This window comes from Phyllobates terribilis, unplaced genomic scaffold (assembly GCF_046119375.1).
Source record: "Phyllobates terribilis strain yellow unplaced genomic scaffold, ASM4611937v1 Scaffold_5__5_contigs__length_657084704, whole genome shotgun sequence".
NCBI classification, from domain to species: Eukaryota; Metazoa; Chordata; class Amphibia; order Anura; family Dendrobatidae; genus Phyllobates; species Phyllobates terribilis.
Window position 1 is genome coordinate 49,811,252 of NW_027362765.1, and position 142,323 is coordinate 49,953,574.

At 47.2% G+C, this 142,323-nt stretch overlaps 1 protein-coding gene across 1 annotated transcript; it reads left to right on the forward strand.

Annotated features, from left to right (window-relative positions):
* The first annotated feature begins 347 nt into the window (after window positions 1–347).
* Window positions 348–115,283, forward strand: LOC141271903 (uncharacterized). Its single transcript, XM_073682125.1, has 11 exons — window positions 348–416; window positions 84,876–85,027; window positions 85,157–85,333; window positions 85,416–85,539; window positions 87,624–87,748; window positions 89,128–89,262; window positions 89,392–89,568; window positions 89,652–89,775; window positions 89,859–89,956; window positions 90,136–90,226; window positions 113,078–115,283. Exons 2-11 carry the CDS (start codon window positions 84,950–84,952, stop codon window positions 115,219–115,221), a joined length of 3,273 nt encoding a protein of 1,090 aa, XP_073538226.1. The 5' UTR covers window positions 348–416; window positions 84,876–84,949; the 3' UTR covers window positions 115,222–115,283.
* Window positions 115,284–142,323: the final 27,040 nt, after the last annotated feature.

Below are 142,323 nucleotides of genomic sequence, written 5' to 3' on the forward strand. Positions count from 1 at the left end.
TACCTGACAGGAGCCCATAGATTCCCCTGCCTCCAATAATATATACCTGACAGGAGCCCATACATTCTGCTGCCTCCAATAATATATACCTGACAGGAGCCCATACATTCTGCTGCCTCAAATAATATATACCGGTCAGGAGCCCATACATTCTGCTGCCTCCAATAATATATACCTGACAGGAGCCCATACATTCTGCTGCCTACAATAATATATACCTGACAGGAGCCCATACATTCTCCTGCCTCCAATAATTATATACCTGACAGGAGCCCATACATTCTGCTGCCTACAATAATATATACCTGACAGGAGCCAATACATTCTAGGCTCAACCCTGGTGCTAAACTAGTACACACCCCCGGAAATGACGTCACACCTGGAAGGAGCCCATGCATTCTAGCGTTTACGTTGAGGTATGTGGAGATTCCCCATTACTGGCGTCAGGGGACATTAACCCCTCCATTCCCGGAGATAGTGCCCCCTTCCCCCAGTTCTGCCATGTGTATATGTACAGTAATATAACTCTGGATGTGCTCATGTATACAGGGGGCATTAACCCCTCCATTCCCGGAGATAGTGCCCCCTTCCCCCAGTTCTGCCATGTGTATATGTACAGTAATATAACGCTGGATGTGCTCATGTATACAGGGGACATTAACCCCTCCATTCCCTGAGATAGTGCCCCCTTTCCCCAGTTCTGCCATGTGTATATGTACAGTAATATAACGCTGGATGTGCTCATGTATACAGGGGGCATTAACCCCTCCATTCCCGGAGATAGCTCCCCACTCCCCCCAGTTCTGCCATGTGTATATGTACAGTAATATAACGCTGGATGTGCTAATGTATACAGGGGGCATTAACCCCTCCATTCCCGGAGATAGTGCCCCCTTCCCCCAGTTCTGCCATGTGTATATGTACAGTAATATAACGCTGGATGTGCTCATGTATACAGGGGGCATTAACCCCTCCATTCCCGGAGATAGTGCCCCCTTCCCCCAGTTCTGCCATGTGTATATGTACAGTAATATAACGCTGGATGTGCTCATGTATACAGGGGACATTAACCCCTCCATTCCCGGAGATAGTGCCCCCTTCCCCCAGTTCTGCCATGTGTATATGTACAGTAATATAACTCTGGATGTGCTCATGTATACAGGGGACATTAACCCCTCCATTCCCTGAGATAGTGCCCCCTTTCCCCAGTTCTGCCATGTGTATATGTACAGTAATATAACGCTGGATGTGCTCATGTATACAGGGGGCATTAACCCCTCCATTCCCGGAGATAGTGCCCCCTTCCCCCAGTTCTGCCATGTGTATATGTACAGTAATATAACGCTGGATGTGCTCATGTATACAGGGGACATTAACCCCTCCATTCCCTGAGATAGTGCCCCCTTTCCCCAGTTCTGCCATGTGTATATGTACAGTAATATAACGCTGGATGTGCTCATGTATACAGGGGGCATTAACCCCTCCATTCCCGGAGATAGCTCCCCACTCCCCCCAGTTCTGCCATGTGTATATGTACAGTAATATAACGCTGGATGTGCTAATGTATACAGGGGGCATTAACCCCTCCATTCCCGGAGATAGTGCCCCCTTCCCCCAGTTCTGCCATGTGTATATGTACAGTAATATAACGCTGGATGTGCTCATGTATACAGGGGGCATTAACCCCTCCATTCCCGGAGATAGTGCCCCCTTCCCCCAGTTCTGCCATGTGTATATGTACAGTAATATAACGCTGGATGTGCTCATGTATACAGGGGACATTAACCCCTCCATTCCCGGAGATAGTGCCCCCTTCCCCCAGTTCTGCCATGTGTATATGTACAGTAATATGACGCTGGATGTGCTCATGTATACAGGGGGCATTAACCCCTCCATTCCTGGAGATAGTGCCCCCTTCCCCCAGTTCTGCCACGTGTATATGTACAGTAATATAACGCTGGATGTGCTCATGTATAAAGGGGACATTAACCCCTCCATTCCTGGAGATAGTGACCCCCTTCCCCCAGTTCTGCCATGTGTATATGTAGAGTAATATAACGCTGGGTGTGCTCATGTATACAGGGGACATAAAACCCTCCATTCCCGGAGATAGTGCCCCCTCCCCCCAGTTCTGCCATGTGTATATGTACAGTAATATATCGCTGGATGTGCTCATGTATACAGGGGGCATTAAGCCCTCCATTCCTGGAGATAGTGCCCCCTTGCCCCAGTTCTGCCATGTGTATATGTACAGTAATATAACGCTGGATGTGCTCATGTATACAGGGGGCATTAACTCCTCCATTCCCGGAGATAGTGCCCCCTTCCCCCAGTTCTGCCATGTGTATATGTACAGTAATATAACGCTGGATGTGCTCATGTATACAGGGGACATTAACCCCTCCATTCCCTGAGATAGTGCCCCCTTTCCCCAGTTCTGCCATGTGTATATGTACAGTAATATAACGCTGGATGTGCTCATGTATACAGGGGGCATTAACCCCTCCATTCCCGGAGATAGCTCCCCACTCCCCCCAGTTCTGCCATGTGTATATGTACAGTAATATAACGCTGGATGTGCTCATATATACAGGGGGCATTAACCCCTCCATTCCCGGAGATAGTGCCCCCTCCCCCCAGTTCTGCCATGTGTATATGTACAGTAATATAACGCTGGATGTGCTCATGTATACAGGGAACATTAACCCCTCCATTCCCGGAGATAGTGCCCCCTCCCCCCAGTTCTGCCATGTGTATATGTACAGTAATATAACGCTGGATGTGCTCATGTATACAGGGGGCATTAACCCCTCCATTCCCGGAGATAGTGCCCCCTCCCCCCAGTTCTGCCATGTGTATATGTACAGTAATATAACGCTGGATGTGCTCATGTATACAGGGGGCATTAACCCCTCCATTCCAGGAGATAGTGCCCCCTTCCCCCAGTTCTGCCATGTGTATATGTACAGTAATATAACGCTGGATGTGCTCATGTATACAGGGGGCATTAACCCCTCCATTCCCGGAGATAGTGCCCCCTTCCCCCAGTTCTGCCATGTGTATATGTACAGTAATATAACGCTGGATGTGCTCATGTATACAGGGGACATTAACCCCTCCATTCCCGGAGATAGTGCCCCCTTTCCCCAGTTCTGCCATGTGTATATGTACAGTAATATAACTCTGGATGTGCTCATGTATACACGGGGCATTAACCCCTCCATTCCAGGAGATAGTGCCCCCTTCCCCCAGTTCTGCCATGTGTATATGTACAGTAATATAACGCTGGATGTGCTCATGTATACAGGGGGCATTAACCCCTCCATTCCCAGAGATAGTGCCCCCTTCCCCCAGTTCTGCCATGTGTATATGTACAGTAATATAACGCTGGATGTGCTCATGTATACAGGGGACATTAACCCCTCTATTCCTTGAGATAGTGCCCCCTTTCCCCAGTTCTGCCATGTGTATATGTACAGTAATATAACGCTGGATGTGCTCATGTATACAGGGGGCATTAACCCCTCCATTCCCGGAGATAGCTCCCCACTCCCCCCAGTTCTGCCATGTGTATATGTACAGTAATATAACGCTGGATGTGCTCATGTATACAGGGGGCATTAACCCCTCCATTCCCGGAGATAGTGCCCCCTCCCCCCAGTTCTGCCATGTGTATATGTACAGTAATATAACGCTGGATGTGCTCATGTATACAGGGGGAATTAACCCCTCCATTCCCGGAGATAGTGCTCCCTTCCCCCAGTTCTGCCATGTGTATATGTACAGTAATATAACGCTGGATGTGCTCATGTATACAGGGGGCATTAACCCCTCCATTCCCGGAGATAGTGCCCCCTTCCCCCAGTTCTGCCATGTGTATATGTACAGTAATATAACGCTGGATGTGCTCATGTATACAGGGGACATTAACCCCTCCATTCCCGGAGATAGTGCCCCCCTTCCCCCAGTTCTGCCATGTGTATATGTACAGTAATATAACGCTGGATGTGCTCATGTATACAGGGGGCATTAACCCCTCCATTCCCGGAGATAGTGCCCCCTTCCCCCAGTTCTGCCATGTGTATATGTACAGTAATATAACGCTGGATGTGCTCATGTATACAGGGGACATTAACCCCTCCATTCCCGGAGATAGTGCCCCCTTCCCCCAGTTCTGCCATGTGTATATGTACAGTAATATGACGCTGGATGTGCTCATGTATACAGGGGGCATTAACCCCTCCATTCCTGGAGATAGTGCCCCCTTCCCCCAGTTCTGCCACGTGTATATGTACAGTAATATAACGCTGGATGTGCTCATGTATACAGGGGACATTAACCCCTCCATTCCTGGAGATAGTGACCCCCTTCCCCCAGTTCTGCCATGTGTATATGTAGAGTAATATAACGCTGGGTGTGCTCATGTATACAGGGGACATAAAACCCTCCATTCCCGGAGATAGTGCCCCCTCCCCCTAGTTCTGCCATGTGTATATGTACAGTAATATATCGCTGGATGTGCTCATGTATACAGGGGGCATTAACCCCTCCATTCCCGGAGATAGTGCCCCCTCCCCCCAGTTCTGCCATGTGTATATGTACAGTAATATAACGCTGGATGTGCTCATGTATACAGGGAACATTAACCCCTCCATTCCTGGAGATAGTGCCCCCTTCCCCCAGTTCTGCCATGTGTATATGTACAGTAATATAACGCTGGATGTTCTCATGTATACAGGGGGCATTAACCCCTCCATTCCCGGAGATAGTGCCCCCTCCCCTATTTCTGCCATGTGTATATGTACAGTAATATAACGCTGGATGTGATCATATATACCGGGGACATTAACCCCTCCATTCCCGGAGATAGTGCCCCTTCCCCCAGTTCTGCCATGTGTATATGTATAACGCTGGATGTGCTCATGTATACAGGGGGCATTAACCCCTCCATTCCCGGAGATAGTGCCCCCTCCCCCAGTTCTGCCATGTGTATATGTACAGTAATATAACGCTGGATGTGCTCATGTATACAGGGGACATTAACCCCTCCATTCCCGGAGATAGTGCCCCCTTCCCCCAGTTCTGTCATGTGTATATGTACAGTAATATAACGCTGGATGTGCTCATGTATACAGGGGACATTAACCCCTCCATTCCCGGAGATAGTGCCCCCTCCCCCAGTTCTGCCATGTGTATATGTACAGTAATATAACGATGGATGTGCTCATGTATACAGGGGGCATTAACCCCTCCATTCCCGGAGATAGTGCCCCCTTCCCCCAGTTCTGCCATGTGTATATGTACAGTAATATAACGCTGGATGTACTCATGTATACAGGGGACATTAACCCCTCCATTCCCGGAGATAGTGCCCCCTTATCCCAGTTCTGCCATGTGTATATATACAGTAATATAACGCTGGATGTTCTCATGTATACAGGGGGCATTAACCCCTCCATTCCCGGAGATAGTGCCCCCTTACCCCAGTTCTGTCATGTGTATATGTACAGTAATATAACGCTGGATGTGCTCATGTATACAAGGGACATTAACCCCTCCATTCCTGGAGATAGTGCCCCCTTCCCCCACTTCTGCCATGTGTATATGTACAGTAATATAACGCTGGATGTGCTCATGTATACAGGGGACATTAACCCCTCCATTCCCGGAGATAGTGCCCCCTTCCCCCAGTTCTGCCATGTGTATATGTACAGTATTATAACGCTGGATGTTCTCATGTATATAGGGGGTATTAACCCCTCCATTCCCGGAGATAGTGCCCCTCTTCCCCCAGTTCTGCCATGTGTATATGTACAGTAATATAACGCTGGATGTGCTAATGTATACAGGGGATATTAACCCCTCCATTCCCGGAGATAGTGCCCCCTCCCCCAGTTCTGCCATGTCTATATGTACAGTAATATAACGCTGGATGTGCTCATGTATACAGGGGGGCATAACCCCTCCATTCCTGGAGATAGTGCCCCCTTCCCCCAGTTCTGCCATGTCTATATGTACAGTAATATAACGCTGGATGTGCTCATGTATACAGGGGACATTAACCCCTCCATTCCCGGAGATAGTGCCCCCTTCCCCCAGTTCTGCCATGTGTATATGTACAGTAATATAACTCTGGATGTGCTCATGTATACAGGGGACATTAACCCCTCCATTCCCTGAGATAGTGCCCCCTTTCCCCAGTTCTGCCATGTGTATATGTACAGTAATATAACGCTGGATGTGCTCATGTATACAGGGGGCATTAACCCCTCCATTCCCGGAGATAGCTCCCCACTCCCCCCAGTTCTGCCATGTGTATATGTACAGTAATATAACGCTGGATGTGCTAATGTATACAGGGGGCATTAACCCCTCCATTCCCGGAGATAGTGCCCCCTTCCCCCAGTTCTGCCATGTGTATATGTACAGTAATATAACGCTGGATGTGCTCATGTATACAGGGGGCATTAACCCCTCCATTCCCGGAGATAGTGCCCCCTTCCCCCAGTTCTGCCATGTGTATATGTACAGTAATATAACGCTGGATGTGCTCATGTATACAGGGGACATTAACCCCTCCATTCCCGGAGATAGTGCCCCCTTCCCCCAGTTCTGCCATGTGTATATGTACAGTAATATGACGCTGGATGTGCTCATGTATACAGGGGGCATTAACCCCTCCATTCCTGGAGATAGTGCCCCCTTCCCCCAGTTCTGCCACGTGTATATGTACAGTAATATAACGCTGGATGTGCTCATGTATACAGGGGACATTAACCCCTCCATTCCTGGAGATAGTGACCCCCTTCCCCCAGTTCTGCCATGTGTATATGTAGAGTAATATAACGCTGGGTGTGCTCATGTATACAGGGGACATAAAACCCTCCATTCCCGGAGATAGTGCCCCCTCCCCCCAGTTCTGCCATGTGTATATGTACAGTAATATATCGCTGGATGTGCTCATGTATACAGGGGGCATTAACCCCTCCATTCCCGGAGATAGTGCCCCCTCCCCCCAGTTCTGCCATGTATATATGTACAGTAATATAACTCTGGATGTGCTCATGTATACAGGGGACATTAACCCCTCCATTGCCTGAGATAGTGGCCCCCTTTCCCCAGTTCTGCCATCTGTATATGTACAGTAATATAATGCTGGATGTGCTCATGTATACAGAGGACATTAACCCCTCCATTCCTGGAGATAGTGCCCCCTTGCCCCAGTTCTGCCATGTGTATATGTACAGTAATATAACGCTGGATGTGCTCATGTATACAGGGGGCATTAACTCCTCCATTCCCGGAGATAGTGCCCCCTTCCCCCAGTTCTGCCATGTGTATATATACAGTAATATAACGCTGGATGTGCTCATGTATACAGGGGACATTAACCCCTCCATTCCCTGAGATAGTGCCCCCTTTCCCCAGTTCTGCCATGTGTATATGTACAGTAATATAACGCTGGATGTGCTCATGTATACAGGGGGCATTAACCCCTCCATTCCCGGAGATAGCTCCCCACTCCCCCCAGTTCTGCCATGTGTATATGTACAGTAATATAACGCTGGATGTGCTCATATATACAGGGGGCATTAACCCCTCCATTCCCGGAGATAGTGCCCCCTCCCCCCAGTTCTGCCATGTGTATATGTACAGTAATATAACGCTGGATGTGCTCATGTATACAGGGAACATTAACCCCTCCATTCCCGGAGATAGTGCCCCCTCCCCCCAGTTCTGCCATGTGTATATGTACAGTAATATAACGCTGGATGTGCTCATGTATACAGGGGGCATTAACCCCTCCATTCCCGGAGATAGTGCCCCCTCCCCCCAGTTCTGCCATGTGTATATGTACAGTAATATAACGCTGGATGTGCTCATGTATACAGGGGGCATTAACCCCTCCATTCCAGGAGATAGTGCCCCCTTCCCCCAGTTCTGCCATGTGTATATGTACAGTAATATAACGCTGGATGTGCTCATGTATACAGGGAACATTAACCCCTCCATTCCCGGAGATAGTGCCCCCTCCCCCCAGTTCTGCCATGTGTATATGTACAGTAATATAACGCTGGATGTGCTCATGTATACAGGGGGCATTAACCCCTCCATTCCCGGAGATAGTGCCCTCTCCCCCCAGTTCTGCCATGTGTATATGTACAGTAATATAACGCTGGATGTGCTCATGTATACAGGGGGCATTAACCCCTCCATTCCAGGAGATAGTGCCCCCTTCCCCCAGTTCTGCCATGTGTATATGTACAGTAATATAACGCTGGATGTGCTCATGTATACAGGGGGCATTAACCCCTCCATTCCCGGAGATAGTGCCCCCTTCCCCCAGTTCTGCCATGTGTATATGTACAGTAATATAACGCTGGATGTGCTCATGTATACAGGGGACATTAAACCCTCCATTCCCGGAGATAGTGCCCCCTTTCCCCAGTTCTGCCATGTGTATATGTACAGTAATATAACTCTGGATGTGCTCATGTATACACGGGGCATTAACCCCTCCATTCCAGGAGATAGTGCCCCCTTCCCCCAGTTCTGCCATGTGTATATGTACAGTAATATAACGCTGGATGTGCTCATGTATACAGGGGGCATTAACCCCTCCATTCCCAGAGATAGTGCCCCCTTCCCCCAGTTCTGCCATGTGTATATGTACAGTAATATAACGCTGGATGTGCTCATGTATACAGGGGACATTAACCCCTCTATTCCTTGAGATAGTGCCCCCTTTCCCCAGTTCTGCCATGTGTATATGTACAGTAATATAACGCTGGATGTGCTCATGTATACAGGGGGCATTAACCCCTCCATTCCCGGAGATAGCTCCCCACTCCCCCCAGTTCTGCCATGTGTATATGTACAGTAATATAACGCTGGATGTGCTCATGTATACAGGGGGCATTAACCCCTCCATTCCCGGAGATAGTGCCCCCTCCCCCCAGTTCTGCCATGTGTATATGTACAGTAATATAACGCTGGATGTGCTCATGTATACAGGGGGCATTAACCCCTCCATTCCCGGAGATAGTGCTCCCTTCCCCCAGTTCTGCCATGTGTATATGTACAGTAATATAACGCTGGATGTGCTCATGTATACAGGGGGCATTAACCCCTCCATTCCCGGAGATAGTGCCCCCTTCCCCCAGTTCTGCCATGTGTATATGTACAGTAATATAACGCTGGATGTGCTCATGTATACAGGGGACATTAACCCCTCCATTCCCGGAGATAGTGCCCCCCTTCCCCCAGTTCTGCCATGTGTATATGTACAGTAATATAACGCTGGATGTGCTCATGTATACAGGGGGCATTAACCCCTCCATTCCCGGAGATAGTGCCCCCTTCCCCCAGTTCTGCCATGTGTATATGTACAGTAATATAACGCTGGATGTGCTCATGTATACAGGGGACATTAACCCCTCCATTCCCGGAGATAGTGCCCCCTTCCCCCAGTTCTGCCATGTGTATATGTACAGTAATATGACGCTGGATGTGCTCATGTATACAGGGGGCATTAACCCCTCCATTCCTGGAGATAGTGCCCCCTTCCCCCAGTTCTGCCACGTGTATATGTACAGTAATATAACGCTGGATGTGCTCATGTATACAGGGGACATTAACCCCTCCATTCCTGGAGATAGTGACCCCCTTCCCCCAGTTCTGCCATGTGTATATGTAGAGTAATATAACGCTGGGTGTGCTCATGTATACAGGGGACATAAAACCCTCCATTCCCGGAGATAGTGCCCCCTCCCCCCAGTTCTGCCATGTGTATATGTACAGTAATATATCGCTGGATGTGCTCATGTATACAGGGGGCATTAACCCCTCCATTCCCGGAGATAGTGCCCCCTCCCCCCAGTTCTGCCATGTGTATATGTACAGTAATATAACGCTGGATGTGCTCATGTATACAGGGAACATTAACCCCTCCATTCCTGGAGATAGTGCCCCCTTCCCCCAGTTCTGCCATGTGTATATGTACAGTAATATAACGCTGGATGTTCTCATGTATACAGGGGGCATTAACCCCTCCATTCCCGGAGATAGTGCCCCCTCCCCTATTTCTGCCATGTGTATATGTACAGTAATATAACGCTGGATGTGATCATATATACCGGGGACATTAACCCCTCCATTCCCGGAGATAGTGCCCCTTCCCCCAGTTCTGCCATGTGTATATGTATAACGCTGGATGTGCTCATGTATACAGGGGGCATTAACCCCTCCATTCCCGGAGATAGTGCCCCCTCCCCCAGTTCTGCCATGTGTATATGTACAGTAATATAACGCTGGATGTGCTCATGTATACAGGGGACATTAACCCCTCCATTCCCGGAGATAGTGCCCCCTTCCCCCAGTTCTGTCATGTGTATATGTACAGTAATATAACGCTGGATGTGCTCATGTATACAGGGGACATTAACCCCTCCATTCCCGGAGATAGTGCCCCCTCCCCCAGTTCTGCCATGTGTATATGTACAGTAATATAACGATGGATGTGCTCATGTATACAGGGGGCATTAACCCCTCCATTCCCGGAGATAGTGCCCCCTTCCCCCAGTTCTGCCATGTGTATATGTACAGTAATATAACGCTGGATGTACTCATGTATACAGGGGACATTAACCCCTCCATTCCCGGAGATAGTGCCCCCTTATCCCAGTTCTGCCATGTGTATATATACAGTAATATAACGCTGGATGTTCTCATGTATACAGGGGGCATTAACCCCTCCATTCCCGGAGATAGTGCCCCCTTACCCCAGTTCTGTCATGTGTATATGTACAGTAATATAACGCTGGATGTGCTCATGTATACAAGGGACATTAACCCCTCCATTCCTGGAGATAGTGCCCCCTTCCCCCACTTCTGCCATGTGTATATGTACAGTAATATAACGCTGGATGTGCTCATGTATACAGGGGACATTAACCCCTCCATTCCCGGAGATAGTGCCCCCTTCCCCCAGTTCTGCCATGTGTATATGTACAGTATTATAACGCTGGATGTTCTCATGTATATAGGGGGTATTAACCCCTCCATTCCCGGAGATAGTGCCCCTCTTCCCCCAGTTCTGCCATGTGTATATGTACAGTAATATAACGCTGGATGTGCTAATGTATACAGGGGATATTAACCCCTCCATTCCCGGAGATAGTGCCCCCTCCCCCAGTTCTGCCATGTCTATATGTACAGTAATATAACGCTGGATGTGCTCATGTATACAGGGGGGCATAACCCCTCCATTCCTGGAGATAGTGCCCCCTTCCCCCAGTTCTGCCATGTCTATATGTACAGTAATATAACGCTGGATGTGCTCATGTATACAGGGGACATTAACCCCTCCATTCCCGGAGATAGTGCCCCCTTCCCCCAGTTCTGCCATGTGTATATGTACAGTAATATAACTCTGGATGTGCTCATGTATACAGGGGACATTAACCCCTCCATTCCCTGAGATAGTGCCCCCTTTCCCCAGTTCTGCCATGTGTATATGTACAGTAATATAACGCTGGATGTGCTCATGTATACAGGGGGCATTAACCCCTCCATTCCCGGAGATAGCTCCCCACTCCCCCCAGTTCTGCCATGTGTATATGTACAGTAATATAACGCTGGATGTGCTAATGTATACAGGGGGCATTAACCCCTCCATTCCCGGAGATAGTGCCCCCTTCCCCCAGTTCTGCCATGTGTATATGTACAGTAATATAACGCTGGATGTGCTCATGTATACAGGGGGCATTAACCCCTCCATTCCCGGAGATAGTGCCCCCTTCCCCCAGTTCTGCCATGTGTATATGTACAGTAATATAACGCTGGATGTGCTCATGTATACAGGGGACATTAACCCCTCCATTCCCGGAGATAGTGCCCCCTTCCCCCAGTTCTGCCATGTGTATATGTACAGTAATATGACGCTGGATGTGCTCATGTATACAGGGGGCATTAACCCCTCCATTCCTGGAGATAGTGCCCCCTTCCCCCAGTTCTGCCACGTGTATATGTACAGTAATATAACGCTGGATGTGCTCATGTATACAGGGGACATTAACCCCTCCATTCCTGGAGATAGTGACCCCCTTCCCCCAGTTCTGCCATGTGTATATGTAGAGTAATATAACGCTGGGTGTGCTCATGTATACAGGGGACATAAAACCCTCCATTCCCGGAGATAGTGCCCCCTCCCCCCAGTTCTGCCATGTGTATATGTACAGTAATATATCGCTGGATGTGCTCATGTATACAGGGGGCATTAACCCCTCCATTCCCGGAGATAGTGCCCCCTCCCCCCAGTTCTGCCATGTGTATATGTACAGTAATATAACTCTGGATGTGCTCATGTATACAGGGGACATTAACCCCTCCATTCCCTGAGATAGTGGCCCCCTTTCCCCAGTTCTGCCATCTGTATATGTACAGTAATATAATGCTGGATGTGCTCATGTATACAGAGGACATTAACCCCTCCATTCCTGGAGATAGTGCCCCCTTGCCCCAGTTCTGCCATGTGTATATGTACAGTAATATAACGCTGGATGTGCTCATGTATACAGGGGGCATTAACTCCTCCATTCCCGGAGATAGTGCCCCCTTCCCCCAGTTCTGCCATGTGTATATGTACAGTAATATAACGCTGGATGTGCTCATGTATACAGGGGACATTAACCCCTCCATTCCCTGAGATAGTGCCCCCTTTCCCCAGTTCTGCCATGTGTATATGTACAGTAATATAACGCTGGATGTGCTCATGTATACAGGGGGCATTAACCCCTCCATTCCCGGAGATAGCTCCCCACTCCCCCCAGTTCTGCCATGTGTATATGTACAGTAATATAACGCTGGATGTGCTCATATATACAGGGGGCATTAACCCCTCCATTCCCGGAGATAGTGCCCCCTCCCCCCAGTTCTGCCATGTGTATATGTACAGTAATATAACGCTGGATGTGCTCATGTATACAGGGAACATTAACCCCTCCATTCCCGGAGATAGTGCCCCCTCCCCCCAGTTCTGCCATGTGTATATGTACAGTAATATAACGCTGGATGTGCTCATGTATACAGGGGGCATTAACCCCTCCATTCCCGGAGATAGTGCCCCCTCCCCCCAGTTCTGCCATGTGTATATGTACAGTAATATAACGCTGGATGTGCTCATGTATACAGGGGGCATTAACCCCTCCATTCCAGGAGATAGTGCCCCCTTCCCCCAGTTCTGCCATGTGTATATGTACAGTAATATAACGCTGGATGTGCTCATGTATACAGGGGGCATTAACCCCTCCATTCCCGGAGATAGTGCCCCCTTCCCCCAGTTCTGCCATGTGTATATGTACAGTAATATAACGCTGGATGTGCTCATGTATACAGGGGACATTAACCCCTCCATTCCCGGAGATAGTGCCCCCTTTCCCCAGTTCTGCCATGTGTATATGTACAGTAATATAACTCTGGATGTGCTCATGTATACACGGGGCATTAACCCCTCCATTCCAGGAGATAGTGCCCCCTTCCCCCAGTTCTGCCATGTGTATATGTACAGTAATATAACGCTGGATGTGCTCATTTATACAGGGGGCATTAACCCCTCCATTCCCAGAGATAGTGCCCCCTTCCCCCAGTTCTGCCATGTGTATATGTACAGTAATATAACGCTGGATGTGCTCATGTATACAGGGGACATTAACCCCTCTATTCCTTGAGATAGTGCCCCCTTTCCCCAGTTCTGCCATGTGTATATGTACAGTAATATAACGCTGGATGTGCTCATGTATACAGGGGGCATTAACCCCTCCATTCCCGGAGATAGCTCCCCACTCCCCCCAGTTCTGCCATGTGTATATGTACAGTAATATAACGCTGGATGTGCTCATGTATACAGGGGGCATTAACCCCTCCATTCCCGGAGATAGTGCCCCCTCCCCCCAGTTCTGCCATGTGTATATGTACAGTAATATAACGCTGGATGTGCTCATGTATACAGGGGGCATTAACCCCTCCATTCCCGGAGATAGTGCTCCCTTCCCCCAGTTCTGCCATGTGTATATGTACAGTAATATAACGCTGGATGTGCTCATGTATACAGGGGGCATTAACCCCTCCATTCCCGGAGATAGTGCCCCCTTCCCCCAGTTCTGCCATGTGTATATGTACAGTAATATAACGCTGGATGTGCTCATGTATACAGGGGACATTAACCCCTCCATTCCCGGAGATAGTGCCCCCCTTCCCCCAGTTCTGCCATGTGTATATGTACAGTAATATAACTCTGGATGTGCTCATGTATACAGGGGGCATTAACCCCTCCATTCCCGGAGATAGTGCCCCCTTCCCCCAGTTCTGCCATGTGTATATGTACAGTAATATAACGCTGGATGTGCTCATGTATACAGGGGACATTAACCCCTCCATTCCCGGAGATAGTGCCCCCTTCCCCCAGTTCTGCCATGTGTATATGTACAGTAATATGACGCTGGATGTGCTCATGTATACAGGGGGCATTAACCCCTCCATTCCTGGAGATAGTGCCCCCTTCCCCCAGTTCTGCCACGTGTATATGTACAGTAATATAACGCTGGATGTGCTCATGTATACAGGGGACATTAACCCCTCCATTCCTGGAGATAGTGACCCCCTTCCCCCAGTTCTGCCATGTGTATATGTAGAGTAATATAACGCTGGGTGTGCTCATGTATACAGGGGACATAAAACCCTCCATTCCCGGAGATAGTGCCCCCTCCCCCCAGTTCTGCCATGTGTATATGTACAGTAATATATCGCTGGATGTGCTCATGTATACAGGGGGCATTAACCCCTCCATTCCCGGAGATAGTGCCCCCTCCCCCCAGTTCTGCCATGTGTATATGTACAGTAATATAACGCTGGATGTGCTCATGTATACAGGGAACATTAACCCCTCCATTCCTGGAGATAGTGCCCCCTTCCCCCAGTTCTGCCATGTGTATATGTACAGTAATATAACGCTGGATGTTCTCATGTATACAGGGGGCATTAACCCCTCCATTCCCGGAGATAGTGCCCCCTCCCCTATTTCTGCCATGTGTATATGTACAGTAATATAACGCTGGATGTGATCATATATACCGGGGACATTAACCCCTCCATTCCCGGAGATAGTGCCCCTTCCCCCAGTTCTGCCATGTGTATATGTATAACGCTGGATGTGCTCATGTATACAGGGGGCATTAACCCCTCCATTCCCGGAGATAGTGCCCCCTCCCCCAGTTCTGCCATGTGTATATGTACAGTAATATAACGCTGGATGTGCTCATGTATACAGGGGACATTAACCCCTCCATTCCCGGAGATAGTGCCCCCTTCCCCCAGTTCTGTCATGTGTATATGTACAGTAATATAACGCTGGATGTGCTCATGTATACAGGGGACATTAACCCCTCCATTCCCGGAGATAGTGCCCCCTCCCCCAGTTCTGCCATGTGTATATGTACAGTAATATAACGATGGATGTGCTCATGTATACAGGGGGCATTAACCCCTCCATTCCCGGAGATAGTGCCCCCTTCCCCCAGTTCTGCCATGTGTATATGTACAGTAATATAACGCTGGATGTGCTCATGTATACAGGGGACATTAACCCCTCCATTCCCGGAGATAGTGCCCCCTTATCCCAGTTCTGCCATGTGTATATATACAGTAATATAACGCTGGATGTTCTCATGTATACAGGGGGCATTAACCCCTCCATTCCCGGAGATAGTGCCCCCTTACCCCAGTTCTGTCATGTGTATATGTACAGTAATATAACGCTGGATGTGCTCATGTATACAAGGGACATTAACCCCTCCATTCCTGGAGATAGTGCCCCCTTCCCCCACTTCTGCCATGTGTATATGTACAGTAATATAACGCTGGATGTGCTCATGTATACAGGGGACATTAACCCCTCCATTCCCGGAGATAGTGCCCCCTTCCCCCAGTTCTGCCATGTGTATATGTACAGTATTATAACGCTGGATGTTCTCATGTATATAGGGGGTATTAACCCCTCCATTCCCGGAGATAGTGCCCCTCTTCCCCCAGTTCTGCCATGTGTATATGTACAGTAATATAACGCTGGATGTGCTAATGTATACAGGGGATATTAACCCCTCCATTCCCGGAGATAGTGCCCCCTCCCCCAGTTCTGCCATGTCTATATGTACAGTAATATAACGCTGGATGTGCTCATGTATACAGGGGGGCATAACCCCTCCATTCCTGGAGATAGTGCCCCCTTCCCCCAGTTCTGCCATGTCTATATGTACAGTAATATAACGCTGGATGTGCTCATGTATACAGGGGACATTAACCCCTCCATTCCCGGAGATAGTGCCCCCTTCCCCCAGTTCTGCCATGTGTATATGTACAGTAATATAACTCTGGATGTGCTCTTGTATACAGGGGACATTAACCCCTCCATTCCCTGAGATAGTGCCCCCTTCCCCCAGTTCTGCCATGTGTATATGTACAGTAATATAATGCTGGATGTGCTCATGTATACAGAGGACATTAACCCCTCCATTCCTGGAGATAGTGCCCCCTTTCCCCAGTTCTGCCATCTGTATATGTACAGTAATATAATGCTGGATGTGCTCATGTATACAGAGGACATTAACCCCTCCATTCCTGGAGATAGTGCCCCCTTGCCCCAGTTCTGCCATGTGTATATGTACAGTAATATAACGCTGGATGTGCTCATGTATACAGGGGGCATTAACCCCTCCATTCCCGGAGATAGTGCCCCCTTCCCCCAGTTCTGCCATGTGTATATGTACAGTAATATAACGCTGGATGTGCTCATGTATACAGGGGACATTAACCCCTCCATTCCCTGAGATAGTGCCCCCTTTCCCCAGTTCTGCCATGTGTATATGTACAGTAATATAACGCTGGATGTGCTCATGTATACAGGGGGCATTAACCCCTCCATTCCCGGAGATAGCTCCCCACTCCCCCCAGTTCTGCCATGTGTATATGTACAGTAATATAACGCTGGATGTGCTCATGTATACAGGGGGCATTAACCCCTCCATTCCCGGAGATAGTGCCCCCTCCCCCCAGTTCTGCCATGTGTATATGTACAGTAATATAACGCTGGATGTGCTCATGTATACAGGGAACATTAACCCCTCCATTCCCGGAGATAGTGCCCCCTCCCCCCAGTTCTGCCATGTGTATATGTACAGTAATATAACGCTGGATGTGCTCATGTATACAGGGGGCATTAACCCCTCCATTCCCGGAGATAGTGCCCCCTCCCCCCAGTTCTGCCATGTGTATATGTACAGTAATATAACGCTGGATGTGCTCATGTATACAGGGGGCATTAACCCCTCCATTCCAGGAGATAGTGCCCCCTTCCCCCAGTTCTGCCATGTGTATATGTACAGTAATATAACGCTGGATGTGCTCATGTATACAGGGGGCATTAACCCCTCCATTCCCGGAGATAGTGCCCCCTTCCCCCAGTTCTGCCATGTGTATATGTACAGTAATATAACGCTGGATGTGCTCATGTATACAGGGGACATTAACCCCTCCATTCCCGGAGATAGTGCCCCCTTTCCCCAGTTCTGACATGTGTATATGTACAGTAATATAACTCTGGATGTGCTCATGTATACAGGGGGCATTAACCCCTCCATTCCAGGAGATAGTGCCCCCTTCCCCCAGTTCTGCCATGTGTATATGTACAGTAATATAACGCTGGATGTGCTCATGTATACAGGGGGCATTAACCCCTCCATTCCCAGAGATAGTGCCCCCTTCCCCCAGTTCTGCCATGTGTATATGTACAGTAATATAACGCTGGATGTGCTCATGTATACAGGGGACATTAACCCCTCTATTCCTTGAGATAGTGCCCCCTTTCCCCAGTTCTGCCATGTGTATATGTACAGTAATATAACGCTGGATGTGCTCATGTATACAGGGGGCATTAACCCCTCCATTCCCGGAGATAGCTCCCCACTCCCCCCAGTTCTGCCATGTGTATATGTACAGTAATATAACGCTGGATGTGCTCATGTATACAGGGGGCATTAACCCCTCCATTCCCGGAGATAGTGCCCCCTCCCCCCAGTTCTGCCATGTGTATATGTACAGTAATATAACGCTGGATGTGTTCATGTATACAGGGGGCATTAACCCCTCCATTCCCGGAGATAGTGCTCCCTTCCCCCAGTTCTGCAATATGTATATGTACAGTAATATAACGCTGGATGTGCTCATGTATACAGGGGGCATTAACCCCTCCATTCCCGGAGATAGTGCCCCCTTCCCCCAGTTCTGCCATGTGTATATGTACAGTAATATAACGCTGGATGTGCTCATGTATACAGGGGACATTAACCCCTCCATTCCCGGAGATAGTGCCCCCTTCCCCCAGTTCTGCCATGTGTATATGTACAGTAATATGACGCTGGATGTGCTCATGTATACAGGGGGCATTAACCCCTCCATTCCTGGAGATAGTGCCCCCTTCCCCCAGTTCTGCCACGTGTATATGTACAGTAATATAACGCTGGATGTGCTCATGTATACAGGGGACATTAACCCCTCCATTCCTGGAGATAGTGACCCCCTTCCCCCAGTTCTGCCATGTGTATATGTAGAGTAATATAACGCTGGGTGTGCTCATGTATACAGGGGACATAAAACCCTCCATTCCCGGAGATAGTGCCCCCTCCCCCCAGTTCTGCCATGTGTATATGTACAGTAATATATCGCTGGATGTGCTCATGTATACAGGGGGCATTAACCCCTCCATTCCCGGAGATAGTGCCCCCTTCCCCCAGTTCTGCCATGTGTATATGTACAGTAATATAACGCTGGATGTTCTCATGTATACAGGGGGCATTAACCCCTCCATTCCCGGAGATAGTGCCCCCTCCCCTATTTCTGCCATGTGTATATGTACAGTAATATAACGCTGGATGTGATCATATATACCGGGGACATTAACCCCTCCATTCCCGGAGATAGTGCCCCTTCCCCCAGTTCTGCCATGTGTATATGTATAACGCTGGATGTGCTCATGTATACAGGGGGCATTAACCCCTCCATTCCCGGAGATAGTGCCCCCTCCCCCAGTTCTGCCATGTGTATATGTACAGTAATATAACGCTGGATGTGCTCATGTATACAGGGGACATTAACCCCTCCATTCCCGGAGATAGTGCCCCCTTCCCCCAGTTCTGTCATGTGTATATGTACAGTAATATAACGCTGGATGTGCTCATGTATACAGGGGACATTAACCCCTCCATTCCCGGAGATAGTGCCCCCTCCCCCAGTTCTGCCATGTGTATATGTACAGTAATATAACGCTGGATGTGCTCATGTATACAGGGGACATTAACCCCTCCATTCCCGGAGATAGTGCCCCCTTCCCCCAGTTCTGCCATGTGTATATGTACAGTAATATAACGCTGGATGTGCTCATGTATACAGGGGACATTAACCCCTCCATTCCCGGAGATAGTGCCCCCTTATCCCAGTTCTGCCATGTGTATATATACAGTAATATAACGCTGGATGTTCTCATATATACAGGGGGCATTAACCCCTCCATTCCCGGAGATAGTGCCCCCTTACCCCAGTTCTGTCATGTGTATATGTACAGTAATATAACGCTGGATGTGCTCATGTATACAGGGCACATTAACCCCTCCATTCCTGGAGATAGTGCCCCCTTCCCCCAGTTCTGCCATGTGTATATGTACAGTAATATAACGCTGGATGTGCTCATGTATACAGGGGACATTAACCCCTCCATTCCCGGAGATAGTGCCCCCTTCCCCCAGTTCTGCCATGTGTATATGTACAGTATTATAACGCTGGATGTTCTCATGTATATAGGGGGTATTAACCCCTCCATTCCCGGAGATAGTGCCCCTCTTCCCCCAGTTCTGCCATGTGTATATGTACAGTAATATAACGCTGGATGTGCTAATGTATACAGGGGATATTAACCCCTCCATTCCCGGAGATAGTGCCCCCTCCCCCAGTTCTGCCATGTGTATATGTACAGTAATATAACGCTGGATGTGCTCATGTATACAGGGGGGCATAACCCCTCCATTCCCGGAGATAGTGCCCCCTTCCCCCAGTTCTGCCATGTGTATATGTACAGTAATATAACGCTGGATGTGCTCATGTATTCAGGGGGCATTAACTCCTCCATTCCCGGAGATAGGGCCCCCCTCCCCCAGTTCTGCCATGTGTATATGTACAGTAATATAACACTGGGTGTGCTCATGTATGCAGGGGACATTAACCTCTCCATTCCCGGAGATAGTGCCCCCTTCCCCCAGTTCTGCCATGTGTATATGTTCAGTAATATAACGCTGGATGTGCTCATGTATACAGGGGACATTAACCCCTCCATTCCCGGAGATAGTGCCCCCCTCCCCCAGTTCTGCCATGTGTATATGTACAGTATTATAACGCTGGATGTGCTCATGTATGCAGGGGACATTAACCTCTCCATTCCCGGAGATAGTGCCCCCTTCCCCCAGTTCTGCCATGTGTATATGTTCAGTAATATAACGCTGGATGTGCTCATGTATACAGGGGACATTAACCCCTCCATTCCCGGAGATAGTGCCCCCTCCCCCAGTTCTGCCATGTGTATATGTACAGTAATATAACGATGGATGTGCTCATGTATACAGGGGGCATTAACCCCTCCATTCCCGGAGATAGTGCCCCCTTCCCCCAGTTCTGCCATGTGTATATGTACAGTAATATAACGCTGGATGTGCTCATGTATACAGGGGACATTAACCCCTCCAGTCCCGGAGATAGTGCCCCCTTATCCCAGTTCTGCCATGTGTATTTATACAGTAATATAACGCTGGATGTTCTCATGTATACAGGGGGCATTAACCCCTCCATTCCCGGAGATAGTGCCCCCTTACCCCAGCTCTGTCATGTGTATATGTAAAGTAATATAACGCTGGATGTGCTCATGTATACAGGGGACATTAACCCCTCCATTCCCGGAGATAGTGCCCCCTTCCCCCGGTTCTGCCATGTGTATATGTACAGTATTATAACGCTGGATGTTCTCATGTATATAGGGGGTATTAACCCCTCCATTCCTGGAGATAGTGCCCCCTTCCCCAAGGTTCTGCCATGTGTATATGTACAGTAATATAACGCTGGATGTGCTCATGTATACAGGGGACATTAACCCCTCCATTCCCAGAGATAGTGCCCGCCTCCCCCAGTTCTGCCATGTGTATATGTACAGTAATATAACGCTGGATGTGCTCATGTATACAGGGGACATTAACCCCTCCATTCCCGGAGATAGTGCCCCAGTTCTGCCATGTGTATATGTACAGTAATATAACGCTGGATGTGCTCAGGTATACAGGGGACATTAACCCCTCCATTCCCGGAGATATTGCCCCCTTCCCCCAGTTCTGCCATGTGTATATGTACAGTAATATAATGCTGGATGTACTCATGTATACAGGGGGCATTAACCCCTCCATTCCCGGAGATAGTGACCCCTTCCCCCAGTTCTGCCATGTGTATATGTACAGTAATATAACGCTGGATGTGCTCATGTATACAGGGGACATTAACCCCTCCATTCCCGGAGATAGCGCCCCACTCCCCCAGTTCTGCCATGTGTATATGTACAGTAATATAACGCTGGATGTGCTCATGTATACAGGGGACATTAACCCCTCCATTCCCGGAGATTGTGCCCCCCTCCCCCAGTTCTGCCATGTGTATATGTACAGTAATATAACGCTGGATGTTCTCATGTATACAGGGGACATTAACCCCTCCATTCCCGGAGATAGTGCCCCCTTATCCCAGCTCTGTCATGTGTATATGTACAGTAATATAACGCTGGATGTGCTCATGTATACAGGGGACATTAACCCCTCCATTCCTGGAGATAGTGCCCCCTTCCCCCAGTTCTGCCATGTGTATATGTACAGTAATATAACGCTGGATGTGCTCATGTATACAGGGGACATTAACACCCTCCATTCCCGGAGATAGTGCCCCCCTCCCCCAGTTCTGCCATGTGTATATGTACAGTAATATAACGCTGGATGTGCTCATGTATACAGGGGACATTAACCCCTCCATTCCCGGAGAAAGTGCCCCCTTCCCCCAGTTCTGCCATGTGTATATGTACAGTATTATAACGCTGGATGTTCTCATGTATATAGGGGGTATTAACCCCTCCATTCCTGGAGATAGTGCCCCCTTCCCCCAGTTCTGCCATGTGTATATGTACAGTAATATAACGCTGGATGTGCTCATGTATACAGGGGACATTAACCCCTCCATTCCCGGAGATAGTGCCCCCCTTCCCCCAGTTCTGCCATGTGTATATGTACAGTAATATAACGCTGGATGTGCTCAGGTATACAGGGGACATTAACCCCTCCATTCCCGGAGATAGTGCCCCCTTCCCCCAGTTCTGCCATGTGTATATGTACAGTAATATAACGCTGGATGTACTCATGTATACAGGGGGCATTAACCCCTCCATTCCCGGAGATAGTGCCCCCTTCCCCCAGTTCTGCCATGTGTATATGTACAGTAATATAACGCTGGATGTGCTCATGTATACAGGGGACATTAACCCCTCCATTCCCGGAGATAGTGCCCCCCTTCCCCCAGTTCTGCCATGTGTATATGTACAGTAATATAACGCTGGATGTGCTCATGTATACAGGGGACATTAACCCCTCCATTCCTGGAGATAGTGCCCCCCTCCCCCAGTTCTGCCATGTGTATATGTACAGTAATATAACGCTGGATGTGCTCATGTATACAGGGGACATTAACCCCTTCATTCCCGGAGATAGTGCCCCTTCCCCCAGTTCTGCCATGTGTATATGTATAACGCTGGATGTGCTCATGTATACAGGGGGCATTAACCCCTCCATTCCCGGAGATAGTGCCCCCTCCCCCAGTTCTGCCATGTGTATATGTACAGTAATATAACGCTGGATGTGCTCATGTATACAGGGGACATTAACCCCCCCATTCCTGGAGATAGTGCCCCTTTCCCCAGTTCTGCCATGTGTATATGTACAGTAATATAACGCTGGATGTGCTCATGTATACAGGGGACATTAACCCCTTTATTTCTGGAGATAGTGCCCCCTTCCCCCAGTTCTGCCATGTGTATATGTACAGTAATATAACGCTGGATGTGCTCATGTATACAGGGGACATTAACCGCTCCATTCCCGGAGATCGTGCCCCCTCCCCCAGTTCTACCATGTGTATATGTACAGTAATATAAAGCTGGATGTGCTCATGTATACAGGGGGCATTAACCCCTCTTTTCCCGGAGATAGTGCCCCCTTCCCCCTGTTCTGCCATGTATATATGTACAGTAATATAACGCTGGATGTGCTCATGTATACAGGGGGCATTAACCCCTCCATTCCCAGAGATAGTGCCCCTTCCCCTAGTTCTGCCATGTGTATATGTTCAGTAATATAACGCTGGATGTGCTCATGTATACAGGGGACATTAACCCCTCCATTCCCGGAGATAGTGCCCCCCTCCCCCAGTTCTGCCATGTGTATATGTACAGTATTATAACGCTGGATGTGCTCATGTATGCAGGGGACATTAACCTCTCCATTCCCGGAGATAGTGCCCCCTTCCCCCAGTTCTGCCATGTGTATATGTTCAGTAATATAACGCTGGATGTGCTCATGTATACAGGGGACATTAACCCCTCCATTCCCGGAGATAGTGCCCCCCTCCCCCAGTTCTGCCATGTGTATATGTACAGTAATATAACGCTGGATGTGCTAATGTATACAGGGGATATTAACCCCTCCATTCCTGGAGATAGTGCCCCTCTTCCCCCAGTTCTGCCATGTGTATATGTACAGTAATATAACGCTGGATGTGCTAATGTATACAGGGGATATTAACCCCTCCATTCCCGGAGATAGTGCCCCCTCCCCCAGTTCTGCCATGTGTATATGTACAGTAATATAACGCTGGATGTGCTCATTTATACAGGGGGGCATAACCCCTCCATTCCCGGAGATAGTGCCCCCTTCCCCCAGTTCTGCCATGTGTATATGTACAGTAATATAACGCTGGATGTGCTCATGTATACAGGGGGCATTAACTCCTCCATTCCCGGAGATAGTGCCCCCCTCCCCCAGTTCTGCCATGTGTATATGTACAGTAATATAACACTGGGTGTGCTCATGTACACAGGGGGCATTAACCCCTCCATTCCCGGAGACAGTGCCCTCTCCCGCCAGTTCTACCATGTGTATATGTACAGTAATATAACGCTGGATGTGCTCATGTATACAGGGGACATTAACCCCTCCATTCCCGGAGATAGTGCCCCCTCCCCCAGTTCTGCCATGTGTATATGTACAGTAATATAACGATGGATGTGCTCATGTATACAGGGGGCATTAACCCCTCCATTCCCGGAGATAGTGCCCCCTTCCCCCAGTTCTGCCATGTGTATATGTACAGTAATATAACGCTGGATGTGCTCATGTATACAGGGGACATTAACCCCTCCATTCCCGGAGATAGTGCCCCCCTCCCCCAGTTCTGCCATGTGTATATGTACAGTAATATAATGCTGGATGTGCTCATGTATACAGGGGACATTAACCCCTCCATTCCCGGAGATAGTGCCCCCTTATCCCAGTTCTGCCATATGTATATATACAGTAATATAACGCTGGATGTTCTCATGTATACAGGGGGCATTAACCCCTCCATTCCCGGAGATAGTGCCCCCTTACCCCAGCTCTGTCATGTGTATATGTACAGTAATATAACGCTGGATGTGCTCATGTATACAGGGGACATTAACCCCTCCATTCCCGGAGATAGTGCCCGCCTCCCCCAGTTCTGCCATGTGTATATGTACAGTAATATAACACTGGGTGTGCTCATGTACACAGGGGGCATTAACCCCTCCATTCCCGGAGACAGTGCCCTCTCCCGCCAGTTCTACCATGTGTATATGTACAGTAATATAACGCTGGATGTGCTCATGTATACAGGGGACATTAACCCCTCCATTCCCGGAGATAGTGCCCCCTCCCCCAGTTCTGCCATGTGTATATGTACAGTAATATAACGATGGATGTGCTCATGTATACAGGGGGCATTAACCCCTCCATTCCCGGAGATAGTGCCCCCTTCCCCCAGTTCTGCCATGTGTATATGTACAGTAATATAACGCTGGATGTGCTCATGTATACAGGGGACATTAACCCCTCCATTCCCGGAGATAGTGCCCCCCTCCCCCAGTTCTGCCATGTGTATATGTACAGTAATATAATGCTGGATGTGCTCATGTATACAGGGGACATTAACCCCTCCATTCCCGGAGATAGTGCCCCCTTATCCCAGTTCTGCCATATGTATATATACAGTAATATAACGCTGGATGTTCTCATGTATACAGGGGGCATTAACCCCTCCATTCCCGGAGATAGTGCCCCCTTACCCCAGCTCTGTCATGTGTATATGTACAGTAATATAACGCTGGATGTGCTCATGTATACAGGGGACATTAACCCCTCCATTCCCGGAGATAGTGCCCGCCTCCCCCAGTTCTGCCATGTGTATATGTACAGTAATATAGCGCTGGATGTGCTCATGTATACAGGGGACATTAACCCCTCCATTCCCGGAGATAGTGCCCCCCTTCCCCCAGTTCTGCCATGTGTATATGTACAGTAATATAACGCTGGATGTGCTCAGGTATACAGGGGACATTAACCCCTCCATTCCCGGAGATAGTGCCCCCTTCCCCCAGTTCTGCCATGTGTATATGTACAGTAATATAATGCTGGATGTACTCATGTATACAGGGGGCATTAACCCCTCCATTCCCGGAGATAGTGCCCCCTTCCCCCAGTTCTGCCATGTGTATATGTACAGTAATATAACGCTGGATGTGCTCATGTATACAGGGGACATTAACCCCTCCATTCCCGGAGATAGCGCCCCACTCCCCCCAGTTCTGCCATGTGTATATGTACAGTAATATAACGCTGGATGTGCTCATGTATACAGGGGACATTAACCCCTCCATTCCTGGAGATAGTGCCCCCCTCCCCCAGTTCTGCCATGTGTATATGTACAGTAATATAACGCTGGATGTGCTCATGTATACAGGGGACATTAACCCCTCCATTCCCGGAGATAGTGCCCCTTCCCCCAGTTCTGCCATGTGTATATGTATAACGCTGGATGTGCTCATGTATACAGGGGGCATTAACCCCTCCATTCCCGGAGATAGTGCCCCCTCCCCCAGTTCTGCCATGTGTATATGTACAGTAATATAACGCTGGATGTGCTCATGTATACAGGGGACATTAACCCCCCCATTCCTGGAGATAGTGCCCCTTTCCCCAGTTCTGCCATGTGTATATGTACAGTAATATAACGCTGGATGTGCTCATGTATACAGGGGACATTAACCCCTCTATTTCTGGAGATAGTGCCCCCTTCCCCCAGTTCTGCCATGTGTATATGTACAGTAATATAACGCTGGATGTGCTCATGTATACAGGGGACATTAACCGCTCCATTCCCGGAGATAGTGCCCCCTCCCCCAGTTCTGCCATGTGTATATGTACAGTAATATAACGCTGGATGTGCTCATGTATACAGGGGGCATTAACCCCTCTTTTCCCGGAGATAGTGCCCCCTTCCCCCTGTTCTGCCATGTATATATGTACAGTATTATAACGCTGGATGTGCTCATGTATGCAGGGGACATTAACCTCTCCATTCCCGGAGATAGTGCCCCCTTCCCCCAGTTCTGCCATGTGTATATGTTCAGTAATATAACGCTGGATGTGCTCATGTATACAGGGGACATTAACCCCTCCATTCCCGGAGATAGTGCCCCCCTCCCCCAGTTCTGCCATGTGTATATGTACAGTAATATAACGCTGGATGTGCTAATGTATACAGGGGATATTAACCCCTCCATTCCCGGAGATAGTGCCCCTCTTCCCCCAGTTCTGCCATGTGTATATGTACAGTAATATAACGCTGGATGTGCTAATGTATACAGGGGATATTAACCCCTCCATTCCCGGAGATAGTGCCCCCTCCCCCAGTTCTGCCATGTGTATATGTACAGTAATATAACGCTGGATTTGCTCATGTATTCAGGGGGCATTAACTCCTCCATTCCCGGAGATAGTGCCCCCCTCCCCCAGTTCTGCCATGTGTATATGTACAGTAATATAACACTGGGTGTGCTCATGTACACAGGGGGCATTAACCCCTCCATTCCCGGAGACAGTGCCCCCTCCCGCCAGTTCTGCTATGTGTATATGTACAGTAATATAACGCTGGATGTGCTCATGTATACAGGGGACATTAACCCCTCCATTCCCGGAGATAGTGCCCCCTCCCCCAGTTCTGCCATGTGTATATGTACAGTAATATAACATTGGGTGTGCTCATGTACACAGGGGGCATTAACCCCTCCATTCCCGGAGACAGTGCCCCCTCCCGCCAGTTCTGCTATGTGTATATGTACAGTAATATAACGCTGGATGTGCTCATGTATACAGGGGACATTAACCCCTCCATTCCCGGAGATAGTGCCCCCCTCCCCCCAGTTCTGCCATGTGTATATGTACAGTAATATAACGATGGATGTGCTCATGTATACAGGGGGCATTAACCCCTCCATTCCCGGAGATAGTGCCCCCTTCCCCCAGTTCTGCCATGTGTATATGTACAGTAATATAACGCTGGATGTGCTCATGTATACAGGGGACATTAACCCCTCCATTCCCGGAGATAGTGCCCCCCTCCCCCAGTTCTGCCATGTGTATATGTACAGTAATATTACGCTGGATGTGCTCATGTATACAGGGGACATTAACCCCTCCATTCCCGGAGATAGTGCCCCCTTATCCCAGTTCTGCCATGTGTATATATACAGTAATATAACGCTGGATGTTCTCATGTATACAGGGGGCATTAACCCCTCCATTCCCGGAGATAGTGCCCCCTTACCCCAGCTCTGTCATGTGTATATGTACAGTAATATAACGCTGGATGTGCTCATGTATACAGGGGACATTAACCCCTTCATTCCTGGAGATAGTGCCCCCTTCCCCCAGTTCTGCCATGTGTATATGTACAGTAATATAACGCTGGATGTGCTCATGTATACAGGGGACATTAACCCCTCCATTCCCGGAGATAGTGCCCCCTTCCCCCGGTTCTGCCATGTGTATATGTACAGTATTATAACGCTGGATGTTCTCATGTATATAGGGGGTATTAACCCCTCCATTCCTGGAGATAGTGCCCCCTTCCCCAAGGTTCTGCCATGTGTATATGTACAGTAATATAACGCTGGATGTGCTCATGTATACAGGGGACATTAACCTCTCCATTCCCGGAGATAGTGCCCCCTCCCCCAGTTCTGCCATGTGTATATGTACAGTAATATAACGATGGATGTGCTCATGTATAACAGGGGGCATTAACCCCTCCATTCCCAGAGATAGGGCCCCCTTCCCCCAGTTCTGCCATGTGTATATGTACAGTAATATAATGCTGGATGTGCTCATGTATACAGGGGCATTAACCCCTCCATTCCTGGAGATAGTGCCCCCTTCCCCCAGTTCTGCCATGTGTATATGTACAGTAATATAACGCTGGATATGCTCATGTATACAGGGGGCATTAACCCCTCTATTCCTGGAGATAGTGCCCCCTTCCCCCAGTTCTGCCATGTGTATATGTACAGTAATATAACGCTGGATGAGCTCATGTATACAGGGGACATTAACCCCTCCATTCCCGGAGATAGTGCCCCCTTCCCCCAGTTCTGCCATGTGTTTATGTACAGTAATATAACGCTGGATGTGCTCATGTATACAGGGGACATTAACCCCTCCATTCCCGGAGATAGTGCCCCCTTCCCCCATTTCTGCCATGTATATATGTACAGTAATATAACGCTGGATGTGCTAATGTATACAGGGGGCATTAATCCCTCCATTCCCGGAGATAGTGCCCCCCTCCCCCAGTTCTGCCATGTGTATATGTACAGTAATATAACGCTGGATGTGCTCATGTATACAGGTGGCATTAACCCCTCTATTCCCGGAGATAGTGCCCCCTTCCCCCAGTTCTGCCATGTGTATATGTACAGTAATATAACGCTGGATGTGCTCATGTATACAGGGGGCATTAACCCCTCCATTCCCGGAGATAGTGCCCCCCTTCCCCCAGTTCTGCCATGTGTATATGTACAGTAATATAATGCTGGATGTGCTCATGTATACAGGGGGCATTAACCCCTCTATTCCCGGAGATAGTGCCCCCTTCCCCCAGTTCTGCCATGTGTATATGTACAGTAATATAACGCTGGATGTGCTCATGTATACAGGGGACATTAACCCCTCCATTCCTGGAGATAGTGCCCCCTCCCGCCAGTTCTGCCATGTGTATATGTACAGTAATATAACGCTGAATGTGCTCATGTATACAGGGGGCATTAACCCCTCTATTCCTGGAGATAGTGCCACCTTCCCCCAGTTCTGCCATGTGTATATGTACAGTAATATAACGCTGGATGTGCTCATGTATACAGGGGGCATTAACCCCTCCTTTCCTGGAGATAGAGTCCCCTTCCCCCAGTTCTGCCATATGTATATGTACAGTAATATAATGCTGGATGTGCTCATGTATACAGGGGGCATTAACCCCTCCATTCCCAGAGATAGTGCCCCCTTCCCCCAGTTCTGCCATGTGAATATGTACAGTAATATAACGCTGGATGTGCTCATGTATACAGGGGACATTAACCCCTCCATTCCCAGAGATAGTGCCCCCTTCCCCCAGTTCTGCTATGTGTATATGTACAGTAATATAACGCTGGATGTGCTCATGTATACAGGGGACATTAACCCCTCCATTCCCGGAGATAGTGCCCCCCTCCCCCCATTTCTGCCATGTGTATATGTACAGTAATATAACGCTGGATGTGCTCATGTATACAGGGGACATTAACCCCTCCATTCCCGGAGATAGTGCCCCCTTCCCCCAGTTCTGCCATGTGTATATGTACAGTAATATAACGCTGGATGTTCTCATGTATACAGGGGATCATTAACCCCTCCATTCCCGGAGATATTGTCCCCTTCCCCCAGTTCTGCCATGTGTATATGTACAGTAATATAACGCTGGATGTGCTCATGTATAGAGGGGGCATTAACCTCTCCATTCCCGGAGATAGTGCCCCCTTCCCCCAGTTCTGCCATGTGTATATGTACAGTAATATAATGCTGTATGTGCTCATGTATACAGGGGACATTAACCCCTCCATTCCCGGAGATAGTGCCCCCCTTCCCCCAGTTCTGCCATGTGTATATGTACAGTAATATAATGCTGGATGTGCTCATGTATACAGGGGGCATTAACCCCTCTATTCCCGGAGATAGTGCCCCCTTCCCCCAGTTCTGCCATGTGTATATGTACAGTAATATAACGCTGGATGTGCTCATGTATACAGGGGACATTAACCCCTCCATTCCTGGAGATAGTGCCCCCTCCCGCCAGTTCTGCCATGTGTATATGTACAGTAATATAACGCTGAATGTGCTCATGTATACAGGGGGCATTAACCCCTCTATTCCTGGAGATAGTGCCACCTTCCCCCAGTTCTGCCATGTGTATATGTACAGTAATATAACGCTGGATGTGCTCATGTATACAGGGGGCATTAACCCCTCCTTTCCTGGAGCTAGAGTCCCCTTCCCCCAGTTCTGCCATATGTATATGTACAGTTATATAATGCTGGATGTGCTCATGTATACAGGGGGCATTAACCCCTCCATTCCCAGAGATAGTGCCCCCTTCCCCCAGTTCTGCCATGTGAATATGTACAGTAATATAACGCTGGATGTGCTCATGTATACAGGGGACATTAACCCCTCAATTCCCAGAGATAGTGCCCCCTTCCCCCAGTTCTGCTATGTGTATATGTACAGTAATATAACGCTGGATGTGCTCATGTATACAGGGGACATTAACCCCTCCATTCCCGGAGATAGTGCCCCCCTCCCCCCATTTCTGCCATGTGTATATGTACAGTAATATAACGCTGGATGTGCTCATGTATACAGGGGACATTAACCCCTCCATTCCCGGAGATAGTGCCCCCTTCCCCCAGTTCTGCCATGTGTATATGTACAGTAATATAACGCTGGATGTTCTCATGTATACAGGGGATCATTAACCCCTCCATTCCCGGAGATATTGTCCCCTTCCCCCAGTTCTGCCATGTGTATATGTACAGTAATATAACGCTGGATGTGCTCATGTATAGAGGGGGCATTAACCTCTCCATTCCCGGAGATAGTGCCCCCTTCCCCCAGTTCTGCCATGTGTATATGTACAGTAATATAATGCTGTATGTGCTCATGTATACAGGGGACATTAACCCCTCCATTCCCGGAGATAGTGCCCCCCTCCCCCCATTTCTGCCATGTGTATATGTACAGTACTATAACGCTGGATGTGCTCATGTATACAGGGGACATTAACCCCTCCATTCCCGGAGATAGTGCCCCCTTCCCCCAGTTCTGCCATGTGTATATGTACAGTAATATAACGCTGGATGTTCTCATGTATACAGGGGATCATTAACCCCTCCATTCCCGGAGATATTGTCCCCTTCCCCCAGTTCTGCCATGTGTATATGTACAGTAATATAACGCTGGATGTGCTCATGTATAGAGGGGGCATTAACCTCTCCATTCCCGGAGATAGTGCCCCCTTCCCCCAGTTCTGCCATGTGTATATGTACAGTAATATAACGCTGGATGTGCTCATGTATACAGGGGGTATTAACCCCTCCATTCCCGGAGATAGTGCCCCCTCCCCCAGTTCTGCCATGTGTATATGTACAGTAATATAACGCTGGATGTGCTCATGTATACTGGGGGTATTAACCCCTCCATTCCCGGAGATAGTGCCCCCTCCCCCAGTTCTGCCATGTGTATATGTACAGTAATATAACACTGGATGTGCTCATGTATACAGGGGAATTAACCCCTCCATTCCTGGAGATAGTGCCCCCTTCCCCCAGTTCTGCCATGTGTATATGTACAGTAATATAATGCTGGATGTGGTCATGTATACAGGGGACATTAACCCCTCCATTCCCGGAGATAGTGCCCCCTCACCCCAGTTCTGCCATGTGTATATGTACAGTAATATAACGCTGGATGTGCTCATGTATACAGGGGATATTAACCCCTCCATTCCCGGAGATAGTGCCCCCTTACCCCAGTTCTGCCATGTGTACATGTACAGTAATATAACGCTGGATGTGCTCATATATACAGGGGACATTAACCCCTCCATTCCCGGAGATAGTGCCCCCTTCCCCCAGTTCTGTCATGTGTATATGTACAGTAATATAACGCTGGATGTGCTCATATATACAGGGGACATTAACCCCTCCATTCCCGGAGATAGTGCCCCCTCACCCCAGTTCTGCCATGTGTATATGTACAGTAATATAACGCCTGATGTGCTCATGTATACAGGGGACATTAACCCCTCCATTCCCGGAGATAGTGCCCCCTTCCCCCAGTTCTGCCATGTGTATATGTACAGTAATATAACGCTGGATGTTCTCATGTATACAGGGGGCATTAACCCCTCCATTCCTAGAGATAGTGCCCCCTTCCCCCAGTTCTGCTATGTGTATATGTACAGTAATATAACGCTGGATGTGCTCTTGTATACAGGGGACATTAACCCCTCCATTCCTGGAGATAGTGCCCCCTTCCCCCAGTTCTGCCATGTGTATATGTACAGTAATATAACGCTGGATGTGCTCATGTATACTGGGGACATTAACCCCTCTATTCCCGGAAATTGTGCCCCCCTTCCCCCAGTTCTGTCATGTGTTTATGTACAGTAATATAACACTGGATGTACTCATGTATACTGGGGGTATTAACCCCTCCATTCCCGGAGATAGTGCCCCCTCCCCCAGTTCTGCCATGTGTATATGTACAGTAATATAACACTGGATGTGCTCATGTATACAGGGGAATTAACCCCTCCATTCCTGGAGATAGTGCCCCCTTCCCCCAGTTCTGCCATGTGAATATGTACAGTAATATAACGCTGGATGTGCTCATGTATACAGGGGACATTAACCCCTCCATTCCCAGAGATAGTGCCCCCTTCCCCCAGTTCTGCTATGTGTATATGTACAGTAATATAACGCTGGATGTGCTCATGTATACAGGGGACATTAACCCCTCCATTCCCGGAGATAGTGCCCCCCTCCCCCCATTTCTGCCATGTGTATATGTACAGTAATATAACGCTGGATGTGCTCATGTATACAGGGGACATTAACCCCTCCATTCCCGGAGATAGTGCCCCCTTCCCCCAGTTCTGCCATGTGTATATGTACAGTAATATAACGCTGGATGTTCTCATGTATACAGGGGATCATTAACCCCTCCATTCCCGGAGATATTGTCCCCTTCCCCCAGTTCTGCCATGTGTATATGTACAGTAATATAACGCTGGATGTGCTCATGTATAGAGGGGGCATTAACCTCTCCATTCCCGGAGATAGTGCCCCCTTCCCCCAGTTCTGCCATGTGTATATGTACAGTAATATAATGCTGTATGTGCTCATGTATACAGGGGACATTAACCCCTCCATTCCCGGAGATAGTGCCCCCCTTCCCCCAGTTCTGCCATGTGTATATAAACAGTAATATAATGCTGGATGTGCTCATGTATACAGGGGGCATTAACCCCTCTATTCCCGGAGATAGTGCCCCCTTCCCCCAGTTCTGCCATGTGTATATGTACAGTAATATAACGCTGGATGTGCTCATGTATACAGGGGACATTAACCCCTCCATTCCTGGAGATAGTGCCCCCTCCCGCCAGTTCTGCCATGTGTATATGTACAGTAATATAACGCTGAATGTGCTCATGTATACAGGGGGCATTAACCCCTCTATTCCTGGAGATAGTGCCACCTTCCCCCAGTTCTGCCATGTGTATATGTACAGTAATATAACGCTGGATGTGCTCATGTATACAGGGGGCATTAACCCCTCCTTTCCTGGAGCTAGAGTCCCCTTCCCCCAGTTCTGCCATATGTATATGTACAGTAATATAATGCTGGATGTGCTCATGTATACAGGGGGCATTAACCCCTCCATTCCCAGAGATAGTGCCCCCTTCCCCCAGTTCTGCCATGTGAATATGTACAGTAATATAACGCTGGATGTGCTCATGTATACAGGGGACATTAACCCCTCAATTCCCAGAGATAGTGCCCCCTTCCCCCAGTTCTGCTATGTGTATATGTACAGTAATATAACGCTGGATGTGCTCATGTATACAGGGGACATTAACCCCTCCATTCCCGGAGATAGTGCCCCCCTCCCCCCATTTCTGCCATGTGTATATGTACAGTAATATAACGCTGGATGTGCTCATGTATACAGGGGACATTAACCCCTCCATTCCCGGAGATAGTGCCCCCTTCCCCCAGTTCTGCCATGTGTATATGTACAGTAATATAACGCTGGATGTTCTCATGTATACAGGGGATCATTAACCCCTCCATTCCCGGAGATATTGTCCCCTTCCCCCAGTTCTGCCATGTGTATATGTACAGTAATATAACGCTGGATGTGCTCATGTATAGAGGGGGCATTAACCTCTCCATTCCCGGAGATAGTGCCCCCTTCCCCCAGTTCTGCCATGTGTATATGTACAGTAATATAATGCTGTATGTGCTCATGTATACAGGGGACATTAACCCCTCCATTCCCGGAGATAGTGCCCCCCTCCCCCCATTTCTGCCATGTGTATATGTACAGTACTATAACGCTGGATGTGCTCATGTATACAGGGGACATTAACCCCTCCATTCCCGGAGATAGTGCCCCCTTCCCCCAGTTCTGCCATGTGTATATGTACAGTAATATAACGCTGGATGTTCTCATGTATACAGGGGATCATTAACCCCTCCATTCCCGGAGATATTGTCCCCTTCCCCCAGTTCTGCCATGTGTATATGTACAGTAATATAACGCTGGATGTGCTCATGTATAGAGGGGGCATTAACCTCTCCATTCCCGGAGATAGTGCCCCCTTCCCCCAGTTCTGCCATGTGTATATGTACAGTAATATAACGCTGGATGTGCTCATGTATACAGGGGGTATTAACCCCTCCATTCCCGGAGATAGTGCCCCCTCCCCCAGTTCTGCCATGTGTATATGTACAGTAATATAACGCTGGATGTGCTCATGTATACTGGGGGTATTAACCCCTCCATTCCCGGAGATAGTGCCCCCTCCCCCAGTTCTGCCATGTGTATATGTACAGTAATATAACACTGGATGTGCTCATGTATACAGGGGAATTAACCCCTCCATTCCTGGAGATAGTGCCCCCTTCCCCCAGTTCTGCCATGTGTATATGTACAGTAATATAATGCTGGATGTGGTCATGTATACAGGGGACATTAACCCCTCCATTCCCGGAGATAGTGCCCCCTCACCCCAGTTCTGCCATGTGTATATGTACAGTAATATAACGCTGGATGTGCTCATGTATACAGGGGATATTAACCCCTCCATTCCCGGAGATAGTGCCCCCTTACCCCAGTTCTGCCATGTGTACATGTACAGTAATATAACGCTGGATGTGCTCATATATACAGGGGACATTAACCCCTCCATTCCCGGAGATAGTGCCCCCTTCCCCCAGTTCTGTCATGTGTATATGTACAGTAATATAACGCTGGATGTGCTCATATATACAGGGGACATTAACCCCTCCATTCCCGGAGATAGTGCCCCCTCACCCCAGTTCTGCCATGTGTATATGTACAGTAATATAACGCCTGATGTGCTCATGTATACAGGGGACATTAACCCCTCCATTCCCGGAGATAGTGCCCCCTTCCCCCAGTTCTGCCATGTGTATATGTACAGTAATATAACGCTGGATGTTCTCATGTATACAGGGGGCATTAACCCCTCCATTCCTAGAGATAGTGCCCCCTTCCCCCAGTTCTGCTATGTGTATATGTACAGTAATATAACGCTGGATGTGCTCTTGTATACAGGGGACATTAACCCCTCCATTCCTGGAGATAGTGCCCCCTTCTCCCAGTTCTGCCATGTGTATATGTACAGTAATATAACGCTGGATGTGCTCATGTATACTGGGGACATTAACCCCTCTATTCCCGGAAATTGTGCCCCCCTTCCCCCAGTTCTGTCATGTGTTTATGTACAGTAATATAACACTGGATGTACTCATGTATACAGGGGACATTAACCCCTCCATTCCCGGAGATAGTGCCCCCCTCCCCCCAGTTCTGTCATGTGTTTATGTACAGTAATATAACACTGGATGTACTCTTGTATACAGGGGACATTAACCCCTCCATTCCCGGAGATAGTGCCCCCTTCCCCCAGTTCTGCCATGAGTATATGTACAGTAATATAACGCTGTATGTGCTCTTGTATACAGGGGACATTAACCCCTCCATTCCCGGAGATAGTGCCCCCTTCCCCCAGTTCTGCCATGTGTATATGTACAGTAATATAACACTGGATGTACTCTTGTATACAGGGGACATTAATCCCTCCATTCCTTTAGATAGTGCCCCCCTCCCCCCAGTTCTGCCATCTGTATATGTACAGTAATATAACGCTGTATGTGCTCTTGTATACAGGGGACATTAACCCCTCCATTCCCGGAGATAGTGTCCCCTTCCCCCAGTTCTGCCATGTGTATATGTACAGTAATATAACGCTGGATGTGCTCATGTATACAGGGGACATTAACCCCCCCTTCCCCCGGTTCTGCCATGTGTATATGTACAGAAATATAACGCTGGATTTGCTCATGTATACAGGGGGCATTAACCCCTCCATTCCCGGAGATAGTGCCCTCCTCCCCCCAGTTCTGCCATGTGTATATGTACAGTAATATAACGCTGGATGTGCTCATGTGTACAGGGGACATTAACCCCTCCATTCCCGGAGATAGTGCCCCCTTCCCCCAGTTCTGCCTGGTGTATATGTACAGTAATATAACGCTGGATGTGCTCATGTATACAGGGGACATTAACCCCCCTTCCCCCAGTTCTGCCAGGTGTATATGTACAGTAATATAACGCTGGATGTGCTCATGTATACAGGGAACATTAACCCCTCCTTTCCTGGAGATAGTGCCCCCTCCCCCCAGTTCTGCCATGTGTATATGTACAGTAATATAACGCTGGATGTGCTCATGTATATAGGAGACATTAACCCCTCCATTCCCGGAGATAGTGCCCCCTCCCCCCAGTTCTGACATGTGTATATGTACAGTAATATAGCGCTGGATGTGCTCATGTATACAGGGGGCATTAACCCCTCCATTCCCGGAGATAGTGCCCCTTCCCCCAGTTCTCCCATGTGTATATGTACAGTAATATAAAGCTGGATGTGCTCATGTATACAGGGGACATAACCCCTCCATTCCTGGAGATAGTGCCCCCCTTCCCCCAGTTCTGCGAGCTATATATGTACAGTAATATAACGCTGGATGTGCTCATGTATACAGGGGACATTAACCCCTCCATTCCTGGAGATAGTGCCCCCCTTCCCCCAGTTCTGTCAGGTGGATATGTACAGTAATATATCGCTAGATGTACTTATGTATACAGGGGACATTAACCCCTCCATTCTCGGAGATAGTGCCCCCCTCCCCCCAGTTCTGTCATGTGTTTATGTACAGTAATATAACACTTTATGTACTCTTGTATACAGGGGACATTAATCCGTCCATTCCTGGAGATAGTGCCCCCCTCCCCCCAGTTCTGCCATGTGTATATGTACAGTAATATAACGCTGTATGTGCTCTTGTATACAGGGGACATTAACCCTTCCATTCCCGGAGATAGTGCCCCCTCCCCCAGTTCTGTCATGTGTATATGTACAGTAATATAACACTGGATGTACTCTTGTATACAGGGGACATTAATCCCTCCATTCCTTTAGATAGTGCCCCCCTCCCCCCAGTTCTGCCATCTGTATATGTACAGTAATATAACGCTGTATGTGCTCTTGTATACAGGGGACATTAACCCCTCCATTCCCGCAGATAGTGCCCCCTTCCCCCAGTTCTGTCATGTGTATATGTACAGTAATATAACACTGGATGTACTCTTGTATACAGGGGACATTAATCCCTCCATTCCTTTAGATAGTGCCCCCCTCCCCCCCAGTTCTGCCATCTGTATATGTACAGTAATATAACGCTGTATGTGCTCTTGAATACAGGGGACATTAACCCCTCCATTCCTGGAGATAGTGCCCCCTTCCCCCAGTTCTGCTATGTGTATATGTACAGTAATATAACGCTGGATGTGCTCACGAATACAGGGGACATTAACCCCTCCATTCCTGGAGATAGTGCCCCCTTCCCCCAGTTCTGCTATGTGTATATGTACAGTAATATAACGCTGGATGTGCTCACGAATACAGGGGACATTAACCCCTCCATTCCTGGAGATAGTGCCCCCCCTCCGCCCAGTTCTGCCATGTGTATATGTACAGTAATATAACGCTGGATGTGCTGTTGTATACAGAGGACATTAATCCCTCCATTCCCGGAGATAGTTCCCCCTCCCCCAGTTCTGCTATGTGTATATGTACAGTAATATAACGCTGGATGTGCTCATGTTTACAAAGGACATTAACCCCTCCATTCCCGGAGATAGTGTCCCCTTCCCCCAGTTCTGCCATGTGTATATGTACAGTAATATAACGCTGGATGTGCTCATGTATACTGGGGACATTAACCCCTCTATTCCCGGAGATAGTGCCCCCCTTCCTCCAGTTCTGCCATGTGTATATGTACAGTAATATAACGCTGGATATGCTCATGTATACAGGGGATATTAACCCCTCTATTCCCGGAGATAGTGTCCCCTTCCCCCTATTCTGCCATGTGTATATGTACAGTAATATAATGCTGGATGTGCTCATGTATACTGGGGACATTAACCCCTCTATTCACGGAAATAGTGCCCCCCTTCCCCCAGTTCTGCCATGTGTATATGTACAGTAATATAATGCTGGATGTGCTCATGTATACTGGGGACATTAACTCCTTCATTCCCGGAGATAGTGCCCCCTTCCCCCAGTTCTGCCATGTGTATATGTACAGTAATATAATGCTCGATATGCTCATGTATACAGGGGACATTAACCCCTCTATTCCCGGAGATAGTGTCCCCTTCCCCCAGTTCTGCCATGTGTATATGTACAGTAATATATCACTGGATGTGCTCATGTATACAGGGGACATTAGCCCCTCCATTCCCGGAGATAGTGTCCCCTTCCCCCAGTTCTGCCATGTGTATATGTACAGTAATATAACGCTGGATGTGCTCATGTATACAGGGGGCATTAACCCCTCCATTCCCGGAGATAGTGCCCCTTCCCCCAGTTCTGCCATGTGTATATGTACAGTAATATAACGCTGGATGTGCTCATGTATACAGGGGACATTAACCCCTCCATTCCCGGAGATAGTGCCCCCTTCCCCCAGGTCTGCCATGTGTATATGTACAGTAATATAAAGCTGGATGTGCTCATGTATACAGGGGGCATTAACCCCTCCTTTCCCGGAGATAGTGCCCCCTTCCCCCAGTTCTGCCATGTGTATATGTACAGTAATATAACGCTGGATGTACTCATGTAGACAGTGGACATTAACCCCTCCATTCCCGGAGATATTGCCCCGCTCCCCCAGTTCTGCCTGGTGTGTATATACAGTAATATAACGCTGGATGTGCTCATGTATATAGGGGGCATTAACCCCTCCATTCCCGGAGATAGTGCCCCTTTCCCCCAGTTCTCCCATGTGTATATGTACAGTAATATAAAAGCTGGATGTGCTCATATATACAGGGGACATTAACCCGTACATTCCTGGAGATAGTGCCCCCCTTCCCCCAGTTCTGCCAGGTGTATATGTACAGTAATATATCGCTGGATGTACTCATGTATACAGGGGACATTAACCCCTCCATTCCCGGAGATAGTGCCCCCCTCCCCCCAGTTCTGTCATGTGTTTATGTACAGTAATATAACACTGGATGTACTCATGTATACAGGGGACATTAACCCCTCCATTCCCGGAGATAGTGCCCCCCTCCCCCCAGTTCTGTCATGTGTTTATGTACAGTAATATAACACTGGATGTACCCTTGTATACAGGGGACATTAATCCCTCCATTCCTTTAGATAGTGCCCCCCTCCCCCCAGTTCTGCCATCTGTATATGTACAGTAATATAACGCTGTATGTGCTCTTGTATACAGGGGACATTAACCCCTCCATTCCTGGAGATAGTGCCCCCTTCCCCCAGTTCTGCTATGTGTATATGTACAGTAATATAACGCTGGATGTGCTCATGTTTACAAAGGACATTAACCCCTCCATTCCCGGAGATAGTGTCCCCTTCCCCCAGTTCTGCCATGTGTATATCTACAGTAATATAATGCTGGATGTGCTCATGTATACTGGGGACATTAACCCCTCTATTCCCGGAAATAGTGCCCCCCTTCCCCCAGTTCTGCCATGTGTATATGTACAGTAATATAATGCTGGATGTGCTCATGTATACTGGGGACATTAACCCCTTCATTCCCGGAGATAGTGCCCCCCTTCCTCCAGTTCTGCCATGTGTATATGTACAGTAATATAACGCTGGATATGCTCATGTATGCAGGGGATATTAACCCCTCTATTCCCGGAGATAGTGCCCCCTTCCCCCAGTTCTGCCATGTGTATATGTACAGTAATATAACGCTGGATGTGCTCATGTATACAGGGGACATTAACCCCTCCATTCCCGGAGATAGTGCCCCCCTTCCCCCAGTTCTGCCATGTGTATATGTACAGTAATATAACGCTGGATGTGCTCATGTATGCAGGGGACATTAACCCCTCCATTCCCGGAGATAGTGCCCCCCCCCCAGTTCTGCCATGTGTATATGTACAGTAATATAATGCTGGATGTGCTCATGTATACTGGGGACATTAACCCCTCTATTCCCGGAAATAGTGCCCCCCTTCCCCCAGTTCTGCCATGTGTATATGTACAGTAATATAACACTGGATGTGCTCATGTATACAGGGGGCATTAACCCCTCCATTCCCGGAGATAGTGCCCCCTCCCCCAGTTTTGCTATGTGTATATGTACAGTAATATAGCACTGGATGTGCTCATGTATACAGGGGACATTAACCCCTCCATTCCCGGAGATAGTGCCCCCCTTCCCCCAGTTCTGCCATGTGTATATGTACAGTAATATAATGCTGGATGTGCTCATGTATACAGGGGACATTAACCCCTCCATTCCCGGAGATAGTGCCCCCTTCCCCCAGTTCTGCCATGTGTATATGTACAGTAATATAATGCTCGATATGCTCATGTATACAGGGGACATTAACCCCTCTATTCCCGGAGATAGTGTCCCCTTCCCCCAGTTCTGCCATTTGTATATGTACAGTAATATAATATTGGATGTGCTCATGTATACTGGGGACATTAACCCCTCCATTCCCGGAGATAGTGTCCCCTTCCCCCAGTTCTGCCATGTGTATATGTACAGTAATATAACGCTGGATGTGCTCATGTATACAGGGGACATTAACCCCTCCATTCCCGGAGATAGTGCCCCCCTTCCCCCAGTTCTGTCATGTGTATATGTACAGTAATATAACGCTGGATGTGCTCATGTATACAGGGGACATTAACCCCTCCATTCCCGGAGATAGTGCCCCCTTCCCCCAGTTCTGTCATGTGTATATGTACAGTAATATAACGCTGGATGTGCTCATGTATACAGGGGACATTAACCCCTCCATTCCCGGAGATAGTGCCCCCTTCCCCCAGTTCTGTCATGTGTATATGTACAGTAATATAACGCTGGATGTGCTCATGTATTCAGGGGACATTAACCCCTCCATTCCCGGAGATAGTGCCCCCTCCCCCAGTTCTGCCATGTGTATATGTACAGTAATATAACGCTGGATGTGCTCATGTATACAGGGGACATTAATCCCTCCATTCCCAGAGATAGTGCCCCCTCCCCCAGTTCTGTCATGTGTATATGTACAGTAATATAACGCTGGATGTGCTCATGTATACAGGGGACATTAACCCCTCCATTCCCGGAGATAGTGTCCCCCCTTCCCCCAGTTCTGCCATGTGTATATGTACAGTAATATAACACTGGATGTACTCATGTATACAGGGGGCATTAACCCCTCATTCCCGGAGATAGTGCCCCCTTCCCCCAGTTCTGCCATGTGTATATGTACAGCAATATAACGCTGGATGTGCTCATGTATACAGGGGACATTAACCTCTCCATTCCCGGAGATAGTGCCCCTTCTCCCAGTTCTACCATGTGTATATGTACTGTAATATAACGCTGGATGTGCTCATGTATACAGGAGATATTAGCCCCTCCATTTTCGGAGATAGTGGCCCCCTTTTGTCAGTACTCGCAGTTTTTTTGCCATGTGTATATAGTTCCCCCAAGTCCTTGCTTCTATAGCTTCAGTATAAGGCTGTTATGTGGTACAGTATCAAATGCCTTTGCAAAGTCCAGATAAATCACATCCGCTGCATTACAAACATCCAGATTTGCACTTTCCTCCTCATAGAACCCCAACTTGTTGGTTAGACACAACCTATTTTTCATGAATCTGTGCTAATTATCATTTATTATTTTATTCTCTGTGATATAACTCTGCTCCCTGACCTGTAGATCTGAAATTGTATCTGGTCTATTTGACAGGGCCAGATCCAGCAGATTATCTTCTCTGGTTCACTCCTTAGTAGGTAAAAAATTCAGAAGTGGTGCATGTGTTTCTATTACACTTTTCCTCTGAATGTTCCACTTCTGGTTTTGACTTACAAATCCTGAGGTAAAAACTCACCAAATACTCAACGTGTGCATGTGGCCTTACTGTTTTCAAATGCAGAAAAGACCTTTCAGCTTTTAGCTCAACCACATGATTCTATGTCCAATTGAATGTCTGAATAGTTAAAATCCCCCATAATAAGAACACTATTATTTTCTGCCTTTTCCATCTGTTGCAGCATTTCATCCTCTACCAGTTCAGCTATATTAGGAGGCTTGTAGCAAACTCCACTTAGCAGCTTTCCATTATAGCCATCCCCATGTACATTTACCTACACTGACTCTACATTGTCGCAGCTCCCCCCACTGTCGTCATTGAGCAGGTCTTAAGTTGGATTTAATGAAAATACACACCCTCCACCTTTTTTTTCTCTTTCCTGTATTTTCTAAATGTAGTGAAACCCTCTACGTTTGTCACCCAGTCTTGGCTTTCATCCAGCCAGGTTTTTTTTTTTGTTAGGAAGTTATAATGGTTAAAAGTTGACCAGCGATTTCTCATTTTTCCAACAAAATGTATATGACAGAAAATACCCAAAAGTGACACCATTCTAAAACCTGCACCCCTCAAGGTGCTCAAAACCACATTCAAGAAGTTTAACCCTTCAGATGCTTCACAGGAACTGAAGCAATGTGGAAGGGAAAAATTAATATTTAACTTTTTTTCACTAAAATTTTAGACCCACTTTATTTATTTTCATAAGGGTAACAGGAAAAAATAGACCTGTAAATTTGTAGTGCAATTTATCCTGAATGTGCTGATACCCCATATATGGGGGAAAACCACTGTTTGGGCGCACGGCAGGGCTCAGAAGTGAAGGAGCGCCATTTGACTTTTTGGATGCAAACTTTGCTGGAATAATTAGTGGACGCCATGTCGCATTTGGAGAGCTCCTGATGTGCCTAAGCAGTGGAAACCCCCCCCCACAAGTAACCCCATTTTGAAAACTAGACTCCCCCAAGGAATTTATCTAGATGTGTGGTGAGCACCTTGAATCCCCAGGTGCTTCACAGAAAATTATATCGTTTAGGTGCAAAAATAAAAAAAAATCGAATTTTTCCACAAAAATGTTATTTTAGCCCCATTTTTTTCATTTTCACAAGGGTAACAGGATAAAATGGACCTCAAAATCTGTTGTGCAATTTCTCCTGAGTACGCTGATACCCCATATGTGGAGGAAAACCACTGTTTGGGTATGACGGTTTTTAATGCAGACTTTAATGGAATGGTCTGCGGGTGTCATGTTGCGTTTAGAGAACCCCTAACGTACCTAAACTGTGGAAATGCCCCACAAGTGACCCCATTTTGGAACTGATCTACTGTTTCCTGGTATGTGAATTTCATAATATAGTGGCATACATAAGTTGTTTAGTGTTCATCAAGTTGGCATACGTGAATTGTGTAACTCAGAAATTAATTTAGTAGCCCATGGATGTGTAGTACTGTCTGAAGCATTCTTTTATACTCATACCAGGTTTGTCGGGGCAGGTGTCCCATTGCTAAGTGGTGTCCTTGCGTATCCCTCTCCTGTAACACACTCGGCACCTCTTTTGAGAACTTAATTTTTTGTGGTTTGAAGGACCTGTTGGGAAATGTTGGCCTGGTACGATATTAGCACCTTCAGTTCCGGAAGTACTGGGGCCCGCTCCTTCCTGATATCCAAAGATTGGGGCGATCACAACTTCCTGGAACTGAAGATATGACATACTGGTCTGGTCTGTACATCCTGATAGCACAAAAGCATTGTGCTTTGCCATCTGTATGATGTGCACGGCCAGCTTCTTGTACCACACCTTGGCCTTTCTCGTGGCACTTTTTGGCTGGGGTGTTTGATTAGAGAGCTCAACTCCGTCCATGTTTTTGTTGTACCCCAGTATATCGTCTAGTTTGGTGACCTGTGTAAAGGTACCTCATACAGTGCTGGGGGTGCTGCCATTTCCATGTATGGTGGTCAAGAAAAGGACATCCCTCTTGTCCTTGTACTTGACCACCAGCATGTTGTCGGTACATCGGACTCTGCTCTCACCATTTCTGAGCAGCTGCCCAATTAGCGTCTTAAGGAGGCTTCTCTGATTTTTGCTGACAGCACCACAGACTGCAGTAGCTTGCTCAGAGAGTGACTTGAAGAGTGGGATGCTGGTATAAAAGTTGTCTACGTAGAGGTGATAACCTTGATCCAGCAGTGGGTGCACCAAATCCCACACAATTTTCACTCCCAGGATAGGGGGAATTCATGGGGTTCAATGCCGAAGTCCTTCCCTTCATAAACCCTAAACTTGTGCGTTTACCCTGAGGTACTCTCACATCATTTTTACAGCTTTATTCCATACCTGGCCCTCTTGCTGGGCAGGTACTGTCAGAATTTGAGCCTCCCGTTGAAATGGATTAGGGACTCATGCACGCAGATGTCTCTTTGGGGCACATACACCTCAGCAAACTTATTGCTGAAGTGCTCAATGACCGGCTGAACTTTGAATAGACGGTCAAAGTTGGGGTCATCTTGGGGTAGACACCGTGCATTATCATTATAATGCAAACATTTTTGGATGGTCTCAAAACGTTTATGGGTCATGGCCATTCGGAACACTGTAGTGTTGTATAAAACATCAGCACTTCAATATTGCCGAAGTTCTGGCTTCTTCAGTATCCCCATTTGAAGGACCAGGACCCAAAACGTCATCCGTTCTACTGCGTCTACAGGAGACCAGTTAGAAAATGATGAAGAGCAGTTTTGTGCCAAAAATGGGTTTACAGATTTGTTTGGGCCACCATGAGATTTACAAGATCTACAGAGAAAAAGTCCATTTCTGTGAGGCCAGTGGTGTCAAATTGGATTCCTGATTGCGCCACAAAATCAGGAATCAGTGGCTCATAATCTTCGGTTGGTGAGGTCCATACGGGTTCAATAACAGTGGGTGCTGGTTCAATTTCTGTGTGGCATCTGGGTGGCAGTTCAGCATCACTTGATGAAGAGAAGGAGGAAAATAAATGAAGGTGGGATTATCTCCCTCACTATGAGTGCCTCCTCCTCTGAATATGATGATTTGGACGAGCGGGACACTTTTTTTTACGTATGTGGTGTTTGTGTGAGCACCAAGTTTTATTCAGGTGTGTGTGTGTATGTATGACTGAATGATGTAAACTTTTTTTTTATTCGGTCACGCATAACAGCACCACGAGAGAGGGAATCCGCCCACCAAGGACAGGAAACCTCAGTTTGATTTCCTGTCCTTGATGAGGGAACCTGTCAGGCTTACCTGGAAAGAAGAAGACCTTCCTGTCCCAGCCCCGACCGGTCGGTTCAGGCAGGGATGCATTCTCTGCATCGGCATGAGCGGGACTCCTGGAAGTGCCACAGTGTTCTAAAGGGGTCTGCTCCGTGAGCGGTGGTGAAGATGAGCCGGCCTCCCCTGCCTGGGGATGGACCACTCATGCATGGCTCAGATGGCTTGGAACTCCTGCATTCCGCAACTCTCCGTTATGGCAGCGGTGTAGACCGCGTACTGAGGAGGTCTTTTACAGAATACAGCGGACAGAGGATACTAGACTCAATTTGTTGGGGTAACACCTTTTTACTAAGAACTGGAACTGGGTTGGCCCGGCAATGCAAGAAAGTAACAGCAGTAAACCTCACACACATCTAGCTCAAGGCAGCTAGAACCCTTGCGCTACACAACCGGCAGGGCCATGATGTACGAACAACAGAACTATAATTTGCCTACTCAATGGTTCCACCTAATGCACAGATGGGTGCACAAGATGGCTCGTACAGTGGTGAAGCGCAACAGTTAACAAACTTAACAAATCTCTATGGTTACAATCCTGTTATTCTAACTATACACAATCTCCCTACAGGGGGGAGTCTATAACAAAGGTTCGCCCAAAACCTGCCCACAACCAATGTCTTTGAGAACTAGTGTTTGGCACCAAACAAACCCTGCTATTTGCATGTACCAACAGGATTCTGTGGTGATACCTGAGCTCAGATCTTACCGGCCAGTAACTGTTCTCCGAAGAAGCTGGAGTCTGAGGAGAGAGTCCTGAACTAGTCTCAGGAGTGCGGTTTTCAGTCTGTAAGGCCAGCAGAGGGTCCTCCACGTCACTCAGATGCACTGGGGAGGAATCCACCTCTGTATCCAACAACAGTTGTCCCTTCAAGGTAGCTCCTTCTCTCTGCCCAGAGCCACAGGCAAAGCTCCTCCTTCAGGCAAAGTTCTAATAGACTCTCTGCATGCTGCACACACCAGCTCTTAGGATACAGCTCCACCATGTCTCTCCTCTCTCCACTCCTGCTTCTTTTTTTGCTTAATCACACCAACAAGTTCACCAAAGAGTTCCTTTCTTTTAGAGGCAACAGCGGCCTCTGGTGGCCAGAGGCTGGTAAAGCAGCAATGTCCACACAACTCCCTCTCACAGCTGGAAGTGGGGTTGCGCCGACGGGTGACGCGGCAGTGATATGTTCGCAATGGACAGTGGCCGCGTGACATGGTGGGCGGCCCGCATACTCGCCCGCGGGAACGAAAGTTTCCAGCCGTATGCACGCCGGAGGGGGCGTGTTCGTCCAGGGGAGAGTTTTGCGCCACTGCTGGGGTGCTTCCCATCTCTTCACGATTCCATGATGAGCCATTCTGAGCAGCATTTGCCACAGCAGGAGCAGCAGCAACAAGATCAGCTGCTGCCTGGGGAGCCCCAGGAAGAAGTGGTCCAGCACTGCTCTCGTTCTAATCGAGGGAGCAGCCGTTCCACAGGGAGGTATGAATCTACGAGGTCCAGCCAGAAAGATTCAAGTAGGAGGAAGATTTCTGCAGTCACGAGAGTAAACCCTCCGGCTGAGAAAGATCCTTCAGCAAACCACGGTACCGTATGTTTGAGCAAAGGGTAAGTGATCTTCGTGAAAGTTCACTTGGTGGTTGTCCCTTCTCCTTGTTAAATTTTCAGGCGAAGAAGTGTGGTACTAAATCCGAGCACAAGAAGTGTGCCCTATGTAAAATCCCCTTGCCAGACTCTTGCCTTAAAAAAACGGTCATGTATTGATAAAACTGTGGTTAAAGAGACCCCCCATTTCTCCTCAGGATTAAGATCCTTGATTAAGGAAGAGATAGTCAGGGCCCTCTCCAAAAAAACAGCAAGGCAGGGTAGGGATCCTTCTCCGGTGTCTGAAGATTCCTCAGTTCCTATTGACTCTGAAAATTCGGATGATTCTTCCATCTCCGCATCTTCTTCTGATAGTGACTCAGGCCGTCACTGCTTTCCCCTAAACAAAGTTGACGCACTAGTTAAAGCTGTCCATACCACAATGGTTATCGTGGACTCTATGGCAGAGAAATCTGTTGAAGATAGGATGCTTGGGGGGCTAGACCAGAACAAAAAGTGTTTTCCCCTAAATAGTAAAATCCAAGGGTTAATCCAAAGAGAGTGGAAGAAGCCAGAAAGAAAAGGCTCTCTTCCACCTTCATTCAAGAGGAAGTATCCCTTTTGAGGAAGCATCATGTTCCTCTTGGTCCAAAGCCCCTAAACTAGATGTGGCCATAACCTAAGCCTCCAAGAAATCCTCTCTACCCTTCAACGACATGGGAGCGTTGAAGGATCCGCTTGACAGAAGAGCAGATGCCTTTCTAAAAAGCACATGGGAGACTGCGGCGGGGGCCTTAAAGCTGGCAGTCGCAGCTTCCTGCACTTCCAGGACTTTAATGATCTGGTTGGATCAGTTAGAGTCACACTTAAAGGAGGGAGTAGCAAGGAGTCAAATCTTGTCCTCAGTACCCCTTGTTCAAGGTGCTACAGCCTTTCTTGTTGATGCCTCAGCGGACTCGGTAAGGCTGGCAGCAAGATCAGCTGCTCTCCAAAATGCTGCACGTCGAGCCTTGTGGTTAAAGTGTTGGCCAGGGGACATTCAGGCCAGGTCCAGGTTGTGTTCCATCGCTTGTGAGGTAGAATATCTGTTCGGTCCCATGATGGACGAGATACTTGAGAAGGCAGGAGTTTCTAAAAAAGGATTTCCATTAGTACCCATGCCCAGGGCCGCCACCAGGAATTTCAGGGCCCCATACTGGCAAAATTTTTGGCCCCCTTGAGGCTCCATCCAGGCTCCACCTTCATCCCTCGAACCTTCCACAGTCCCACCACCCACTCTTGGAAAAACTCCACTTCTGCACCATGTCCTCACCAATCACACATTAACAGTTCCCCGTGAACACCAGATCACATACATAGCCATCAGCTTTTGTTTTGCCCAAAAGATTTTTAAAGCCGCCACCACCACGATAAGGTAAGCTCTTCTGGCCGGATCCTACTCTGCTCTAACCTATTAAACATTTCTTAAAATATCCAATACTCTTTTTAGGTATATTTTTATTTATTTTTCTCTAAGGAAATGTGTCATGTACATTTTTTAAAATGACCAATAATATCAAATACAAGGATCAAATACCACCACACCATGACCGGACCACATATTACTACCACAGTGACCGAATAATAACACATACAAGGTACAAAAAACACCACACCATGACCAGAGCACATTTTACCACCACATAGTGATCGAATAATACCACATACAAGGGACAAAAAACGCCACATCATGACCAGACCACATATTACCAACACATATAGACCGAATACTACAACACTGATCATTAATAAAAAAAAAAAAAAACACAATACTAATATTACCATAAGTGCCATTATACATGGGAGCTCTGTACATAGTATACAGTGTATAATGTAAGTGTACAGGTAATACAGTGATCACCACAGGAACTCTGTATATAGTGTCAGTATACAGGTAATACAGTGATCACCAGTTATATTATATACAGGCGCTCTGTATATAGTGTACAGGTAACACAGTGACATTATACACAGGAGCTCTGTACATAGTATATAGTGTCAGTGTACAGATAACACACTGACTCACCGGTGACGTCTCTAGGTGAAGTCCTTCATCTTCGCTTTTCTACTTCTTCCAGCCAGGACTCATCTCTGCATAACATAACACAGTTATCTAGAGCACATTCCCCAACTTTTATATTACACAGCTGAATACTGATGTACACCTACCATTAATATACTGTTAGTTATTATGCAACCCACCATTCCAAATATAAATTGTAATCCACCACTATGCCTCCACTAACTGTAAATAGCCACTTCCCCACCTAATAAATATATAAATTTATTAGAACCTGTACTCTTTCCCCCAATTTATTACCAGTCACACTCCTGCATCCTCAACGCCCCCTACTCTGTGCCTCCTGCTCCCCCGATTCATTATATTTACATGCCCCCTCTGCCCCAATTCATTGTCATACCCATGCTCTCCCCACACCCACCCTCTGTTCATCATCATTTACTCCCCCCACTCCCAATTCATCATGAGCACTCCCCGCCCACCAATTCACCATTTGCTCTTCCCAACCTCTACTCCCAATTCTCCACATGCTCTCCCCACCCTCTAAATCCCAGTTCTCCACGTGCTCTTCCCACCCTCCACTCCAAATTCCCCATGCGTTCTTCCCACCCTCCACTCCAAATTCCCCATGCGTTCTTCCCACCCTCCACTCCCAATTCCCCAATGCGCTCTTCCCACTCTCCACTCCCAGTTCCCCAATGCGCTCTTCCCACCCTCCATTCCAATTCCCCATGTGCTCTTCCCACCCTCCATGTGCTCATCCCTAAGAAATTTAATTAATTCTATTTAAAAAAATATAGTTGTTATACTTGCCTCTCATACGATCCCTGCAGCTGTGCTGGTGCGGCTCTTGCTCTCTGCAGGCGCTTATGCGATGAGACATCGCCTACGTGCCTTTACCAGCACATCACAGGGGAGGAGGGACCCCCTTGGAGCTGCTGCACAGCCATTCAGTGTTAAAGGCTGTGAGTGCTCCTAGGGTCCCTGCGTCAGGAGAGGTACGCCTCTGGGTTCTCCTGACTTCTGTCAGGTAACGGCGTGTATGTGCTGTCACATGACCAGAAGTCAGGAGAAGTTGTAGGGAGCTGCGTGGCTGCACAGCTCCAGTAAGGCACTTAGCACCGAGGTGTGCGGCGCCGAAGGCGGCACTCCGGCGATCGGCACTTTGCTACAGCATGGGGGCCCCATGAGCAGAAGCACAAGAGGGGGGCCCCCGACTGGGCCCGGCCCCCCCTCTGTACTACTTGCTCACGGGGCCCCATAAAGCAGTAAATGCAGTAATGCCCTGATGGCAGCCCTGCCCATGCCTAGCTACAAACGGTCTTTTCGAAAAAATAAGTTTATCTGCAGGAGGCTAGCGAAGGACCAGGACAAATATGAGGAGCGCAAACCAAGAGGACTGCTATTTGGGTCCTCCTCCCAGGGAGCCAGAAAGTCAGTGCAATGACGTTTAGCCCAGGTGGGGGGGGAGACTTTCCTCCTTTTTCCCAGCTTGGGAGAGCATCACTGCGAGCGGATGGATCCTCGGTCTCGTGAAGTCGGGACTGAAGTTGGAATTTTCTTCCCTACCCCGGGGTAGATTTGATTACCCGCGCTCGCCCCTCTCCAGAGCAGCAGCTATGCCTCCAGCTGGAGGTTCATGACTAGTGTTGAGCCACCCCCGTAGTGTTCGAGTTCGGTTCGGTTCGTCGAACACCCGTGTGTTCGCCGAACTGTTCGTCGAACTGTTCGTCGAACACCTTCGAACACCGTTAAAACCAATGGCAGGCAAACAAAAACACATAGAAACACATAGAAAACACCTTCAAAGGTGTCCAAAAGCTGACAAACTGCTCAGAAGACACAACTAACACATGGAAAAGTGACAAGTACATATAGTCATGCGAAAAGAAAAGAGGTGGAGGAGTAAAAGGAGGGGGAGACACAGATATAGGCATGTCATGCCCTTCTAAAATCCAAAAAGTGAGAAGCCGAGACGGCCAGTCCGCTCCTGCCCGTGCCACCTTCGTGTCGCCGGGTTTGTGCCAGAGCCGCGGTGAACCCTGACGGCCAGCCCCCCTCTCCCAATACTGGTGCCTGTCCGCTGGTGGGTCGAGAGAGCCCCCCTGTGGTGGAGGCAGCTCTAAGCTTTTTAATTTAAATTGTCCCTCTAATTTAAATGAATACACTTTAAATCCATTTACAAGGATCTATTGGAGGGCAAGTCTCATGCCAGCAGCCGCGTAATTCCAGCTCCAGTAGCGTCCACTAAAGCTGCTGCAGTTAAAAAGCTTTTATAAGGATCGAGCTCGGCTGTCCACCGCAAGGCATCCTAGTGCCAGTCCCAGCCCCTATGCCTTGGGGTGCCTCCTGATGCTCTTCACTAAGTATCCCGTGGTCCCGAAGCATTTCCTTTGAAAAAATTAAGTGTCCAAACTACAGGTGGTGTAGCTTGCTTAACAGCCGGGATAATCCGCTGACTAGCAGACACTGCTACTAGGCACAAAGTATTTCCTGGGCTAGATGCAGTTAAAAATTTGTAAGTAGATACTCTCGTTGGATGCTGAGAAAGCATTCCATAGAGTCTCCTGGCACGCCATATATGATTCTCTTAAAAAGCTTGGGGTAGGGGTCTAGGGGACCCTTTTATAGCCAAAATCACGGCCCTGTATCACAATACGTCACCTAGGCTGAAGATAAGTGGAACTGTAGCACCGAGGGCTCGGTTGCTACAGACGTATTGCACCTCACCCAGAGGTGTGATATCTCACTCTCAGATAAGGATGGAGTGTGGATCAGGACCCGACACCTGCATGCATTACACCACATTGCCGTGGGGCAGGGCGACCAATATGCCCCTGAGATGGGCACGACAGTCCCTGTCCCTGGCTGGAGTGGGGGGAGGGAACACTGAGGAAGGGGAACCCTGCAGTGCAGGAGCAGGGAGGAAGCAGTTGATGGGTGCATTGAGAAGGGAGTATAAAAGGTGGGCACCATCTTAGTTCAGTGCAGAGAAGTCTGAGCAGAAGTGGCAGGGAGCAGGGGCTCTGCATGAGCTCTGCTCCGGAGGCGGGCCTAGTAACAGAGGCCCAGGCCTGCAAGAGGGAGAAGGAAGGAAGAGGAGCGGAGAAGGCTCCAGGAACGAGGAATGAAGGGATCCCAGGGGTGCGGACGGGCGAGTCGCCACCGCACGCCCGAATCCACCTGCGTGGAGGGGTCAGGCCAAAGGGGGAGACCGGTCCCCGAACTAGTGGAGGCAGGAAACGACCCTCAGCTAGAAACCGGAGGCTCTGACATTTTATGTGGCGCAGCCCCTTGCTCCACCCGCTAGGAAGGCACCACATAGGGTCAGGGAAACTGGCGCCAAGTTTACCAAGAGGAGGCCCGAGGCAGCCGGACAGAAGTGTTGGTAAGAAAGGCCAGACAAAGGACACACAAAGGGGGTCCTGTGAAGCGCTCCAAAGTTATCTGGGAGTTGTCTGAGCCCCTCACCTGGTGAGCACAGTACGACGTGGGCAGCCGTTACCTGCAGACGTGGTCTGGATAATAAGAACTGTGAGTAAAGGCCCTGAACTGCATCACTGACTCCGTGTCGTTACTGCTGCTGCCCTGCACCATCACCCCCATCCTCCGCATACACTGCCCTGAGGCTATACTCCTCCCGTGGGGAGTTATGCTACGCTCTGCTGCACCCACAACACCAGCCTTAGCGGTCTTCCCTGTAGCGGCGGTTCACTCTGACCGCAATCCACGGGTGGCGTAGTCAGACATTTAAACATCAAAACCACATAAATAGTTCCGCCACTGGTTTGACCGCCCTGAGCCACGGAACCGGATCGCCGCCACGAAGACTACAACCACCAGCATCCACCAAAAAGGGTCCGGCTCCGGGTGTCCCAAGGCCCAGGGGGTGCGTCAGAACATTTTCATCACCTTTCACAATCACCAATGGGACAAGGCAGGGATGTCCTCTGTCCCCTCTCTTATACATCCTAGTGACGGAGCACCTGCTCTCATCAATTCGCCATAACCCCAATATTAGGTGGATTGAGGTGGGAGGCACCGAGTACAAGTGCTCTCTATTTGCTGATGATGTCCTAGTATATATCACTCAATCACATATATCCATCCCTGCTGTTATGGCTGAAATAGATCACTTTGTTACATGGTAAAATTTTAAAATCAATGCAGCGAAGTCTGAGGCCCTCGATGTCTCCCTCCCTAAATCCATATAGGATTCCATCCAGTCCAACTTTCCCTTTGCCTGGCCCTCACAGGGTATCAAATACTTAGGAATTCCTATTCATAGAGACCTCTCCCATCTATGTTATCTTAATTTTGGGCCCTTTATTGAACAATTCCATACAGACCACGGTTGGCAAGTTAGAACTGTAAGATTCACTACGTGAACCACTGGTGTTTTGTGGAAAAGCACATGTACACCGCGTTCCAAATTATTATGCAAAAAGTGTTTAGGAGTGATAAGGGAAGAATTTGTTTGTTTGTCAGTTAAACTCATTGATGGTGATGTGTGTCAGGGCTCTTTATATCACTGTAAGCAATTGCAGACACCTGTGCTAATTAGTTTGGCAGGTGTGTCCAATGAAAGGCAAGACTACTTAAGAAGGCTCTCTCACATTATTAAGCAGCCTACATTTTCTGCCAAAATGGGAAAGAAAAAGGATGTGTCGGCTGCTGAGAAGCAACAAATTGTGGAGTGTTTAGGTCAAGGCATGACTACAATCAACATTGTGCGATGATCAGGATGAAGTGTCTTGGCAATCAAGAAGTATGTAGCTGATTCACAGTACACACGTGTGCGTGCTGATAAGGGCAAATTGAGGACTCTTTCCTACAGGCAATTACGTCAGGTTGAAACAGCAGCGGCAAAAAAGCCTTGTCATAGCAGCAGACAAGTTTTTGAAGCTGCTTGTGCCTCCAACGTCCCCCGAACAACAAGATGCAGGGTCCTTCAGAGGTTTGCAGCTGTGCATATGCCATCCTGTCGACCTCCTCTATCCACTTCACACAAGCAGAAACGGCTCCAGTGGGCCAAACATTACATGAAGACTGATTTCAAAACTGTTTTGTTCACGGATGAGTGCCGTGCAGCGCTCGATGGTCCAGATGAATGGAGTGGAGGATGGCTGGTTGATGGACACCCCACGCAAACACGGCTACAGCGCCAACAAGGAGGAGGTGGAGTAATGTTTTGGGCTGGAATCATGGGGAGAGAGATTGTCGGCCCCTTTAGGATCCCTGAAGGCGCTAAAGATGAACTCCATAATGTATGTGGATTTTCTCAAACAGCACTTCCTGCCATGGTTCAAGAAGAAGAACCGTGTATTTCACAGCAAGATCATTTTTCTGCATGATAATGCACCATCTCATGCTGCACATAAAACATCTGCATCTCTGGCTGATATGGGCATAAAAGGGGACAAACTTATGGTGTGACCCCCATGCTCCCCTGACCTCTACCCCATTCAGAACCTTTGGAGCATCATTAAAAGGAGTGTCTATGATGGCGGGAGGCAGTTCACATCTAAGCAACAGCTCTGGGAGGGTATTCTGTCCTCATGCAAAACAATTGAAGCAGAAACCATCCAAAACCTGACAAATTCAATGGATGAGAGAGTTCAGAAGCTCCTTTCGAACAAGGGGTCCTATGTGAAAATGTAACATCACCTAGAATAAAGTTTTGAGTTGAAAACTGTTTGATTTCAGTTTCTAACAACCTGCTAATGCTTATAATTTCAAAAATGACCATTTTTTTGGTCTTTATTAAAATGAAAAGGTTGATCGAAAAGTTTGGGGGATCTAAGAGTGTGGCAACCCAGTAGTCATGATTACTTCGAATTCTGACAATATGAGGGTCATGCTGCAGGTAGTGCAGCAAGAAGGCACTTATGTGTCTTGCGCATCTCGGAGCCCCAAAATTATTTTCCGGGCTAGATGCAGCTAAAAATTATTTTTAATTTTAAATCTGGTGAAGCTTATTATAGATGGCCTAATAGGATCAGTGCTGCACACTGCTACAAAGCCCAAATTATTTTCCAGTCAAGATACAGATAAACATGATTAGTAATTTGAAAGCTTAAAACGGTTGGTAGGGTGATTTTAACCAATCATCAAGCTTTTACTCTCCCCAGGATGACACAGGGGTAGAAAAGTCGTTTCGGATCCATGATTTGTTCATCTTTATGAACGTGAGTCTGTCTACATTATCAGTGGAGAGCCGCGTGCGCTTATCTGTCAGCACACCACCAGCAGCGCTGAACACACGTTCAGACAGAACGCTGGCTGCGGGGCATGACAAGATCTCCAAGGCGTAAGTGGCTAGCTCCGGCCATTTATCCAGATTGGAAGCCCAAAAAGAGCAAGGGTCCAGTGACCCAGTCGTGGCTTCAATGTTTACTTGGAGATACTCCTGTACCATCGTCTCTAGGCGTTGACTATGTGTCAGACTTCTTGTCTCCTGTGGCCTTGCAAAGGATGGGCTAAAAAAGTGGTGAAATGATTCCGCAAAATTGATGTTACCAGCAGATACTGTGTTTCTGTTACGGTTTGAGTGCTGAACACTTGACGGTCCCACGGTTGGCAAGTTGGAACTGTGAGATTCACTACGTGCACCACTGGTATTTTGTGGAAAAGCACATGTAAGATTCTGCAACAGTCTCTGCTGATACTCCTGCATGCGTGCATCCCTTTCTATGGCAGGAATAATTTCTGCAAATTTACTTTTGTACCGGGGATCTAACAGTGTGGCAACCCAGTAGTCAGGATTATTTCTAATTCTCACAATTCGAGGGTCATGTTGCAGGTAGTGCAGCAAGAAGGCACTCATGTGTGTTGCGCATCCAGGAGCACCAAGTCCCTGTTGTGTTGGTGGCGAGGTAGCAATCATGCTTCCTTCCTCTGTCCTCTCCCCCCAACCTCGCACAACAGAAATGTGATCAAGGTCTCCCTCATCTGATGAGTCTTCCATCAGTTCGTCCTCCACTTCTTCCTGGGCTCCTGCACCTTCCTCACTAGTTTGGCTGCTACCATGCGCCCTGGTAAAATCATCTCCCCCACCCTCACATGCCTGCCGCCTTGGTGCTGCCGACCGTCTGGACCTTGCAGATGTTAGCCCTTCCGCATACAACTCCTCCTCCTCTACTTCCTCCACCTCCTCTTGTGCCACCACCTGACTCCGAATTCTGTTTAACATGTGCTCCAGCATGTAAATCACCGGAATAGTCATGCTGATAATGGCATCGTCAGCACTAAACATCTTCGTCGCCATTTCAAAACTGTGCAGAAGGGTGCATAGGTCCCTGATCTGAGACCACTCCTCCAGCGTGATTTGCCCCACCTCTGAATCTCGTTGGCCCAGGCTATACGTCAGAACGTATTGCACCAGGGCTTGTCGGTGCTGCCACAGTCGCTGCAACATGTGCAGAGTTGAATTCCACCGGGTAGGCACATCGCATTTTAGCCGGTGAAGTGGCAGGCCCAACGACTTCTGTAGAGATGTAAGTCGCTGAGCTGCGGGATGCGAACAGCGGAAGTGAGCACACAGCGACCGTGCCCTCTGCAGAAGGCTATCTAGTCTGGGATAGTGGGCTAAAAATTGCTGGACAACCAGGTTCAACACGTGAGCCATACAAGGCACGTGTGTGACATTGCCCCGGCGAAGGGCCGCACCCAGGTTTGCAGCATTGTCGCACACGGCCTTCCCTGGTTTCAGGTCCAGTGGAGACAACCATTCATGAAATTGGTTCTCCAGAGCTGACCACAACTCCTCAGCTGTGTGACTCACATTTCCCAGACATTTCAATGTAAAAACCGCCTGATGACGTTGAGCCCTACTGCCAGCATAGTAAGGAGGTGTGCAGGATCCCTTCTGCGCAGTTAGAAAGCTTGTGGCATGACCAGACAGGCTTTGGGTGCAGGTGGAAGACCGAGAGGAGGTTGAGGAGGCAGAAGCAGTGGAGGAAAAATGACATAAAGAGGATTGACGCACAACTCGTGGGGACGGCAAGACTTGGACAGCAGCCCCTTGTCCTGCTGTCACCATAGTTACCCAGTGCCCAGTCAGCGACATGTAACGCCCCTGTCCATGCCTACTCGTCCAAGTGTCTGTGGTGAAATGCACCCTGTCACACACAGAGTTTCTCAAAGAAGCGGTGATGTTGTGTGCGACATGCTGGTGGAGCGCAGGCACACCTTTCTTTGAGAAGTAGTGCCGACTGGGCATCTGGTACTGGGGCACTGCGACGGACATAAGGTCTCGAAAATCCTCTGTGTCCACCAGGCGGAAAGGCAGCATTTCTGTAGCCAAGAGCTTGCAGATGGTGAAATTCAACCTCTTAGCTTTCTCATGGCTAGGAGGAAATGGTCTTTTACTTGTCCACATCTGAGGGACCGAGGGCTGGCTATTGTGCTTAGACGGGGTTGATAAGGGTGTCCCCGGCAAACTGCCGGTCTGTGAGGAAGATGCAGGCGGACATGTTAGGTTGCCTTGATCCAAAGGTGGTGCTATCGATGTCGGACAGCGCTCAAGACCAGCTGGTGTTACCACCTCCAAAGAAAATGATGACCTGCCAATCACGCTGGCTGTTGCGGGTAAAGAGGTGGCAGGTCTGCGCCCCAAAACAGGTGTGACTGCTGTCCCCCCAGTCACAGAGGATGAAGAGGCCGCGGATGCACAAGATATGGCAGACGGTGGTTGGCCCGGCCGGCTAGACCGCATTGTAGCACACTGAGCTTCCCACTGCAACTTATGCTTCATGTCCATGTGCCGGTTCATGCATGAAGTACTCAAACTATGTATTTTTTGGCCTCTACTTAGCTTTTGCTGACAAATGTTACAGATAACACGAGTTGGGTCATCTTTATCGATCTGAAAAAATGCCCAGGCTATGCAAGGCTTAGCACCCATGCGACCTGAAGAGCCACCACGACTTGTGGTGAGAGGCAGAGTTGTGTTTGAGGATGCAGTTGTTGACGTGCTTCCAGTACTACGTCTCTGTCCAGGAAGGCGCAACCTGACCTCGTCGTCACTAGCATCTTCCTCCACCTCCTCTGCTGACCTCATCTCTTGGCTGACTGTGGGTTGACAGTAAGTGGGATCTCCGACCTCATCATCATCACCCTGTGCGTTATCACACCCGTCGTCCTCAGAGCCAACCTGTTCCTGCCCTGACAAAAAACTAAAGTTGTCGCTGCAATCAGGTATTTGAGTCTTATCATCGTCTTCCTCATTGTCTCCACCAACAGGAGTTACAGTTTGGGAATGAGGGTCTACATTATGGTCAGAACCTTCTGCGTCTGGTCCTGGATCCGACTCATAAAGATTCTGGGCATCAGTGCAGATCATTTCCTCGTCTGGATTCACAGAAGCACTGGAGTCGACCTCTGATTCCCAGGCTATAGTATGAGTAAACAGCTCTGCAGACTCAACCATCTGTTCTACCTCATACTCAGACGGGCAGCTGGAGATTTGGGAGCTGTGAGGAAGCAAGTGCGATTTGGGTGACACCTTTGAGGACTGGAGTATTTGTGATGTTGAAGTTGATGTGGAGGAGAGCCCACTTAAAGGAGCACTTGATATCCGTTGAAGCACCTGCTGTTTTTGTGCCTCATCTCGAATTTGTAGCGATTGGCGTGGCCGTAAGAAAGGGATCTTATCACATTGTCCGCTAAAAGAAGTAGACATTTTAGTTTGGCTGGAAGATGGTCTTTCTTCTGCACCTACCCAACGGACACAACCTTTTTTCCCCTTCCCAACACGCCTATTCCCCTTTCCACCAGCAGCAGGCCTTTTTCCACTCATTTTGGTGGTTAACTAATTCACAACTCTGGAGTTGTTTGCACAAAAAAACAATGGATGGTAACCGAGCAGAGCTGAGTGGCCAAACTGTGGTATTAGGCCAAAACTATTGGCTGGGTTAGATGCAGAAAAAAATTATTTTTAATTTGCAACCTGATGGAGGTCAGTATAGATGGACTAATAGACCAAGTCCCACACACCGCTAGAAGCCCAAATATTTTTTCAGAGCTAGATGCAGAAATTTTTTTTATTCAATTTGCAACCTGATGGAGGTCAGTATAGATGGACTAATAGACCAAGTCCCACACACTGCTAGAAGCCCAAATATTTTTTCAGAGCTAGATGCAGAAAAAAATTATTTTTAATTTGCAACCTGATGGAGGTCAGTATAGATGGACTAATAGAACAAGTCCCACACGCTGCTAGAAGCCCAAATATTTTTTCAGAGATAAATGAAGAAAAAAATTATTTTTAATTTGCAACCTGATGGAGGTCAGTATAGATGGACTAATAGACCAAGTCCCACACACTGCTAGAAGCCCAAATATTTTTTCAGAGCTAGATGCAGAAAAAAATTATTTTTAATTTGCAACCTGATGGAGGTCAGTATAGATGGACTAATAGAACAAGTCCCACACGCTGCTAGAAGCCCAAATATTTTTTCAGAGATAAATGAAGAAAAAAATTATTTTTAATTTGCAACCTGATGGAGGTCAGTATAGATGGACTAATAGACCAAGTCCCACACACTGCTAGAAGCCCAAATATTTTTTCAGAGCTAGATGCAGAAAAAAATTATTTTTAATTTGCAACCTGATGGAGGTCAGTATAGATGGACTAATAGACCAAGTCCCACACACCGCTAGAAGCCCAAATATTTTTTCAGAGCTAGATGCAGAAATTTTTTTTATTCAATTTGCAACCTGATGGAGGTCAGTATAGATGGACTAATAGACCAAGTCCCACACACTGCTAGAAGCCCAAATATTTTTTCAGAGCTAGATGCAGAAAAAAAATATTTTTAATTTGCAACCTGATGGAGGTCAGTATAGATGGACTAATAGAACAAGTCCCACACGCTGCTAGAAGCCCAAATATTTTTTCAGAGATAAATGAAGAAAAAAATTATTTTTAATTTGCAACCTGATGGAGGTCAGTATAGATGGACTAATAGACCAAGTCCCACACACTGCTAGAAGCCCAAATATTTTTTCAGAGCTAGATGCAGAAAAAAATTATTTTTAATTTGCAACCTGATGGAGGTCAGTATAGATGGACTAATAGAACAAGTCCCACACGCTGCTAGAAGCCCAAATATTTTTTCAGAGATAAATGAAGAAAAAAATTATTTTTAATTTGCAACCTGATGGAGGTCAGTATAGATGGACTAATAGACCAAGTCCCACACACTGCTAGAAGCCCAAATATTTTTTCAGAGCTAGATGCAGAAAAAAATTATTTTTAATTTGCAACCTGATGGAGGTCAGTATAGATGGACTAATAGACCAAGTCCCACACACCGCTAGAAGCCCAAATATTTTTTCAGAGCTAGATGCAGAAAAAAATTATATTCAATTTGCAACCTGCTGGAGGTCAGTATAGAAGGACTAATAGAACAAGTCCCACACACTGCTAGAAGCCCAAATATTTTTTCAGAGCTAAATGAAGAAAAAAATTATTTTTAATTTGCAACCTGATGGAGGTCAGTATAGATGGACTAATAGACCAAGTCCCACACACTGCTAGAAGCCCAAATATTTTTTCAGAGCTAGATGCAGAAAAAAATTATATTCAGTTTGCAACCTGATGGAGGTCAGTATAGATGGACTAATAGAATGATGCTATGCCCAAAAGATTTTACTTCACTAGGTGCAGTAAAAAAATTGGTATTCTATACACAGGTTGTATATCTTGCAACACAGATAGGCTACTCCACTGACTAACACACTCTGCAATAGGCCAAAAAGGATTAGCTTTGCTAGATTCAGCCAAATGCTGTGAAAAAAACTTGCACAGCACTGGCACAGACCTGCCTGGCAAAAACTGATAGGAACTGATGTAACCTAGTCCTGAAAAGGACTCCAATTACAATTAGTCTTTACTCCCACAATCTATCTATTTAAGAGCACAGACCTGCCTGATAAAAGTCGTAGGAAATGCTGTAACCTAGTCCTTAAAAGGACTGCAATCACAACTATTCCCTACTCCCAAGCTATCTGTATATTTGTGCGAAAATTGGCTTGAAATTAACAAGGTATAGCGCACACAGCAACAGCGGTGCCGTCTAACACGCAGCTGCAGCAGTGAGAAAATGGTGGCGACGGGGAAAATGGCTTGGTCTTATAGGGCAAGGACATGTGACATACACTGCCAATGACACATGCCCTTGCTTGTGTGAAAAAAAGCACTTCGCTCCGTGTGTGCGCTGCTGATAGGCTGACAGATTGCACCTCCCCACTGCAAATGCGGGAAAGAGAAAAAAAAATGGAGATCTTCATTGTTCCTGCAGAGATCCATCCCCTGCCCCTCCCCCCGCCCCGCTGTACACTCAAACTGCGTATTAACATTAATTTTCATCATTACTGAGAAAAAATCCAGTTATGATTTTGGTGCACGAACAGTTATCGAACATAACCTCGAACAGCCGAATTTTTCTCAAATTGTTCGTGTTCGCCGATCGGCTCGAACACCGCCCAAAACAGCTCGAATTTGAGATTGGCGAACAGTTCGAGTAGAACAACGCTCATCTCTATTCATGACTTAATGGCAAAGTCAGTCCTGGTGGAGGTTCCAAAAACAGAATGAGGTCAGGGGTTTTACTCCCCCCTCTTCCTGGTGTCCAAGCCAGATGGCTCCTTCAGGACAATAGTCAATCTGAAGTTCTTAAATAAATACCTAAAAGTGGATACTTTTAAAATGGAATCATTAAAAACGGCAATAAAGTTTCTCTTTTCTGGTTGTTATATGGCGGTCTTAGATCATAAAGATGTGTACTATCATGTGCCCATTTATGTGGATTACCAAAAATACTTAATGCTGTGTGCCCACGATGCGTTTTTTAAGCGCTTCCGCAGCGGCAGAAACGCTTAAAAACGCATGGTAGAAGGCCTGCCATGTCCCCCAATGATAATCCGCATGTGCTGTGCACATGCTGCGGAAATTTCCGCTGCGGATTATCATTGCGGGAAAAAAATGCAGCACTACCAATTACTTTGCGGAAGTACTGCGTTTTCGCCGCCATTGACTTGCATTAGAACACGCCAATTCTGCAAGACTGCATCTGTACTTGCGTAATTGGCGCGTTCTAATGTGTGGATGATACCCAGGTGTGGAGGGGAGGAGATTCTCATCCACACCCAGGTACCATTAAAAGAGCTGTAAAAAAAGAATAAAATAAAAAATAAATATATATTTACCTTCTGGCGGCCCGCGCTGCGCTCCTCCTTGCTTCCCGGCACTTTGCGATGGAATGAAGGACCTGCGCTGACGTCAGAGTCATGTGATGGGTCACGCGACACTGACGTCGGCAGGTCCTTCACTCTACCGCTGCCGGCAGCCGGGACTGAGCGAAGTAAGCCAGCGCGGGCCATCGGAGGGTAAGTATATATTTATTTTTTTATTTTTTGACATTCTCTCGGTCACACTATATAAATCCATGTTGTTTGCCTGGATTTATATAGTGTGACCAAGTTGTCAAGCACTTTCCAAGTGATGCTAAAATCTAAAATCGTTTGGAAAGCGCTTGTCAACCCGCATGCGGAAATGCAAGTGAAGAATGCTTCACTTCCGTATGTCCCTGTCAGGAAAACGCATGTACAATTCGCATGCGTTTTTTTCAGCCAGGGAGATTCAGAAACGCTCAGGAAAAAATCCTGAGCATTTCTGCATCGTGGGCACATAGCCTAAGGGTAGCAGTGAATATGGGGGTTTTCATTAAACATTTCCAGTACACATCCCTCCCCTTCGGGCTAGCCACAGCACCCAGGGTTTTCACTAAAGTAGTGGCCGAGGCTATGGCTCATGTTAGAGAAAAGGACATTCTCATCATCCCCTATCTGGATTACTTCCTTGTAGTAGGGAATTCCTTCCATGATTGTGAGCATCACTTGAAAGAAGTGATGTCTACCTTACAAAGCTTGGGTTGGTTGTTAAATTTACAGAAGTCTAAGCTAGTTCCTTCAAAGATCCAGCAATTCCTGGGAGTCATGTTAGATTCAGAAAAGCAGGAATCTTTCCTACCTGCCCAAGCACGGTGGCTCAGTGGTTAGCACTGCAGCCTTGCTGCACTGGGGTCCTGGGTTCAAATCCCACCAACGACAACATCTGCAAGGAGTTTGTATGTTCTCCCCGTGTTTGCGTGGGTTTCCCTCGGGTTCTCCGGTTTCCTCCCACACTCCAAAGACAAACTGATGGGGAATGTAGATTGTGAGCCCCAATGGGGACAGTGCCCATAATGTCTGTAAAGCGCTGTGGAATTAATGGTGCTATATAAGTGAGTAAAATGAATGAATGAATGAATGAAGACAATTCAACATCAAGTAAAGAGAGCCATTGATGTCCCCTCTATGTCACTTAGAAGTGCCATGTCCCTGTTGGGTACCTTGACATCCTGTTTTCCCGCAGTACTATGGGCTCAATTCCACTCTAGAGCATTACAGTGAGATGTGTTATATAATTAGTCATTTCTAGGGGGCCAGCTGGATAGTAAACTAATGTTATCCCCCCCGCTCGATCGAGTTCCTGGGGTGGTGGCTAGATGACAAAAACCTGTCCAGGGGGATCCCTGGGGGGTGAGCCCTTCCTGAGTGTTGGCTACTGATGCAAGTCCATCAGGTTGGGGAGCGCACTTAGGAGAAGAACTAGTCCAGGAGGTTTGGTCAGAAGAAGAAAAAAATTTCTCCTCTAATACCAAATTATTGGCGATTGATAAAGCAACAAACAAATTCCTTGTATCCCTGCAGGGCCAGAAATTTCAGGGTGTTCTCGGACAACCATGTAGCCGTGGCTTATATAATCCACCAAGGGGGTACACTATCAAAATCCTTAATGAAAGTGGCAGACAAGCTGTTGCAAAAGGCAGAAAAGCATCTACTCTCCCTTACTGCCTGTGATGAACCTGTAGCCGCCATCTTGGTAATGATAAATCATATCCAGGGATGGCCACACTTCAGCAGCCCCCACCCTTGGGACCTTCTGTTAAAACGTCAACTAGATAGTTTCCCCCCATCCAGGCTCCTGTAAGATAAGAAGCCTACTTAACACTTGAATGCTAGGAGCTTCAAAGACTTCGAGAGGAAACACAGCCAGCAGGGGGGGGTGCTTCGTCCATCTGTACCTGACCATTTGTCCCATAGGACTAGTTTCTTTGTCTGTCACAAGCATGGAGGCATAAGATATAGAAACATGAAAAGTACACGCATGTTGCATGGGATGGGCCAATAAAAAAATATCACGGCGTCCCGGAGCCATTGCGCACACAAGCCTCCGCGGTAGACGTTTGTACGTGCTCTGGAAGCCAAGATATAGCGCGGAGCCATTCCTGAGGACCGTATGGTATCATAATTGATATCAAAAGGTCGGTTACGGCGGCCCGAATCCATGGGAACCCCTGGGGGTATCATGAGACCATCCCAGAAGAAGTTATTGGGTTCCATAGAATTTGGGCTTCTGATCGAAGTTAGACCTGAGGGTGGAGACTGAGCCAGCTGACCTCACCAGCAGTGGGCGGGACAGGGCAGGTAAGATAGCAGGACAGACAAGAGACAAGTCAGTCTTGACCCAAGAGTGGGGTGCTGAACATCTGAGCACCAGCTGAGGCCACCAAGGGGAGGAGCAGTTTGACCATGCGGTGGTAGGCCTCAGCCTGTAACAAAGAACCGTGCCTGCGACCGCAGAATCCTCTCCCTGCGTCACAAGAAAATCAAGAAACCGGTAACTGATATGCTGTGGTGATTCTGTGTGTTGTATTCCATTGTTGTATAGTTTAGCCTGACCTTATACCTGTGTATATTTAGTTGTATATCGTGTATCTAGTGTATTATTATAATCAATTACCTCAAGTAATTGTGGGCCTGCCTTTTATTCTGCATAACGAACGCACGTCCGTGTGAGCTCGGCTCAAGCCAAAAACGCTACCCAGGGTTGGTTCCTGACCCGATATAGGCCCATTCACGGACTGGGCGTATATCTAAAATAGGGACTGGTGGCAGCATACCAACTGGGGATTGGGGAAGGCTGGTAGTGACGGTCGGAGGTTCAGATATATATATTCCTGGCGCGGCCAAGGAAGATATATATACCGCCCTCACTACAGAGGGCCCCGATACCCAGTAGGTTACAGGACAGTCTCCCTGGCGACCGCTTATCCTAGGTGCAGTTCCTTGACTGACCTGAGGCTAAGAGGGCGCTAGCGAGTTGTGCTGTGTAGTGACGTTACGGTTTAGTGACGTTGAAGGGATAACACACTACCGTGTTCCCTGCGCTGGTTGCAGCTTCCTGGCACTACTTTCTCTAGGTGCAGTACCTTGACTGACCTGAGAGGTAAGGGGGCGCCAGAGAGCTGCACCCACCGGCCGGCTTTCATCACATTGGTGGCAGAGCGGTGGGATTGCAGAATAATAGTGTTGTGGGACCCCTACTCCCAGGCACTAAAGACTGCCAGTGGTAACTTCCACTGCTGGAGTCTTAAGGTCAGCCCAACGTTAGACGGTCAGGCTAAAAGTATAACAAGGTGTGTGCAAACTCAGGGTTGCAGCGGTGTCGGTTACCAAGATGGCAGACGGCACCAGGAGCAAGACCCTGCAAGAGGCTAATGCTACGGTCCGTGTGGCAGGAGGGGAGGACATTGTTACTCATGGCGAGGAGGAGTCCAGCCCGGGCACCTCAGGGAGCCAGTCCCCAGTATACGGTCCCGCAGTGGGCTGCCCACCACCTACCCAGCCCAGCCTGTCCAGATCACAAGCCCTTTTACAAGCGGCTATGGCAAGTCTCCAGTCTCATGGCGATGCCGTCTACAAAACCCTCCTGGCAGCATCAGAGAAGGCAGCGGAGGAGGAGCGTGCAGAGCGGGCTGCGGAGCGGGCTGCGGAGCGGGCTGCGGAGCGTGAAGCTGCAGAGCGCCGGGAGGCTGCGGAGCGTGCAGAGCGAGCTGCGGAGCGCCAGCACCAACTGGACCTGGCCCAGCGGGGGCTTCCGCTAGAGCAACCAACCCATCAGGAGACCAAGTCGTCCAAAGTCCGAGCTGAGGACTTCCCTCTACTGGAGAAGGATGGGGACCTGGACTCCTTTCTGGTGGCATTTGAACGGACCTGTCTTCAGCACCATCTGGCCCGGGATCAGTGGGCCAGATACCTGACCCCCCGTTTGAGGGGTAAGTCCCTGGATGCCTTGGGGGACTTACCTGCCGGGGAGGTACAGAACTACGACTGCATCAAGCGGGCCCTGATCCGGCAGTACAACCTCACTCCCGAGTCGTACCGCCAGAAGTTCCGGAGCCTGCTGCGTGGCCCCAAGGACACCTGGACCGATCATATGCGGGCGCTGTTGAGAGCCGCAGAGCACTGGACCTCGGGTCTAGCGCTTACTACCCGCCAGGAGGTCCAGGAACTGTTCGTCACGGAGCAGTTCTTGTGGAACTGCCCAGAGGACCTCCGACAGTTCCTCCGTGACCGAAAACCAACAGGGGCTTCTGCTACAGCCGCCCTGGCAGACGAGTATGCCAATAACAGGGCGCCTGAGCTGAAGAAGTCTGCCAGCAGCACCTGGAGAGGGGGTAAGCCCAGTCATGCCCCTGTTTCCCCGGCCCCTAGAACACAAGGGGTGTATCCCCCTGTTGCCCTCTCCAGGCAAGGACCAGACGTAAGACGTTGTCATCTATGCAACAAACCAGGACACTTTAGGGCTGAGTGTCCCCAGCGCCAAAAGACCCCATCCCAGTCCCAGAGAGCGCCCAATGTTTTGTGTGTGGGAGGGGGTGGTGGTAGGTCCCTGGACAACATCCAACCCGTCACCATAGGCCGTTCTGCGGTCATGGGACTGCGGGACACGGGCGCTGAACGAACACTGGTACGGCCTGAGGTGGTGTCCCCCCAGGACTTGGTACCAGGAAAGACTCTTTCCGTCTCCGGGGTTGGAGGCGTGGAGCCGGCACTTCCCGTTGCCATGGTGTATTTGGACTGGGGTGCCGGAAGGGGGATGCGGGAGGTGGGAGTAACGCCAAATATTCCCGCAAATGTTTTATTAGGGACCGACTTGGGGCGTCTAGTATCGCAGTATGTACCCTCTGAACCCCCAAGTTCGGCCCCCCAAGAGTGTATTGATTTGTCTGCTGCTAATGCCAACCATGTTGTATGTAGTGTGCGTCCTGCTGAGGAGGAGGGAGTGAAACCTGAGGGTAACACCTGCACAGACACAACACAAACAGGGTTAGTGAAAGCAGGTGGGGAGTGTGGGGATGCCCGCAGAGGTGCTCAGCCGGCGTGCCGTGACCTCTTGTCCTCCGGTGAGGGAGGGGGCGGGCAGGATTCTGTAGAGGGAAGCTCAGGGATGGAGAGGGGGGCAGCTACCGGCAGTGTAGGGCTCCCAGGGGTATCCAGGCTGCTGAGTATAGGCCCACTGCAGGGGGAGGAACAGGCCATGGGAGGTGGGGGTGTCCCAAGAGAGGAGCCGCCAGGTAAGACCCCAGGGCAGGAGTTCCCCACATCCGAGATGTCCAAAGGCCTAGGAAGCCTGCCTGATCGGGCGGCTTGGTCAGAAACAGAGGGGAAGCAGGCACTACCCACGGTCACAGCGGTCATAGCCGCTGTCACCAGGAGTGGGAGCGCCGGAGCCCAAGGAGCCTTGCAGAGGTCCGACGGCTTCCCCACTTCTGACCAAGTGTCTGCCGGGTCAGACAGCGGCCAGGTGACATGCCCGGAGGGGCTGACAGAGGATGTGGCAGTTTCGTCGATTCTGGCCACATCAAGTCAGGAATTTCAGGCTGCGTTGGAAGCAGACGACAGCCTGAAAGCTCTCAAGGAACAGGCGGCACAGCCTCCCATGGAGTCAGACTGCGAGCGTGTGGTCTGGGACCAGGGACGGCTGTACCGGGTAACGGTCCAGCAGGGTTCACCGGAGGCGTGGCCCAGGGACCGACAGTTAGTGGTACCCTATCCGTTCAGGGCGGAATTGTTGCGGATCGCACACGAGATTCCGATGGCCGGACACCTAGGGATCGCTAAAACCAAGGCCAGGATAGCTCAGCATTTCTACTGGCCTGGGATGGGAGCCGCGGTGGGTGCCTACTGCCGTTCGTGTGACACCTGTCAGAGGGTGGGGAAGGCGGGGCCGCGCCCCAAAGCCCCACTGGTAACTCTGCCAATCATCGAAGAGCCTTTCTCGAGGGTCGCTGTGGATCTTATTGGACCTCTGTCCACTCCCAGCCACTCCGGGAAATGCTTCATACTCACGGTAGTGGACTATGCCACCCGGTACCCGGAAGCGGTAGCTTTGTCGTCCATTCGGGCCGACAAGGTGGCTACCGCCTTACTGGAGATCTTCTCCAGAGTGGGTTTCCCCCAAGAAATGCTCACCGACCGAGGGACCCAGTTCATGTCGCGGCTGATGGAGTCCCTCTGTAAGCAAATGCAGGTGCAACATCTGGTGGCCAGCCCGTATCACCCACAGACTAATGGCCTGTGTGAGCGGTTCAATGGCACCTTAAAGCAGATGCTTAAGATGTTGGTCGACTCCCACGGGAGAGACTGGGAGCGTTACCTCCCACACCTCCTATTTGCTTACCGGGAGGTTCCGCAGGCCTCAACGGGGTTCTCCCCCTTTGAGCTCCTGTACGGGCGACGGGTACGGGGCCCCCTGGCTCTGGTGAAGGAAGCATGGGAAGGGGATTTGGCCACCCCCGAGGTGTCGGTCATCGAGTATGTCGTGCGCCACCGGGACAGGATGATGGCCTTGGCAAAGCTGGTGCAGGACAATATGGCCCAGGCCCAGGCCGACCAGAAGCGGTGGTACGACCAGAATGCTTGTGAGAGGACCTACCAGGTGGGTCAAAAGGTGTGGGTACTGGTCCCCGTACCACAGAACAAGCTTCAGGCAGCCTGGGAAGGTCCCTACTTCGTGCACCAGAAACTCAATGCCGTCACCTATCTGGTCACCCTGGATCACGCCCGTGGAAGGAGGAAGGCCTTCCACGTGAACATGATGAAGGCTCATCATGAGCGGGAAGCGACTGCCCACCCAGTGTGCAACCTTCCCGAGGAAGGAGAGGTAGAAACCCTCCTGGATCTGCTCACCCAAGCCAAGGCGGGTGGGTCCATCGAGGATGTGGGGGTTGGCCACCAGCTCACGGAGGACCAACGGTCCCAGCTGGGGACCACCCTGCACCCCTTCCGGGGGCTGTTCAGCAGCCTGCCCGGAGGGACTGAGATGGCTGTCCACGACGTGGACACTGGCGATCACCCGCCGATCCGGCGTTCAGCATATCGGGTCTCTTTCGAGGTGCAGGGAAACATGCGCCAAGAGATAGACGAGATGCTGAAGCTGGGGGTGATCCAGGCATCCAGCAGCGCGTGGGCCTCGCCTGTAGTCCTCGTACCAAAGAAGGACCGAACTACACGGTTCTGCGTGGACTACCGGGGGCTCAACGCTGTAACGGCCACCGATGCGTTCCCCATACCACGCATCGATGACCTGCTCGATCGGATGGCCGGGGCTAAGTACCTGACCATCATGGATCTGAGCCGGGGGTACTGGCAGATTCCTCTGACCCCCGCGGCAAGGGAACGCTCTGCCTTTATCACCCCTTTTGGACTGTACGAGTCCACAGTGATGCCATTCGGCATGAAGAATGCCCCTGCCACTTTTCAGCGGATGGTCAATACGCTGCTTGAGGGACTTGAAGGGTACGCGGCTGCGTACTTGGACGATATTGCAGTCTTCAGTCCCACTTGGGAGGATCACCTAGAGCACCTGCGGCAGGTGCTCGGTCGGATCCACCGGGCAGGCTTGACCATCAAGCCGGAAAAGTGCCAGCTGGGCATGAGTGAGGTCCTCTACCTGGGTCACCGGGTAGGCGGGGGGGTTCTGAAGCCAGAACCGGGGAAAGTGGATGCCATCGCATCCTGGCCCACTCCTAGGACCAAAAAGCAGGTGATGTCCTTCTTGGGGACCGCCGGGTACTATAGGAGGTTCGTCCCACACTATAGCACCCTGGCCAAGCCCCTGACGGACCTCACCAAGAAGAAGCTGCCCGTCGCAGTCGACTGGACAGTCGCCTGCGAGACAGCTTTCGGGGCACTCAAGGCCGCCCTAAGTAGCTCCCCTGTACTGCAAGCTGCCGACTTCGACCGGCCGTTTGTGGTACAGACCGACGCCAGTGACTTTGGCCTCGGTGCTGTGCTAAGTCAGGTCAACACGACAGGCCAGGAACATCCTGTCTTGTACCTGAGCAGGAAGCTACTGCCCCGGGAGGTGGCTTACTCCACGGTGGAAAAAGAATGCCTGGCAATTGTATGGGCCCTGCAGCGTCTGCAGCCCTACTTGTACGGGAGCCATTTCACCGTGGAGACGGACCACAACCCCCTCAGCTGGTTACACACGGTCTCTGGGTCGAATGGCAGGTTGCTACGCTGGAGCCTCGCTCTCCAGCAGTACCACTTCTCCATTCGCCACAGAAGAGGCCGTGACCACGGTAACGCTGACGGGTTATCCCGGCAAGGGGAGGGTGCAGAAGGACGCACGGGGGAACACAGGAATGTGCTACCCCCTCGCGCCCTCGTATAGGGGGAGGTGTGATGAACCTGTAGCCGCCATCTTGGTAATGATAAATCATATCCAGGGATGGCCACACTTCAGCAGCCCCCACCCTTGGGACCTTCTGTTAAAACGTCAACTAGATAGTTTCCCCCCATCCAGGCTCCTGTAAGATAAGAAGCCTACTTAACACTTGAATGCTAGGAGCTTCAAAGACTTCGAGAGGAAACACAGCCAGCAGGGGGGGGTGCTTCGTCCATCTGTACCTGACCATTTGTCCCATAGGACTAGTTTCTTTGTCTGTCACAAGCATGGAGGCATAAGATATAGAAACATGAAAAGTACACGCATGTTGCATGGGATGGGCCAATAAAAAAATATCACGGCGTCCCGGAGCCATTGCGCACACAAGCCTCCGCGGTAGACGTTTGTACGTGCTCTGGAAGCCAAGATATAGCGCGGAGCCATTCCTGAGGACCGTATGGTATCATAATTGATATCAAAAGGTCGGTTACGGCGGCCCGAATCCATGGGAACCCCTGGGGGTATCATGAGACCATCCCAGAAGAAGTTATTGGGTTCCATAGAATTTGGGCTTCTGATCGAAGTTAGACCTGAGGGTGGAGACTGAGCCAGCTGACCTCACCAGCAGTGGGCGGGACAGGGCAGGTAAGATAGCAGGACAGACAAGAGACAAGTCAGTCTTGACCCAAGAGTGGGGTGCTGAACATCTGAGCACCAGCTGAGGCCACCAAGGGGAGGAGCAGTTTGACCATGCGGTGGTAGGCCTCAGCCTGTAACAAAGAACCGTGCCTGCGACCGCAGAATCCTCTCCCTGCGTCACAAGAAAATCAAGAAACCGGTAACTGATATGCTGTGGTGATTCTGTGTGTTGTATTCCATTGTTGTATAGTTTAGCCTGACCTTATACCTGTGTATATTTAGTTGTATATCGTGTATCTAGTGTATTATTATAATCAATTACCTCAAGTAATTGTGGGCCTGCCTTTTATTCTGCATAACGAACGCACGTCCGTGTGAGCTCGGCTCAAGCCAAAAACGCTACCCAGGGTTGGTTCCTGACCCGATATAGGCCCATTCACGGACTGGGCGTATATCTAAAATAGGGACTGGTGGCAGCATACCAACTGGGGATTGGGGAAGGCTGGTAGTGACGGTCGGAGGTTCAGATATATATATTCCTGGCGCGGCCAAGGAAGATATATATACCGCCCTCACTACAGAGGGCCCCGATACCCAGTAGGTTACAGGACAGTCTCCCTGGCGACCGCTTATCCTAGGTGCAGTTCCTTGACTGACCTGAGGCTAAGAGGGCGCTAGCGAGTTGTGCTGTGTAGTGACGTTACGGTTTAGTGACGTTGAAGGGATAACACACTACCGTGTTCCCTGCGCTGGTTGCAGCTTCCTGGCACTACTTTCTCTAGGTGCAGTACCTTGACTGACCTGAGAGGTAAGGGGGCGCCAGAGAGCTGCACCCACCGGCCGGCTTTCATCACACTGCCTTACACATAAAAGGAAGCAAATACACCAAGGCAGATTTCCTGAGCCGCAGTACTTTAAAGGAGGGAGAATGGGTTCTAAATCAACAACTCTTCTCTCACATGACCCGGATGTGGGGTCTTCCAGTGGTGGACCTATTTGCCACCAAACAAAATCGAAGAGTTAAGGAATTCTGCTCCTTAAATCCCAGGGAAAATCTCCTGGTTGTGGACTCTCTCATGATTCCATGGACGTTCAGTCTGGCTTATGCCTTTCCCCCGTTATCCCTGCTTCCTGCAGTCATAAGGAAAGTCAGGACAGACAGAGCACGGATACACCGGGAAATGTCGGTGACAGACTCGTGGATTCTGCCAGAACTCCCGGACCTCCTCTCAGGGGCCAATTGTCCACCCACCAGCTCCGGGACTACATCTGACGGCGTGGAATTTGAAAGGGCATTATTAGAGAAGAAAGGGTTTTCATCCAATTTAATAGAAACCCTTTTGTGCAGTAGGAAGCCTTTTACCACACGTACAGTGGGTACGGAAAGTATTCAGACCCCTTTCAATTTTTCACTCTTTACTTCATTACAGCCATTTGGTAAATTCTAAAAAGTTCATTTTTTTCTCATTAATGTACACTCTGCACCCCATCTTGACTGAAAAAAATCAGAAATGTAGAAATTAAAAAAAAAAAAGAAAAACTGAAATATCACATGGTCATAAGTATTCAGACCCTTTGCTCAGTATTGAGTAGAAGCACCCCTTTGAGCTACTACAGCCTTGAGTCTTCTTGTGAATGATGCAACAAGTTTTTCACACCTAGGTGGTTAAAAAATAATAATTTTGGGGGATTAGCTCATTGTTGTGAATTGGATTGTTGTTGTACTAACCTTTGCTTTCCTCTCATGCTGTGTAAACCAAACTGAGGTGAGAGAGAGGTACTGCCCTTTTAAAGCCTGTAGGTTTCCTGTCCTTGGTGGGCGGATCCCCTCTCTCGTGGTGCTGTCATGGGTAGTGTTGAGCGATACCTTCCGATATCGGGAAATATCGGATCGGATTGGATCGGACCGATACCGAAAAAGTATCGGATATCGCCGATTCCGATACCGGAAACCAATGCAAGTCAATGGGACAGAAATATCGGAATGAAAATAAACCCTTTCTTTCCTTGTAGGTTAATTCTACATGAAGGAAAACAACTAAGAATAATGTAGAATGTATTGGGGGAGGTGGGGGAGACAATAAAGGCATAGAGGTTTAGCCCAATCAAATGGAATAGCAGGAATTAATATTTTTTTTAAGACGTTCTGAGTTACGGAAATATTGACTATGTTAAGTATTTTTATATTTTGTCAGATATTTATGTTTCACTACTTCCATGCTCTTCACCTTCTTTTTTACTTCTCCCACACTTTCTCCTTCATCATCCTCTGCATCTTTTTCATCCACTTCTTCTTCACCTTCTTCATCTTCTTCTTCTTCACCTTCTTCGTATTATTCTTTTTTTTTCATTCTTCATATTCTTCTTCTTCATCATATTCTTATTTGTGACAGGCATTCCTGTAGTTGTTATCTATAAAAGTTTGAACATTACACCTTTCGTTCTGCCCGTCACAAAAGATTTACAACAGGATTTGTCCGCGTTCAGTTTGGCCTGCAGCAGCAGGTCTTTTCCAGGGGCACCACGAGGAGGAACGGACTCACCCCCATACACTGCTTAGTCATCTTCTGCTTATAATTTAGATATTATCTTTTGCTCTGATTTTTAGTCTTATGCTTAATGTTCTTCCGCTTTTTGTTCTGCAGCTTCTTGTATTTCTGCTTCTTGGTTTTCTGTCTCTTGTTCTTCTGTATCTTGATGGTTGTCTTCTCTTCTTTGTCCTCTTGGTCAACTTCTTCAGGGTCATCTTCTTGGTCTTCTTCGGGGTGGTCTTCAGGGTCGTCGTCTTCGGGGGTCCTCGTCTTCGGGGTCCTCGTCTTCTGGGTCCTCGTCTTCGGGGTCCTCGTCTTCTTCGGGGTGGTCTTCAGGGTCCTCGTCTTCTTCGGGGTGGTCTTCAGAGTCCTCGTCTTCTTCAGGGTGGTCTTCAGGGTCCTCGTCTTCAGGGTCGTCGTCTTCGGGGTCCTCGTCTTCTTAGGGTTGGTCTTCAGGGTCCTCGTCTTCAGGGTCCTCGTCCGGGAGATCCAGAGTGATTAACAAGAACCATTTCAAAAAGCTTGAACTTGGAAATGTAGCAGAAGGTACAAGAAAGCTGAGGAACTACCGAGGACCAGGTGACGGTACTGGAACCCGGATGGGTAGCAGAAGGTACAAGAGCCAATGGAACTGCCGAAGACCAGCTGACGGTACTGGAACTCGGTTAATAAGCAGGAGGTACCTGTGCCAGAAAGCACTACCAAGGACCATCAGACGTTGGTGGAACTTGGATACCGAGAAGGAGGCACCTAATCCAAAGGCACTGCCGAGAACCAGCTGACGGTACTGGAACCCGGATGGGTAGCAGAAGGTACCCATGTAAAAAAAAGTTCAAGGCCGCGAGCCGGCCGCAGTTACCAAAACCCACAGTCCTACAGGGGGTGCTTGTCCTATTGGCACTATGGAACCAGCCTTCATTGCCAGATCCCGCAGCCCACATAGGAGTCACCTAAACTGCAGGCACCATAGAGTCGGCTAACCCGACCGCAACACGACAGGACAACGCATTGGAGGCAAAGTGACGTTGACACTACCCGGAAACAGCTGGCGTGCTAGAACCAGGCTGGGCAGGAGGGAGTACCCGTGACAAAGACACTGCCGAGAACCAGCTGACAGTACTGGAACCCGGATGGGTAGCAGAAGGTACAAGAGCCAATGGAACTGCCGAAGACCAGCTGACGGTACTGGAACTCGGTTACTAAGCAGGAGGTACCTGTGCCAGAAAGCACTACCAAGGACCAGCAGACATTGATGGAACTTGGATACCGAGAAGGAGGCACCTAATCCAAAGGCACTGCTGAGAACCAGCTGACGATACTGGAACCCGGATGGGTAGCAGAAGGTACCCATGTAAAAAAAAGTTCAAGGTCGCGAGCCGGCCGCAGTTACCAAAACCCACAGTCCTACAGGGGGTGCTTGTCCTATTGTCACTATGGAACCAGCCTTCATTGCCAGATCCCGCAGCCCACATAGGAGTCACCTAAACTGCAGGCACCATAGAGTCGGCTAACCCGACCGCAACACGACAGGACAACGCATTGGAGGCAAAGTGATGTTGACACTACCCGGAAACAGCTGGCGTGCTGGAACCAGGCTGGGCAGGAGGGAGTACCCGTGCCAAAGTCACTGTCGAGAACCAGCTGACGGTACTGGAACCCGGATGGGTAGTAGAAGGTACAAGAGCAAATGGAACTACCGAGGACCAGCTGACGGTACTGGAACCCGGATGGGTAGCAGAAGGTACAAGAGCCAATGGAACTGCCAAAGACCAGCTGACGGTACTGGAACACAGTTACTAAGCAGGAGGTACCTGTGCCAGAAAGCACTACCAAGAACCAGCAGATGTTGGTGGAACTTGGATACCGAGAAGGAGGCACCTAATCCAAAGGCACTGCCGAGAACCAGCTGACGGTACTGGAACCCGGATGGCTAGTAGAAGGTACAAGAGCAAATGGAACTACCGAGAACCAGCTGGCGGTGCTGGAACCCAGGGTAAATACTAAAAACAGAGTGGAGCCAGAGGTGTAATTGGAGCAAGTTTTAAATCAGTAGTACAGTGGATGTGGACAAAGCAGGAGAATTTGCCGGACACACAGCAGGGGAACAGCTGACGTTACTGAACCCCAATAACACGGCAGCAAGTGTTGACTGTGCAGACGGCACTTCCGAGCGCCAACTGGCGGTGTTGGAGCTCAGGGATAATACTGAAAACAGAGGAGCCAGAGGTGTATTTGCAGGAGGTTTTAAATCAGTTGTACAGTGGATGTGGACAGAGCAGGAGAAATTGCCGTCCGCACAGCAGGGGAACAGCTGACGTTACTGAACCCCAATAACATGGCAGCAAGTGTTGACTGTGCAGACGGCACTTCCGAGCGCCAACTGGCGGTGTTGGAGCTCAGGGATAATACTGAAAACAGAGGAGCCAGAGGTGTATTTGGAGGAGGTTTTAAATCAGTAGTACAGTGGATGTGGACAGAGCAGGAGAAATTGCCGTCCGCACAGCAGGGGAACAGCTGACGTTACTGAACCCCAATAACAAGGCAGCAAGTGTTGACTGTGCAGACGGCACTTCCGAGCGCCAACTGGCGGTGTTGGAGCTCAGGGATTATACTGAAAACAGAGGAGCCAGAGGTGTAATTGGAGCAACTTTAAAATCTGTAGTAGTGAGAATGTGGACAGAGCAGGAGAAATTGCCGTCCGCACAGCAGGGGAACAGCTGACGTTACTGAACCCCAATAACACGGCAGCAAGTGTTGACTGTGCAGACGGCACTTCCGAGCGCCAACTGGCGGTGTTGGAGCTCAGGGATAATACTGAAAACAGACGAGCCAGAGGTGTAATTGGAGCAACTTTAAAATCTGTAGTAGTGAGAATGTGGACAGAGCAGGAGAAATTGCCGTCCGCACAGCAGGGGAACAGCTGACGTTACTGAACCCCAATAACATGGCAGCAAGTGTTGACTGTGAAGACGGCACTTCCGAGCGCCAACTGGCGGTGTTGGAGCTCATGGATAATACTGAAAACAGAGGAGCCAGAGGTGTATTTGGAGGAGGTTTTAAATCAGTAGTACAGTGGATGTGGACAGAGCAGGAGAAATTGCCGTCCTCACAACAGGGGAACAGCTGACGTTACTAAACCCCAATAACTCGGCAGCAAGTGTTGACTGTGCAGACCGCACTTCCAAGCGCCAACTGGCGGTGTTGGAGCTCAGGGATAATACTGAAAACAGAGGAGCCAGAGGTGTAATTGGAGGAGGTTTTAAATCAGTAGTACAGTGGATGTGGACAGAGCAGGAGAAATTGCCGTCCGCACAGCAGGGGAACAGCTGACGTTACTGAACCCCAATAACACGGCAGCAAGTGTTGACTGTGCAGACGGCACTTCCGAGCGCCAACTGGCGGTGTTGGAGCTCAGGGATTACACTGAAAACAGAGGAGCCAGAGGTGTAATTGGAGCAACTTTAAAATCTGTAGTAGTGAGAATGTGGACAGAGCAGGAGAAATTGACGTCCGCACAGCCGGGGAACAGCTAACGTTACTGAACCCCAATGACACGGCAGCAAGTGTTGACTGTGCAGACGGCACTTCCGAGCGCCAACTGGCGGTGTTGGAGCTCAGGGATTACAGTTCAGGTGGTAGAAACATGAACAGAACAGGAGACCTGGATACTGTTGCCAACCAATTATTTATTCTGGAAGAGGACTGGCAAATTCATGAGAGATCCAGGCCTTGTTCATTTTGAGAAAAGTAAGCCGGTCAACGTTATCGGAGGATAGTCGCATGCGACGGTCTGTTAGTACACCACCTGCGGCACTAAAGACGCGTTCCGATAATACACTAGCAGCAGGGCAAGCTAGCACCTCCAATGCATACTGACTAAGCTCTGGCCATGTATCCAGCTTACAGACCCAAAACTTGAAGGGAGAAGAGCCGTCTGGGAGTACACTAAGAGGGCAAGACATGTAGTCTGTCACCATCTGACGGAAACGTTGCCTCCTGCTGACTGGAGCCGTCTGTGATGGTGTAGACATTTGTGGCGGCGGGGACACAAAACTTTGCCACATTTCGGCCATTCTGGTCTTGCCTTGTGCTGAGGCGCTGCTTCTGCTCCCTCTTTGTGCAGAGCTTCCTCCACTGCCTCGACGCACTGAGCTGCTTTGTAAAGCACTAGCAGCACTGCTCTCGGTTGGAATGGAGAACATGATGGAATGCACCAGTGCGTCTTGGTACTCCCGCATTTTACGCTCCCGGTTCAACGGTGTTATGAGGCTTTGTAAGTTGTCCCGGTAGCGAGGATCTAGAAGGGTGGACACCCAATAATCAGCCGTGTTGAGAATGTGGGCGATGCGGCGGTCGTTTCTCAGGCACTGCAGCATGAAATCAACCATGTGCTGCAGACTGCCAACTGGCCAAGAAACGCTGTCCCCTGCTTGAGGCGTGATCTCTGCCTGCTCTGCATCACCCCACCCTCGCTCTAGATACTGACTACTAGAGCATTGTGTACCTCCCTCCTCTGGACAGATGTCTTCCTCATCCATTGACTCCTCCTCATCCTCCTCACAAAGTGTCCCCTGCCTAGGCCTTTGTGAGGAACCACGTTGCGCAGACTGTAGAGAAGCAGATGGCATTTGTGACTCCTCATCCTCCACCTCTTCCAAAACCTCGTCCCTTAGTGCTTGCAGTGTTTTTTCAAGCAGGCAGATAAGGGGGATAGTCATGCTGACTAGTGCATCATCTGCACTCGCCATCCGCGTGGAATAATCGAAGGCACGCAAAATGTGGCAAATGTCCTTCATAGAGGCCCACTCAGTGGTGGTGAAGTGTGAACGGCGCGCACTGCGACTTGTTTGCGCCTGCTGCAGCTGGTACTCCATTACTGCTGCCTGCTGCTCACACAACCTCTCCAACATATGTAACGTTGAATTCCACCTGGTGGGTAGGTCACATATGATGCGATGTTCCGGAAGACGTAATCGGCGCTGCAGAGCTGCAATGCGTGATCTTGCATTGCTGGAACGCCGCAAGTGAGCGCACTCTATGCGGACCTTGTGAAGCAGTGCATCAAGATCCGGATAGTCCCTCAAAAAACTCTGCACGACCAAGTTGAGCACATGTGCCAGACATGGGATGTGAGTGAGGCTGCCTAGGCCCAGAGCTGCCACCAGATTTCGGCCATTGTCACACACTACCATGCCTGGCTGGAGATTCGCTGGCACAAATCACATGTCGCTCTGCTGCTTGATAGCATTCCAGAGCTCCTGCGCTGTGTGGCTTCGATTCCCCAAAGAAATTAATTTTAATACGGCCTGTTGACGTTTGGCCACGGCTGTGCTCATATTGGTCACCATAATAGGTAACCGTTCACGGGTCGATGTGGAGGTAGACCGTGACGGCTCCTGCAGCGCTGATTCAGAGGAACTGGAGTATGAGGAGGAGTCAGTGTGTACAGACTGGATTCCTGCAATCCTTGGAGTTGGCAGAAAACGTACAGCGCCACTCTCAAGATCTGTACCCGGCTCCACAACATTTACCCAATGGGCAGTGAGGGAAAGGTATCGTCCCTGTCCATGCTTACTGGTCCACGCATCGGTGGTCAGGTGGACCTTGCTACTGACGGCGTTTTGTAGCGCATGTTTAATTTTTCCCTCCACATGATGTTGCAGGGCAGGGACGGCTTGCCTGCTGAAATAAAAGCGGCTGGGCACGTTGTATTGTGGGACTGCCAATGCCATAAAGTTACGGAATGTGTCAGTCTCCACCAGCCTGAATGATAGCATTTCAAGGGCCAGTAGTTTAGCAATGCCAGCATTCAGAGCCTGTGCTCGGGGGTGGTTTGCCGAGTATGGGCGCCTTTTCTCCCATGCCTGTGCTAACGATGGCTGTAGACTGGCGTGGGAGTGTGAGGATGACTGGGAAAGTGGTGCTGTGGGTGGAATTACACTGTGTCTCTGTACAACAGTGCCAGAGATTCTTCCATGGCGATTCTGTGAGGAAGCCGAACCAGCTGTGTGTGAGCTGGAGGAAGAGGCTACAACACGAGCTGAAGAGGTGGTAGGTGGCGCTGTAGGTTGGCCTAGGTCTTCAGTGTGTTTTTGTAACTCCACCACGTGCTTGGTCCGCACATGTTTCCACATATTTGTGGTATTGAGGTTGCTGACACTTTTCCCTCTTTTCACCTTCTGATTACACAGCTTGCATTTGACAAAGCAAATGTCATCTGCAACTGTGTCAAAAAAGGACCAGGCACTGCAAGTCTTGGGAGCGCCCGCTTTGGATTTTGGAAGAGCCATGCTCCTAATGGGTGCCGAAGTGGAGGCTACAGGCAACCAAGTCTGCCCCCTCCCTCTCCCTCCTTTTTGGGCTGTTCGGGGAATCTCTTCCTCAGAGCTGCTCCCACCACCTTCCTGTCCCTCACGCCATGATGGGTCAAGGACCTCATCATCTACACCACCCTTTTCAAACAACTGCTTCTCCTGGGTAGTCTCGACAGCACAGTACGCACCAGAAAGTGGCACCTGAGTCTCATCATCAGATGCGTACTGAGGTGTGCTGCTGACCATAGGCACTGGCCCACCCGCCTCTTCAGATTCAGAGAGACAAAACGATTGAGCATCACTGCATACTACCTCTTCTTCAAATTCTCGAATTCTGCTTGGCTGGCCCCCTCTTTCCAAGCCAAGAGATTCAGAGAACAGAAGTAGAGATGGCTCCTGTCCAGGGCTCTCTGACTGCCTGGGCAATTTGGCAGGTGGTGAAGAGACAGATGGGTGCTCTTCAGTGCTCAGGACCTGAGAGGATCTGGAACTAATTGAAGTCGATGTGTTAGCTGCCATCCATCTGACAACGGCTTCAATTTGGTCCTCCCGCAGCAGTGGGGTACGGCTAGCTCCTACAAAGCTGCGCATAAAGGACTGTTCCCTGGTAAAACTGGGGGATGCTGAGTCACTGGTGCCCGCAGCAGGCACAGAATCCCCACGTCCTCTCCCTGCAGGCACAGAATCCTCACGTCCTCTCCCTGCAGAAACTCCACGCCCACGACCACATGCCTTACTCCCTGCCTTCTTCATCTTGGTAGACTGATAAAGATAGGCAGAAAAGTACTAAGGGCTTAGTGTGCTTATTCCTGAACAGCTGCTAACAGGTATAAGAAACGCTAATTTTATAAAGTGTGGACTAGACTTTAATATGAGCTAATGTGGCCTACACAACTGTAAAGTGGAGTGTTTGGTGAACTTTATTTAGGTTTTTTTTGTCACAAAAAGACACTGGATGTGCCTAAAGATGTAATAACGATAGTATCACAAACTTTTTGTAGCTATTACAATGTAGGAAGGTAACCTACAATGCAATAGATGAGGCTACAAAAAATAGGCTAATACTAATCTGGCTGGGGCTGCAGGGCCCAATGCTGCAGAAAGGCTCCTCTAACTACTCCTATATAGTGTGTTTGGAACCAATTTAGCTGAATACGGATGGAACCACCACACTAATAGGAGAAATCAGGAAAAATTATGAATTGGCAAAAAAGGACAATGTATGAGGCAGTGACACACACTGAGTGCACTACAACCAGACGTGGTTGAAGCACACACTACAGGGTGAGCTGCACTCACACCAGACCTTGCAGACAGCGGTGAACAGTACAGATGCAGAGCTCTGTGCACTAGCGCTGCAAGACCAAAAAAATTTCTCTATCTACTCCTATATAGTGTGTTTGGAACCAATTTAGCTGAATACGGATGGAACCACCACACTAATAGGAGATATCAGGAAAAATTATGAATTGGCAAAAAAGGACAATGTATGAGGCAGTGACACACACTGAGTGCACTACAACCAGACGTGGTTGAAGCACACACTACAGGGTGAGCTGCACTCACACACCAGACCTTGCAGACAGCGGTGAACAGTACAGATGCAGAGCACTGTGCACTAGTGCTGCAAGACCAAAAAAAATTCTCTATCTACTCCTATGTAGTGTGTTTGGAACCAATTTAGCTGAATACGGATGGAACCACCACACTAATAGGAGATATCAGGAAAAATTATGAATTGGCAAAAAAGGACAATGTATGAGGCAGTGACACACACTGAGTGCACTATAACCAGACGTGGCTGAAGCACACACTACAGGGTGAGCTGCACTCACACACACAGACCTTGCAGACAGCGGTGAACAGCACAGAGAACTGTGCACTAGCGCTGCAAGGCACAGCGATTTATAAAGTAGCTTGGGTAAAGCAGAATAGAGCAAATAGGTAGCTAAAACTGTCTCTCAGAACAACAGCATCCTATCCCTAACTGAATTCACAGCAGAGTGAGCTGAAAATGGCGGCGGCGGCTTTTATAGTGCATCATGACATAATTTCAGCAGCCATTCACAGCCATGCCATTAGTTAAGATGCCTACATGCCTAACAGGATGTGCCCACACTTTTTAGGATCCTCATTGGCTGAATAAAATGAAAATGGCTCATTGCATTATGGGAACTTCCGATTCCGGTATACGATATTGCAAAAGTATCGAAATTAAGTATCGGAATTCCGATACCGCGAATATCGGCCGATACCCGATATTTCAGTATCGGAATGCTCAACACTAGTCATGGGCTCTTACCTGTTACCGGTAAGTAACTAAGACTTTTTTTATTTAGAAAAAAAAAGCAACAATTGGAGGTTGATCACTGATGTGCGTCAGTGATCAGTGCTCGATGGCTGTAGGATGAACGCAAGGATAATTCTTTTTTTCAACGCTGACACTACCTCAATTCAGTAAAAAATACCGTAGTAGATGACAATTGCTACGGTATATTTTTACTCTTTACTAACTCAATTCAGTAAAAAATACTGTAGCAGGCGACGATTACTACAGTATATTTTTACTGTCCCTAATCTAGTCCTATCAACTAATCTAAATGATTTTTTATGATTCTTTTTTCACAAAGAAAAACAAAACAACCTGAGGCCAGCGCTCGATGGACGTAGTGCAAAAATAGGGATAAAAATAAAAATAGGGGGAAAAAAAAGTCCTTGCCAAAAACTAGCACGGGTGCTAATCAGCGGCTGCAGGACGCACATACAAAGTGGTGCAAAGGGGGAGGGAGGGAAATAGTGAAAAAAAGTTGTGGAAAACAGCAAGCACGAATGCGGATCAGTGATTTGGCGGCCGCTGGATGCACGCGCGAAGGTGGTGCAAAGGAGAGTGGGAGAAAAATTGACAGGGACAAAAAAAACTCCTGGAAAACAGCAAGCACGGACATTAATCATTGATTTGCATGATTGATCAGCGCTTGGCCGCTGCAGGAAGCACAAAAATGAAAAAAAAACTGCCAAAAATCGAGTCTTCAAGTACTGATCAGCGTTATGTGGAAAAAAGGGGGGAGATGGGGGAGAGGGTGATTAGGAGATATCGGGCAAGGTTTAGGAACTCTTCTTTCTTCTTCTTTTCAGTAGGAGAAGTGATTCAAAGGCAGCAGCAAGATCTGTGATGGCACAAGCCCAGCACGGTGCACAGACAGACTGAGTGACCGCCCTTTACAAGTCCGTAGCTAGAATGAGGAAGTTCTCTGATGCGTCTGTGCGCTCTGATTGGTGCAATGTCATCATCGATCTCACCAATCTGAGCTGGCTCAGATGAGGCTGGCATTGCCAGGCACCATCTTATGATTGGTGCTCTTACAGCACCAATCATAGGCTGGACATCAGTGTTTCAGGCAATCTGATTGCCTGAAACACGAGAAATACTGTGATTGGCTGTTCAGAATTGAACAGTCAATCACAGCAATCGTTCTTGCTGGTGGTCGTTTCCACCGCCTGGGATTACATGTACCCTGAGGTAAGATTGCGCCAGAACATTAATGCGATCACCGTGACTGCAGTCGTGGTGCCGCATTAAAGATATGACGTGTCCATACATCTAGGGTGTTAAGTACCAGGAGACCTGGACGTATGGATATGTCTAAGGTCGTAACGGGGTTAATAATGTTGTGTATGCATTATAGAGCTCAACACGTGTTCAATTGACTCTAAGGGGAACTCAATATCCATATTTTACAGGCAAACTCAGAGTTTTTATATTATACCATTCAATGCAAGTCAATTTTCTACATGGGATCCTTTTATGATTTTACATAGACTCATATTCTCTCCATTCAGGTCCTCACAATATTGGATCTTTTTAGTGGAGATATTCTACATTTTCCTGATTTGAGCCATCAAGGCCATCAAGAATGGATAGGGACCGGGACAAGATGGCGGAGAGGATATTACACCTCACCCTAGAGATCCTCTTCCGGCTTACTGGAGAGGTGAGAGATTCTGATGACGTCACATTGCATCATTCTTATCTATGGGAATAACAGATGGACAGAACTGGAGAGGTGAGGACTCTGGAAATGTCTGTAGTGAGATTTATTAATGTGTCTCTCCATAACCAGGATTACACAGTAGTGAAGAAGACCTCTAGTGAGTGCTGTCAGGACCCTGTGTCTGAGGGATGGAGAAGACCCCTGAGCCCAATCACAGGGCCTCCACCTCACCCCCTGATACATAACATCAATGACCAGAAGATCCTAGAACTCACCTACAAGATGATTGAGCTGCTGACTGGAGAGGTGACACTGCTGGGAATGCTGGGACATTATACAGTAACACTATAAAGGGATCAGGGGATGATGGTATCATTGTATGTGTCAGGTTCCTATAAGGTGTCAGGATGTCACCGTCTATTTCTCCATGGAGGAGTGGGAGTATTTAGAAGGACACACAGATCTGTACAAGGATATCATGATGGAAGTTCTCCAGCCCATCACAGCAACAGGTAATAAAGGTGGACTAAATAATTCTAATAATTCTGCAGGTGTCTACACCACACTGCACATTAAAAATCTTCTCTGATTGTAGAGAAGATTGAAGCAGAGTTTTAAAAGGTTGCGTTTTTTTCTGGTTCCACATAGAAGTGTATAGAGAAAAAAAGCTCAAACAGTGAAGTTCAGTAGCGCTTTAGACGCACAGTAGGCGAGGTTTTTATAAAATCACACCCACTTTGCTTGGATATTTAGACTGTGTTCACATGTAGTGTAAATCTTGCATTTTTTTCTGCTGTTTTGTTTTTGCTCAGAAATTCTGCTGTGTTTTAACTGTCCAAGCAAAGTTGATGTGATTTCATGAAAACTCCTGACTGCTGTGCGCCTAAGCTTTTCTGTAGTATAAAAAAACGCTTCAATTAAGAGGGAAAATGCATAAGATGCAATAAGCAGAGAAGATTGTTATTGTGTAGTTTGGTGCAGACACCTGCAGAAAACCAAAAACACAGTATTTATGCAACGTATGAACGCGGCCTTAACGACACAAAAAAAGCAAGACCTATAGTAAAACTATAAAGTTATGGGTGATATAACTATAAATAAATGGATGAAAAAATAAATCCATAGGTCTCAACCATCCTGAAACAGCGTTCTATATTTGGGTGTTTGCAGCGCTGTCCCGGACGGTGTGCTCATTCCCTGCTACTATGCCTCCTCTGACTATTCCTCCTGCCAGGGTAGAAAGAAATGGTAAATGGGTATGGTCAAAGTTTGTCGCTTTTTCAGTCCTATAGAAGTTAGGAGGTATGTAACTGTACTATCTATCTATCGATAGATAGATATTTATGAGAACTATTTAGTGACTGAGATTGTACAGGGCGGTGCATGTTCCATATCTTAGTATTTGTACGAAAAATAATTGTTAGCAATACTCCATGAAGTTCAACAAGGTCCCCTTTTTTTTGCCTGAAAGTTAAAATGTAGTAATTTAGCTGGCGGTCGCGTGACCTGTCACATGACTAAATGACGTCATGGAAGGTCCTTTTACACCATTGCGAACCGCTGGGGAGCCAAGACGCATTGCTGAGGAGACCGGGGGCCATCGGAAGGTAAGTATAATGTTTTTTTTTTAATTTTAATTATTTTTTAACTACAGGTACTATGGTACCCGGGTCTGGAGGAGAGTCTCCTCTTCTCCAAACCCGGTTACCATCCGCACATTGAATCGCTTAATATCCGCATGTGCACATGTACTCATGGACATGCTGCGGATTTTTCCGCAATGATAATCCACAGCGGAAATTTCCGCAGCATTTGCACAGCACATGCGGATTATCATTGGGGACCATGGGGCACGTATTACGAAGCGTTTTTTAAGCGTTTTCGCTGCGGAAATTCCGCGGCAAAACGCTTGAAAAACGCATAATGGGCACGCAGCCTTAAAGGAAAAAGGGAAGATTATTTTTGGGTATTGAATAAAAGGTAGATATCAGGTGGGAGAGTTAAGCACAAGCACCAGCTCCAACTCGGTAAAAGTAGGCAAGTTCCATGGTCTTGCACCCATCTATGCACTGATTTCGTGTTTGATACATAGGTAATTAAAAATCTGGGCATGTTTCAGATCATAGCTGGTCTGCAAAACAGGAAAGTTCATTATCCCCTCTTCTGTACATACCTGGCATATAAGCCATTCCAATCGTTTCCCCCATCCCTGGTCCCCAGAGAGGGACAATAGTTCCGAGACAAAAATTTTATATCTGATTGCATTAGGGAAATTGGGCGATAAGTATCACACAGTAAGAGATCCTTAGCAAGCTGGCAGTTCACATGCTTGATCGCTGCTCCATTCATTTCCTCTGGGGTTCAATCAGCACTTTCTGGCAGTTCCATAAAGAATAAATGGAGCTGCAGTCAATCATCCCACCTACTACTCCATTTTGTAACGGGGATAAAAGGGGCTTATCGGGTATAAGAATTCCCCGTTGTGCTGATCAACGGTTGGACTTCCACTGATCAGCAAGTTTTCACCTACCCTTTGAATAGGTGATACATTATTATAACTGGGCAACTCTTTTAATACAGGTTATGTTTTTGGCAGATGACTGTTCCAGGAGATTACAACGACATTGGATATCTTCAGTTTTACAACCAGAAGATGGTGGCATAACACAACAAACATATGAAGAGCAAAGCAAAGATCTATCATCTGAATATTTTAAACAGGTCCTATCAAAGACTGTTAAGCAAATTAAAAATCACAAAAGGGGTGATAAAGTATACAAATAGCCTACCCTGTAAAGAAACCATAGTCGTGTTCAGAATGTAGGAAGTGTTTTAACCAGAAATCGACTTGTTACACATCAGAGAACTCACACACAGGAGAAGCCATATTCATGCCCAGAATGTGAGAAATGTTTTCATCACAAATCATGTCTTGTAAGACATCAGAGAGTTCACACAGAGAAAAAGGCATTTTCATGTTCAGTATGTATAAAATGTTTTAGTTACAAACTCATTGCACACAAGAAAATTCACAAAGGTGAAAAAGGCATGTACCTGTTTAGAATGAGGAAATTCTTTTCACCAGAAATCAAAACTTGTTATACATCAGAGAAGTCACACAGGGGAGAAGCCATATTCATGTTCAGAATGTGAGAAATATTTCGGCAAGTAAGAGTCCTTTTGTTCTCCATCACAAAACTCATACAGGAGAGCAGCCATTTTCATGTTCACATCGTGGGAATAGTTTTAAACTGGAATTAGATGTTAGACATCAGAGAAGTCACACAGGGGAGAAACCATTTTCTTGTTTAGAATGTTAGAAACATTTCAGTTTTAAGGCAAATCTTGTTGCATATTAAAGAATTTACACAGGGATCGAGTTACTTTTATTTCAGAATATAGGGAACATTATAGCATTCAAATACCGCACAACAAAGAATTCAAACAAATAAGTCATTTTCATGTTCAATTTATGGGAAATGTTTTAGCACTAAATCATATTTTCTTATACAACAAAGATCTCATACAGGTGAGTAGCCAGATTCATGTTCAGAATGTGGAAAATGGTTTACAAAGATTTCAACACTGGTGCCACATCAAAGAATTCCCACGGGAGAAGCCATTTTCATGCCAAGGACATGGGAAATACTTTGCTAGGAAAACAAGTCTTGTCAATCATAAAAAAAAAAAAAATGAACATGCAGCGGCTTCTTCCTTCTGCACCGTCTGTCTATATGCAACAGCAATACATGCATTTGCCCCTAAGATTTACAATTTCTGACTGTTTATACAATTTAGGTAGCCTAAAAAGTGGATACTGCTGTATGTTCTTAAATATGCTTTTAGTTACCTCTGTTTACCATCCGTTTCTATTAGCAAATCAAAATTTTGGGTTTGATTCATTGAAACCGGCCAATTCGAATTTCTCATTATCAGCTCATTTCTGTGAAACACTTGGAAACCATTTTCATACAACACACATTGAATGCTCCTAACCATTGATAGTAAACATCTACACGTTAAATATTCTTATATGTTTCCCTTGACTATCTCAAGTAATTCATTATGATTTTACATTGACTCATCTTTTCCCCATTCAGGTCCCTACAATATTGGATCCTCTCAGTAGAGATCTTCTATATAAGAGAATTTTCCTGATAGAAAGTGAGAGGGACACGATGGCAGAGAGGATATTACACCTCACCGTAAAGATTCTCTTCCGGCTTACTGGAGAGGTGAGAGATTCTGATGACGTCACATTACATCATTCTTATCTATGGGAATAACAGATGGATAGAACTGGAGAGGTGAGGACTCTGGAAATGTCTGTAGTGAGATTTATTAATGTGTCTCTCCATAACCAGGATTACACAGTAGTAAAGAAGACCTCTAGTGAGTGCTGTCAGGACCCTGTGTCTGAGGGATGGGGAAGACACCTGAGCCCAATCATGTGGGCACCACCTCACCTGATACACGAGGACATCAATGACCAGAAGATCCTAGAACTCACCTACAAGATGATTGAGCTGCTGACTGGAGAGGTGACACTGCTGGGAATGCTGGGACATTATACAGTAACGCTATGAAGGGATCGGGGGGATGACGGTATCATTGTATGTGTCAGGTTCCTATAAGGTGTCAGGATGTCACCATCTATTTCTCCATGGAGGAGTGGGAGTATTTAGAAGGACACAAAGATCTGTTCAAGGATGTCATGATGGAGGTTCCCCAGCCCCTCACATCACCAGGTAATAGACAGGACTAAATACACATGGCCTATAATTATCTATATTTAAAGAATGAATTCAGTCCCTGTATGTGTCTCCTATAGTTCTGTCCAGTAAGAGGATAACACCAGAGAGATGTCCCCATCTGCTTCCTCCACAAGACTGTAAAGAGGAAGATCGCAATTTTCCTCAGGATCATCAGGTAGATGAATAGAAGGTGTCATTAAATTTCCCCTATGATGTGTAGACAGCTGTGAAGGTCTTGTGCTCAGTCTTGCTTTATCTATTAGTTTTATAGTTGTGTAATGAGAACGGTGGAGATGTCAGGATTAGAGCTGATCATAGATGTGACTTCTCCTTCTGTCTGTGACATCATTTCAGGGTAAAGATCTGAACAATATTAATGCTACAGAGACAAATGGTAGAAGTGAGGTGCGGTGTAAAGATGAGATTCCTACAGATGATGACCCAGGTGAGTAGTAACCACTAAATTTAGAGAAGTCATATATTCTACTTCCACATACAAGACATTTTGTCTCAATAGGATGGCTGAAACCCAGCTATCTAATTCTGAATTGGGGAGGGATTTAATCTAGGAGAGTTCTGCTAAATCCATTTCATCAGTTGAGTGAACAGGAGCAACCTTAAAAATAAGAAAAAAGATAAAGTATGTGCAAATTTTCTGCCTTTCTACTGATATAAACAATGTATAGACTCTGGGAAAATATTATTATTTATTTTTAGAGCACCTTTGATTCCATGGTGCTGTACATGTGAAGAAGGGTTTGCATACAAAATACAAATATAAATTACAATGAACAAACTAACAATGACAGACTGGAACAAAGGGGGAGAGGGCCCTACCCTTGCGGGCTTACAGTCTACAGAGTGATGGGAAAGGAGACAATAGGTTGGGAGGGGTTGCGGCAGCTCCGGTGGTGGTGGGGTGACAGTGGGGTCCTTGCAGGCTCTAAGCTTTCTTGAAGAGATGGGTTTTCAATTTCCATCTGAAAGTTCTGAATGTGGTGGATAATCAGATGTGTTGGAGCACAGAGTTCCAGAGGATGGGAGATTCTCAGGAGAAGTCTTGGAAGCGATTCGGTGAGGAACGTACAAGTGTGGAGGAGAGAAGGAGGTCATGGAAAGACTGGAGATTATGTGTGGGAACATATCAAGAAAATAGTTTGGAGATATTTAGAGGAGACAGATAATGGACGGCCTTGTAGGTCAATGTTAGTAGTTTTAACTGGATTCAATGGGGAATTGGAAGCCAATGAAGGGATTTGTAGTGGGGAGAATCATAAAAATAATGATTAGACAGCTGAGTTAATCAGGCAGCAGAGTTAAGAACGAAATGGACAGGTGCGAGAGTGTTAGCTGGGAGGCCACAGAGGAGAATATTTCAGTAGTCGAGGCGGGAGATGATGAGGGCATGCATTAACATTTTAGTGATTCAGGGTTAAGAAAATGACGGATTCTGGAAATATTTTTGAGTTGGAGGCGTCTGCAGGTGGTAAAAGCTTGGAGTTGCAGTTTGAAAGACAGGGCAAGGTCAAGGGTTACTCCGAGGCAGGGAACTTCCAGGAAATGGGAAAGTGTGATGTTGTTTATTGTGATAGATCAAGAATGGGAAGGTCATGCAGATGAAGGAGAGATGATGAGATCAGTTTTGTCTATATTAAGTGTTAGGAAGCATGACGAGAAGAAGGAAGGTTATGTCTGATAGACACTCTGGGATTCTAAACAGGGGAGAGTTCATATCTGGGCTAGAGAGGTAGGAGAGGTAGGTTTGAGTGTCATCAGCATATAGATGATACTGCAAGCCATGAGACTTTGTGAATTGTCCCAGGCCAAAGGTATAGATGGAGAAAAGAAGGGGTCCCAGGACAGAACCTTGAGGGACACAGACATAGAGAGGGCAGGTTGAATAGATTGTATACGCACTATATGTGTGCTTAGTGAGGTTGGAGGAGATTCAGGAGAGGGCAAGGTCTTTGATGCCAAGGAAAGAGAGGATGTGTAGTAGGATGGAGTGGTTGACACTCTTTAACTTCTTCCTGACATGCGCCATATATATACGCTGTAATCGCAGCGACCCGAAGAATAAAGTCGTCTAATCACTTATACCGCATGAGGAACGGCGTACAAAATAAATAAAACTAAGTCTTCACCTTCCGTTGATTTGTTCATTCCCAAAAATTGCAGTAAGACTTGGCTCACATTTATCCTGCGCTCTACGCTGAGCTCTTACACTGGGGTTTCCGAGTAAATCTCTAAAATACCTGATTTAGATGGAAACCCTGGCGGAAAATTCCATATAATGAGGCAGAAGGAGGCACTGTAGATGCTATCTAACCTATGATCTGGCGGTGTCCGTCTTTTTATTAGGCATAATACTGCCGTCAGCTACAGTTTTGTGCACTTCTGAAAAGAAGGACGATGCTGAACAGAGGCCAGATGGAGTCCAGAGTAACTCTGCTGCCTCATTATAGTGAATGGTTCCCTTGGGGGTTGCATTTGAATCACGTCACTCAGAGATTTAGATGGAAACTCCGATATGAGTGCTGATCGTAGAGCGCATCATAAATGTGATCCCAAATGTTTTGTAAAACGTTCCTAATAAAAGCTTCAACACCATTCACAAGTCACCACTCAGGTCCGTCATCTGTTAACGGGAATTTAGGGGGCTTTTATGTTACTGGTAGCACAAAGGCTCTGGAAAAACTAAATGGCTCATTGCCCTCCAACAGAAATCCAGCGAATTCTGTGCTCCCAAATCCAAATTCCCCCCTCCCTTCTGAGCTCCACAGTGTGCCTAAACCACAGTTAACGTCTACATGTTTGGCATTCCTGTAGCGATGAGAGCCTGCCTAATTTACAGGTGCGTGTCTCCAGAAATGCGAGCTGGGCATAACGTACTGGTCACTACAAGGTACTGGTTGTTTGCAATCTTTACAGCAGTTTTCAATCTTCACTTAGCAACATCCGCTGCTGCTTGTTTCTGGAAAACATCCATGGAGTTAAAATCGTCACTACACCTGTAGATAAATTAACAAAGGGGCATAAGTTCCAAAATGGGGTCACTTGAGGGGGATTCTGCTCTTCTAGCATGTAGGGTCTCTGTATATGGAGTCGACAAACTATTCTAGGAAAATCTACGCTCCAGGAGGCAAAAAGCACTCCATCCCTCCCGAGTCTCGCCGTATGGCTAAGCAGTAATGCACAGCCACATATGGGGTATTTCTACATTCAGGAGAAATTTGTGTGACAAATTTTGGTTACATTTTTACCCATTTCCCAGTGTGAAAATGTAAAATCTGAGGCTAAAGCAAAATTTTGGTGGTAAAAATTCTATTATTATTTCTTCACTGCACAATGGTATAAAATGCTGGCACACCTGTGGTGTCAATAAGATCCCATAGGTGAATTCACTGAGAGGTATAGTTTGCAAAATGTTGGTCCTGCTGATCTGGCACCTCAGGGGCTCTACCAATGTGACATGGCACCCTCAAACCCGTCCAGCAAAATCTGAACTCCAATATGGCACTTCTTCCCTTCTGAGCTTTGCATTATGCCTCAAAAGTAGTTTTCGACCACATATGGGGTATCGACGTACTCAGGAAAAATTTCACAACAAATTTTGGGGTCCATTTTCTCCTGTTACCCTTGTGAAAATGCAAAATTTAGTTCTAAAAAATATTCTTGCGGGAAAAATTAGATTTTTTTTTTTGATTTTTTTTATTTTCATGGCTCAACATTTTAAACTTCTGTAAAGCACCTGGGTTTTCAAGGTGCTCAACACACATTGAGATAAGTTCACTGAGGGGTCTAGTTTCCAAAATGGTGTCACTTGTGGGGGGTTTCCACTGTTTAGGCACATCAAGGGCTCTCCAAATGCTATATTGCGTCCGCTAATTATTCCAGAAAATTTTGCATTCAAAAAGTCAAATGGCGCTCCTTCACTTCCAAACAGTATTTTTCCTTCACATATTGGGTATCTGCGTACTCAGGAGAAATTGCACAACAAATTGTATGGTGAAATTTTTCCTCTTATCCTAGTGAAAATGTAAAATTTGGGGCTAAAAAATTTTTGGGTGGAAAAATGTGATTTCTTTATTTTAACGGCTCAACAATCTAAACTTTGGTGAAGCACCTGGGTGTTAAAGGTGCTCATCAACAATCTAGTTCCCTGAGGGTTCTAGTTTCCAAAATGGTATCACTTGTGGTGGGGGGTTTCCACTGTTTAAGTACATAAGTGGCTCTCCAAACATGACATGGCTTCCTCTAATTTTGCCAGCAAATTTTACATTCAAAAAGTCAAATGCCGCTCGTTCTCTTACAAGCCCTGCCGTGCACCCAAACAGCGGTTTTCCCCCACAAATTGGGTATCTGTGTGCTCAGGAGAAATTGCACAACAAATTTTGGGGTTCATTTTTCCTGTTACCCTTTTGAAAGTAAAAAAAATGGGTCTAAAGTAAAATTTTTGTGAAAAAAAGTTAAATGTTTATTTTTTTTCCTTCCACATTCCTAATTAATTCCTGTAAAGCAGAGGTCCCCAACCGCCGGTCCGCGGACCAGGACCGGGCCGTTGGGGTTTTTCAGCCGGTCCGCGGTGCCGCTGACAGCTAGCTCCGCGGCCCTGCGCCTGGTCAGAGCTCGCTCTGTGTGGATTTATAATGTTTTCTGCCATAGCCGTGACAGCTCGCAGCTCCCGGCAGAGAACATTATGCAGGACGGGGTGGGGCGTCGGGCGGGTCTCCTGCACAGCATGGTGTGTTCCTGACGGGGTGGGGCGGCAGGCTCTCCTCACTGACACGCCCCCGGCAGAACATGTTATGTGGGGCGTGCTGGGGCAGCAGACTGGCTTCAGTGACGCGGCTCCCGGTACCGGTGTTCAGTGTGTAGCGCTGCTAAGCAGCAGCGCTGTATACACTGACGCTCAATGTACAATGCTGCTACTTAGCAGCGCTGTACACCGAGGTCCCGCCAGCATCCTCCCCATACAGCTCCACCCCTCCATAACCCTACCCCCATATGACCAAAGCCCCGCCCCCACCCCCACCGGGCCGTGGAAAACTGGTCTTGCTTAAAGCCGGTCCCTGGTGCAAAAAAGGTTGGGGACCTCTGCTGTAAAGCACCTGAATGCATGTGGCTTTGAACACCTTGAGGGTTGCAGTATTTAGAATGGTGGTACTTTTGGGTATTTTCCATCTTATAGAGCACTCAAAGTCACTGCAAATGTGATGTGGTCCCTAAAATAAATGGTTTTGTAAATTTTGCAGTAAAAAAGAGAAATCGCTGGTCAACTTTTAACCCTTATATCTTCCTAACAAAAAAATGATGTTTACCAAATTGTGCTCATGTAAAGTAGACATGTGGGAAATCTTTTTAATTAATTATTTTGTGTGATATGACTCTCTGATTTATGGGCATTAAAATTAAAAGTTTGAAAATTGCAAAATGTTCACAAATTTCGCCAAATTTCAGATTTTTTTTCACAAATAAACGTACATCATATAAAATAAATTTTACCACTATTAATATGTCACGAAAAAAACATTCTCCGAATCACCGGGATCCGTTGAAGCATTCCAGTTATTACCTCATAAAGTGACAGTGGTCAGAATTAAAAAAAAAAAAATTGGCCTGGTCAGGAAGGTGAAAACAGGCTTCAGGGTGAAAGGCTTAAACATGGGAAAAATGTTTTCTGAGGCCCCCCTCTATGTGTCTTCCAGGTTGTATTGCAGTCCCTCCTTCTAATTTTTGGCAGGCCTTGCACTTAGTGCATAGGCTTCATGAGTCTAGGAGTCCCACTACCTAACAATTTTAACAGAATGTGTATGAGGCTATGTGCCCACGATGCAGAAATGAAGCAGAACATTTCTGCAGCATTTCTGCATCTCCCTGGCAGAAAAAACGCATGCAGATTGTGCATGCGTTTTTCCTGCAGAATACATGCGGAATACATGCGGATTCACATGCGTATCCACATGAGTTAACGGATGTGTTTCCGCATGCGGATTGACAAGCACTTTCCAGGTGATAGCATCACTTGGAAAGTGCTTGACAACTAGGTCACACTGTATAAATCCATGCAAATGGCATGGATTTATACAGTGTGACCGTAAAAATAAAAAAATAAAGCTATACTTACCGATCCCCCGCCGCGTGAGCTGTCGCGTGTGTTGTCGCGCTACTTCCGGGTTGCCGCGACGTCATCTCAGGTCCTGGAAGGAGAAGCACTGCGCGGGCTGCCGGACAGGTGAATATAAACTTTATTTATTATTTTATTCTTTTTTTTACAGGTACAATAGTACCCAGGTCTGGATGAGAGTCTTCTCTCCTCCAGACCTGGGTACCATCCGCACATAGAGACGCATAGAATCCGCTTGTACAAATGTACAGACACGGATTCTATGCGTCTCAATGCAAGTCAATGGCGGCGCTTCCGCAAAATTAATGAACATGCTGCGGATTTATGAGCGCTGCAGAAACGCTGCGGAAAAATCCGCAGCATGTGCATTGACATTGCGGAATGCCATTGGGGACCATGGGGTGCGGATTACCATGCGTTTTTGATGCGTTTCCGCTGTGGAAATTCCGCAGCATAAACGCATGAAAAACGCATCGTGTGCACGCAGCCTGAGTCCCTCTTTTATGTCAAATACTGGGTCTGTTGAAGTCCCTCTTCCTTCTAATATTTAGCAGTTCTTGCATTGTCCGCATAGGCTTTGTGAGTTTCGGAGTCCATCATAAACTAAACAGGATGTGCTTCACCATGTTACCCAAACAACATGCACAGATAAGGTAGTAAAATGTTAAAATTACATATACCGGTGACTACCAGTGGGTGTACTTTTATTTCCTCCTGTACTATGTCATCTACTGTAGTCATAGGCGACGGCAAAATACGGTGAGAGATGGCCTGGCTATTATGGGGTGGAGGAGGTTGTTTTTTTTTAATCTTTTTCATTTTGCCTTATATACAAATAATTAGACAGGAAATAATGTTTTCTAACATTTTTCCTGTAAAATCCATTTTAGCTTCGGTTTTGCATGTTTTATTGACATTCCGTAAAAGTGGAGTAAGACTCTGACAGCATTGTTCCCAACAGTGACCTGGGAGTTAGAGATGCATCGAAGCGTCTTCCCCATGCTGTTCCCAAAATATTTGAGCTCTGTTTCCATCCATTTCAGCAATATTCCTGCCCCCCAGCCCTCCTATTAGGGTCTTCCAGAAAAATGCTCGAGTTTCCCATTATCTTCTATTATACTCGTAACTTGAGTCAAGCCCGTCCGAGCGTCCGACCTGCTCAATTTGAGTACCAAGCATTTTAGTGTTCAATCACCACTGTTTAGGATGTGCAGAACAAGAATAACAATCAGAATGCAATAATGTGTACATCTGGTATTGCTAGTCTTATAAAGCAATTCCTGTAGTTGAAAACCAATATTTAATGTCCATGTGCAGAAATGAGGTTGACATATCAGACAACAAGACCAAGGTCAATATATTTGTTACCTATATATAACGTCCTCTTAAATTAATATAATTTATTCATCTTCATAGCACATACTTTACACTAAAGGACCCAGACAGACACCTAGAAAGGGTTACTGTAAACCACAGACAAACGGGTGAAGTCCTGGAGACAACAGACAGGCAGCAGGGTTACTGGAAGCCATAGCCAGACAGGTGAAGTCCTGAAGACCACTGACAGCAGAGTTATTGGAGACCAAAATGGGTGTAATCCTGGAGACCACAGACAGGCTGCAGGGTTGTTAGAAAGTCTTAAAATAATACCAAGATACTGATGTGTGTCTTGGGAGGCCTTTTGTAGGCCTATGAAATACACCACATGGGAGCATGCTAAGCTACTTGCAAATCCCGCCGTGGAGAAGTAGAAAGTCTAGTGGACTGGAGAAAGTGCATAATATTTCCTCTCCTGGAGAATCAAATATCGGGGTGATAAACCGGTCTCTATGAAATTGTATGAAGTGTGCCCTGTTAAATAGCTTCACTGCTGTATATAGATAAACCTTTAAATGTGGAAACTGTAGTGTAGACATATGCAGTCTTATTGTTTGACTTGTTTCAGAGCTGCAATAACTCCCTTTTCAAGGTAAAAAACCACAACAAATTGTTTTTTTGTCTTGGAAAAAAATAGAGGCAATGCAGCTCTGAAATGCAACAACCAATAACACTATGTGTATCTATGTTACTATGTCCACAATTGAAGGTTTATTTTCATTCAGCAGTGAAGCTTATTAACCAGGCACACTTTCTATAATTTCATGTATCTGCTGAGGATAATCCTCCAGCACATGGAGCAGCAGCAGTGGGATTTACAGGCTTTCAAAGGTATTGTGCTTGTCACAACCCATCTCAGCGAGAACATTCCCTTCTCTATTTTGTTTGTGTATAGTATCACCCTATATGTGCATCTGCCCCCATCTATCACATATCCTAACCAGACCCTCTGAGAGAATAGGGAACCAGTTACCATTTGTCACAAATTTTAGGGAATAGTTCCAGAGTGATGAATGTGATGGTACAGCCATTTCTTAGGGGTAACAGACCATTAATGAGCAAAATCCATTCAGTTGTGTTTGGGGATTAAGCTGCTATCCATTTTGTCCCCTCCAACTCTTCTTCTATTAATGGTCTCAAATCTGCCTTACACTCCTCATATAAACATAAGGGAGGATTCCCTAGATTTATTTTGGAGTATTGATTGAAAGTTAGACATCAGTTGGGAGGGTCAAGCACCAGCTCCGACACTGTAAAGGAAGACAAGTTCCACGGTCTTGCACCCATCTATGCACTGTGGCAATGCTACTCACTTGTCTGCTACTGAGGTAGGCACAGGAACACTTGTGTCAAAGTCCGTGGTTGGTTTATTGCTTCATAAACCCGTGAAAACACAACAGTAACACAAAAATGGCCTTTTGTGGCATAACTCAAAATAATCAGCACATTACTGTGGCTCTAGCCTTGTGGGAAACAACAAACTTCTGCTCCCACTGGAGCTCCAGACTGGAGACTTGCTTGCCTTCAAACACACACAGAAAAAAACGTAGTGGCCGGACATTTACCTGCTGGACCACACCCTTGGGGTGGAGATATAGTGAGTAACCTTCCCACCCATCATTTACACCTACTCACAAAAAACCCAACCCTGTCATGGCTGATTAACTCCTCAGCACATAACATGCTGGAGAGAAACTTCTGTGTTTCACATCACGGCAGATAGCAACATTCTTGACACATATTTTCCCCCAAATACATTGCAAGTGACCCTGTCACATATATGGCCCCCCTCTGTCCAATTCCGGGGGTTTTGGCACCTTCAGACACTAAACAGGGAATTCTGGAGAGGTCTTCAGCATTACCATGTAACATCCCGGTCTATATTCTGCGTGGAAACGAAAGTCCTGGAGGTCTAAGAACCACCTAGTTACCCAGCCATTCTTACCCTTCTTTTCTCTTAACCATCTCAGAGGTGCATGGTCCAACAGTAGTCTAAACCTATGGCCTAGTAGGTCATACTTCAGCGTATCTATGACCCATTTGATGGCTAAGCACTCTTTTTCGACAATGGCATTGTTTTTCTCAGATACAGGATGGGATGTTCTTCACTATTTATCTTTTGAGACACCACGGCTCCCAACCCGACTTTTAAAGCGTCTGTCTGGACCACAAACTCTTTACTGAAGTCCAGTGCGACCAGTACTCGCTATTTACATAGGGCCAGCTTCAGCTCTTGGAATGCCGTCTCTGCAGTCCATTTGGCCATCGTCGACTTGCTACCTTTAAGGAGCTCCATCAGTGGTGCAACAATCATGGCGAAATTTGGGATAAACCGCCGGTAATATCCCACAACTCCAAGAAATGCCCTCACCTGCTTTTTGGAAAGCGGTTGGGGCCACTTCTGGATTACCTTAACCTTTTTTTACTTGTGGCTTGATTTCGCCTCTCCCTACGAGGTAGCCTAAGTACTTGTGCCATGTGGAAAGAAGAGGCCATTTTTTTGAATTTATGGTAAACCCTTCCTTTCTCAGAGCATCCAGAATCTCTTGTACCTTTGGTAGATGACTACGCCAGTCTGGACTGAAAATCACAACGTCATCGAAGTAGGCTGCGGTATATTTCTTATGCGGAGCTAGGATTCGATCCATGGCCCTCTGGAAGGTGGCTGGGGCACCCTGCAGGCCAAAAGGCATTCTGGTATATTGAAAACACCCATCAGGTGTCGAGAAAGCTGTCTTCTCCTTGGCACTCTGGGACATGGGGATCTGCCCTTTGTCAGGTTGAGGGTGGTAACGTACCTCACAGGTCCAAGTCTCTCAATGAGTTCATTGACGCGGGCCTGTGGTAGTCGTTACAAAACGGACACTCAACATCGGGCTTTGGCACGAGGACGATGGGACTCGACCATCCGCTGTTTGACTCCTCTATCACGCCGATGTCTTCTCTTCACCACCTTTGAGATAACCTCATGGCGTGCTTTGGGAATTCTATATAGCTTAAGGTTCACCCTTATATGCGGCTCTGTAAGAACGTCATGCTCCACCACCTGCGTATGACCCGGCAACTCCGGGTCATACGCAGGTCATTCGGCTGCAACAGTTCTCGAAATTGTTGCTTCTGGGCCAGCGATAGTCTCTGCAATCGTGACATCCTCCACTTTGGCTTTGAGATGGGCTCTCATACATGGAGCTTCCAGCGATTCCCGATCTTGCCAAGACTTGAGCAAGTTTACATGGTATATTTGGTGAGGCTTCCTTCATCCTGGCTGACGGACCTTGTAATTAACCTCGCCCAGTTTTTCCACCACCTTGTATGTGCTTTACCACTTGGCCAGGAACTTGCTCTCGACTGTGGGGATAAGCACCAGTACGCAGTCCCCAGGCTGCAACTGCCTCAGACTCGCTAATCTGTTATAAACCCTTGCCTGTGCCTCTTGTGCTTGAAGGAGATGAGGTATCACTTTCTTCATTCTCTCCTGTAGCATAATAGGAACAACGCTGCCCTAGGTTACAGTCCATTGGTTCAGGGGACATATGACACCAGGCGGCTATGTGTCCATGATTGTGACATCGCCAACAAACTACTTCCTTAACAACAGCCTTTAGAGGACCCTCAGTAGAATTTGAAAGCCCCCCTTTTGTGACTCTAGACCCCTCCCGTGGTGAGCCCACCCCTGTCTGAGTGTTTTTGTACGAGGAAGTGATGATGTCCTGTTTCCCTAGGGATTTCTCGACAACCTAGTATCTCTCCACTGGGCGAACCAGGTCGTCCACAATCCGAGGGTTGTCCTGGGCAACCCAGGACTGCACTGGCCTGAGGAGGGAGTGTATGAATCTGTCCATCACCACACGCTCGACTATATGGGCAGGAGTTGAAGACTCTGGCTGCAGTCACTTCTGGACTAGATGTAGCAAGTCAAACATCTGAGAGCGAGAGGGTTTGTCGCTGGCAAATGACCAATGGTGGGCTCTAACCGACATAGTTACTTCCAGGCGTGCCAAGATTTCGGTCTTGAACTTGGCGTATTCCTTGGCATCCTGCAGTGCTAAGTCATAATACACCTTTTAGGGTTTGCCTATCCAATATGGCGCCAGCACCTGCGACCACTGCTGTGGCGGAAGTCTCTTCCGATCAGCCACCCATTCTAAAATGGTTAGAAAGGCTTCCACATCATCCCAGGGTCATCTTCTGCATGGCCTGTCATACCGCCTTCCGGACGTGAGTCATCAGCAGGACCTGGGGGGGGGGGAGGCGGTTGGCCTGCCCTGGATGGCGCTCGCTAAAAGCTGCATATTTTGCTGCTGCTCCTGCGTTTGCTGCTGCTATTGTATCTGCTGTACCAGTAGCTTGTTTGTCTCCTGCTGCTGCAGCGTCTGGACCAGGTGTTTGATTAAGTCGTCCATGCATGCTTGATAGCTGGCGGCCTTTACCCAGGTCATATAACGTTCTCTGTAGCAGCTACACGTGTTCCTGGAACGCTGCCCGCATTCTAAACACCAACTGTGGTAATGTTACTCACTGGTCTGCTTCTGAGGTAGACACAGGAACACTTGGATTAAAGTCCATGGCTGGTTTATTGCATCATAAACCAGCAAAAACACAACAGTAACACAAAATTGGTCTTTTCTGGCATAACTCAAAATAAACAGCATGTGGCAAGTCCTTTCCACTGCTGCTCCAGCCTTGTGGGATCCAACAAACATCAGCTCCCACTGGAGCTCCAGACTGGAGGCTTCCTTGCCTCCAAACACACAGAAATAAAACCTCAGTGGCCTGACATTTACCTGCCGGACCACACCCTTGGGGTGGAGATATGGTGAGTAGTCATCACGCCCACATCACGGAAAATAACAACCTTCGTGACACATCTCCCCTCAAATACATTGCCAGTGACCCTGTCACAGCACTCATTGGAGGTTTGAAACGTAGGCAATTAAACATCTGGCCATTTGGCTGATCATAGTTGGTCTTCAAAATGGTCCATTACCCTTGCTTTTGTATATATCTGGGCAACATCCCTAGTTTCTCCCATCCCAGATGCCCAAAGATCTATAGCAGTTACAGGACTCTCTCGTTGTGCCAAAGGGGAGTATGTGCATGAATCCATCACCTTACATACCAGCAATGACTGCCTAAGCACAGGGGCCTCCAAAGATGTCACTCTGCCTCCGACACCGCAGAACAGAAGATTCGATGGATGCGAATATCCCTTGTTATAGGGATGTATGAAGTGCCTGCACCCTCATTGCTTCTAATGTCTGCCACCTAGTGTGATGATCTAATTGACTGAACAAATAGCATAACCTAATGTCCAGTGATGCCATGCCCCCCAGCCTCCAACAACACCACACGATGTCTAGTGGATACTCTAGTATTCCCACAAATGAGGCTATCCAATGTTTGCGTTATATGTGTGGGAATATATATAGGCGATTGCTGCAGCAAACAAAATATTTTGGGTAAACGGGTATTTTATAAAATTTTCTCTAGCTTACGTCGATAATGGGAGCTTACGCCATCCTTTAATTTTAGACTATAGGTGAGGCAAAAATGGCGATACATTTAGCTTTGTGTATTCTGTCACAGATGAGGAAAACATGACCACCCAAGTACATGATGGTTGATTCCCTCAATAATGGTACCTGTGCCACCGATCTAAAGAAGCTATTATATCTATGGGTAACAAACTGGACATGGACCAATTAAATTGGAGTCCAGGCAGAGAGCTAAAGTGATGTAGACAGTCCATAATGTGTTCGAGTGACAAATCAGGGTCTGTAAGGTATCATCTGCATATAAACTGACTTTCTCACTCACAAACTGACTTTCTCTACATCAAAACCAAGTACTGCAGGGTCCTGCCATAGATGTATTGCCAGGGGTTCTTCTCACTAATGCAAATAAAATTGGTGATAAAGGGCAGCTATGCCTGGTGCCACCTTATAGCTGAAAGTGTTCTGAGGTTTCAGTGCCGTGTACCTATGAAGTAAAGGTGTTTCCGAACCCAAATCAGAAAGTGTACAGCACAAGAAATGCCACTCAATTGAGTCGAATGTTTTTGAGTCATTTTGGGATATTATTGCCATGAACCTGATATGATAGTAAGTCACTTTAGGGTTTGTAAAATTACATGTTTATTAAGGGTTGTTGAGCAACCAAACATGAAACCTGTTTGGTCAGAGTGTATTAATGAACAAGTTACTGAATATACACGCCTGGGTAATATTTTGGCAAAAATTTTAATATCCAATTGTAGTAGGAAAATTGGTCACTAACAATCACAGTCTAGTGTTATTATGAAGCTGGGAATGCACATGGTTGACAGCTGCTCAATTTATCCCCTCTGCGGCTTAACTCAGATCTTTCTGGTGTTAGGGCACACAAAATGTGTGTTCTCGTCTTAATTATCTGCCGCCAAATTGAATATATGATCTGTACGGCAGGAGAAATCACAAGACATGTACACTAGGTCATGTCTCAATGAGTTCTGTTTTATTGGCCAAATGCACAGCTTTTTATAGAGAATCTCAGGGAATTCAAGGAATTTCCACTTTACACATTATCTGCTTTATCTCCTACTTGGTACAGACATTTGTCGCCATATATCATTACCTATAGTACCTTAATGGTGTAATCAATTAATTAGGTCAAGCTGACCTCTTGTCTGGCAGGTGGGGTTCATAGTTCAATCAGTATGATTAGTTATCATAATTACCCTTAATTATCCTAAAAGTAGTAAAAGTCCATTTGCAGAGTCATTAGGGTTTTTCCATTTGGTAATTGTCAGGTAGCCTGTAAACTTTGACCAGAATGAGGTAACTAGATCTACGTGGAATATCTTAGATTTTGGATGTCTGCAATTCCTAATACATGTATAAGTATGACGTTATATTTCCATATGACTTCAGTGAATATGCATATTTCTATATCCTTATCAGTCCCCTCTTTTGGAGACATCCAAAATATAATCCTGTCGTGGCCTAATTTCTGAAGAATTCTATCGATCAGACCTAGTGCACCTATCAAATTGGACCAAATTTGGGCAATGAAACCAACTAAGCTAATCTTCACCGTATATACAAGACGACCCATCCCTTGTGGATGGACCCTCTCCTAACGGACTCAGGTGTGCATGAGGTCAGATCCTATCCCTTACTAAACAGTCCATATTTGGCAGGCTGGGTAAGTGTCCTTCTGATTTAGGGAAAGTTGGGAACACAGTCTTTTCAGGGGTTCCGGGTAGAGTTAATCATTTGGATCTCCAAAATCTGTAGGCATCATCATCGTGGTGTTGTCCACAGTTTATGTCGTCTGGTAATGGGAAGTGTACATCCATTGATTGCTGTGGTAGTAAACATGAAATGGAACGGGCTGTCATCTTTAGGCTCGAGGATCCATCACTTGAACTTTTGGATGAGGAACCAGTCATTGAGTTGGATCTCACGGGTCCCTTCTAGATCTTGGGATTCTGGGAGGAGAAAACTCGAGAACATATTTTAGTCACATGTTTTAGTTAACTCAACAACAAACTTAGTCTGCCTATGGACAACTATGGTGGGTAAATATAATCCCAACCTGGGAGTATTTATAAGTAGGATCTTATAGGGGCTAATTTTAGTTGGGCCTGCTAGTGTGTGTTTGAGACTAAATGACCCAAGGGGAAGACTCTTATACTATGGCTTCCTTGTTTCTTGTGTGGCATTAAGTATGTAGGGTAACTAAGGCTTTACATTTTCCTTTTGTTGGATTGGCTGTGAGTGCAGATCCGTGATCATGTTTTATAGTCTCTGGAAGTTCATATCTGAATTTCAAAAAGCAGTTCTTTAGCTGTGGTCCAGGCTGATTGATTTTCATGGGAAAGGCTTCTGGCCTGGCCATCCTGAGAAGTTTTGAGGGGTCTTCTCCTTCTTTCTCGGTTTGCAGCTGTTGTTGAAAAGAACCTGGTACGTAGTTCTATCTCTCAAGGTTGCATATATTCCTTTTTGATTGGTGGGTGGTGCCAAGAGCCCACCTGGCTATCACTGAGTACAGGACCCTTTGGAAGGCAGTTTCCTATTTTGTAACAGTCTGTATTAATATTTTTCATCCTATCCAGCTTCATCCTGGATCCATTTGTCTTTTTCTTCTTTAGATACTTGTTTCTGTAGGTCCAAATGCATATTTCTTCTTCAGGATTGTTCATCAGTTTCGTTTTTCTCTGTTTCAGGGTCAGTCAAAGAGCATAGATGAGATGTTTCTGTGCCAAGTGGTAGTATGGCTGCTCCTTTTGCTGCTTTTGTCTGCCAAACTGTTTCCCACTGCTTCCTTTGAGGTTCCTCCAGTGTGTGCCTTAACCTTTATCACCACACCTCTTTCTGGCATCAACCGGGACTCCATCAGTTCTTGTATGGCTTTATGGTGTCTTTACTGAGGTTCCGTTAGCCGTAATGAAATCTCTTGCCCTCCAAATCGGTCCATAGTTGTGTGACACACCTCAAGCATAGCGGCTTATCAGTGTAGATGTTCGCAGTTCTCTGGGTAGCCATCTTGCAGGCTTCTGTAGAGGCAAGTTGTTCTACCTCCTGTGCACACAGGGTTGCAGGCAGTGGATGTGCTGTGACCACTGTCACACCCGTCTGAAAAGGGTCTTCTTGGTCTGCATATCTTGATCCATCCACAAAGAGCGTTATATCAGCGATGGTGTCAAATCCGGAGGTTTCTTGTCTCATGAGGGCGAGACAATTATGCTGAGCCATTTCAGAGGCAACTACATCTTCCATTAGTGTGTTAGAGATGTGATCCTCCTCCCCCCTTGGCAGAAGCAGGAGGGTAGCTGGGTTAAGGACATCGCATCTGGAGATGGTGACATTGTCTGAGAGCAGAAGTTAATACTCTAGGCGTAGATGACTTGCAGCAGATAGGTGCTTTGGCTGTGTCTGGGCCAGAAAGGCAGTGATGTTATGAGGTGCCATTTTCATCAGATTGTGGCCCAGAATGATGTCAGAAGTCTTGTCCAACAACAGGTGAGTTGCAAACACAGCTCTCTTGCTCCACGGGCAACTGAGTTTAGTCTGGCAGAGTAGTATTCAAGTAGATGTTGTCTTCCTTCATGAATTTGTCTCAGGACTCCAGTGGCATGTCCTCCTTTCTTCATGACAAACAGGCAGAATAGTTTCTGGTAGTCAGGCAGTCCAAGAGCTGGGAATGACATGATTGTATTCTTCAGTGCGTAGACTCCATCAACGGCTTCTTTGGTCAGACTGAAAGCAACATTCTTGAGACAGTCATACAGAGGCTGCATGTGTACAGAGGCATCTAGGATCCAGATGGCAAGGACATGTTCTTCAAGGCGTCTTCCTATGTTCAGTGAGATGCTTTGTTTGGTGTGAGATGCAATGTCCTAGGAACACAACTTTATCTTGGAAGAAATGCAGCTTGACTCTTCCTGGGCTTCTTTCTTAGAATCTGAGCATAGGAGAAAGTTATCAGCATACTAGAGGAGCATGACGTTAGGGTGTGTCATCTTCCAGGGCTCCAAGACAGTAGTCATTGCTTGACTGAACATAGAAGGGCTGTTCTGGACGCCTTGAGGCGTCACAGTTCATGTGAATTGCTGTCCCTCATGGGTGAAGGCAAACAGGTATTGACTGTCAGGGTGTAGAAGCTTCACTGAAGAAAGCATTAGCCAAGTCAATCACTGTTGACCTTGAGGAAGTAGATGGAATAGATGATTATGTGGGTTTGGCACAATTGGAATGTCCAGTATCATCTGGGGTGCCAGTACTGTTGTTTTATTGACTGCATGGTAAGCTGACCTTTTGGTGTCTTCTTCTTGACTGGGAACAGTGAAGTGTTGTCTGGTGATTTAGTAAGGACAATGGCTCCATTCCTGAGGTAGATCTGGAGTTGTTGAGCAATAGCAGTAGATTGTGGAATGGGAAGTGGATACTGTGGTTTTCCTTGGCAACAAAGCTTCTGGCTTCAGTTTCAGCAGGTTGGACATGGAGTTATTCAATGTCTTCTGGGCCTTGTGCCCATAGGATGTTTGGGACTTGTGCCAGCAGTGTAGCATTCACTGGATCAACAGGGATGTTCGGTAGAGTGAAGAGGCTACACACTTCAGATGAATGTTCCTTTGATAGTAGTCAGTCACAGTTCCATCTTCATTAAAAAATTGAACATTGGCCTGAAGTTTTGCTAGTAGATCTGCTTCTAGTAGGTTTACTGGGCAGATTTGTAAAGAGAGTTAATTGGGACAGCATACTCTGTGTAAGTTGTAGGCCTATGTGTAGGGGATTTGGTCATTGGTGTATAGCATGTAGCTCCATCCACCTCCACACAAGATATTACTTCATCTGTGAGGCAATCTAGTTGCCTGCACCAGTATCCACCAGGAAATTGAGGGATTTATCTTCAACTTCTATCTGGATGATGATGGTTAATATACTTGGTTGTCTTATGGAGTGTAAGAGTATATGTGCTTCTGGTGCGTGAGGATTCAGCTTGTCAATATCCTATTATGTTCTGGAGCCCGGTGGTTGTCCCAGGAGTGGCTGACGCTGGTGTCCAAGCTTCTTTCTTTCTTTCGGGGGCTAACTTGTATTTCAAATCTAAGATCCTGAAACATCTGATTTAAACAGTGTAAGACCCTTTCCACAGCTTCTCCTTTTTCCTGCATGACATCCTGAAAGGTGGAGGCTTGTTCTGTTAGGCGATCTTTAGCCCAGACGTAAAGCTTATGGAGGAAATCTTCTCCGGATACAAGCGATTCAAGCCACTCTACATGCAGTTTGTCGGGTTCAAAGGCTAGTTGCATTTTCGGCCAAATGGAATTTCTTGCTTTAATTTGAGTGATCCTTTCTAAGTCTATCCATGAGGTGGAGTGTGCCTTCTGTATTTGACACATCTTATGGTACAATAGGGGCTTACGTGGACAGGATGAGGATGATGATATTTCCCCACCATATAGTGGTAAATGCTGGGTCTTGTTCATAGGGTACTGCGGAGTGTCAGTCTGAACTACTGATTCCTGTCTTCCCTGTTCTCCTTGTTCATGTACTGCTATATCATCCTCATCTTTTTCTTCATTATTCTTTTTATAGACTGCATTAGTGGAGCTAAAATGGACGCTGGACAGGAAGTGGCATAAGGAGTGCCATCTACATAAATAACGGATTAGGGCAGGACTATTTGGGTTAGTTATCTGACAGACTGAACAAGTCTCACGATATTCTGAATTCTGCGTTTTACAATTGGCACATGTCCAGTTGTCAGGGATATGTATCGGAGGTATCCATGGTTCAGGTGCTGCTGACGCACTTTCCTCAGGCGATGACTGATTGGCATAACATTCAATAACATTGTCATATTCCTCTCTCCACATCTGTATTTTCACTTTCCTTGTCATTCTATACAAAACTTCAGCGTCCTGTAAGGCTTCGTAATACCTGGGATAATTCTCTCCCCTTCAACATATTCTTCCTGTAACGGGTCTGGGAGGCGGAACCTCTGAGCTACTATACAAGGGGGCGGTCCTTGTAAGGGAGCGGGTGGCAATCAGGGATGACGGGCAGGCAGTCACAGCAGGTGACCGGGACAGTCTCTGAGTGGACGGGCTGGAGGTCACGGCAAGTGACCGGGGCAGTCTCTGGAAGAACGGGCAGGAGGTCACGGCAAGTGACCGGGGCAGTCTCTGGATGAACGGGCAGGGAGTTACGGCAAGTGACCGGGGCAGTCTCTGGGTAAAGGGTAGGTACGACCTGTGATGGCAGAGCCTCCGGGTAGGCTAGCAGGCAGATGGTAGATGTGTGCTCCCAGGTGAGCAAGCGAGAGTCTCTGGAATGGTAGGTGGTCACAGCACGTGACGGCGAAGCCTCCAGGTAGGCTAGCAGGCAGGTAACAGGTGGGCGCTCCCAGGTGAGCGGGCAGGAGTCTCTGGAAAGGCAGATGGTCACAGCACGTGACGGCGGAGCCTCCAGGTAGGCTAGCAGGCAGGTAACAGGTGTGCGCTCCCAGGTGAGCGGGCAGGAGTCTCTGGAAAGGCAGATGGTCACAGCACGTGACGGCGGAGCCTCCAGGTAGGCTAGCAGGCAGGTAACAGGTGTGCGCTCCCAGGTGAGCGGGCAAGCTGGTCCATAGACAGACTGACAGGAGTTGGAAGGCAGACCGTCGGACCTCAGGCTAGCAGGCAGGTGACTGGATATCAGGCAGGACAAAGGCAGCAAGCTGGCAGGAATCTGGCAGGTAACTGGCAGGTAACTGGCAACGGGACCTGAGGGCTGAAGCACAGGTGAGACACAGGTGCAAACAACATTGCTCGGGCACCTCCATTTTGGAGGAGGTGCCCTTTATATGGGAGGTCCTCCGGCAATTGGCCGGGGACTCCTTAGGACGGCGCGCGCGCGCGCGCCCTAAGCACACTGCCGGGGAAGGAGCGCGCGCCGGAAGCAGCGGGGAGAGCAGCGCTGGAGGACGCCGCGCCAGGAGCGGGGAGGTGAGAGGGACGGCGTCTCTGCCTAGAACGGGGCAGAGACGCCGATGCTACAGTACCCCCCCCTTTAGGCCCCCTCTTTTTTAGGCCAGAAAGAAATTTTTCAAGGAGAAGCGGGGCGTTGATGTTCTCCCTGGGTTCCCAAGTTCTCTCCTCAGGACCAAACCCCTTCCAATCTACCAGAAAAAAGGTTTTTCCTCTTACCCTCTTGGAGGCCAGAATACTCTCTACCTCAAAGATGTTATCAGCGGAAACCGGAGCAGGAGGGGCACCTGGATTTTTGGAAAAAGAGTTAAAGACAACGGGTTTGAGGAGAGATACGTGGAAGGAGTTGGGGATCCGTAGGGTGGCCGGGAGTTTTAATTTGTAGGCCACAGGGTTAATTTGCCTGAGGACTTCGAAGGGGCCGATGAATCGAGGACCCAACTTGTAGGAGGGTATTTTGAGCCGCACATGTTTGGATGAGAGCCAAACCTTGTCTCCCAGACGGAATTGGGGCGGATCCAGACGTCTCTTATCAGCATATCTCTTCATCCGCTCAGAGGAGAGAAGAAGAGCGGACCTGGTGCTCTCCCAAATAGTAGAAAATTCGCTGACAAGAGACTCCGCAGCAGGGTTGTCCACAGAAACGGAGACAGGAAGTGGAATCCGGGGATGTTGGCCACCAACTATAAAGAACGGGGATTTGGAAGAGGACTCGCTCTCATGGTTGTTATAAGAGAACTCGGCCCACGGTAGAAGATCCACCCAGTCCGAGTGGTGAGCATCCACGAAGTGCCGGAGGTAGCTGGACAAGAGAGGGGGAGCGCGCGCGCGTCCTAAGCACACTGCCGGGGAAGGAGCGCGCGCCGGAAGCAGCGGGGAGAGCAGCGCTGGAGGACGCCGCGCCAGGAGCGGGGAGGTGAGAGGGACAGCGTCTCTGCCTAGAACGGGGCAGAGACGCCGATGCTACACTTCCATTCCTTCTTATCTAATCCTCCTCCTTTTGGGGTTGGAAGGAGGGTCTTTTTCACATGCTTTTTCTTTGCTTTCTCCGCTACCAACGCTGTGGGCTGTGTGTCTTCCGTGTGTTTCAACTGATTACCCCCACCCATTTTACCATCTAAATCCTGAATGTAGCGTCTGAGGGACATGTGTGTCTATTTCTTTAAACAAAGTTTCCACAGGGTTTTGAATAGTTAACCTGGTAGATGTATTTAATCTGAGTACTTCAAATTCTGGGTACGTGACTGGGAAGGCTATATGTACCAGTTTTACATCTAGAGAAAAGGGGTCTCAGTGACTTTGTGATAGCTAATACTTTGGACACAGTGATATAGGAGGTTTAGGATCAGCTAACAATTAGTCTGTTTCCCAACAGTTTCACTTATGAAAAATATCAGCTCACAAGTGTCACACACATGTACACAGAAAAATGCAGCTACGCTTAGTGAATAATTAACCACAGCAGCTTACAATAGACTTTGGTCCCAAACACTGTCTAAATTGTACCAGTTAAAACTATAGAAGAAACACAATCTTATCGTTTTTAAGAAATTCTCTATTTACATGAATACTTTAACACTCTATTTTACAGTTCTGAAGTACGCAAAAATCAGTTTATAATTAATTCTCTAAGCTCACAATCTCACAATGATCTCACAATGTATACAGAATGAATTCAAGACTCTAACTAGAGTATCTTATACTTACACTATACCTATAAGCCACCTAGCGGCAAATCATACACACAATGTAAACAGATAAAAACAGCTTATGATGTCGCTGTTGCCAGACTCTGCAATACTTATACAACTGTTTAATGTTTAACTAAATACCTCCACATTCCACAACCTATATTCCAGCCTGATTTGTAGAGATGACACGTCTACCTACGCCTGGGCAAAACATACACTTTAAGCAGACAGGGAGACAGCAATCACATAATCACATCAATATAATAATTATAATTATCCTTCCACCCGTATAGTACTATACTACAGCTGGACCACAACACCTTAGCTAGGCGGTTTCGGGTGGGAAACTGCAAGAAGTCATCAATCACTTAGAGATTGGAAAATCATACAGAGTCATCAACCCCCAACTTAGAGGGATATAGAGGTCAGGAACCATAAAACTTTAAAATTTCTACAAGGCCAGGCAGAGAGCAGGGCTGGTACCAGAGTGACAGTGAATCTGCTGAGTATGTCTGCCTGTCTTTTTCAAGCTGGCTGAGCTAACAATCACGTATGCAAACAATAAAGCAGCGAGTCAAAGCAGAAAGCAGATAATTAAGGAAATTGTATGACAGGGTTCAAGGGCTAGGACTTGTCAGTGTGATCGGTCACTATGTGTCTGAGAGTCTGGCAGCCGACTGACCTTTATCTCAGCATGGAGACATCGGAGGGTTTAGATAAGATAAATAATTTTCTTACCTAGTTAGGGGTTGCAATCTCCTCCCTTGAGTGGTCCATTCTGAGATTCGAGGTCGTGTTTGCAGCTGGTCATAACCGAACGTCTCGTCCTAGCCCCACGTTGGGCGCCAAATGTTAGGGCACACAAAATGTGTGTTCTCGCCTTCATTATCTGCCGCCAAATTGAATATAGGATCTGTACGCCAGGAGAAATCACAAGACATTTACACAAGGTCATGTCTCAATGAGTTCTGTTTCATTGGTCAAATACACAGCTTTTTATAGAGAATCTCAGGGAATTTCCACTTTACACATTATCTGCTTTATCTCCTAATTGGTACAGACATTTGTCGCCACATGTCATTATCTATATTACCTTAATGTTGTAATCAGTCAATTAGGTCAAACTGACCCTTTGCCTGGCAGGTGGGGTTCATAGTTCAATCAGTATGATTAGTTATCATAATTACCCTTAATTATCCTAAAAGTAGTAAAAGCCCATTTGCAGAGTCATTAGGGTTTCTCCATTTGGTAATTGTCAGGTAGCCTGTAAACTTTGACCAGAATGAGGTAACTACTAGATCTACGTGGAATATCTTAGATTTTGGATGTCTGCAATTCCTAATGCATGTATAAGTATGAAGTTATATTTCCATATAATGTCAGTGAATATACATATTTCTATATCCTTATCACTATCAGTGCTATTGAGAATGAATTGAGCGGTGGTCAGGCATCCGACCTGCTGCTCCATTTTGTAACAGGGATAAAAGTGCCTTGCTGGGCATAAGAATTCCTTGTTCTGCTGATTTGACATGGGTCCCAAAAGTTGGACTTCCACTGATCAGTAAGTTTTCACCTATTCCGCGGATAGGTGATATATTTTTTTCTAATGGACAACCCTTTTAATAACTGTTATGTTTTTGCCAGATGACTGTTCCAGGACATTACAAGGACAACGGATATCTTCAGCGTTCAGAGCAGAAGATGGTGGCACAACGCAACATACATATGAAACGCAAAGCAAAGATCTATCATCTGAACATTTTAAACAGAACCGATCAAAGACTATTAAGCAAACGAAAAATCAAAAAAGGAGTAATACATCACCATCAGCGCACCCTGTCAAGAAAAAATATTCATGGTCAGAATGTGGGAAATGTTATAGAGCTAAAAAAACTCTTGTTAGACATCAAAACATTCATGGAAGGTTTAAGCCATTTTCATGCTCAGAATGTGGGAAGTGCTTCAATGAGAAATCAGGTCTTGTTACACATCAAAGAACTCACACAGGGGAAAAGCCATATTCATGCCCAGAATGTGGCAAATGTTTTCATATAAAGTCATCTCTTACAAGACATCAGATTGTTCACACAGGAGAAAAGGCATTTTCATGTTCAGAATGTGGGTTATGTTTTAGATACAAACAAACACTCATTGGACATCAGAGAAGTCACACAGGTGAAAAGCCTTTTTTATGTTCAGAATGTGGGAAATGTTTTAGCATGAAGTTCTCTCTTGTTATGCATCAGAGAAATCACACAGGGGAGAAGCCTTATTCATGTTCAGAATGTGAGAAATGTTTCAGCAGTAAGACTGCCCTTGTTAACCATCAGAAAAATCACACAGGGAAGATGTCCTTTTCATGTTCACAATGTGGAAAATTCTTTACAAGTAAGTCAATTCTGGTCACACATCAGAGAATTCACACAGGGGAGAAACCTTTTTCGTGTTCAGAATGTGGAAAATTCTTTACAAATAAGTCGATTCTGTTTACACATCAGAGAATTCACACAGGGGAGAAACCATTTTCATGTTCAGAATGTGGAAAATTCTTTACAAGTAAGTCAATTCTGGTCACACATCAGAGAATTCACACAGGGGAGAAACCATTTTCATGTTCAGAATGTGGAAAATTCTTTACAAGTAAGTCAATTCTGGTCACACATCAGAGAATTCACACAGGGGAGAAACCTTTTTCATGTTCAGAATGTGGAAAATTCTTTACAAAAAAGTCAGCTCTGGTTATACACCAGAGAATTCACACAGGGGAGAAACCATTTTCATGTTCAGAATGTGGAAAATGTTACAGAGATAAAAAACACCTTGTTACTCATCAAAACATTCATCAAAGTTTTAAGTCATTTTCATGTTCAGAATGTGAGAAGTGTTTTATCCAGAAATCAGATCTTGTTTCACACCAGAGAACTCACACGGGGGAGAAGCCATATTCATGCCCAGAATGTGACAAATGCTTTCATAAAAAATCATCTCTTACAAGACATCATATAATTCACACAGAGAAAAAGGCATTTTCATGTTCAGAATGTGGGTTATGCTTTAGTTACAAAAACTCTCTCATTAGGCATCAGAAAGTTCACACATGTGAAAAGCCTTTTATATGTTCAGAATGTGGGAAATGTTTTAGCATTAAATTCGCTCTTATTCTGCATCAGAGAAGTCACACAGGGGAGAAGCCATTTACTTGTTTAGAATGTGGACATTCTTTTCACCAGAAATCAAAACTTGTTATACATCAGAGAAGTCACACAGGGGAGAAACCATATTCATGTTCAGAATGTGAGAAACAATTCAGCAGTAAGTCTGCTCTTGTTCACCATCAGAAAATTCACACAGGGGAGAAGCCATTTTCATGTTCACAATGTGGAAAATTCTTTAAAAGTAAGTCAACTTTGGTTACACATCAGCGAATTCACACTGGGGAGAAACCTTTTTCATGTTCAGAATGTGGAAAATATTTTGCAAATAAGTCAGCTCTGGTTATACATCAAAGAATTCACACAGGGGAGAAGCCATATTCATGTTCACAATGTGAGAAATGGTTCAGCAGTACATCTGCTCTTATTAACCATCAAAGAATTCACACAAGGGAGAAGCCATTTTCATGTTCACAATGTGGATATAGTTTTAAACTTAAATCATATTTGGTTAAACATCAGAAAATTCACACAGGGGAGAAACCTTTTTCATGTTCAGAATGTGGAAAATTATTTACAAGGAAGTCAACTCTGGTTACACATCAGAGAATTCACACAGGGGAGAAGCCATTTTAATCCTGAGGAGAGGGGAAATATTTTACTCAGAAAACAAATCGTGTTTGGGATAAAAAGAAAAAGCATGCACATAACTGAATAAAAAAGTACTGAACAGAAACAGTCAAAGTAAAGTGACATATCATACACAAGAAAGAGAAAATAGTTTGGAGAAGACCTGAGCAAATTGAGGCTTATGGGCCACCTGCTGCCAGGGGTAGTCAAATCACCAAAAAGAGTGATTGAACTAATCCATAAATCTGATTTTTGTCAGAATTTTAATTTCAATTGTAGTCACGCCCCAGATGACATCTACGTACTTATTTGTGGAAGTGGGTGCTGCTGAAAGAAGCAAAGAGTTGTTTAGCTCCTTGCTGTTAACAGGGCTGCTCAAACCTTGGAAAGAGGATTCATGAGGAAAGCAGTGAGCAAATGCTAGGACTACCTTACCCATTTCCTGCATATAACTGCCAACTTGTCAGCGAATAAGTGGGGCCTGGAGAGTGTAATTAAATAAGACCTAAGAGACTGCATTGTGTGCTGTGGCTGTTTGAGTTGGTCTCTGGACCAACTAATTCTTTTAACACTCTCTTAATCCCCTAATTGCAGGATGAAAGCTCCAACTACAATTTGTATGTTGAGACATCAGCTATTTAGTAGCAGCTGCATCTCCCCAGAACATCTCCTTACAGTTTTTACACTTGGATTGAAGTAGTCCTGATTAATACTGGTTCCATCAGTTTGAAGTACCCCTCAACTTCATTACATATGGTCTTCACATATAATATTCTGTGCCCCTTCCCTCCATCCTTCAATGATGAAGTGTTCTCCCTAACCTGCTCTTTATGCCCCACTATGTACTCTTGTGCTTCTCACCATTGTACAGTACAGACCAAAAGTTTGGATACACCTTCTCATTTAAAGATTTTTCTGTATTTTCATGACTTTGAAAATTGTACATTCACACTGAAGGCATCAAAACTATGAATTAACACATGTGGAATTATATACTTAACAAAAAAGTGTGAAACAACTGAAAATATGTCTTATATTCTAGGTTCTTCAAAGTAGCCACCTTTTGCTTTGATAACTGCTCTGCACACTCTTGGCATTCTCTTGATGAGCTTCAAGAAGTAGTCACCGGAAATGGTCGTTCAACAATCTTAAAGGCGTTCCCAGAGATGCTTAGCACTTGTTGGCCCTTTTGCCTTCACTCTGCGGTCCAGCTCACCCCAAACCATTTCGATTGGGTTCAGGTCTGGTGACTGTGGAGGCCAGGTCAACTGGCTTAGCACCCCATCACTCTCCTTCTTGGTCAAATAGCCCTTACACAGCCTGGAGGTGTTTGGGGTCATTGTCCTGTTGAAAAATAAATGATGGTCCAACTAAATGCAAACCGGATGGAATAGCATGCCGCTGCAAGAAGCTATGGTAGCCATGCTGGTTCAGTATGCCTTCAATTTTGAATAAATCCCCAACAGTGTCACCAGCAAAGCACCCCCACACCATCACACCTCCCTCATGCTTCACGGTGGGAATCAGGCATGTAGAGTCCATCCGTTCACCTTTTCTGCGTCGCACAAAGACACGGTGGTTGGAACCAAAGATCTCAAATTTGGACTCACCAGACCAAAGCACAGATTTCCACTGGTCTAATGTCCATTCCTTGTGTTCTTTAGCCCAAACAAGTCTCTTCTGCTTGTTGCCTGTCCTTAGTTGTGGTTTCCTAGCAGCTATTTTACAATGAAGGCCTGCTGCACAAAGTCTTCTCTTAACAGTTGTTGAAGGGATGTGTCTGCTGCTAGAACTCAGTGTGGCATTGACCTGGTCTCTAATCTGACCTGCTGTTAACCTGCGATTTCTGAGGCTGGTGACTCGGATAAACTTATCCTCAGAAGCAGAGGTGACTCTTGGTCTTCCTTTCCTTGGGTGGTCCTCATGTGAGCCAGTTTCTTTGTAGCGCTTGATGGTTTTTGCAACTGCACTTGGGGACACTTTTTTCCCAATTTTTCGGACTGACTGACCTTAATTCCTTAAAGTAATGATGGCCACTCGTTTTTCTTAGCTGCTTTTTTCTTGCCATAATACAAATTCTAACAGCCTATTCAGTAGGACTATCAGCTGTGTATCCACCCGACTTCTGCACAACACAACTGATGGTCCCAACCCCATTTATAAGGCAAGAAATCCCACTTATTAAACCTGACAGGGCACACCTGTGAAGTGAAAACCATATCCGGTGACTACCTCTTGAACCTCATCAAGAGAATGCCAAGAGTGTGCAAAGCAGTCATCAAAGCAAAAGGTAGCTACTCTGAAGAACCTAGAATATAAGACATATTTTCAGTTGTTTCACACTTTTTTGTTAAGCATATAATTCCACATGTGTTAATTCATAGTTTTGATGCCTTCAGTGTGAATGTACAATTTTCAAAGTCATGAAAATACAGAAAAATCTTTAAATGAGAAGGTGTGTCCAAACTTTTGGTCTGTACTGTATGTACAATGGTTAACCCTTACCTCCCCCTTTGCACCGAGCTTATGTGTTATTTTGCTACGTTTATGTCCTGTGTAGGGGAGGTAAGGGTTCTATGATCTCCCCCACATGACATGTGGATCCATGCATGTGGAATAGGTGGGCAATACATTTTTTCCCAGTCCTCACAATTTTTCCATTGCTTGATTAACTGCTAATACCATTATACTTATTTACCATGCATTATAAGACTAAGTTCTTATGACTGTATTTTCGGTCTGAGTGTTGTCTGTGTAAAGAAAAAACTAACTTCGCTAAGACCGCGCTAGAAATAATGAAATGCTATTGGGCTTTTCAGATGAAAGGTTTTTCACATGGATCGAATGTTCGAAAAAAGTTGCAACGGACACTCGTTTGCATTTCAGATGAGACTCCCCAGTCAAGTCTGTAGGTGCATAGAAAAAAATGGATCTCATACGGATCAATAGAATAGAATCTGATTTTTACAGATCGATTGAAATTATTAACATAGAAAACTGTATTTGGTTTTGTAAATTTAATTCACTACTGATATATCCAGGGCTGTGGAGTCGGTAAGCCAATCCTCCAACTCCGACTCCTCAATTTCCATAACACAGACTCCAACTCCACTACTCCGACTAGTTTAAGTGATAAATTTACTGTAGTAAAATGGTAACATCAGGCTTTTAATCATTATTATGATACAATAATCAAGCTATTTAGAAAGAACATAAATTATATTTATTGGAATACAACTTTAAAACCAAAAACTTTAGCATATTTACAATTTATTATACACAGTTTTCAACAAAAACGTACTGAATAACATTTGTGCAGTCTATGAATTTGTTCTGAGAAATAGTATCGCCTCCAGCAGATCCTCCATAGATGACCTCAAATCTGACTTAATTATTTTAATCTAGAGAACAACCTCTCTACACTATCTTGGGTTGGTGGCAAGGAAGTAACCACATGGGCAACATCTCTAACAATTTCAGGGTATAAAGGAATTGCCTCGTGCATAGTCAGTTTTGATGAACGATTGAACTCTTCTACTTCTTTGAGAGCAAGTGAAAAATTTTGTAATTCCACAATTGCCCCTTTTCCAACAAGTCTCTTCATGATGGAATCAATTTTAGGGGTTCTGGCAGCAATAGCCAATTTCCTAACTTTGCTAATCAGAGTTGCAGCATGTCCCTCTTGCAGACTATCTCTTATTGCCAGCTGCAGTGTGTGCACAACACAGCGCATGTGATGAATAGGAAAGAGGTGTGAAGCAGCTTCAACAAGATCATCTAATTGTAAAGAATCATTTTGCTGTTCTTCTGTAGTAATATCTGTTCCTCCGTTATGGGAACATGACTGTGGCCTTCCATCTCCAACATACTGAATTTGAAATGTTCTTCTAGCTGCTGTTCACCTTCATTATTCTCATTCATCAGTTTACTTGTACTTATCATGTTTGAAGCATTATCAGCTATAATAGCAAGAACCTTTTATTTTTTTTATTCTTAATCCTGCTTTCCTGTTCACTCCGGCAGTTCTGAGATGAGTGCAGGCATTCTTTCCCTGTGTGTTTGTTTTTTTTCCCCTTATCTGTAGAGGAGGAGCTTCACTACTTATCATGTACATAAACTGCAGCACAGATTAATCTCGGCAAAAGTCTAGACCCTTAAATCATGACTAGGACAGACATTTATAGAACATTTCATAACTTTCCCAAATTCTTATGAAAAAATATTCCCCACAAACTGCATTGAACTTCTGTACCCAATTTTTATATATTTTAGGAGTCGTAGTTGGTCCATTTTATTCCGACTCCAACAAAATGGACACCAATTCCACAGCCCTGGATATATCAAATGGTTGTCACACGGATGGCAATAGAGATGAAAAATCAGTCGTTTTTCCCAAGATGAAAATTGGGATAATTTTATTTTTAATACACTTATCATCGTAGATTTACTAGTATCAGCTAATCAAAACCATATAGTTTATGGCTTTTTTAAACCAATAAAATTTTGTACAGAATTAAGTTTAGTTGATTGGGTCCCAGTTTGTCTTGTGAACTCTTGATAAAATTAATTGCCCACTCCTGGTTTGGAGCACCAAATGATGATTAATGTTTGCAATTACCAATAATCATCTTATCCAATAAGATAACAGACCTCTATATAACATATCCATTGGATATTTCTGATTAATTTAAATAAGTGTCTCCAAACTAATTGTTAAAAAATAATAATTATTTCCTTTAAATTTTATAGACTTGGGCTTGGTCTTTCTTTATCATTTTGAGTTGTCTCACCTTTTGATGTTGACTTCAAGATGAAAAGGTGAGCAATGCTGATTGCGATGGCACATGGCTGCTTTGACCCATTCCTTAGAATATGACTCATCAGACTTTGGATCCCGGACTTTAAGACACTGTTTTTGAAAATTATCTATTCATAAAGGATAATTGTATTAGCTAAATTACACTATAGAGCCTTGTTTGGGAGTTTCCAATCCAAACAATTGCTGTTCTATTGTGTGCTAGGAATTGTCCCTTGTAAGGTTTAATGTTGTCTCTGCTCACTATCAAAAATGCATTTCAAGAGGTAGCTGACATTGGATAACCTCCGAACCAAGGTTCGTTATTTCAGTCCAAAAGATACAAATAGCAAGACAAGACCATCGTAGATGTATAAAATGTGTCCATCCTCTATGACAGTGATATTGTAACTCTTCCACTTCTAAATAGCCTGGACACTCGTAACTCACAGATATTCAAAGATGTTTAAAGTCAGAAACAGCATGGACTATGTTGGATAATCATGTAAGCTTCTCTTCCTTTGATATACAAACCTAACACATAGTAGACTGTCTAAGGATCCAAAAGCCAACCAGCTTCCTATACTCCAGATGCTAATTGGCTGTAATACTCTTGTGATGACACTGGCAGATGTTGATCCAAGCAGATGCAGCACCAACTACAAAGGAGTTCCAGGAGGTATAATTTTTTGCATTGCACCACCATGACAGCACTGACATTAGATAGCCTCCCTGTCCTAATAGGAACAGGAAATACAAGCAGAGAGATTAAGAGCCCCCCCCCCCCAGTTCCTCAGTATTTCATGTTTCTTGCAGGATAGTGGAAGAAATAGGTACTGTTTCTGGTACCTTTTAGACCCTGTGGCTGGCGGCAGGGTTTTGGACGTCATAAAGGATCCATACCTCACCACCCTGCCTGAAGTCACTAAGGATCACGTAATACAGTCTCCCCATTTGCAACAACGTGACATTCTGCACCCCTCGGGGACACGTAAGGTCAGCTTAGCATAGTTTTTCACAGACACCCCCTGTCCACATGGGCCCAGGGAGGCACTGGGACACTGGGAGTGAGAGGATATGGTCCATAAAGTCACTGAAGTGGAACCACACTCGCTCACAGCCCTGACAGGCTGAAAGGCCCCTTTTACTAGCCCCCGTGAAACAGCGCCTGGTAAACCCAGCATAACCGCCTCCAGTTCCTCATTCAATATAAGCCCAGTCCATTACAGGGAATTATATCAAGCCAAAAACCAGCCCCGGTAATATGGAAAGTTAAACCGAGAAAAGGATTTGTTAATTGAGATAAAAGAGCAGCCCAAGGTTAAATGATATATTTAATAGCCTTAAGGGCACACTAGACAATACACTATACACACATTGGTTATACATATACAATGGTCAGATATACAAATACAAATAGTGGTAGGACAAAAGATATAAGCAGATGGATCATGTCAATTACAGGTGTGACATCTGACAGTGTGTGCTGGGTCTCAGGAGGCATGTGCTTCCAGCTGGATCCTAGGTCCTTCACAACACGTTACTTAACCCCCGTTCAAAGTGGACAGCATGCATAAGTCAGAGAGGGAGACCACATGGCCTTACCCTAGCTTTTATCCACTTTTGGGTCTCTCCCCTCCTGCCCTCTGGGCTAGACCTAAGTCCCCTTCCCAAGCCTCTGGTAGCTTAAAACTTCAGATAGGTCATAACTCCTTAATTGACGGTCCTAGGGAGGCGGTTCTGGTGCCATCAGATCCAGCCGGGCCCCTGCTACGCGTTCAGACCAAACAGCTTTGCTATCTGTTTCCTACTATCTACCCATCCTGTGAGGCGAGAACGGATCGAGACCCTGGAAGGAAATATACACAATGTACGGTTAGGAAGTATAGCATCTCCAACCTCCCATTCGTGCCAGATATGATGTGTAACCAGCAGAGAGGTGTGGTCCGTTACCACGGTAAATTAGTGTCTGTACATGTATGGCTGCAGACTCTGGCCCACACAATTTCCAGACATTCCTTCTCTATTGTGGAGTAGGCCACCTCCCTCAGCAGGAGCTTCTGGCTCATGTACAAAACGGGGGAGTTCTTGGCCCGTAGAATCGACCTGGCTGAGCAGAGCACCGAGGCCAAAGTCACTGGCGTTGGTCTGTACTACAAATGGCAATGTAAAGTCAGCTGGCCGTAGTACTGGGAATCGGGTAAGGGCTGTCTTCAGTGACCGGAAGGCCGTCTCCCAGTCATTTGTCCAACTGACTGCGGAGGGCAGCTTCTTATTATCTATAGTACCTAGGGGTGCCCAGGAAGGACCACCAGTATCTTGGTCCTAGGGGTGCGTCAGGAAGCGATGGTATCTACCTTCCCGGGCTCCGGCTTTAGAGCCCCCTTGCCTACCCAGTGTCCCCAATAGTGGACCTCACTCATACCCAGCTGGCACTTTTCCAGCTCAATGATCAAGCCTGCCCAGCGAATCCGCCAGAGCACCTGCGCCAGATGCTCTAGGTGATCCTCCCAGGTGGGACTAAAGATGGCAATGCCATCACTGTATGTGGCCATGGACCCTTTAAGTGCCTTGAAGAGCATGTTGACCATCTGCTGCAAAGTGGCAGGGGCTTTCTTCATGCCGAATGGCATCACTGTGGACTCATACAATCCGAATGGGGTGATAAAGGCAGAGCATTCCCGCTCCTTGGGGTCAGGGGAATCTGCCAATATCCCCAACTCAGATCAATGATGGTCAGGTTCTTGACCCCAGCCAACTGTTTGAGCAGGTCATCGATGCGCGGCATTGGGTATGCATCGGTTACCGTGACAGTGTTGAGCTCCCTGTAGTCCACGCAGAACCGGGTTGTCTGGTCCTTCTTTGGGGCGAGGACTACAAGTGAGGTCCAAGTGCTGCTAGATGGTTGGATGACTTCCAGCTTCAGCATCTCGTTAATCTCCTTGCACATGTGCTGCTGTACCTCCAGGGAGATCCAATATGCTGAACACCAGATTGTGGGGTGATCCTTGGTGTCCACGTAATGGTCGGCCGTCTCTGTCCTTCCGGGATTGTTGCTGAACACATCCCAGAAGGGGGAGTAAGGATTCCCACAGCTGGGACCATTGGTACGACAAGACCTGGTTGAAAACCTCCCCATCTCGATGGTTCCACCCACCCTAGCCTGGGCGAGCATGTCCAGGAGGGTCTCTGCTTCTGTTTTTTCTGGTAGGTTGCATACGGGGAGGGCGCAGACCTTCCGCTCATGATGTGCCTTCATCATGTTCACGTGACCTTCCTCGTTCACCGGACGTGGTCCAGGATGACCATTACATTACGGTTTAGAGCTTCTGGTGCACGAGGTACAGGCTTTCCCAGGCCGCCTGAAGCTTGTCCTGGGCAACGGGGACCAGTACCCACACCTTTTGACCCACCTGGTAGGTCTTTTCACAAGCATTCTGGTTCTACCATCGCTTCTGGTCGGCCTGGGCTCGCATCATATTATCGTGCACCAGCTGCGGCAAGACCTGCATCTTCTCACGGAAGTGCACAACATACTCGACGGCCGACACTCTAGTCTCCTTCTCACACCTCTTTCACCAGGGCCAAGGGCCCCCCGCACACTTCACCTGTACAGGAGCTCAAAGGGGGAGAACTCAGTTGAGGCCTGTGGAACCTCCCTGTAGGTAAATAGCAGGTGTGGGAGGTACCGCTCCCAGTCGCACCCGTGGGAGTCGAAAAACATCTTAAGCATCTTCTTCAGGGTGCAATTTAACAGTTCACAGAGGCCATTGGTCTGTGGATAGTACAGGCTGGTCACCAGATGTTGCACCTTTATCTACTTACAGAGGGACTCCATAAGCTGCGACATGAACTGAGTCCCTCGGTCCGTGAGCATTTCTTGGGGAAAACCCACTCGAGAGAAAATCTCCAGTAAGGCGGTGGCCATCTTGTTGGCCTGAATGGGCGACCAGGCTACCGCTTCCGGGTACCGGGTGGCATAGTCTACTACCATCAGTACGAAGCATTTTCCGGAGCTGCTGGGAGTGGCCATTGGGCCAACCAAATCCACAGCCACACTCCTGAAATGCTCTTCAATAATGGGCAGAGTTACCAGTGGGGCTTTGGGGAGCTGTCCCATCTTCCCGACCCTTTGACTGGTGTTACACAAACAGCAGTAGGCAGCCACATCAGCCCCCATCCTTGGCTAGTAGAAATGCTGGGCTAGTCTGGCCTTGGTATTAGTGATCCCTAGGTGTCCGGCCATCAGAATCTCATGTGCAATCCATAAGAACTCCGCCCTGAACGGATAGGGCACCACTAACCGTCGGTCCCTAGGCCACACCTCCGGTGAACCTCGCTGGACCGTTACCTGGTACAGCTATCCTCGGTCCCAGACCACCCGCTCAAGGTCTGAGTCCGAGGGAGGCTGTGCCGACTGCTCCTTAAGAGCTTTCAGGCTGTCTTCAATTTCCAACGCTGCCTGAAACCCCTGACTGGACGTGGCCAGCATAGACGAGACCGCCACGTCTTCTGTCAGGTCCCCAGGACCTGCCTCCTGGCCTCAGTCTGACCCGGCAGCCACTTACTCGAAAGGGGGGAAGCTGTCGGAACCCAAGGGACCCCGGCGCTACCACTGTGTTTAACAGAAGCCACAGCCGCTGTAACTGTGGGTAGAGCCCGCTTCTCTGCTTCCGACCAAGTTGCCAGTCCAGACTGACCTGGGAGCCCTACCTCTTCTGGGACTATCCCACCCTCAATTGCATGTCCCCCCTCCACAGCTGTCTGCCAATGTCTGTCCCCCCCTGTGACCTCACAGGACAAACTGTTTCAGCAGGCCTGCTGGCCACACTCCAAGGTATTATCACAGCTGGCTTGATTGATCTCCCCCCCTCGCGAGGAGAGGGACACAGTACATCACCCAACCCCACATCCCCATCAGTAGGCCTGTTAATCACATTGACATCAACAGGGGTGGATATTACAGTGTTGTCTGGAGAATCAGGCCTTGTGGGTTCAGCAGCCACATACTGGGACACTAGCCATCCCAATGCTGTCCCAAGCAAAACACTCACGGGAATACTCAAGGTTACTCCCACGTACCACACTCCCCTCCCATTGCCCCAGTCCAAATACACCTTGGCAATGGGCAGCGCCGATTAGACTCCTCCAATCCCGGAGACAGCAAGGGTTTTCCAGGGTACCAAATTCTGTGGGGACACCAGCTCAGGCAGCACAAGAGTCATCTCAGCGCCGATGTCCCTGAGTCCCATGGCCAGGCCTATGGGGACGGGCTGAAGGTTGTCAAGGGACCTCCCACCACCCCCACGCAAAACAGTGGACTGTTTCTGAGATGGACCCTTCTGACGTTGGGGACACATGGCTTTGAAGTGTCCCGACTGTCTGCAGAGATGATAAAGTAAAAGTTCCTTAACAGACGTCGAGAGGGAAGCATGGGCAGGTGCCCCCTTGGGCTTGGGGGCAGGGACAGCAGGCACCGTGTTAGTCTTATTCCCTCTCCAGCCGGCAAGTTTCTTGACATCTAGAGACCTGTTATTGAAGTACTTGTTGGCAAGTGTCGCCGTTGCAGAGGCCCCCTTTGGCTTCCGGTCACGGAGATACTGCTGGACGTCCTTCGGGCAGTTCCACAAAAACTGCTCAGTTGCAATGAGCTCCTTCAGCTGGTGGACGGTGGTAAGCTCATATCCCGTGGTCCATTGATCAACTGCTCTCAGTAGGGCCCACATGCGATTGGCCCAGCTGTTTACAGGACCCCGCTGCATACTCAGGAGCTTCTTCTGGTACATCTCAGGGGTCAAGTTGTACTGCTGGACCAGAACCTGCTTGATGTCCTCATAGCTCAGGGTGGTCTCGCTGGGCAGGTACCCAAAGATTTCCAGGGCCTTACCCCTGAAGCGAGGGGTTAAGAACCGGACCCACTGGTCCTCAGGCAGATGGTAAATTTTTTTCAAATGCCAGCAAGAAAGTGTACAAGTCACCTCCTTTGTCCAGCAGGGGAAAGTCCTCCGTCCGTAGATTCAGGACTCGGATCTCAGGGGACTTACGACTGGCTGGGATCTGCAGCTGGAGTTGACGCATTTGTAGCTGCTGCTCGTGCTCACCCTGAAGTTCTGCCATGAGAATCTCGTAGGTGGCCTTGTCCCCAGCCTGGAGAATGGCCAGGGCAGCTTGCATGAGGGCACCCGAGCCTGGCTGGGGGGGACGGGCAAGTGGTGAGCGGCCCACTGCAGGACTGACCCACCGTCCGTATCATTGGTCATCTCTCTGGCTCTGCCAGTTTTACACGTATTCCCTGTCCACATGGGCCCAGGGAAGCACTGGGAGTGAGAGGATGTGGCCCACGTAGTCACTGACGTGGCACCACACTTGCTCACACCCTGAACAGGCTGAGAAGCTCCTTTTAATAGCCCCAGTGAAACAGCACCTGGTTAGCCTGGTAGAACTGCCACCTCGTTCGATATAAGCCCAGTCCGTTAAGAGGAATTATGTCAGGCCAGAAACCAGCCCCGGTAGCATGGAAAGTTAAACTGAGAAACGGATGTATGGATTCGTGAATCAAGATAAAAGAGCAGCCCAAGGTTAAATTATATATTTAATCGCCTTAAAGGCACACTAGACAATACACTATACACAAAATGGTTATACACATACAATGGTCAGATATGCAGATGCAAATAGTGGTAGGACAAAAGATATAAGCAGATGTGACATCTGACCATGTGTGCGCTGGGCCTCAGGGGGCATCGGCTTCTAGCTGGGTGCCAAGTCCTTCACAGCACGTTACTCGACGTGACCACCCGTTCAAAGTGGACCGCATGCATCAAAGAGAGAGGGTCATGGCCTTACACTAGCTTTTATCCCCTTTTGGGTCACTTACCTCCTGCCCTCTGGGCTGAATCTAAGTCCCCACCCCATGCCTCTGGCAGCTAAAAACTCCAAAACTTCAGATAGGTCATAACTCCTTAATGGACGGTCCTATGGAGGCGGTTTTGGTGACATCGGATCCAGCCGGGGCCCTGCTACGCATTAAGACCAAACACAGCTTTGCTATTTGTTTCCTACTAGGTATTCTACGTATCTCCCCACCCTGTAAGGCCAGAACAGATTGAGACCCTGGAAGGCATTCTGTCCAATCTGGGAATCTTGGAAATGTACGACTAGGACATATAGAATCTCCATGACTCCTTATGAAATCATAGCTGCCTTAACAAAGCAATTTAGATTGCATGGTATCCACATGAGAAGCAAGCATTTTGTTCTGCTCTGAGCTGGTCAAGGTGTGAGATCTGTCACTCACAGCCTTTTGACTCTTGACACCCCCCCCCCTTGCTGCTGCTAGCTGTTCTGTTACAACTGCACACTGAAGGGTTTTTTATAATCCCATGCTAAATAGGATGCAAATGATTGACATGAAATTATATCTCTAAGATTATTCACAGACGTTTTTTAGCCAGGTGATCTAGGAGATATACTTTAGGATATTCTTCCTACTGGAAATCATACTAGGTCTCGACGGGGTCGAGCTCCATGGTCTTGATTCTCCACACTGCACTTCATGGGAGTTATAGGTTGGAACTGTACAGCATCGGGAAGCACTCGTGCGATGTGACGGCTCCCCACACGGTAGTGTCTCCCGGCGTCCCCTGTTTCGGAAGTGCTGTGGTCACATATCGGGCCACATCACAGGAGGGGTGTTGTCCTGATCAGTTGAGTTCTGGTGGTTAGAGCCCAGAAGTTATTACAGCGAAATTTAAAGTTAGGAAATGTGCGTTTTACTTCATAAAGCTAGTGGACTCATAAGAAACCCTTTTGTAAATCATGCACAAATACAGTAGTGCAGGAAAAGATGTACTGTCATCACTATCTACACTAAACCTGCGTCCAAGTCCTGGCTATCGTCCTTCAAAAATGCGCAAAACCCAAGTAATATCAGATTCAGACACGGACTTCATTTTTTCATACAAATCCTCAGATCAGATCCTGGAATAAGAAGCGGCTAAAAAGAAAGGTTTTCCAGAGGAAGAGAGATGGCAAAAACACAAGAAAAATTTTCATCCCTATAGACAAAGAACTGAGGATATGGAGATAAAGGGAAGACAGGCCATTGGAGCTATTCGAAAGGTGGCAAACTTTGCAGTTCAGCTGTAAAGAGGTGACTCAGACAATCTAACAAAAAATCTGGAACCAGTTTTCTTCATGGTGTGGTCAGGCAATGTCCTGTCTATTATCCCCAGATATACCTAAATTGTAAAGCCCCCGTCTCACATAGCGATATCGCTAGCGATATCGCTGCTGTGTCACGGTTTTGGTGACTCACCAGCGACCTCACCAGCGATGTCGCTGTGTGTGACACTTTGCAACGATCAGGCCCCTGCTGTGAGGTCGCTGATCGCTGCAAAGTGTCCTGGACCATTTTTTGGTCGTTGGCCTCCCGCTGGCCAGCACACATCGCTGTGTGTGACCAGCGGGACCAACGATCTGGCTGGTAACTATGGTAAACAGCGGGTTACTAGGGGCACGCGCGCACTTAGTAACCCGCTGTTTACCATGGATACCACTCTGCTACGGTGCTCGGAGGCTCCTGCGCACCGTAGCAGAGTGGTATCCATGGTAAACAGCGGGTTACTAGGGGCACACACGCACTTAGTAACCCGATGTTTACCATAGTTACCAGCCTGCTCCTGCTTGCAGCAGGCTGGTAACGGGAGCAGGACATCGTGGAACGATTCTTTCCACGATATCGCTGCTCCCCTGATCGCTGGTGAGCCTGCCTGTTTGACAGCTCACCAGCGATGTATTAGCGATGCAGCAACGATCCCTGACAGGTCGTATCGTTGTCGGGATCGCTGCTGCATCGCTTAGTGTGACGGGGCCTTAAGTTTCTTACAATCTGGGTTAAATACAGGTTAGGGTTAACCCTGAGCATGCTTAAAGTCCATTTGTCAGCCTTAGGCTAAGTGCCCACGTAGCGTTTTTCAAGCGCATATGCTGCGGAATTTCCGCAGCGTAAACGCTTGTTAAACGCTAGGTAATCCGCCCCCCATGGTCCCCAAGGGGATTCCGCAAGTTCTATGCCCATGCTGCGCTCAAAAATCCGCAGCATGTCCATTAATTTTGCGGAAGCCGCCATTGACTTGCATTGAGACGCACATAATCCGTGTCAGTACATTTGTACTCACGGATTATATGCGTTTCAATGTGCGGATGGTACCCAAGTCTGGAGGAGAGTAGACTCTCATCCAGACCTGGGTATCATTGTACCTGTAAAAAAAATAATAAAATAAAAAATAAAGATAATATTCACCTTCCGACCCCCCCCGGTCTCCTTCCCTGTGCTTGCGGGCACGACTGAAGGACCTGCGGTGACATCACAGTCATGTGACCGCAGGCCCTTCAGTGCCGTGTCCTGCGATCAGCTGGCAGCCAGGAAGGAGCGCAGCAACACACGCCGGGCCATCTGAAGGTAAGTATAGGTTTATTTTTTTATTTTTAAACATTCTTACGGTCACACTATATAAATCCATGCCGTTTGCATGGATTTATATAGTGTGACCTAGTTGTCAAGCACTTTCCAAGTGATGCTAAAATCGCCTGGAAAGCGCTTGTCAATCCGCATGCAGAAACGCATGTGAATAACGCTTCAAATCCGCATGTATTTGGCAGGAAAAACGCATGCACAATCTGCTTAATTTCTGCATCGTGGGCACATAGCCTTAAAGGAAATCTGTCACCCCCTGGGACGTCTAAAACCTGCTAATATGGGCATACAGGTGTTAAACTAGTCCTACCTGTATGCCTCATATTAGTGGTCTTGTTGTTCAGAAATCTTATTTTATTTCTTTATGCTAATGATTCCTTCCAGGCCCCGGGCGTATATACACACAAACAGAAGGAGACTGATCGGAGCAGTGGCGAAACTAGATGAAAACGCCGAATGGTGAGTGTCAGACAGGGAGCAGGGGACTTGGATTTTAAGCATCACTCCAGGGTGAAATAAAAAAAAAACGCTGGAGTGGTACTTTAAGTATCACTGGGGCAGAGTGTTACAAAAGCACCAAAAATGTAGATTGGGGAGAGGTAAGTTGCGGTACAATTTCCCTGAACCTTTTCAGCAGTCTCCTTAGAGTTTTCATAGATGGAGATCACACATAAAAGGATCTACAGCTGGAATTCAGATCCTAAACTGATTAATAGAGAGTACGGCACCAGCTGCTGCAACCTGCTACAGACCTGACATGTAATGTTCTGCGAAAATGGTAATGGCAGCGACTCACAGTCCAGCTCCGCTCCATATGTGGCGCTCACACACGGCGCCACTCCGTTCACAATATAACCAAGGGGCTCCGCTCCGTACGCGTCGTACACACGCTGCTCCCCTCCGTACGCGTCGCACACACGCGGCTCCCCTCTGTACGCCTCACGCAGCTCTCCTCCGCACGCCTCGCGCACACGCGGCTCTCCTCCGCACGCCTCGCGCACATGCGGCTCTCCTCCGCACGCCTCGCGCACACGCGGCTCCGCTCCATATGTGGTGCTCACACACGGCTCCACTTCGTTCACAATACAACCACGCGGCTCTGCTCCATACGCGTCGAAAATACGCGGCTCCGCACGCCTCGTACAAGCGCGGTTCCGCACGCCTCGCACACGCGCGGCTCCGCTCCGCACGCCTCGCACACGCGCGGCTCCGCTCCGCACGCCTCGCACACGCGCGGCTCCGCTCCGCATGCCACGCACACGCACGGCTCCGCACGCCTCGCACACGCACGGCTCCGCACGCCTCGCACACGCACGGCTCCGCTCCGTACACGCGCAGCTCCGCTCCGTACGCTTCGTACACGCGCGGCTCCGCTCCGCACGCCTCGCACACGCGCGGCTCCGCTCCGTACACCTCGTACACGCGCGGCTCTGCTCCGTACGCCTCGTACACGCGCGGCTCCGCTCCGTACGCTTCGTACACGCGCGGCTCCGCTCCGTACGCCTCGTACACACGCGGCTCCGCTCCGTACACCTCGTACACGCGCGGCTCCGCTCCGTACACCTCGTACACACGCGGCTCCGCTCCGTACACCTCGTACACACGCGGCTCCGCTCCGTACACCTCGTACACACGCGGCTCCGCTCCGTACACCTCGTACACGCGCGGCTCTGCTCCGTACACCTCGTACACACGCGGCTCCGCTCCGTACACCTCGCACACGCGCGGCTCCGCTCCGTACACCTCGTACACACGCGGCTCCGCTCCGTACACCTCGTACACACGCGGCTCCGCTCCGTACACCTCGTACACGCGCGGCTCTGCTCCGTACACCTCGTACACACGCGGCTCTGCTACATCCACACTGTAAACCCCTCCTGACCCCACACATAACCTTCACCTCATCCAGCACCATGACAACCAGCACAGCAGAGTCCTGCATCCACTGAGGCCCCTGATCATGTGACCCCTGACTCCTCCCCTCCTGTGACCTCATCACAGGTCCTGTGCGCACAGAACAGCCATATATGTGGTGGCGGCTCTGCAGGTGGAGGTATGTGGAGACCCCATTACTGGGCGCAGGGGGCATTAACCCCTCCATTCCCGGAGACAGTGCCCCCTTACACCCGTGCTCGCAGTGACATTGTGCCCCCAGTTCTCCATTACTTCCTCCTCTCTCAGGAAGCTTCTGTCTTCCTTCCTGTGGGGCAGAGATGGTGGAGGTGTCTGTCGGCCTCAGCTGTAGTGAGTGGAGCCTTTTTCCTGCACTCAGCTGTATTGTATGTATTATACCCCTGTATCCTGTATGTGTAGATACTGACATGAGGCTGGTGGGGGATGGGGGTCTTCGGACAGTTATGGGTTCACCATGTGGAGATTCCCCATTACTGGGCAGAGGCGCCATTAACCCCTTCATTACCAGAGAAACCTCTTTTCCTGTCAGGATGAGGTTGCCGTCTCTGTATTACAGGACTTATTGGAGGATACGTATGCGATTATCGATGGTTTTGATCTCCGGACCCCTTTGATATAAGAACCCCTCTTCTTTTCTCATACGGTCCCGGGTTGCAGCTTTGGCTGCTGTTCAGACTGTGGTGGAACGTGATGGAGTCGCTCTTTCCAGCTGCTTTAAAACATCAGGAATTAATAAACGTGACAACGATGTCACAAGAGGCCACATGACGCCCTGAGGGAATCACACACTAATAATAGTTGCACAGTTAGGCCTCGTTCACACAGCCGTGTTGTTGCATCCGTTTTTTTTTTTACAGATTCAGCATGTATCCATTATAATCTATGGTGCTATTCACACATCTGTGTTTTTCCAGCAGCACAAATGACAAAAGCCAATACAGGTCTATGGATCCGTGACAAACACGTATTTATCATAGCAGAGAATAATAGCAGCTCAAAAAACACTGATGGTAAAAACTAGACACACGGATCACACGTTAATGCAAAACTTTGATGACACCGGGAGCGTTTTTTCCCTATGTGTGAATGAGGCCTGATATGGGTTGAAAAAAGACTGAGCTCCATCATGTTCAACCTTTCACCACCGGTTCTACATTCTCCATTGTTAGATTATTTATAACCCACAATGCCATTTTCTGTGAGAAAAGCATCCAGCCCTTTATAAAAAGCTGATATAGTGTCGGCCAGTACTACCTCTTGTGGTCGGCATTCCACAGTCTGACTGCTCTAACTGTAAAGAACCCTTTCCTATTTAGCTGCCAGAATCTTTTCTCCACCCGTAATGAGTGCCCCTCGGTCCTTAGTATGGTGTTTGGAAGGAATGTCATGTGCTAGTCCTTGGCATTGACCACACTATAAATGAGATCCCTTCTGAAGCTAAACAAGCCCAACTTTTCCAACCTTTTATCATAGGAAAGGCCTTTCATCTGACATAATAGTTTAGTTGCCTTTGAAGTGACCCTTCCGAATATCCTTTTTAACCCTTTCATGACATGCCATTTTCTGTGTTTTTTTTTTTTTTTTTTTTCTGTTTTTCCTCCCCTTCTTTCAAGAGCCATAACTTTTTGTATTGTACCTACAATATTGCCATATGAGAGTTTGTTTTTTGTGGGCTGAGTTGTACTTTTGAATGACACCATTAATTCTTCCACATAGTGTACTGGAAAACACTATGGCATTAAAATTGCAATAAAAGTGCAATTCCACAATTGTTTAAGTTTTTTTTTAGTTAATATGTTCACTATATGGTAATACTAGTGAACAAAACTTGGCACTCGTAAAATCTGAGAAGATTTTTATATTTGAATTTATTTATTTATTTAAAGTGCCGGCAATCCAAAAATTGAAGACGTTTTGGTCAAGTGACCTTCATCAGTATAGCAGATTGCAAATGACAGAATGTATATATTAAACCTCATCTGCCATGTGTTTGCCCATTCAGTCATCTTATCCAGAGCATTCTGGAATATTCTACTGTCAAGATCAGATTTTATTATCCTACATAGTTTTGTGTCATCAGCAAAGACTGACACTTTACCCTCAATCCCACCCACAAGGTCATTTAATAAAGAGATTTAAAAATATTGGTCCTAACACAGATCCTTGTGGTCCCCACTGTTCCCAGCATAGATCCCTGTGGTCCCCAGTTCTGACTTTATTCCAATTACAGAATGTACCATTTACCACTCTTTATTTCTTGTTCCTTAACCATTTTTTTTACCATGTGCATATAAAGTCCGCTAGTCCCTGTCTGGAGCTTTTGTGAAAGTCAGGTTGGTCAGACACGACTTCTCTTTCATGAATCCGTGCTTATTGGCAGTTAATATACAGGTACATCTCACAAAATTAGAATATCATCAAAAAGTTAATTTATTTCAGTTCTTCAATACAAAAAGTGAAACTCATTATATAGAGTCATTACAAACCGAGTGATCTATTTAAAGTGATTATTTCTGTTAATGTTGATGATAATGGCTTACAGCCAATGAAAACACAAAAGTCATTATCTCAGTAAACTGGAATGATTAACAAAAAACACCTGCAAAGGCTTCCTAAGCGTTTAAAAAGGTCATTTAGTCTGTTTCAGTATGCTTCACAATCATGGGGAAGACTGCTGACTTGACAGATGTCCAGAAGGCAGTCACTGATACACTCCACAAGGTCCCAGAGTTCCAATTTTCATTTGAAAATCAAGGTCCCAGAGTCTGGAGAAAGAGTAGAGAGGCACACAATCCAAGCTGCTTGAGGTCTAGTATGAAGTTTCCACAATCAGTGATGGTTTGGGGAACCATGTCATCTGCTGGTGTAGGTCCACTGTGTTTTATCAAGACTAAAGTCAGCGCAGCCGTCTACCAGGAAATTTTGGAGCACTTCATGCTTCCCTCTGCCGACAAGCTTTTTGGAGATGGAAATTTCATTCTCCAGCAGGACTTGGCACCTGTCCACACTGCCAAAAGTACCAATACTTGGTTTAAAAACAACAGTGTCACTGTGCTTGATTGGCCAGCAAACTCGCCTGACCTTAACCCCATAGATAATCTATGGGGTATTGTCAAGAGGAAGATGAGACACCAGACCCAACAATGCAGACAAGCTGAAGGCTGCTATCAAAGCAACCTGGGCTTCCATAACACCTCAGCAGTGCCACAGGCTGATCGCCTCCATGCAATGCCGCATTGATGCAGTAATTGATGCAAAAGGAGCCCCGACCAAGTATTGAGTGCATTTACTGAACATACATTTCAGTAGGCCAACATTTTGGATTTTAAAACATTTTTCAAGCTGATGTAAAGTATTCTTATTTACTGAGATAATGACTTTTGTGTTTTCATTGGCTGTAAGTGATAATCATCAACATTAATAGAAATAAACACTTGAAGTAGATTACTCTGTTTGCAATGACTCTATATAATATATGAGTTTCACTTTTTGTATTGAAGAACTGAAATAAATTAATGTTTTGATTATATTCTAATTTTGTGATATGCACCTGTATTATTCTCTGCAATATATTTTTGCAGGCCATTTCTTTCTTCTAATGCTTTCTACTAATTGCCTGGATCCACCTCCTTACCTTTCTTAAATATCAGTATAATGTAGGCCATCCTCCAATCTTGTGGCACTGGCCCTGTTACAAGAGAGTCTGAGAAGAAGAGACACAGCTGTCTGTCTATTACTGAGCTCAACTTCCTCAATATTCATGGATGAATGCCATCTGGCCCGGGAATGTTGCCAATATTTAATTTGCTGCCGTACTTTTCCAATTAGCAATACCCATGTATATCTACCCATACTGACTCTATATTGTGGCAGCTCCCCCCAATGTCGTTAGTGAGCACAGGTCTTAAGTTGGATTTAAAATACAAAAAAAATACACACCACTCCCACACTTTTATCTTTCCTGTCCTTTCTGAATGTAGTTTAACCCTCTACATTTGTCATCCAATCATGGCTTTCGTCCAACCAGAGTTCTGTAATGCCCACCACATCGTAATCTGTGGCTTAAGGGTCTCTTCTCCAATTCATTCATTCTGTTTGCAAGGCTTGTTGCATTCATCAGCAGACATTTTATACTATGAGAACATTTATTATTCCTACTCCCATCCTTGCACATCCCAGCCCCTACTAAATTCTCATTGATCCCTACTGTCTCCCTCTCTGTCTAATTTATCTATACTCCTTTTTTGCACAACCATCCTCATTCCCTCTGATCTTAATTTAATAGCTCCTCCATCCATCTGACCATCACCCCTCCATAACAAATCTATACGCTACATAGACAAACACGGGGGTAGTACTACATCATTACAAGTTGTTGGGATAGAGAAAATCGTAAACGGGGTGGTGATATGAGACGCTTACTCTTAGACAGGGAAGCTTATTGGATCTTTGTTTTAGGCACAAGATCTCCATCAGGTCTCAATATCAGACATGATGTTATGTACCATCATTGATTTTTATGAGCGTTTTTCATTTCTCAAGTTCAAAATAAAAAGGTGTGTACAATAGTATTATACTGTGCAAGTTGCCTCTTCAAAGAAGAAGAGGACTAACACTCTGGTGCCACCGATTGGAAGTAGCAATGTAAAGGGTACGTGCTCATGATCAGGAATAGTAGCGTTTTTGACGCAGCGTATTTTCACTGTGTTCAAAACGCTGCGTTCTACATTACAAGCACAGTGGATGGGATTTATAGAAATCCCATGTCCACTGTGCTTCTTTTTAACGTTGCGTAAACTCGCCTGCGGTGTGGGTTTGTAAATTTCTGTAGCGGAGCTGCTCGTCTCCTGTGCGTATTTTCCCCAATAGACTGTCCTTAGATGCGATAAATCTGCATTGTTCCAAAACACATGTTTAATGTAGAACACAGCGTTTTGGATGCAGCGAAAATATGCTGCATCCAAAACGCTTCTATTCCTGATCGTGGGCACATACCCTGAAAGTCAATTATTGACCCATTAATGATAATGACTTTCAGAATTGCTACTTCAAGTAGGTGGCACCAGAGTTTTAGTCCTCTTCCCCTCTGAAGAGGCAATGGATTAGGCAGACTTTCATGCACTGATGTCTGATGCCAATGATTAAATTGGCCATACCATCTGTCTGCCTGACTTCGTCTATACCATTCTGATGCCGCCAGTGCTGATGGAACACATTCTGCCGTGCATCTATTCCCTGTTCATCATGTCATCTGCAATGTACTGTAGCAATGCTGCCATTGCTGGCCCTAAACTGCCAAGTATCTCCTTGCCTGCCCCATCCTAAGGGTATGTACACACGGTCAGGAGCCGTTGCATGTTATGCAGCGTCAAACCCGCAGTGGCCAAATGTTACAGCATAGTGGATGGGATTTCTAGAAATCCAATGTCCACTATGCGTCTCTGGGCAACTGTGGCTTAACCGTGGAAACTGGCATACGGCTCATCTTTCAGACCCGCAGCATGTCAATTTCTCTTGCGGGTCCGCATGTGGACTTTCCCCATAGACTAACATATATGAGGAAAGTCCGCATGTGAAAAAGAAATGGCACTGCTCATTTGCATAATGAGGGTGGAAGCCGCTCGGTTATTCCACAGTGTCGGGGCTGCAAGCTTTCTCTTGACCGTGTGCGCATAACCTAACTCTCTACTGTTCAGCTTCTGTTGCAGCCAGATATTAATCTTTCAACATGTGCATACAAACAGTTACATCCATTGTGATATATTGATCGGCTATGCTTGTTTATTTCAATACGGCATAAACCACGGCAGGTTCAACAAAGTAAGCATGGCCTTACTGGAATAAAAGCAAAACAAAAGATAAATGATAGCACAGTCCATGTCCTTGCGAGGTTGTATTTTCACTTCAGCTCTTACTGAAGTTCCACACAGGAGACTTTCTGGTCTCCAAACACACAAAAGAAAAAAACTCAGTGGCTTGACATTTAACTTCTCCTCCACACCCTAGAGGTGGAGACATGGTGAGTAGGCATCCTGCTCATCTCACACCTACTCACAAAAAACCCAACCCATAACAGATTAACCCCTTCAGCATAGAACATGCTGAAGGAAAGCTTCTGGGTTTCACATAACGGAAGATAGCAACCTCTGTGACACATATGTCCCCTTACACATATCGCCAGTGACCCTGTCACAATATATATATTGTAGGTTCAGTAATAGATTGGAACAGCACAACCAAAGAAATGAGCTGGAGCATAAGTTGGTATATGTGCAGTGTATAGAGCACGTTCACACTGTGGACAGTTCACAGATAAAACCCCTGAAAAAAAACAAGATGAGCATATACCCTATAGTAAGTAAATAGTAATAGTACATGTATATAACATAGGGTACTTAGTTAGCGCTATTCTGATAAAAAAAAACAGGGCACTGTGACTTGCAGGGGAGTGGGGAAATATTGTAATTCACACAGGAGGCTTAGATTTCTTGCAGGCCCCGGGACTGGAACACATCAGAAACTTGTAGGAATAAAAAGACATTTCACAGCAACAAGACCTCTAATATGAGGCATACAGATAGAAATGTAAATCTTTACCTATCACCTGCATGCCCTTATTAGTAGGTCAGATAAGTCCCAGGGGGTGACAGATTCCCTTTAAAACCTCACTGTGTAGAATATTGGAGATATAATCCCATGTCAATCATTGTATCCTATTTGGCAGGGGATTATAAAGGTCTACAGTGTATAGTTGTAACTGAATACTTCTACAGCCAAGGAGCTACACCCAGGGCTGTGGAGGTGGAGTCGGTATAAAATGGACCAACTCCAACTCCTAAAATATATAATAAATTCAGTACAGTAGTTCAATCCAGTTTGTGAGGAATATTTTTTCATAAGAATTTGGGAAAGTTATGAAATTTCCTTTAAATGTCTGTCCTATTTCTGATCTTAGGGTCTAGACTTTTAGTTGGGAAAAATGTGTCCTACCTTAAATTTATCACTTAAACATGAGCCATGTATGTGGGAGTCGGAGTTCGAGTGGGTGTCATGGAAATTGAGGAGTCTGAGTCGAAGGTTTGGCTTACCGATTCCACAGCCCTGGCTACACCCACACCAGCTGAGCTGCTATAGGAAGACTCCCTGTGGACCCAAGCTATGCGGCCTCCCTTTGTGTCAGACAACTATAATTCAATACCAAGTTATGGAAATACTGTATATCCTAGTTATTCATAACCTAGTTTTTCGAGATCCCAAGAGAATGGGGAATGTCAACCTGGCTTCCAGCCCAGTCTAGTGCATAGGGATGGGGAGATACACGGCACAGTCTTTCGGAAACCCCTAGGACCACTGTGTTTGCTATCCATACGTAACAGGCGCCCGGCTGGATCCGATGACACCAGAACAATCTCTAGGACCGTCAATTTAGGAAGTATAACCCATTTTAGTTTTTGGAGTTTATAGCTGAGGGAGGCCAAGGGTGGAGATTTAGGTCCAGCCCAGGGGGCAGGAAGGGGAGTGACCCAGAGAGGTTAAAAGCTCCTGCAGCTCTAGCCCAGTGCTTTTTTTTTGGGAGGTCGCGACCAGACATCGTGTGAGGGAAAACGCCCAAAGGAAAGAGGGACCCACAAGCCTCCCATGTGGCAGCCCCTCCCCCGCAAGCCTGGCCTTCCATCTGACTGGTAGCTGACTCTTAATATCTGCATACTCTTGTACCACTACTATTGTGTTTGCATCTCTGACCATTATGTATGTATAACCCTTATGTATATAGTGTATTGTCTAGTGTGCACTTAAGGCGATTAAATATATAAATTTAACTTTAGGCTGCTCTTTTATCTTGATCCACGAATCCTCACGTCCGTTGTTCGGTCCAACTAACACCCTACTGGGGCTGGTTTCTGGCCCGATAGAATTCCCGTTAACGGACTGGGGGGCTTACATCTAATAGAAACTGGTGGCAGCTCTACCAGGCTGACAAGGTTCTGTTTCACCGGGATCAGTGAAAGGGGCCAATCAGCCTGTCAGGGGTGTGAGCGAGTGTGGTGCCACGTCAGTGACTGAGTGGGCCACCTCTTCTCACTTCCAGTATCTTCCTGTACCCGTGTGGACAGGGGGTATCTGTGTAGAACTGTACCAATCTGACCTTGCGCGTCCTCGAGGGGGTGCGAAACGTCACGTTGGTGCAAAGGGCAGATCCGTATCACGTGATCCATCTGACGTAATTGTGACGTCAGGCGGGTAGCGAGGTGGGGATCCTTCACATGTGGTGGCAGTGGTCGGATTCTGCGGGATCTCTATGGTGCCATTCTTCACATATGGTGGCAGCGGTGGGATTCTGCGGGATCTCTCTGGTGCCATTCTTCACACTCATCTTGTGTCACCCAACTTTAATGTAGATAAGGGCAGTGCGGGATACAGGCTCGACTGTTCAGACACCTGCTCATGGGAAGCTATATAGATGAAATGCCTTGCTCAAAAAGGGGAACCATGCCTCTATTTGTACGGAGAGCAAGAAACTTTAGCAAAACAAGGAAAGGAGCCACGGCATAAGGTTTTAATACTAGAGATAGATTAGGACTGGTGTCCCGATTGGGTACACCAGTCGCGATGAGATGGCTTTTACTCTTTTTTTTTAAAAATACTGTTAAATAAGTACCCTATGTTATTTACATGTACTATTTTACTTATTTACTTACTGCAGGGTATATGCTCTTTTTTTTTTTTTTTTTTTAATGGATTGGACAGCAGGAGAAGATGGACATCAAATGTCTTAATGTGACTGGTGCATCATTCCAGTCGCACATCTCTTGTAGTGCTAGACAGTACTACTGATGCTGGGAAACTTACCCTCAATAGGGCTAAGTTTTGAAAAGGCTTTCTAACGAAAAGCTGTAACTTCTTCACGTTCAAAACAAGACTCCGGTTTTGTGTCCTGAAATAAGGTGGATACATTTTTTGAATATTTGATAAAAAGCTTCTGTGAATGCCTATTAATTTTTTGGTTAGTAAACCAAAAAGGGATATTTTTTACGTTTAATTGGCAGTCCATTACTTCTTTATTTAGCAAAGTGAAATCTCTTTAGGGTATGTGCTCATGATCAGGCTATAGCAGAACTTTTGATGCAGCGTATTTTTGCTGCATCCAAAGCGCAGCTCTCTCTGGTGCCATTCTTCACATGTGGTGGCAGCGGTCGGATCGAGATAATAGTGTATGTGAGTATGCGTTGCATACTTACAGACACTAAAGACTGCCAGTAGTAGCTTTTGCTGCTGGGGTCTTAAGATCAGCTCAGCACTAGACAGTCTGAGTGCAAATACTGTAAGGTGTGTGGGTGCACCAGGTTGCAGTTCGGTGTCACTGACCATAGAGTACAAGGATGGCAAGTGGCACCAGGGGCAGAACCAAGGAGATGACCAATGCTCTGGCGGTGGGGCGGAGGTGGAAGACTGTCACTCTAGAAACAGGGGAGTCCAGCCCAGGCTCCCCAGGGAGAGTCGCCGGCGGTCGGTCCCGCAGTGGGCCACCCACCACTTGACCATCTCCCAGCCAGGCAGGCTTGGATGACCTTGTGCAAGCTGCCCTCGACAGTCTCAAGGCTGGAGACTAGGCCACCTATGAGACCCTCACAGCTGCAGTGGATCGTCGGGAGGCAGCAGCAGAACGTCAGCAGGAGCGCGAGCACCAGGAAAATATGCTCCGGCTGCAGGCCCCAGCCAGTCCCGAATTCCCTGAGATCTGAGTCCCATAGCTACGGGCAGAGGACTTCCCCCTGCTGGACAAAGGAGGGGACTTGGACACTTTCTTGCTGGCATTTGAAAAAAAACTGCCATCTGTACCATCTGCCTGAGGACCAGTTGGTCCGGTTCTTAACCCCTCACCTCAAGAAATCTTTGGGTACATACCCAGTGAGACCACCCTGAGTTATGAAGACATCAAGCAGGCTCTGGTCCGGCAGTACAACTTGACCCCTGAGACGTACCGGAAGAATCTCCGGAGTATACAGCGGGGTCCTGTCGACAGCTGGGCCGATCACATGCGGGCCCTACTGAGAGCAGTTGATCAATGGAACATGGGACTGGAGCCCACCACCGTACAGCAGCTGAAGGAGCTCATCGCGACTGAGCAGTTTCTGTGGAACTGCCCAGAGGACCTCCAACAGTACCTCCAAAGGGGGCCTCTGCAACAGCTACACTTGCTGACGAGTACTCCAACAACAGGACTCCAGAAGAAACTTGCAAGCTGGAGAGGGAGTAAGATGAACACGGTGCCTACTGTCTCTGTCTCCAGGCCCAAGGGGGCACCTACCCCTGCTTTCCTCTCCACGCCGGTAGGGGAACCTCAACTGTGTCACCTTTGCAGAGTGCTGAGCCACTTCAAGGTCATGTGTCGCCAGTGCCAGAAGAGCCCGTTCCCATCCCAGAAACCGTCCACTGTTTTGTGTGTGAATGGGGGTGGTGAGAGATCCCTTGACAACCTTCAGACCGTCACCATAGGCCATGCCAGGGCCATGGGACTGCAAGACACCGGCACTGAGATGACTCTTGTGCGGCCTGAACTGGTGTCTCCCCAGGATTTGATACCTGGGAAAACTCTCGCCGTCTCCAGGATTGGAGGCGTCGAGCCGGCGCTGCCCGTCGCCAAGGCGTATTTGGACTGGGGCGCCGGGACGGGAGTGCGGGAGGTGGAGGTAACTCCGAATATTCTTGCCAGTGTTTTGCTTGAAAAAGACTTGGGACGGCTAGTGTCCCACTATGTGGCCACTGGACCCCCAAGGCCTGACCCTACAGACAACGTCATGTCCACCCCAGTTGATGCCAATGTTATTAACATGCCTACTGATGGAGATGCGGGGCTTGGGGGAGAAGATCAATCAAGTCAGCTGTCCTTAGAGTGTGGCCAGCCGGCATGCTGGAACAG

What these genes read in the sequence shown, in the direction of transcription:
- LOC141271903 (XM_073682125.1), top strand. Translation starts at nt 84,950, where the DNA reads ATGGATAGGGACCGGGACAAGATGGCGGAGAGGATATTACACCTCACC. An exon ending in ATTTTCCTCAGGATCATCAG is followed by an intron (nt 89,957 to 90,135) that starts GTAGATGAATAG and finishes ACATCATTTCAG; the next exon opens with GGTAAAGATCTGAACAATAT. An exon ending in TCCTACAGATGATGACCCAG is followed by an intron (nt 90,227 to 113,077) that starts GTGAGTAGTAAC and finishes TGTTTTTGCCAG; the next exon opens with ATGACTGTTCCAGGACATTA.